The 141,222-nt window shown below is 41.1% G+C and overlaps 14 protein-coding genes, 1 long non-coding RNA gene, 1 other non-coding gene and 1 pseudogene across 19 annotated transcripts; 9 read left to right on the forward strand and 8 right to left on the reverse strand.

Moving 5' to 3' along the window:
* Nucleotides 1–2,049: 2,049 nt before the first annotated feature.
* LOC102717197 (kinesin-like protein KIN-14P) lies at nucleotides 2,050–8,746 on the reverse strand. Its single transcript, XM_006663593.2, has 19 exons — nucleotides 8,482–8,746; nucleotides 7,420–7,586; nucleotides 7,196–7,339; nucleotides 6,352–6,609; nucleotides 6,200–6,271; nucleotides 6,052–6,120; nucleotides 5,843–5,938; nucleotides 5,510–5,653; nucleotides 5,339–5,420; nucleotides 5,146–5,241; nucleotides 4,860–5,036; nucleotides 4,660–4,766; nucleotides 4,406–4,581; nucleotides 4,112–4,273; nucleotides 3,749–4,002; nucleotides 3,497–3,660; nucleotides 3,277–3,426; nucleotides 2,637–3,046; nucleotides 2,050–2,546 (listed from the first exon to the last, which is right to left on the reverse strand). Exons 1-19 carry the CDS (start codon nucleotides 8,618–8,620, stop codon nucleotides 2,399–2,401), a joined length of 3,015 nt encoding a protein of 1,004 aa, XP_006663656.2. The 5' UTR covers nucleotides 8,621–8,746; the 3' UTR covers nucleotides 2,050–2,398.
* A 1,759-nt stretch (nucleotides 8,747–10,505) lies between these two features.
* LOC102717476 (stachyose synthase-like) lies at nucleotides 10,506–13,944 on the reverse strand. The gene is made up of 3 exons (XM_040528585.1): nucleotides 13,334–13,944; nucleotides 11,807–13,202; nucleotides 10,506–11,288 (listed from the first exon to the last, which is right to left on the reverse strand). Exons 1-3 carry the CDS (start codon nucleotides 13,942–13,944, stop codon nucleotides 10,710–10,712), a joined length of 2,586 nt encoding a protein of 861 aa, XP_040384519.1. The 3' UTR covers nucleotides 10,506–10,709.
* Nucleotides 13,945–16,488: 2,544 nt separating this feature from the next.
* Nucleotides 16,489–17,338, forward strand: LOC121055694 (blue copper protein-like). The gene is made up of 3 exons (XM_040528586.1): nucleotides 16,489–16,565; nucleotides 16,904–17,002; nucleotides 17,086–17,338. Exons 1-3 carry the CDS (start codon nucleotides 16,489–16,491, stop codon nucleotides 17,336–17,338), a joined length of 429 nt encoding a protein of 142 aa, XP_040384520.1.
* A 1,983-nt stretch (nucleotides 17,339–19,321) lies between these two features.
* On the reverse strand, nucleotides 19,322–23,280 carry LOC102717745 (ATP-dependent DNA helicase Q-like 1). 2 transcript variants are annotated; one of them, XR_005812795.1, is made up of 12 exons: nucleotides 23,140–23,280; nucleotides 22,115–22,267; nucleotides 21,912–22,024; nucleotides 21,529–21,783; nucleotides 21,276–21,439; nucleotides 21,061–21,157; nucleotides 20,923–20,966; nucleotides 20,717–20,831; nucleotides 20,285–20,638; nucleotides 19,975–20,199; nucleotides 19,524–19,882; nucleotides 19,322–19,356 (listed from the first exon to the last, which is right to left on the reverse strand). XR_005812795.1 is itself a non-coding variant. In XM_040529019.1 (11 exons), the coding sequence occupies exons 1-11, from the start codon at nucleotides 23,246–23,248 to the stop codon at nucleotides 19,772–19,774; spliced, it is 1,740 nt and encodes a 579-aa protein (XP_040384953.1). In that variant the 5' UTR covers nucleotides 23,249–23,280; the 3' UTR covers nucleotides 19,509–19,771. The 2 variants fall into 2 exon arrangements, 1 of the variants encoding a protein (XP_040384953.1); XM_040529019.1 differs by lacking the exon at nucleotides 19,322–19,356 and having other exon boundaries at nucleotides 19,509–19,882.
* Nucleotides 23,281–29,052: 5,772 nt separating this feature from the next.
* On the forward strand, nucleotides 29,053–30,593 carry LOC102718035. The gene has a single exon (XM_040528898.1). The coding sequence runs from the start codon at nucleotides 29,281–29,283 to the stop codon at nucleotides 30,322–30,324; it is 1,044 nt and encodes a 347-aa protein (XP_040384832.1). The 5' UTR covers nucleotides 29,053–29,280; the 3' UTR covers nucleotides 30,325–30,593.
* A 2,512-nt stretch (nucleotides 30,594–33,105) lies between these two features.
* On the reverse strand, nucleotides 33,106–38,910 carry LOC102718315 (pentatricopeptide repeat-containing protein At1g09190-like). Its single transcript, XM_006663597.3, has 3 exons — nucleotides 37,257–38,910; nucleotides 33,586–34,168; nucleotides 33,106–33,466 (listed from the first exon to the last, which is right to left on the reverse strand). The coding sequence occupies exon 1, from the start codon at nucleotides 38,886–38,888 to the stop codon at nucleotides 37,338–37,340; it is 1,551 nt and encodes a 516-aa protein (XP_006663660.2). The 5' UTR covers nucleotides 38,889–38,910; the 3' UTR covers nucleotides 33,106–33,466; nucleotides 33,586–34,168; nucleotides 37,257–37,337.
* Nucleotides 38,911–39,633: 723 nt separating this feature from the next.
* On the reverse strand, nucleotides 39,634–42,058 carry LOC102718031 (transmembrane protein 205-like). The gene is made up of 3 exons (XM_006663038.3): nucleotides 41,714–42,058; nucleotides 40,603–40,822; nucleotides 39,634–40,044 (listed from the first exon to the last, which is right to left on the reverse strand). Exons 1-3 carry the CDS (start codon nucleotides 41,899–41,901, stop codon nucleotides 39,829–39,831), a joined length of 624 nt encoding a protein of 207 aa, XP_006663101.1. The 5' UTR covers nucleotides 41,902–42,058; the 3' UTR covers nucleotides 39,634–39,828.
* Nucleotides 42,059–43,537: 1,479 nt separating this feature from the next.
* Nucleotides 43,538–49,783, reverse strand: LOC102718598 (probable beta-D-xylosidase 2). Its single transcript, XM_040528710.1, has 3 exons — nucleotides 49,379–49,783; nucleotides 44,539–45,859; nucleotides 43,538–44,390 (listed from the first exon to the last, which is right to left on the reverse strand). The coding sequence occupies exons 1-3, from the start codon at nucleotides 49,781–49,783 to the stop codon at nucleotides 43,756–43,758; spliced, it is 2,361 nt and encodes a 786-aa protein (XP_040384644.1). The 3' UTR covers nucleotides 43,538–43,755.
* A 5,719-nt stretch (nucleotides 49,784–55,502) lies between these two features.
* On the forward strand, nucleotides 55,503–61,242 carry LOC102718311 (putative disease resistance protein RGA4). The gene is made up of 4 exons (XM_015842514.2): nucleotides 55,503–55,534; nucleotides 55,653–55,855; nucleotides 57,213–60,345; nucleotides 60,945–61,242. The coding sequence occupies exon 3, from the start codon at nucleotides 57,294–57,296 to the stop codon at nucleotides 60,336–60,338; it is 3,045 nt and encodes a 1,014-aa protein (XP_015698000.1). The 5' UTR covers nucleotides 55,503–55,534; nucleotides 55,653–55,855; nucleotides 57,213–57,293; the 3' UTR covers nucleotides 60,339–60,345; nucleotides 60,945–61,242.
* A 6,744-nt stretch (nucleotides 61,243–67,986) lies between these two features.
* LOC107303403 lies at nucleotides 67,987–68,528 on the forward strand. The gene is made up of 3 exons (XR_005812796.1): nucleotides 67,987–68,055; nucleotides 68,134–68,280; nucleotides 68,389–68,528. It is a non-coding gene; the product is annotated as an uncharacterized LOC107303403 (long non-coding RNA).
* Nucleotides 68,529–69,042: 514 nt separating this feature from the next.
* Nucleotides 69,043–71,980, forward strand: LOC121055695 (annotated as a pseudogene). The gene is made up of 2 exons (XR_005812688.1): nucleotides 69,043–71,887; nucleotides 71,964–71,980. The product of XR_005812688.1 is annotated as a putative disease resistance protein RGA3 (transcript).
* Nucleotides 71,981–81,779: 9,799 nt separating this feature from the next.
* On the forward strand, nucleotides 81,780–88,378 carry LOC102718880 (putative disease resistance protein RGA4). Its single transcript, XM_015842583.2, has 3 exons — nucleotides 81,780–82,254; nucleotides 83,494–86,623; nucleotides 88,243–88,378. Exon 2 carries the CDS (start codon nucleotides 83,565–83,567, stop codon nucleotides 86,610–86,612), a length of 3,048 nt encoding a protein of 1,015 aa, XP_015698069.1. The 5' UTR covers nucleotides 81,780–82,254; nucleotides 83,494–83,564; the 3' UTR covers nucleotides 86,613–86,623; nucleotides 88,243–88,378.
* Nucleotides 88,379–89,785: 1,407 nt separating this feature from the next.
* Nucleotides 89,786–89,857, forward strand: TRNAP-AGG. Its single transcript has one exon. It is a non-coding gene; the product is annotated as a tRNA-Pro (tRNA).
* A 2,350-nt stretch (nucleotides 89,858–92,207) lies between these two features.
* On the reverse strand, nucleotides 92,208–94,111 carry LOC102719159 (protein starmaker-like). 2 transcript variants are annotated; one of them, XM_040528951.1, is made up of 2 exons: nucleotides 93,328–94,111; nucleotides 92,208–93,228 (listed from the first exon to the last, which is right to left on the reverse strand). In XM_040528951.1, exons 1-2 carry the CDS (start codon nucleotides 94,070–94,072, stop codon nucleotides 92,417–92,419), a joined length of 1,557 nt encoding a protein of 518 aa, XP_040384885.1. In that variant the 5' UTR covers nucleotides 94,073–94,111; the 3' UTR covers nucleotides 92,208–92,416. The 2 variants fall into 2 exon arrangements, with proteins under 2 accessions (XP_040384885.1, XP_040384884.1); XM_040528950.1 differs by having other exon boundaries at nucleotides 92,214–94,110.
* Nucleotides 94,112–94,650: 539 nt separating this feature from the next.
* LOC102719438 lies at nucleotides 94,651–99,651 on the reverse strand. The gene is made up of 10 exons (XM_015842291.2): nucleotides 99,230–99,651; nucleotides 98,513–98,609; nucleotides 98,301–98,417; nucleotides 97,989–98,222; nucleotides 97,625–97,743; nucleotides 96,968–97,510; nucleotides 96,458–96,566; nucleotides 95,596–96,158; nucleotides 95,088–95,267; nucleotides 94,651–95,000 (listed from the first exon to the last, which is right to left on the reverse strand). The coding sequence occupies exons 1-10, from the start codon at nucleotides 99,649–99,651 to the stop codon at nucleotides 94,802–94,804; spliced, it is 2,583 nt and encodes an 860-aa protein (XP_015697777.2). The 3' UTR covers nucleotides 94,651–94,801.
* A 10,116-nt stretch (nucleotides 99,652–109,767) lies between these two features.
* On the forward strand, nucleotides 109,768–116,641 carry LOC102718594 (probable serine/threonine-protein kinase DDB_G0271682). The gene is made up of 13 exons (XM_015842680.2): nucleotides 109,768–110,471; nucleotides 111,597–112,023; nucleotides 112,146–112,770; nucleotides 113,201–113,241; nucleotides 113,317–113,385; nucleotides 113,699–113,799; nucleotides 114,290–114,368; nucleotides 114,904–115,002; nucleotides 115,073–115,141; nucleotides 115,271–115,320; nucleotides 115,411–115,492; nucleotides 115,945–116,039; nucleotides 116,165–116,641. The coding sequence occupies exons 1-13, from the start codon at nucleotides 110,170–110,172 to the stop codon at nucleotides 116,319–116,321; spliced, it is 2,196 nt and encodes a 731-aa protein (XP_015698166.2). The 5' UTR covers nucleotides 109,768–110,169; the 3' UTR covers nucleotides 116,322–116,641.
* Nucleotides 116,642–118,586: 1,945 nt separating this feature from the next.
* Nucleotides 118,587–120,896, forward strand: LOC102719718. The gene is made up of 2 exons (XM_015842421.1): nucleotides 118,587–118,704; nucleotides 120,147–120,896. The coding sequence occupies exons 1-2, from the start codon at nucleotides 118,691–118,693 to the stop codon at nucleotides 120,451–120,453; spliced, it is 321 nt and encodes a 106-aa protein (XP_015697907.1). The 5' UTR covers nucleotides 118,587–118,690; the 3' UTR covers nucleotides 120,454–120,896.
* Nucleotides 120,897–141,222: the final 20,326 nt, after the last annotated feature.

Raw genomic sequence — 141,222 nt, forward strand, 5'->3', positions numbered from 1 at the left:
CATCACTCTTATTTATAGCAAAACTTTCTATTCATCTGCATCGCATGATTTGGTTAACCAAATAGCATGACTTAATGACGTTACCACTTGAGAAGTTAGGAAACCCATCGGTTTGACTAGCAACGGCGATGAACAAAGTTAGGGCTGCACATGATCAAACAAATGACGATTATCGAGAACCAAAAGCTGCAGCACCGGTGACAACTTCAGTGTAGGCAACATTTTTTTCCTGTATAATTGTTCGTGTTGGTTACTTCATTAGGCGTTTGTATGAACTAAATTACAGCTCTTTGACTTCACGCATGCAAACTTAGATATGTTTGTTTCAGTTTTAATCGAGGATAGTTTGTTTTTTCATCTAAATTCCCAAGGCCAAAGTTCACGATTCATACTTTCACATCTTTTGGAGGACAACTCACTCCCATATGTTCGCCTTGCCCAAATATATATATGAATAGTGAGTGCATTCCCATTTATTATCTATTATTTCTTTTATATATAATCAATATCATTCTCAAGGAATTGAATACTTACACGACTCAAAAGACATCAACTTCAGATGGAAAGTTTAGAGCAAGTTCAATAGTATAGCCAACTATTAGTTCCAATTCACTTATAGCTAATCTAATAGTCAATTCATATAATAGCTGCCTATAAAACATTAATATATGGTCTCATATGTCATACACACATGACGTCTTGAAGTCTGTGTTGTAGCTAGATATAAATTAGTAACCCACTCTCTTCTCTCTTCTCTTATCTCTTTAAAATATGTTTACAGCGGCTTATCGCCTGCTATTGTACCTGCTCTTACTGTATCTTGCCAACTCATATGTGCAGTATGCATTGATGTGTGTCTAGGTATTAACTGATATTTATATGTATCACTTGATACAGTGATACCCACGTACCAACTACTACTGACAGCAAGTAGAATAGCAGACTATAAACTAGCTATAAGCATATTTTAAGGTGATAAGAGAGGAGAGAGAAGATTAACGGGTTACAAATTTGTAGCCAGCTGTAGCATGGATTCCAAGACACATGTGTGTATGACAAGTGGGGCCGGATATCAATTCTATAGTATATGACTATTGTATAGATTGACTATTAAGTTGGCTATATATACTTTATAGCCAGCAGTTGGCTATACTATTGAACTTGCTCTCATGTTTGCATATCTGATACTTACCGGGTATCATCTCGTCTGAATAGGATACCTTAGTTCCCTAATTTTTAATTATATATTTTGATTTTCTTCAATATTTTAACATTATATGTCTTGTAACTCACTTATCTCTACCTTTAGACACATTTCCATTCTATCTTTCATCCACCGAATTACAACCTCATATATGAATAGAAATTCAAAAAAAATTAATCTACCGAAGTACAACCACATATGAATGGAATTTCAAACAAATTGCACCTCCATATATGAATAGAATTTCAAATAGAGGTTAAAGCACGAGTAAGCCCACTAGCTCACATTGAATATAGTCCCCTATCTTTTTGTTATGCTTATAAACCAAAATTTAAATTTTAAAAATTAAATTTTGAGTTGATTAGAGGGTTTCATCATAGTTTATTTTTTTACCCTTTGTTTTTAGATCGCTAAAATCGAGCATATTAAAATTTTAACCATAAACTATTTTTAATCGTTAATAAGCCGTTTATTACATATATAGGAGTTGAAAACTTTTGAGGGGTCATGATAAGGGCATTTGCTCCTTTCGCTATTACCTTTCTATGCCGAAAAGTTTACCTTTTATTATGATTTTGGTCATCATGCAATACACTCTTATATTCATCCAATCATCCCCTATTCCATGTCTAGATTTACCGTGCAAGGGGAGAGAGAACCAAAATAGCATGACATATCGCGTCAGTGCTCAAGTGGGTTAATATAATTGCTAGATTGAACCTGGCAAGGCAAATTGTCATCTCTACTTTTTCTAGTGCCCAAACACCTCAGAGAAAAACTTGAAAAACAGTTAAACATCACAAGATCAAACAGCAGAAAACTATTCCTATAGGTTTGTTGTCAAAACTTGTAAAATGGTTAAACATCACAAAATCAAACAGCAGAAAACTGATCCATAGGTTTGTTGTCATGACTCATGAATACATCATACAACAGAGTTTACTCAACTTTAACAATTGTACACATCCAAAAAAATATATTCCCTTGTTGATCAGCTGATCTTTCCCAATACTCATGCTTTTTCCAGCCCATATTCTATCTATATACAGTAGCAAAAATGAATGAATGATAAAGCAATGAGCCAGTACACTTTCAAGAGGACTGGCATATTCATATGCCTAGTATACCTGATCTTCAATAGGACCAACATAAGTTGAAGATGGTCACTACATGAGTAAAGCTCCCCTGGATTGCTTACTTTTTGGTGCTTACTTTACCATTGGGAGTTCTCTTTCCATCAGTCCCACTCAAGCTTGACTGTTTTCCGTTCTTGATTAACGTCGATGGATGTCCGTTGAGCTTTTTCTGTAATGACGGTGTCCTTTTTGCAGGATTTGCGCTTCTGAAGTAGTTCAAACCCAGAATAGCTCAGGACAACAATGCATGGAACCTGCTAATTAATAGAACAATTCAAGAATAGCAATTAGAATACCTGATGTCTGTGCTTTTTGCACTCTTGGATTGGGCCTTCCTTGCAACTGAGGCACTCCCATTGGACAAACCTGAAGCTTTTGGGGCACTGGTTGGTCGCACCATATCTTGTTCTGACGAGCAACTGGTTGTGGCCTCAAAATCATCTGAATCCTCTGTTGCAACAGACCCAGCCCAACTCCATTGTGGTTCAGGACTGTTTCTTTGATAGAAGCCTACATCTTGTGTAGCATCAGGTCCCAATTCTGGCAGGGAATTGCTGCTACCAAATCGGGAGTTGTCAACCCAATCTCCCAAGGCTGATTCCTTCTGAGAACTGGTATCAAGCCATGAAGATGTATCATTCTCTACAAGGATGTCCGACAAATCAAAGTTTCGTTTCTTCTGCCTTGGAGTGCCATTGCTTCTGGTCTTTTAAATTAAAATGTACCAAAATTAGATTAATCAAATACATGATAGTTTTTCTGAAGCTTACATTATTTTTGTTGATCCCCCATGTAGCATGGTTTTCATTTTCATTATACTTTTCACGTAAACATTATGTTGATATGATTCATCTACTTCTACTCTCACATTACATACTATAAGGCATATGAATACAGTACATTTACGAATGAAAATATAAAGATCTCAGATAATACCTCGAGATTTCCAACTTCTTCCATTGTATGCCTGAATGCAGGAGGTGCACTTCCCATTCTCATTCTATATATATCTGGGCTTGACTGTGTGCTTCGTATGCTTTCGTTCTCTCCATCTTTCCTAACCAATGCTGCCTTGAGGCAAGCTATCTGCAATAACAGATACATAAGAAAATTTTACCAAGTTAAGAAAATAAAAAGGTGGAATAGGCATGTGAACCTGTTCTTTGAGCTCTTTGACTTCTCCCCCTTCCTTGTTTGACTTAGCTGCTCCAAGCTCAACAGTAGCAACTCGCTCTGCGAACTTCAAAGTGCTGATTGACTCACCGATAGCATCTGGTTCTGGAGCTATGTGAACAAACATCAATGTTTTTGCTTGTCCTCCTAACCATGGCAAAATAAAAAGAAAATGACTCCACATGCTTCCATTTTTAACGAGATGAAAAATAAGGATATAGAGTTTTAGAGATACCAAGAGAATCCTGCAATAGCTGAGTAAGTTTGCTATTTCTGTAAGGAACATGCGCATTTTTCTGAGCAAGAGATGCGATCACATCGCCTAGTGCTGATAATGACTTGTTTATGTGTTGTGCCTCCTTCAGCCTATCACCTACAACCTCAGACTTATCGACTCTTTCACTACCAGCTAAATCCACAAGATGCATACAGCCTCTTAGGACTGTTCGTGATGTCAAATCTCTTCCCTGAACATGAACGGTTAGACAACTGCAAAGCACAACCCCAGTCCTAAGTCAGAAATATATGGTGTAGATTTTTCTTTGGTATGAAAGGTAGCATTGATTTGTTCAAAAAAGATAGCATTGCAAAATCATACCTATGGGAGCGGCTACTACGGTCATTCATGGCCGTTGAGCATACTGCACGGTTCTTTTGGCCAAGATTCATTAAATCAATCACATCCGATGTTGTTGTGACTGGGACTATGTTTGCATCTGGAACTGCTATACCTTTCTGCGAACTATTTTTAATTTCCACTGTTTCTTGAGGTTAAGTATAATCAGTATGTCATGGAAGAGAGAGATTCACTTGTGCATAACAAAAATTTAAGAATTTTTTATGACTAATGATAAAATCACTAGCTAATTTAATAGAAAATAGGAAAGGATATTTCTTGTTTCCACCATTCTGAAGGAGATCTCTCACTTGTTCATTGTAGATCTCAATCATCTGCACAGAAATTTCATAACAAAATGTATCTTTCCTCTGCGCTTGAATGTCGAATAGGTCATTTAATGCTCTATAGTTGACACCAAGTCCTTCTTCCGTCAATACTTTAGGACCACTCTGCAAAATTAACAAAATGTCATTTTGGTTTCCCAGAAGGACTAATGAATGTGAAATAAAATTGGGCAAGTTAGGCACCATCGTGAAGGTCTTCCCTGACCCGGTTTGTCCATATGCAAATATACAAACGTTGTATCCGTCAAGCACAGAACGGATTAAAGGTTGCATGTCCGCAAAGACCTGTTCTGCACTAATCAAAAGACTGCCCATCATTTAATTGCTAATGGTCATGTTCTGTTTGAAATAAATAGTGTAGTATCACAGATTGTATGTACAACCTTGTGTGGCTAATGGTCCAAAGACCCTGTTGAAAGTAAAAGATTTCCGGGCATCTTTTCCATATTTTGATGGAGTCATAACAGTGATAGTTCTATCTTCAAGTCCAGCAACACTGCTTGAGGAGCTTACCTTTCCAGGTAGAAAAGGTCGCACTCGACAATATACTCTAATATTCCCTGACAAAGAAGAAAATAAATAAAGACTTAGCATGTATTAATGTTGCCCCATGAAAGATGAACGTACAATCCTCTAGCGCTTATAGAATAAGACTCAAAAAAAGGGTACCTCTAAGATCTTGTATTTGGTTGTATAGCTTACGGTTTTCCTCGAGAACTTTATGATACCCAGAAGCTGCATGAGAAAGAGTGTGCAAGTGCTTTCCTGACACAGAAAATAAAGAATAATATGTGATGCCCTGAAAGATTTCGAGAGAATTGTGGAAAATATTGTGCTATTTGGAACTCAGGATTCAATTTACCAAGCTTATCAATGTCTTCAGAGTACTGCAGTTTGATGTGCTCCATCCCAGACTTAATAGTGGAAAGGTTGATTTTCATGTCCTACGGGAAATTCCAACAGGCATTCAAATGTAGTAATGTAGTGTGGATACAAAATTAGATTCAAAAGAAAACATGTAGCATTAAAATACCTGGATATGTTTCTGTTGTTGATCAAAACTTTCATCCGTTTGCTTTGCCTGTATATTCTCCCCCACATTTTCACCATTCACTGGTAGAACAGTGCTGACCTCTTCTTCCTTCATACTCACACAAGTGTTGTCTTCTTCATCCATCTTCATATTGTTTGAGATAAAATAGCAAATATTAGATAATTGAATCATTTCATATATACTAGGTGAACAATTTATAACAGTGAGTTAGAAACCTTTGTAAGAAAATGTTAGATATGCCTAATTTGAAAAGCCCTATAATTGTTACTCACTGGAGCACATTGAGAAATGACAGTGACAAAAATTAGATACCTTCCCTGTACTGCAGGTGCAAATTGACTCCATTTCTGGTGGTTTGTCTGCTCTGGATAACAAGTTGTTGTCATTAGGATCCACAGAGTATTTCACCTGTTAAAAGTTCTTTGTTAGTAAATCTATGCATGTGGTTAGTATAGCCAAAAATAAAAGGTCACTAGAAACAAGGTACAATTTGCAAGATTGACAATGAAACTGAAATATACCAAATCATTCTGGTTTGCAATGCGACGATCAAACTCGTGAATAACTCTGCTCAAGAGTGATTCTACAAGCTGCAAATTACCAAAATCAAATAAATATTTATTTCATCAATCACATCACTCACAAGAGTCACCTAGGCAGTAGGCTCACCGACGGAATTTCTTCTGGTTTCTTATCTGACAGAATTGTTTGAACAAGCATTCTAATGGAGTCTGAAGTGGTCTACAGTCAAGAAGGTAAAGATTACTACGAAGTAAAGAGATCCACATAGTAAGAAATAAGATCTATAAACAGATACATACTGTTTCAGCATGATCTAGTGAAAAATCAAGACCTAAACTTTGCTCCAGTGATACACCATCTCGGAGTAACTCTGCTGAGTGACTTCTCGTCATTGCCTTCATAAAAGGCTCGGAGTTCTTGCGGATGAAGTGCTTTCCAGACATTGAAGGCTTTACAATGCCACCATACTTAAATGAATTTGATCTCCCTACTTGCTTAGTTTCATTGAATGACTTCAGAGAAAGAACACAGTCTACAACTCGAACTCCTTTTCCTCCCTATAAATGAAAACATCAAGTTTATTCAGTCTATAGAAGCTAAATTACTGGGTTTTTTCGAAGCAGCATCTGCATTCCTTTGAAAATAGGGGTTTTTTTTGTCATCCTTGAAAAGTATCTCAAGGTACCAAGAATTTTAGTACAAATTTTTGGTACCTCAAGGTACTACACTTTTTACACTAAAAAAGGTGGTACCTTGAGGTATTTTTTTCAAGGATGATAAAAAAGCTCTTGAAAATATCATGTGCTACAGTATAAAATCACTACTTTGAAAATTGGTTGTGTTCTTTTGTTAGATAAAGATAAAAGATTATATGATTTTTATGATAGCTATTCATGATATAAACGCGATGAAATTAATTACTACAAAGTCAAAAATATATTTTAGAAATATGAAATGATCAACTTCTATATAGAAACTTTTTTGTAAAAAAATGCAACGTTTAGCGGTTCAAAAACATGCGTGTAAACCGAGGAATAATCCGGGAAAAAGAACGCAACCAGTTTAAAGCTTTAATGCTGAACTGTTAAGGAGGAAAAGAAATAGCACTACAGTTCTACAATTAAATGAAAATGGCCGCATCACCTTTTCCAGATCAGATGCCTCAAAAGTTGGCAGGCCCAAATCTTGTAGGCCGATGAGGAAATTCCTCACATTCTCAAAGTATTGGTATGCACAAAGAGCTGCACCATCTGTGGGGACAGCGGAATCCGAGGGTGCCTCCACAACCTACAGGCATCATATTCACAATGTAAAATGAGCTAACATAAATAAGACTATATTAAATACCTGAAGGAGAGAAGTTTAACCTTGGGCACGCTACCAGGTTGAACTTTATTGAGTGAATTGCAAAGAATAATGCCATTTCTAAGACCAAGCCGAAATTCCTCCTCGGATGGCTCTTCTGCAAGGTCCCTTGCACACACTACCCCAACTATCCTTCGCAACCAGTTGGCTGCTTCATATCTTCTTATTGCTGCATTTCTCAAACAAAATGAAGCACTGTTTCATATAATCCCATTATGTTAAAAACTATAATACAATACCTGTAGTATCTAAATGTCCACACAAAGAAGTACATGCAAGAGGATGATCTCAATTTAAAAAAAGGAACCGTTGCGGCTATATTTAGACCCTGAATGCCTAAGATGCCATTGCTAATTATAAAAAGGATGTTTTTATATAAATTTTAACAGGATTCCTGAGGGTTTATGGGATGCTCATCAGATTTTTTTCATCAGGCAAACTAAGAACGTCGGCCAAATTTTTTAAAAAAAAAAAATTGCCGGGCCGGCCAAAGTAGGTCGACCATCTGCCAAAATTTTATTATAATGTCGACAAATACAAAGTAAGCATAATCAGGGATGCTAAGTCTAATCAAATCATAACCTCGTCCATATTTTGAATTTATTATTTTTACGGTGCCGAATGGGGGAGATTAAGAAATGTGCAGCTAAAGGAGCTAAATATTGGATTAAATACATGGTTCAGGTTTTCGTCAATTTAGAAAATATACATTGACAAAACTTAAACATGATGTACTGTTTCTTGAATCACTTTTAAAAAAAAGTTTCTTAGCTAAAAACAATTTCTCCTAAATTGCTACAGCAGTAAGCAGAGACAAAAACAAAAACAAAAAATACTCTTTTTTTTCTCCACAAGATAAACAGATAGAACCAACCTATAATCTGGGAATCCTGAATTATGTCAAAATGGTGTCCAAACAACATTAAGCGATTAACAAAAAAATCAACATAACCCATCGATTCGAAACCTCATCAACATACACAATACCACAATAATCAATGGATGAAGCCACAGTCCACCAGAGACGAAGAAATTAACTGAACACCAAATCAAGAACAACTCACCGGCTTCCTCAGCTTTGCGCCATTCCATGTCGATGCTCCTCCCGATCCCAACCACTTCCGCCACTCCTCCCCCACCTTCCCCGTGCGCCCGCAGAACTTCCGCCACCACCGCCTCCCCCTCCACCTCCGGCGACCCCATGTCACGAGAAACCCCCTCGGATCACCACCAAATCCGGCGACCCGACCACCGCTGCTCCGCCCGGAACGATGCGGCAACGTCGGCAGTGAAGAGGATCGCCTCTTCTTCTCCAAATGGCGGGGTTGATTTGTGTTTTTTGAGGCGGTGGGGGAGGAGGCGAGTGGAAATAGGAGGATTTTGAAGGGGTGGATTGCATATATTGGTAGGAGACTAAAAATGGAGGGTTTTATACGAGAGGCTATTTCTGGGAGCGTTTTGGAAATTAATTTTGGATGAGCTGTCCATGTGTTGTTTTACATTCTTCACATGTTTTTTTCCATGTTTGGAAGACAGAAATTAAAGTCATGATCATGAAGATTTTTATTTGATTAAGCCTTTAACCTTTTTAGGATTTTATTACACTTTTTGGGTATATATTATTTTCTGCAGTTTTACAGTCAAAATAATGACAGTTTTATATGCAATGTGGTTTTTGGATTAAAAATGTGGATTAAATCTCAAAATGAGAAGGATAAGTTACGGTGATAGAGATATAAGTTTGATGAAGGTTGTTTATTTGAGGGATACATGGGAGAAATATGTATTCTTCTTATTAATAGGATAATTACGTCATATTAAGAGAGTGCATGAAGGATAAAAATAAGTTATATGATAAAAAAAAAGAGATAATGACAGAAGTTCAAGAAACAGGGGCCTGTCCAAGCTAGCATGCATGGAATTAGCATTTTTGCCAGTTGTTAGCCACTTCTGGGTTGTCGACGATCCCTGTGTGGTGCTAGCAATACTTTAATTAAATTTCTTGTTTGGAATGTTACAGTTGCAGCAGAAAAATGTGACACTTTTCGTTGGGAGTCTGGTTCAATAAATATTATGGTCAAAATGACGTCTCGTATCGGTAATTTGGTACTACCTCCGTCTATAGATACTTGATGTTCTTGAATTTTTATAAACGTTTGATTATTCGTCTTTATTTAAATATTTTTATCAAATATATAAAGCTACATATATTTATAAAAATATATTTAATAATAAATAAAATAATTCATAATTATATAAATTTTTAAATAATATAAATAATTAAACATTTATAAAAAATTACCGGACCGTCAATTATCTAGGAAGGAGAGAGTATATTACATTCATAGCCACGGGCTCCCGCGGCCGCTCCTTCTCACGGCGGTGCTCCTGCTCTCCTGCGCCAGCCACCTCCTCATCGCGCTCGCCGTGCCGGAGTCGCTCTACGCGGCTTCCGTCCGTCATCGTCGGCGTCTGCTTCGGCGCGCAGTGGCCGCTGCTCTACGCCATCATCTCCGAGCTGTTCGGGCTAAGGTACTACTCTCCACGCTCTACAACCTGGGCGCCATGGCCAGCCCCCTCGGTGCCTACGTGCTCAGCGTGCGCGTCGACGGGCACCTCTACGACGCCGATCGAGGCGGCGAGGCAGCACGGGGGGGACAGGACGTGCATGGGCGCGCGCTGCTTTAGGGAGGCGTTCCTCTTCGTGACGGCCATCACGGTGGCCGGCTCTCGTGTCTCTCGTGCTGGCCTGGAGGACGAGGGGCTTATATAAGGGCGACATCTACGCCAAGTTCAGGAGTACGGCCGCCGAGGATTCGAACGGCAATGGTTCAGCCGCCGGAGACGGAGAAGGTAGAGTCAACGTTGGTCAACGGGAGTAAAGAGTAGTGTGTCTGTGACAGTCTGACAGATCATCGGATTGACTTGGTCAAAGATATTGCTTCTAATTTCTGGCAGAAAAGAAATAGGATAGAAGTGTCTCTCTTCTTTGAAATTATGAACAAACAGAAAAGAAGATCTTTATTCCTTTGAGAAAATGAAAAATTCAAACAGAAAATTGAACTGAAGCACCATTATATTCCTTCACACTATAATTATACATAAAAACACTACAAATTTTGCAAATTATGATTACATGCATCGATCCCAAAAATAATCAACTTCTGAAACAAATCTAGACATCGAGGTGTTTAGATTCATCTCTAAAAATTGGCCTTTTTTCAGAGGGTACTACTTTGTCACACCATGAAAGCAGAAGAAAAAAAAAATCTCACAGGATCAGTACAATAATCTAGTAACAGAACACCACATCAGAGACACCATCCTTGTCCCTCTTCCATGAGACATCAACCATCAGTTTCCCTCCATTTTCCCATTCAAACACATCCTCAAAGCCATCCACCAAACACCTCCGAGGCCTCACGCTTGAGAACACCAGCAGCCTCCCCGCCCCCTTCACCTTCACCTCCACCTCACCTCCTCCGTCTCTGCATTCCACATCAGCAATGGTGCCACCACTGTTCATCATGTTGACAAGCCCGATCGGCGCAAACCTCGCACCGACATCGCCGCCTCCGACCGTCCTGACCGGCGCAATTGTGAAGAGCTCAAACGAGGATGGCTGGAGGGTGAAGTGGATAGGATGTGACTGTGGTGCCATCAGGACAAGCTCTTCAGATTGGCACCTGTAGACTGCATACTCTGAAGCATTGGCCATGTCAGAGGTGTCATCCCTCTGACGCCACTCGACGTCGGATGGCCGGACTTCGCCGGAGACGGGGATGTAGCAGTGTGGGTATCCTCGGACACGGTGCTTGGATGGATCCCAACCTGCTCCCTGGCAGTTGAATGCCCCAATTACACCTCCAAACTGCAAGGTGAGACAGTTTCAGAATTCAGATACATTTCACACACCAATAGCCATTCTCAAGAACACAAATTCAGTAACTGCACAAAATTTTGCAGTTTCAGAATTTAGACTAATGTCACCTAGCACTACCAGTATCAATTTTCAAGAACAGTAATCCAAGAACTGAAAAAATATGCAAAATTTGAAACTGAAAATTTTCCGTGGCAAAATTCCAATAACTGCAAAAATCAGGCAATTTCAGAATTCGGATACATGCCTCCTACCAGTAGACACTCTCAAGAACAAAAATTTTCAAGAACAGTAATCCAAGAACTGCAAAAATATGTAAAATTTGAAACTGAAAATTTTCCATGGCAGAATTCCAATAACTGCAAATCAGACAGTTTCAGAATTCGGATACATGCCTCCTACCATTCTCAAGAACAGTAATTTAAGAACTGCATAAAAAATTAAAGAATCAAAGATGCAGATTTTGAAACTGAAAAATTCCATTCAAAGACAGAATAAATGTGACTGACCTTGTTGAGATTCCAGATCTTTAGGACAGTCTCTTGATCAAAGAGAGGGTTCTTGAAGAGGCAGTCTCTGGTAGGGAGAGCATAGTGCAGGCACCTGGGCACGGTTCCATCGGGGAAGACGAGCCTCCTCAGCAGGGCGAAGTCATGGCAGCCGAGAGAGTCGCTGACGTAGAAGGGGCCGCCGCAGATGGCGCGGGCGGCGGCGTGGAAGGCGGCGCAAGCGTGGTCGCTCTGGAACATGTCCCAGTCCGGCCGGATGAAGTGCCCCATCCACAGGCTGTTGTACGCGCAGTTCACCATGTGCGCGCCCTGCAGCCAGTACACGCCCATGGGGTCGCCGTTGGGATCCTCGAACCAGAAGTCGTCGCCGGCGCGCGCCATGGCCACCTGGTGTGTCCCGAGGAAGAAGAAGTCGTTGCACTGCTGCATGCTGGCGATGATCCCGTTGCCGGAGAAGTTGGTGGCGATGGACTTGGAGAGGCCGTCGTAGTACGCCTTGGCGAGCTCGACGCGGCCGCCGTGGTCGTTGCAGACGTACTCGAGGGCGTGCACGACGTCGACCTTCACGCCGGTGATGCCGGCGCCGGCGAGGTAGGAGTGCATGGAGTTGTAGAGGTCGCCGGCTTGGTCTGGGCGGACGAGGCCAATGCCTCCCTCGATGATGCGGTCCACGGCGAGGTCGTCCATGGTGCCCGCGAGCCCCGGCGATGGCCGCGCCGGCACGACGCGGGCGTCCAGCGCCGTCGCGCCGGGGCGCACGCCGCCCCACCCGCCGCACAGCGCCTGCCAGACGTACACGTCGTTGAGACCCGGGAACCTCCGCTTCATGTCCTTCACGAACGCCTTCAGCCCCACCTCTCCGGCGCCGCCATGGCTGTCGTCGCCGCAGAGCTTCGCGAGGATGTCACCTCGCCGCGCGAGCAGCTGCTCAAGCTCTCGCCGCAGCCCTTCGATCTGGGCGTCGAACGCAGACAGGTCGGCGCCTCCGCCCTGCGCCGCCTTCTTCTTCGCCTTGGTGGCGGCCTCCACCTCGGCGGCCTTGCGCACGACGACCTTGGGCATGCTCTTGTCGTAGAACACCTCCGGCGGACGGCGGAGCAGGGCGCCCTCCCTGTACGCTCGGAATCTCTCGCACTCGTCGAAGCGGTAGAGGCGCGACGTCATCTGGTCCCCGCCGAGCACGAGCCCCGGCGCGTCCTCGTGCGGCGGGTCCTCGTCGCGGTTCACACTCTGCCACCCGTCGTCGATGATGACGAACCGCGGCGGCACGCCGGCGTCGGCGAGCTCGGACACGCCCTGCCAGACGCCGGCGGGGTCGACGGTGAGGTAGAAGGCGTCCCACGTGCACCACCCGAACCTCTCCGCCATTGGCGGCAACGCCTTCTCCTGTACCAACCTGCGCGCGCATTCCGCAGACTTCAATCACAGCCGTCCGATCACAAAACCAACGGCCAAGATCAAAACACACCGTCGGTCACACGCGGCCACTGACACGTGGGGCCCACATGGAAGCCTCGTACCCCCAACCTGAACGTGCCGAGGTGCACCCTGGCGGCGGCGTACGCCTCCTGCATGAGGCGGAATGGGTCGTCGCCGGCGTGCACGTAGGCGATGCGGCGGAAGTCGGTGGCCGTCACGGCCATCGACCCGCTCTCCGCGCAGACGACGACGCCGTCGTCGTCGCCGGGGAAGATGGCCGAGCGGAAGCTGCCCTGGACGAGGGGGAGGAGGAGGACGTAGCCGCCGGCCTCGGGGACGTCGAGGAGCACCCACTGCGTCTCCATCTGCAGGTCGCCGCCGCGCTCGCCGGCCCACATGGTGCTCCACCACGTCTTGAACCGGAACACGCTGAGAAACCGCCGCCCGTTGCGCAGCCGACCGACGCGGCACGGCGCGCGGTCGGTGGGCGCCGGCGCCGTGAAGCCCAAGAACGCGCCGCGGTGGGCGGCCGCCGCGGCCTGCTTGGCCAGCTCCGGCGGCGCGTCGTCGCACGACGAGGGGTCGAACGCCGAGGCGAACGGGGTGAGCGTGACGTTCTCCGGCACGCCGGTGAGGAGGACGGCCGTGCCGCCGCGGCCGGCGACGGTGAGGTTGCCGTCTTTGAGGGAGAAGAGGTCTGACTGATTTGGTGGGTCCATTGAGAATTGGCCAAGAACAATGAGAAACTAACTGCAGCAAAATATTCAGACAAGTGTTGAAATAAACTGCTGACTATGTTCTGAATTCAGAAAACAAAAGGATTTGTTGAACCAAAATCAATAGAAATTAAAATATTTGTTTTGAACTAAAGCACTTAGCAATGCTCAGAACAAAGTTTTGATATTGCAAAGGAACCAAAAAAAAGAAAGGCCTTGTGAATTGAAGCACACAAACTTGTAAAAAAAAAGGAACGAAAGGCTAAACAGCTTAAATAAGACAGGACTTGCTGATTATGCCAAGGAGATTGCTGAATTCAGAGCAGGTTTTGGCTCCTGTTCTAGGCTATCTCCTCCTTGAGATGGTTCAACTCAGGACAAGGTGAATGGGCGTGTGCTCTGGAGATTTATAGGCAGCAGAGAAGACACAAAGGTGTAGGCCCTAACAAAAGTAAATAATTCAGAATTCAGAAGTGTGTAGAGAGCACTTTGCTTTGCATCGAGAAGACGGCAAGTAGGCAACTGAACAAGTGAAACGGCATCAGCTCAGCTCAGCCACAGCCACGAGACAAAAGCGAGCTACGTGCAAACCTGTAACGAGATCAATGGAAATATACTGGTCTAGGGGAGTAGCAAGACCGGAAGTTTTAACAGAAAGGCACAAAAGTTTGAGATCAACAGGTGGCAAATCGAGAGGAGAAGATAATCAGATTTGGATGGGTTCATCGGCGTGTCTGCTCGTCATGCTGCAACATCAGACCGAGCTGAGCGTTGGAAAAGATGCACGGTGGTACTACGTGTGTATCATCAGTACGACTGACCGCTGTGTTGTTGTCATCTGCTTCACTGGTTGTCAGTTGTCACTGCTGCACTCTGTAACGAAAATGGTGGTCATTCAGGAGATGTGTCCCTTTCACTGTGCTGCGGTCACTACTGACAAGCTGTACCGTTTTCAGGGACCATGCCATTAGTCGGTGACAATTTTGTCACGACAGACGTTTAATCGGATGTTAGATGGGGTTTTCGGACACGAATGAAAAAACGAATTTCACGGTTGGCGTAGAAACCGCGAGACGAATCTTTTGAGTCTAATTAGTCCGTCATTAACGCATATAGGTTACTGTAGCACTTATGGCTAATCACGTTCTAATTAGGCTTAAAAGATTCGTCTCACGATTTCTCATATAACTGTGCAATTAGTTTTTTATTTTATCTATGCTTAATACTCTATTTAGGTGTCCAAAGATTCGATGTGATGTTTTTGGATGAAAATTTTTGGGAACTAAACAGCCCCTCAGGTTTAATGGCTGTTTGGATCAGTGATATTTTTAGTCTCTTGTATCACGTCGAATGTTTAGATGTTAATTAGAAGTATGAAATATAGACTGATAACAAAACTAATTGTATAAGTAAAAGCTATTTTATTAGACAATTTTTTAAGTCTAATTAATCCACGATTAGCAAATGTTTATTGTATCATCACGTTCGTTAATCATGGACTAATTAGACTCGATAGATTCGTCTTGCGAAATAGTCCAGAGTATGAGGTGGATTTTTATTAATAATCTATATTTAATACTTCTAATTAGTGTCCAAATATTTGATATAACAGGGACTAAAAAAAGTTAGAGGGAAACAAACACCCCCTTAGTTACCTCTGTCTTAAAATTTTAAACTAGTAATAGACGTGACACAAACTAATATGGACAAAAATCTTGCGTATATCATAGTCTAGATTAGGAGGCATGCTTAGACCCATTTGGAAATATGGAACAAATATGGAAGTTTCTATATAATTTGTGTGATTTTGTTTTGAATATGTGTGAATTGTTGTATTCTAAATGGGCTTTATGTTGCATAACAGCTGCTATGAAATAATAATAAAGGTCATATAATGCAATGGAATAGATTCACATGTTGTTCCTCAACTTTACGTCGAGTCTGCAAGATATCCCTAAACCTCAATACCAAAAATCTTCATCCTTAAACTATACAAAACCGTGTAGATTAGGTCTAAAGGCAGTATGCATGGATGGTTTTGCCGACGTGAAATCCTAGTCAGCGAGGAGAAAATAAAAGAAATATAGGACCCACGTGTAAGTCACTGGTCAGCTCCAAGCTACGCAAACGGACCCGCTCCGACCGAGCCGTGCGATCACCTCCCATGCCGTCGCTACCTTCTCTCGCCACCCCCTCACCGGCGACCACCACTGGCCGTGGACGCCTCCCCCGGCCACGTGGCCAGCACGCCCTCCACCGGCCAGCGCCGCCTTCCTTGGCCGTCGACGACTCCCCTAGCCCCCGGCCGGCTGCCGCGGCCTCCACGCCCTCCACCGGCCGGCGCCGCCACCCCCGGCCCCCAGGCCTCCCGATTCGTGCGTACGACCTGGGTAAATGGCGCCTGAGAATATTAACAGTTAGGTGATCCATCCTCAACAAGAACTTCCTACATATCGAGGGGGCTTTTAATTTCGCAGGCATTGACGCATTAGATTCCTATGCAAGCGAGCCATGCGCTGCACACATCACCGTGCCGCGGTCGTCACCATGGCTCCATCTTGCTTGTCTCTTGTGCTCTGCGTCCTGCTGCTCGTCCACGGCGCGGCAAGGCGAGCCGAAGCGACGTTGTACTGTTGAATAAAATCTAATCTTGTGTATCTATTGTAGTTAGTTCAGTGTTCGTTTTCATAATTCAGTTAGTTGCACATGCTACTTTTCAGTTCCGTGACCAAGCTGGAAAACCCGACGTGGGATGGCACGTTGTTAGGATCCGACATTTTACTCGGTCATTTGCATGCAACGAACTTCCGTTGATCAGAGAATAAAAGGGAGAAAATCAAAAGGCTGCAGAAGTTGAACGCAGCACCAAAAAAAATCTGTCTCTGCTCTGTTCTGAATACTGAACTAGTTCTTCAGTTTACTGTAGTACGTCCTATAATCCATCTGAGCGATTGTGTGCGAGAGTGTTTTTTTCTGACACGTACAACATCGGCAATAGTGCTAGCTGTGACATCAGAGCGGACTTCCCATCCTTGCTCGACGGCAAGTCATTCTACGTCGGCAAACACCCTAGGTATGCACCACAAGAGCTAATAAGCCCCAGCTAAACTGTTTTGCTCTCCATCTAGCTCACATGTGTTCTGAGAATGATGCAGTGTTCCAGTACTCGAAGTACCACACCGTGAGCGAGGTCGACGCGGCGGGGTACAGGAACTGCACCACGGCCAACGCGGTGCTCACCAGCAGCGATGACAACACGACGATGCCCCTGACGGCGCCCGATGACCGCTACATTGTCTGTGGCAACGAGCTGCACTGCCTCGGCGGCATGAGGCTGCACGTGCTCGTCACCAGGACGCCATCGCCGGCGGAAGCCCCGAGTGTGGTGAACTGGTGATTCGCCCCACAAACCCCACGCCGGAGGCTAAGCAACGCTGCGGTTTCGCGAGAGGAGGAGACGCCCGCCGCCGCCGCCGCCGCCGCAGCTGCCATGTCGGGGGGAATCGCGCGCGGCCGCCTCGCCGAGGAGCGCAAGGCGTGGAGGAAGAACCTCCTCGTTTTTTTTTTCACACGTCGCGCCGCCTGCTTGATCTGTTATGATTCTGTGCCTCCGTAGGGTTTCGTCGCCAAGCCGGAGACGACGGCCGACGCGGCGGTCAACCTGATGATCTGGCACTGCACCATCCCCGGCAAGCACGGGGTATCATATTAAGACTAGGTTTCCACGTCAACAAAATCATCTATGCATACTGCTCTTGATCTAATTTGTACGGTTTTATATAGTATATGGGTGAAGATTTCTGGTATTGAGGTTTAAGGATGTCTCGCAGACTCGACGTAACGTAAAGTTAAGGGACGTAATGCAATTGGCTGCTCCTGTTGTTTGTTGGTCTGTTTGGGATGATCTACTAGAACATGGGCCCTCTGGAAAGTGGAAAGACACTACACAGCTTGAACCTCCCTATGCAATCTGGAACACAACTTATGAAGCCCATTTCAACTACTCTTGCTTCTTTTCACAATCCTTTTGTGCTGAATTCTCTCATTTTCATATCCATCTCTGAATGCTAGCCAGTCAGATGATGAATACAGGGGACATGAACCAACCAACATTGGTTATCTGAATTAATCACACAAATGAAATGACAGTTCCTGGCTTCTCCATCATATAGGATACACAGCTAACTGAAATTATTATGTGCATTGCAGGATCACAAGGGCTACAATTTTCTATATGGACCCAGGGTAGCCTATGCTGTCGTTCAAGATAAATACACTTATTATCGCTAAAAAATCCTAGCTTTTGCAAATCCATAATGGAAGGAAAAAAGAGCTGAAAATGCTACTGACCGCTCATTTGAGCTTGACTTGATGCAGCAACCTAAGGAAATGCCAGTCTCTGAAAACACAATAGATTAATGGAATCAAGTATCCAAATTCTTGCACTAGTCTCCATGTGGAATGTTTTTATTTCCCTTGTTCTTTCTCCGGTAGAATTTTAAATAAATTTACTCTGATTCTACTTAAGGCCATGGAGCAAAACAGTTGCTATCATGAACTACTACAACCAAGCAGCACACATACTGTACAATTTTCTGAAGAATCTTCCTCAATCAAATTTAAATTTAATCATCTTGAGAACTAGCATATGCAATTTTCTGGGTGCAGCTCATTTTCCAGTGGACTCTAGACCCAGTTGCCAAGTGCGCAAGCCATTACACAACCTTCTACCAGTTCTTGCGATTAGCTACCCCACCCATATCAAACGTCACACAAAAGACACTGACGAAGCGTATTCTCGAAACAACGTATAAGAGCATCGACTAAACTAGCATTAGTGGGCCATATCATCATCCACTAAGTCACTCCAGAACAACTTTTTAAGAGAAACCCTTAAGATAAAAAAAGAGTTTAAGAGAGAATGTTTCATGGATAGTACTGTAATTATTCAGTTGCTGACATGAACCTACCTCTCCCTTTCTACTTTAAAACTATGTCCCATATTTTTGCTTCTGTTTATACTTATATGCTAAAATTTAAATTTTTAACCTCAAATTTAGAGTTGATTTTGAAATTTCTTTTTTTTTTACCAAAGTTTATTTTCCAGTCTTAACTTTTAGATTACTAAGAATAAGTATATAAAAGTTTTATTCACAAATTATTTTTCCATACCAAAATTAAACAATCACCCCGCTGGACTCTTTTACACTTCTTTACAGTGGCAGACTCCAGATTCATCATCTCAAAGGCTCTTCTTATACTTTGCCTCATACTTTTGAAGTAGAACTACCTGGAAACTCATCTAAATTTTTATTTCGGTGAGAGTCGAAGGTTCCTTGCAACATTATCATCAAGGCTGGAATCTCCTAGAGTGCATAGATGGCCCTACTCAGGTTGGAAGACAAATCCTTCCACCTGAACCAAATTACTTGATGTGATGGATCTGCTGGATCTCGCACTCTATTTGCAGTTTAATCAATGCAGTTGAATATTTGATTGCAGATAAGCTAAATACTCGATCCAAAATACATATAGAAATTGCATCCATTGCTCAAAATACACGAGTTAGAAACGAAGGGTACCTTCAGACTACGGATTTGATGAACTCCTGATATCTCCTTGATCTCTTTAAAGCGAACAGAATAATGCATAAACCTCAATAGAGAATTCACTGAAATAAAGGCCTTTCATGAAAACAAAAAGGATTTTGTTCTCAGGAGTAATGGTCTGCAAGTCCAAAATATCAACCGCATTACGACAAGCACAACATTGCGTCCTTTTCCAAGGCTATACATCAGTATTAACAGCATTAGGTAGAAGGAAAAGGCTCTCAAGAAGGGATCTTCATGCAGTTGTCGCAGGGGCTACACCCATCTTTGCATCTTTGCCTGTTGTACTGTTCACCGAAGTGCCCAAGAAGAGTTTGCCTCCGGCACTCAGTCTGCAGGGAAATTCATTCATTCAGTTGTTCAGTGATGCAGCATTTTCAATCATACAACCACGTTAGTCTGGAGATGTAGAGCATATGTTTACCTTCAGCTCGCAATATGCTTGCATTTTCTTTGCTTGATCCATTGCAAACTTGAAGCTCTCGCTCTTGAAGTTACCTGAATTTCTGAGCATGCAAATAATGTGACCAATGTCCTTTTTCTGATATAACACAATGCAATGTGCTGGAAGATTGTCTCTTCCTGCTCTCCCTGATTCCTGATAGTAGCTTTCTATTGATTTTGACATTGTATTGTGGATAACAAACCTCTGCATGATGAAATATCTGAATAAAACCTCTGTACCTACCAGCAAAAGTATGGAGGCATATCTCTACATTGACTGAAATACGTACCACATCAGGTTTGTCTATTCCCATGCCAAATGCTATGGTGGCACAGATGACTTTGACCTCCCCATTGTGCCATTTTCCCTGTACGCTAGTTCGCTGACGAGCCGACAAGCCAGCATGGTAATGCGAACATTTTATCTTGTACTTCTCCCTTAAGAACTTTGCTGTGTCAGCACATTCATTTTTGGACAGACAGTACACAATACCTGACATGTTCATGAAACGGTCTTTCAGGAGATCACCAAGCTGGTTATGCGGAGTTTTTGTCTTGCCAATCACCTCATAATTGAGGTTTGTTCTGTCAAAGCTCTTCTTGAGTACCATTGCATTAGGGATCCTCAAGGTACTTAGGATGTCCTACAAAGTGCATCCAAATTACAGCCATTAATTTTCATTGAAGCAGTAGTGCATGAACGGGATCAATGTGAATAGTACCTTGCGAACAGATTCAGTCGCTGTAGCTGTTAAAGCCATAATTGGGACTCGAGGGAAGTTTTGTTTGAGGCATCCCAGCCCTCGGTAATCTGGACGGAAGTCATGCCCCCATTGACTGGTTTAAAAATAGAAATCAGTACCATTGTCAGGAGAAAGTTACTTCCTATAAAACTGTCAAACGTGGGGTTTAAGACTTTAAGCATTACCTCACACAATGTGCTTCATCAATCACAAATCTTGCCAATGATCCCTATTTAAATGCAGTTTAACATACACTTCCTTAGCTAAAACAAAGGCTAAGTTAACAAAGAAAGTATTTAAGAAATCTAATATTAGATTTGTACCCTCTGGTGTAAACCTATAAGGATCCCCATAAATGAGCTGTTTCCGACCAATCTCTCAGGAGTGACATAGAGGAGTTTGAATGAGGGTTTACCACTTCTGCAATAGATGAGAATATGGGATGAGGAGCTAAAGAAATGTGATAGGTTTAAGAAGGATAATGCAAGGTACAACACAAAATCTGTTAGATATGCTACAGATATGATCACATATTTACCTAAGCTGTTGGATAACAGCAGATGACTGTGAAGGTGTTTGCTGAGAATTCAAGAATGCTGATGGTATACCAAACTTGAAGGTTAAAGCCACAATCTGATCCTCGATAAGTGACAGAAGTGGGCAAACCACAACAGTAATGCCTGGATGCAATGTTGCCGGGAGCTGCAATAATAGCAATTCCAGTGGACTTTCTAAGTCTTGGCATCACGACTGTTAAAACAACATCGGATGAAAAGGCAGAATTTGTGGACCTGATAACACAAGCTCTTCCCACCACCTGTTGGCATAAGCACAAAGGTATCTATATTATCCAGTGCAGCCCTACACGCTTCATACTGCAGCGGCCTAAAGCTTTTGTTGCCAAAGATAACAACATTTGCAAAATTGATGTTATCTAGGCAAGAAAGCTGTTCATAACTTAGAGTTTCTGTTTTTTGATGAACTGCATTGGGATGCTTCTCTCTATTTGAAGTTGGGGTAGATGATTCACATCTTCCTCTGGTTACCTTCAAAAGTTATGAATTTTGAAATATAAAGGTCAGTGAGCATGGGACAAGCAGTAGAAAGGCACAAGTTTGAAAGTAGAAAGGCATGGAGGTCCAGCATCAACAGGATAGCCGGATGGGTAGCTTACAACAGACTTAGCGGAGCTTGTACTCTGCAGTTCAGAGTTTCTGGACCGTGCCTTCTTCTGAGTACTGACCGAGCGGGTTTCCATTTCATCCAATGCCTCAGAGTCCGAATCATCTGGAAGAAAACCAAAAGATGCCATATTTTTGTGAGTCTATTTAGCCGAGAAATCTACCTTACGTAATAAAGGCTTATCATCAGTTATACCATTCCTCAGCATGTCATTCAAATTGCCGCAAGCTTCATTCTCTATGGCATTTAGGTCTTCCCAATCATCATTGTCTTTTGTTGCATCAGCTAGTGCGCCAAGAAAATCAACTCCGCAGTTCTCTACAGTAATAAATCCTTGTCCACCCTCTCCTATAGCAGAACATCAAATTGTAATCTAGTCACCAATATTTTTTGACAATTGCGATCTGAATGGTCAGCTAAGTAGAGATGTTCTATGGATTGAAAAACTAAATTATATTGCAGCAGAAGTAACAATCAAGCACTTGATGTGTGGACTATGGAGGTTACAATATATAATGAAAAACATCACATTCCATAGAAAATGTGCATTTGAAATGTAGGAAGCAGTGTAGTAAAGGTCAGCCATATGGTCAGCTTAAACACTTGTTTATCGTGCAATCATCTTATTATCGTCTAATTAAACCAATTACTTGCAGTGATTAAACATCATTAGATGTCTAAATGGTTAGCAGAAAACAATGCTCAATCAATCCTTCTTACATATGAATTAATTAAAAAATTATAGTTTAGGAGTATAATCATAAGGCCAATACAAGGACCAACGTTATTTTGGTAATAGATTGCGTTCGTATATCTGTAGAACCATAAAAATTATCAATATGTTAATATCAGTGTGAATGACAAATTACTATATAAGTTCGATTGATAGGCCGTATTTCAATAATCGCTTGATGTCATCCGATCCGTTCGAACACCGGTATTCCGTCTTATACCACACTGGTTGGAAGAGTTCACCTATAAAACTATAGGAAATGGAACCAAAATCCACAAAATTTAACACATTGTGTAACAAAATGGCCTTGTTGAGCATCTCGTCCCGACTAAAATTTGCTGCATTTCGACGGATCCCAAAACAAAAATCCCCCTAAACTTGAAAAATCAATCAACTAACGAGAAATTCCCTCGCACTATCGGTAATGAACCGGCGCACCGGCGGAGGATCGAGGAGGCGGAAGGGGCGGAAAGCGGCCGTTCGTTACCGTAGAGGCGGACGAGCCTGTCGAGGCAGTCGGCGGCGAGGCCGCGCTCGAAGCCGGACTCGACGGCCAGGTCCAGCAGCCGCCTCTTCTCCTTCTCGTACGCCGCCATCTCCGGTGAGCTCGCCCCCGCCGCGGAGTGGAGGAAACCCTAGCGCCGGTCGCCGGAGAGGGGGGAGTAAAAAAAAAAAAAAAGGAGCGCGGGAAACAGCTGCGGAGATGGCGCGCGTTCTCCTCGCCTGGGCCTCGCTTCACCGGACTTGTGTGCCTCGGCAAATTGGGCTGAAATAAGATTCGGCCCAACAACAAGACACTCGGTCCAATATCTGCAGAACAAAATGTGATTATTTTTCACATTTTAGTCTTTTCGCAAAGAAATTTTTCATTTTAGTTTTTTTGCGAAAAGCGATTGATCGTGAAAATTTCAGGAACAAAAGCCTGATAGTAAAATAATATGGGCTGGGATACGGCCCAACATCTGAAAATCAACTAACATATGATTACTCTACTCGGTTTTAAATAAAGGGTCGGTTGTCAAATTTGATTTAACCAAAAAATTTTATTATCAATTTTATGTAAGATAAAGTTATGTTTATTTTGTGGCCAAAATAGGCCAACGCAAAGGTTGATAGGCTCTAGCCAAAGGCAAGAGTAATTTTTACTATACTGAATTAAACAGAAAAAAGAAATAACTTTCACCCTATATTTTCATTTTCTTATGTTTATAAGTCAAAATTTGAAAATTTTGACCTTAAATTTAGAGTTGATTTTGGGTTTGTTATTGTGTTTATTTTTCAGTCTTAGCTTTTAGCTTTTAGATCACTATGAATACACTTACAAATATTTTATACACTAGTTAAATATATGTGCTTTGCTACTGATTTTATGATGTATTATCAAATTTTCTGATATAAAATAGCCATCTTAATTTAAATTTATATGTAGATATCAATATATATTTAATTGGTTTTTAATATCAATAAATATGAGAGCTAAATTGTAAAACTGTAGTGTCACTACTTTTTTATAGAAATATAGATAAATTATTTTTTATTTATAAATATATCGTTTGGATTGTTACTAGAAAAAACAAAAAAGATGACCCTTTGTTGCAGGAAGTAGCTGGGCTTCACTGACGTTTGATTTTACTAAGCACAGCGCATTGATGTGGAGTACTAGAAAGATGCCAGGGGTACTCGTAATAAAAGCCATTAGGGATTAAGCTGGAGTAATTGCATCAAGCAGGGTACAAGAGTAAACATGGTTTATACGACACGTACGTTTGATTATGCAAATCAAAGTACGCAGGGGGACATGGTTCAATTTCGTACTTGTACCTATAGGTAGCTACTTGAACAGTATTTAATTATCTCTCTTCAGTCTCTGTTTTTTTTAGACTATTCACTGAATTATTGAAACTGATTATGTACTTCATGCTTTAAAAATACGTTTTCTTCAAAAGAAACTTTGGTGCAATTACCTTGCTTAACCACTTATTTTCATTAGTTCATTGGGTTCTTAGCTAGGTTTTTGGGTTCATAAACTCGTAAAATGACCACATATATCCTTAATATTAGTTAGGCCCGTTTAGTCGGTGAAAACAAAAATTATAGGTGTCATGAACGTTTGACTAGATGTCGATAGGGGTTTTTGGACATAAATAAAAAAACAAATTTCATAGCTCGTTTAAATACCATGAGACGAATCTTTTGAGCCTAGTAATCTAACATTAGTATATGTAAGTTACTTAGCACTTATGGCTAATCATGAATTAATTAGGCTCAAAAGGTTCATGACGATTTCTTACCTAATTATGTGATTAGCCGCCTAATTTGAAGAGGTTTGGCTTGATACAAAACCCAAACTGATAAGGGGGGAGCAGCAGAGTATTGTGAAATGTGATCGTGAATGAGTGATAGCAGCGAAAGCAGGAAGCGTGCGTATTTTATATGCACGGCTTGCACATTCCGTGCGAGATGCACGCACGGTTGCACAAAAAGGGAGCGAACAACTTTTAACCAAGGCCGTGACGTGGGCATGCACTGTTGTCCCGGAGATCGAGGAGGTGGGAACGTACGATCGATCTACCGTAGACGTACGGAGCTACTACTACTAGTATACTAGTGGCTGTACGTACATTTATACTGTAGGGAAACGGCGGAAGCGGCTCGCACAGATGTACGTGGATCGACTAGGATATACAGTGTACACACAGGTATAGGTGCTACTAGTACGTGCTCGACTGTAGCTGAGATCGAGCAGATCAGATTTGGTAATTCATAATATAACAAATCTCTCTCTATATATATGTCAAAATTTATAGTAGTAAAAATATTAAATTTGATATGTTTTGTAAGAGAGAGTATACGTATTTTTATAAATGTCTACAGGTGGCTCAGTATGATCGATGATTCAATACGGGTAGTCCTATAGTACTATTGTGTATTACTGGTATGCCAGTCTCGGTGGCTTCGCCTCCCTTGGGAGTATCAATACGGATGCAGCTACGGTGACCTCAACTGTTCGGGAATTCTAGAGGGAGTATTACTGTTATCAGTAGACCATAGAAATTGTCAACCGTTTTCGGACTTTGCCGTAAAAAGGAATAAAATAATTCTCCGTTAGTTTCATAATATTATTTAATTTTTTACTTTTGATCATTTATATTATTAAAAAACTATAAAAATACCATTTATTCTGCTGGCGTCTTGCAATTTTAAGTTGACTTACTGAACATCTTACGTTACTGTAGCACACTGTTTTTTTCCTCAGCAGAGCAACGCTAGCCGCTAGGGCAGTACCAGTGGCAGCTGCACGCTGCGTTGCAGAGAGCAGGGAGGCGCCGTGCAGCGCAGGCAAACCGCAACCCATCTGACAAAATTCACGCACTCTACTACTCTACTCTAGCCACGGCCACACGCACCTCATTACTGTGCGCCGCATCAGCCGTACGATCCCCTGTCTGCGGGGCCCACCTCTCGCCGTCTCGGATCAATGGGACCCACATGTCGGTGGCGGCCGTCCGTAGGGTCCCACATGTCATTCGACAGACGAGTTACTGCTCCAGTTTCCATGGCCATGGGGTGAGCATGCCACGTGGATCACATCAACCTTCGACTCTAATCACCTCACCATCGAATCAACCAAAGTGTAGTTTATGAAAGCATAACAAGTTCTCAAATTTTTCTCCAAAAACATTACATCGAATTTTTTGAACACTTAAATAAAGTATTAAATATAGATAAATCAAAAAACTAATTGTACAGTTATAGAACAAATCTTGAGACGAATCTTTTGAGCCTAATTAGCCCATGATTAGTTATAAGTGTTATAGTAACCAACATGTGTTAATGACGGATTAATTAGGGTCAAAAGATTTGTCTCGCGGTTTCTAGGCTAGCCGTGAAATTCGTTTTTTCATTCGTGTCCGAAAATCCCTTCCGACATCCGGTCAAACATTTGACGTGACACTTCTCCTAAAATTTTTTTCAATCTAAACATCACCTAAGTCCGTGTTCTTTTGTTGAAAAATAATGAAAGATAATATTTCATCTTTTATAGTAGCTGTGAATGATATAAACTATATAAGATTAGCCGCACGTATTTTTTTGGAAAAGTAAAAAGCGAAAAAACTAAAAAAATTATCTTCTAAAACAACATCAGCAAATAGAGGATATGCCAAGATTTATACTAGGCTGACAAGTGACCATGACAGAAGGGAATTTGAAACGTTAAGGCCACTTTGATTCAATGAAAATCTATAGGAATTTTAGTATAGGAATTTTAGAGAATTTTATTCCTATAGTAATTTTTCTATAAAGTCTTTTGAATCAAAGAAATGAACTATATGAAATCTTATGAAATTTCTATGGAATATCTCTTCTAATACAAGTTTTGGAGAAAATTTAACAAGAAACAGAATCTAAAAAAAATCTTTTGAGTCTTTATCTCTTCTCAAAATATCATATTTTTCTATGGTCCAATTAAACGGCTATTCCAACGTTTTTTCCTATATTTACAATTCTCTATTTTACAGCTTTCGGGGGTGTTTGGGATTGTCTCATCGAATGTTTGGATACTTATTATAAATAGTAAACGTAGACTATTAATTAAACCCATCCATAATCTTGGACTAATTCACGAGATGAATCTAATGAGCCTAATTAATCCATGATTAGACTATGTGATGCTACAGTAAACATGCTTTAATTATAAATTAATTAGGCTTAAAAAATTCATCGCACGGGTTAGCGCTCATTTATAAAATTAATTTTTTTATTAGTCTATATTTAATATTTTAAATTAGTTTGCGAACACCTAGACAACCCTGCATTTCCTTTAAAATCATATGTTTTTTACTGGTCCCGTGCTCCGGCCGTCACCAAAACGAAGAGAGCTGTGTCACAGTACAGTAGTCGTAGATGCTGATCTGACCATGGATGTGACCAGCAACGGCACAGCAATACACAGACACGCACAGGCAAGCACAGCTCACGTCTTGAAATGGATGTCGAAATCGATGGAATGATAGGTAGACAGATCACAGATGCATACACTTGTTGGACACACAGGGACACACAACTACCGAGTAGCACCTTTATTTTTTTCGTTTTTATATTAAAATTAAAGTTAATTTAAAATTTTTTGATCGTATAGGTTGAGGCTTCGTTTTACATCGCTATATATATAAATTTTATTTAAAAATTATTTATAGTCTACAAATGCCATTTAATTTTTCTAAAAATTGAACGAATAGCCTCTAGGAGTATGATTTTGTTTTAAGATGAAAATAAATATTTTTCTAATTTCTATAATAATTATTTAATAGTACTCCATAATAGAGAAAAAGGACAAATAAAAAAAAAAGAACGGAGCCTCGCCTCGCCTCGAGCGCGGCCTTTGCCTCCCGTGTTGGGGGACAGCCGGCGCTTCCACCTCCGCAGGGTTCGGACTTCGGACTCGGCGAAAGCGCATCCCACTCCACTTTGGATGCCTCACTGCTGACATGAGATCGCCACCATGTTCCATTTCCAGTTTATTGCCACTGCTGCAACTAGGCTCAAACACAAACTTACCACGATCACCCGTTTCATCTATCCATAGAAAAGGTAGTAAGTTTTGAGTTTTAATAGGAGTATATATTCTTATCCATGGGTGACATGGAAAAAGCCAACCAACAAATAATTTGTGGTGGTAAAACTTTTATACATATATTCGATCTAAAAGATAATACTGAAAAATAAACTTTATTAGAAAAAATGGTAAAATCAACTCTAAATTTAAAAATCAGTTTTGGCATACAAGCAACTCCAAAATATAAAATTAGAGTTTTTATATTCTTTTAGTACTATTCATCTAGCCATCAGCTAATGACACCTTGTCATTAATGACGAATATTTTATGTTTTCTCCCTACTATTGTTGCACTGGAATTCTAGATACCAAATAATATTTTTTGGGCATTCAAAACGTGCAATGCTCCTTTTCTTAGCTTTATTATTGAAATGGATTATTTACTTTACGTTTAAGAAGCATTTCCTCAAAAAGAAATCTTTCTTCTACTTATTACTAGCTTAATTATCATAGTGGATTATCTACTTTACATTTAAAAAAGGATACTTTTTTTACTGTAGTAGGGATTTGTTAATTTTTTTCAAGGTATAAAATACTCCATTGATGAGTACCAATACCGAATTGTTAAAACAAGAGAGAAGAAATGGGTTCTTAATACACAGAAGAGAATTTTCCCTCTTCAAACAAATGCAACAAGAAGACGAGTGTGAGAGCCCTAGGGATTTCCCTATAGATTGGACGATGGGAGAGGGGCCACATGTCAGTGGGGGAGAGAGAGAAACACGGCTTTGCAGTACAGTACAGGGAGGACGATCCTCCAATTACGCAATCCAAGAGGGTCCAGATCTGATCACTGGCAAAAGTACACTACCACAACACCCCAAAACCTTTCCCAAAATCACAAAATAACCCCTCAACCCAATAAAATAATCAATAACCTCGAATTTGTAGATAAACCAGGGGCTGAATCGAAAAATGTCTGAGCAGTTAAAAACTCCCACCGTCCCACTCCGCTCCACTTCTCCCACCACTTCGCTCGCCTCGCCGCACCAACCCATCGATCCATCCATCCATGGCCGCCGCCGCCGCCCCCGACGCCGACCACCATGCTGCCGGCGCTGTACCCGGCGACCCGCTCGCCGGCGGCGTTGGGGTGGACAGTGCTTGCTCCACCCCGTTCGTCAGCGCGCCGTCCAGCCCGTCGAGGGACCACCACCACTTCTCTGCCTCCCACGGCGCCTGCTTCTTCAGCGCGCCGGCGAGCCCCACCCGCGGCGGGGGCGGCAAGGAGTTCGGGTGCCTCGGCGACTTCGACTTCGACTTCTCGTCGCGGTTCCCGTCCCCCTCCGCCGCGGCAATGTCGTCCGCGGACGAGCTCTTCCACAACGGCCAGATCCGGCCAGTCCGGCTCTCCGCGATGCTTCTCCAGCCGCAGCCTCTGCCCCCGCTCGTCGACGGCGAGCTCGACGCTTCGCAGCAGGCGGTGGTGGAGGATGATGTGGCGACGAAGGGAGGTGCGGAGACGGACGAGCGCGGCCGCATCCGGAGCCGGTCCGTTCGCCGGAAGGCGCGGTCGATGTCACCGTTCCGCACGCACTGGAGGGCACCTTCGCCAGCTCCGGCGCCGGAGTCCGTCGAGCCGGTAGCGACCCCGGCGGCGTCTCGCTCGTCGTCATCGTCGTCGACCGCCTCCTCTGCTTCGTCAACTTCCTCGAGAGGCTCCCGCCGGTGGGCGTTCTTGAAGGACCTCCTCCACCGGAGCAAGTCCGACGGCGGCAAGAACCACCACCACCACCACGACACCGCGCCGCCACCGCCTGCAGCATCCAGCACCGCGGCGCCAAAAAGGAGCCCCTCGCCGTCCCCGTCTCCTTCGCCGGCGGCGGCCGCGAGAGGAGGGAGAGGGACGGGGCGGAGCAGGAGGAGATCGGCGCACGAGAGGCTGTACGAGGCGAGGAGGGCGGAGGCCGAGGAGATGCGGCGGCGGACGTACCTGCCGTACCGGCAGGGGCTGCTCCTCTTCGGCTGCATCGGCCTCGGCTCCCGCGGCTACGGCGCCGTCCACGGCCTCGCGCGGGGGCTCAACGCCGCCGCCGCCGTCTCCTCGAGGTCATGACTCGTGACCGCAACCGCGAAAGACTCCCACCATCTCCATGGCCGGCCGGACACCTCTCTCCGGCCATGGCTGCTGTTCTTGGAGCAGTGTGTAGTGGCAATGCAGTGTGAAAAACCTGCAAAAATTGCATAGAAAATAGTAGCTACTTACTAGAAGTTGCTTTTGCCTTATTATAGTTTCTTGTATGGATTTTGGTGATGTAAACGAGCTTGTTCATCCGGTGACAAAACCACTTATTAACAATGGCAAAAATGTGTTCTTTTACTACAGCTACCAACTGAAGAACAACTGATCATTTTATTCTTCTGATACTGCAGAGCATGAAACATGAGTAGATCTGAGAACATTAATGTTCACTTAGAACAGTTGATCTCGAACATCCTCCCTTTCTACTGCTCCCATTTTTCACCAAAAAATTCCTCAACAGTTCTGTGGCTTCCGTTGCAATCTTCTCCAAAGCTTTATTTCTAGTATCAAATGAGTTCTTTTTGTAGGAACCAAGAAAGAAAGGTAACAAGGTGAGTTTCTCGGAGAAAATGGAGGTCGACTCTGAAAACCAAACAGTACAAAGATCAAGAACAACATTTCTCGGATGGTTAATTACTCATTCCGCATATAAATAGATATCAAAACTAGTAAGATTATCTTTTTTTTCTTCCTCTTACGCTGGTTTTGCTTAACAGTGGGGGTAGGATCATCTTTTTCTTTTCTCGATTATTATGTCATGCACTATAGCCGGGACGACAGGCTCAAGTACATCTCACGTGACGGGTGACATGTCGTTTATCTTTTGTGCCTCGGGCCCAGTAATTTTATCACAGACAGAACAACGAGCTGTGGTTAATTTATGATCATCTATGGTTAATTTATGATCGCCTACTACTGTTTACTTTGTGGTGATTATTTACCAAACCAAGGTAACCGAATAAACGGCCTTTCACCGTCCTGGCGCGACTTGTCCCGAATCAAGACCCTATTCTTTTAGCAGTAGTACTAACAAAAGCAACTCACAAAGTCATAACACAAGCAAAGTCTAAAAAATAGTACAATCTTACAACCAAGCTAATAATACCAGGAGCAAATTCCAAACAGAAATATAATTTCATCGTGCATGTTTAACTTAACCTGTTAGGCTTAACGGAAGATAAGTTACCTCCTTTCACTTTGTTGGAACCATGCACTTTGGATGCTTGTACCACAAGTTGTTCAGCGCTGCATGCGTGTGCTGCAAAAAGTCACACGCTTCGTGTCAAGATCTGTCAAACCCAACGCAACAGTGGTGTACTACTTTTTTACTCTCTTACTAGTAACAGATTAACCAACTAATCATATGTACAGTGTTGATTATGCATTGTACTTTACAGTAAGTAGTTTGCTACTGTACTTTACACCCAGTATTTCAATCCATTGAGCAAAACAGAAAGAGAAAAAGATTTTTGGGAGAGGCAGCAAACCATACCACTTTGAACTTTGAAGTTGAGTTGACGAGTGACGACATGGTAAAGTTCACAGTTGCATGGCAACTTCATCCGAACAGTCACAAGTTTCAAATAAAAAATCCACCGAACACGCAGCAACTGCTCTCTCCCGAGAGAGCTCCTTCCTGGAGTGCACAAGGGAAAGCTGAAGGGGAAAAAAGATTACGAAGTGAGAATTCAGGGCCTGTGGATGTGACAATACCGGTCTCCATCCCCATATGTTCCTTTCCGAAGCAAGCATGTCACCGTACCTCAAGGCAGACCACAAAAATATAGGACGATGGAAGCAGGATGAAACGAGAGGTGCCATGCCGTGCTGTGTGTTGTGTTCTTTCGCTGGGATCATGTCCCATGCATGTAGGGCCATCTCAACAATGCCAATTTCGAAAGGATGAAAACACTTTTTGTACAGAAGTAGGAGTACTACTTGTGGAAAGAATTTAAGACGGTATAGTAAGAACAGATAGAGACTATAAATCGGCTATAAATATATTTTAAAAAAATAAGAGACAAGAGAAAAGAGTAGCTTGCAGCACGTACTCCAAGACATTCTAATATATATTTTATAGCTAACTATTATAAAAATTAACTATTAGATTAAATATAGATTAACTGAAACTTGACTACACTATTCTAATGACTAGTCATTAGACTGCCATTCGACATGAATCCGGATATCGATTAGTACTAGTATCTGGATATTTTAAAATCGAAAATTTTATGGTATCTGGGAAAGGGGACGTTAATAACCGACTCATCACTTTGCTTACAAGAAACAGTAGCAATTTAAAACTACTTTATACGTAAAACTTTATAGACGTATTTTTATTGTTGTAAGAGCAAATGATATAAAATAAACCATAATAAAAACTTTAAAATTAAATTTTAAAATTCAAATTTTGATTTACGTTACAACAATGATGCCCTAATGCAGCGTTTGAAGTCAATGTTCTGAACCCATCTCATATGTATGAAAAAGAACAATCATATTAGCATATGATTAATTTAGCATTAGTTAAAAACTTGAAAAATAAATTAACATGCTTTTTAAAAGCAACTATTCTACAATTTTTTTTAAAAATAATCATTAGCAATTCAGGAAGTATACACGTGAAAAACAAGAGTAGAAATATAAACTAAAAGAAACGAACACTACCTAATTATGTTATTTACTTTTTTTTATCTCGAATTGATCATCATATACCGTAAAGTTTAGCACCAAGACTAAGAATCTATTTAATCCACATGGAAAGAGCTAGCCATTCATGTATTTTGGAAATTTGTTAATTATATAGAAGCCGATTGGAATATTGGATAGATGCATGAAAATATTTAATGTGTATATAAATCGAATGGTTCTCATTTGGGCTATCTTCCCTTCCGTGATTATTAATTTGAGAATTCTTTTTTCTTATAAAATGATAAGATTAGGATGGGGAGTAGCATAACTCTCCTTGTGCGGTTACGTGGACTTCCACGAACCGTGTGGACTTTTGAGGTTTGAGGCTTTGACTGGGAAAATTGGTTCATTTTCATTCCCTTCACAATGATGCCGGCATCTCCATATATCCTTGGTCAGCAGTAGTACTTACCACCAGCCTTTCTTCCTGATCCTTTATTTTCCAGAGTCGCACAGACATGCAGCTGTTTCGCACATCACAGCACTGCAAAAAGATTCAGGCCAAAGTGTAAATGCCTATCATTACAATCACACTAAAATAAGGAATCCATAAAGCTTTAAGATTCTTATGGATAAAGGTTTGCAAAGAAAAAGCTTGCTGACCTCCAATAGCAAGAGCCTCGTGTGCCTAGATCCAAATATTCAATAAGGTCGCCAAGACACTGAAATAACCATGAATACAATATGCCCGTAGTACTTTATTATTGGAGCGCACATCACTTAACATTTCATTCCTCTCTTTTCGAAGCACATCAAAATTATAAGCTACATTGCATGATTGTTCCTATTTTAATCAACCTTATGATACTTGCGAGAAATTAAGAATCAAAGTGGACGAAATATGCACCGGTTTAGGATACAGCATCATATCTCCTGTTGGATTCACTATGGCCACTGTTGAAAGACCATTTTGCTTGGGGATTATGCTTGCTCCCCAGGACCACTGGCATTTAGCAACAGGGTCAACTGCTGTTGCACCTCCTCCGGTGTCACCGCCGCCCGCCGGCCTACACCGCGCAACCGGTGCGTCGATCCCCAGACGGGGTAGCCAATGTGGCCCTCCAGTCTGTGGCAACACGGGGGCCATAGAGTTCTTAAGAGTAAAGAAGTAGCAACTTGATGGACCTCATGGGCAGTAGATAAAACAAGAAATGCCAGTGCCTTCTCCCTACATGTTTGTGGGGACCTGAATGCATCAAAATGAGAGCAGATTAGAGAGAATCCAAAGGTAGGTTGCATGTGAATGTGATTGTGCAAACAAGAGTATCTCTTAAAACATCTAAAGAAAACAAGAGTATCTCTTATCTCCCCATTGGAAGAAACTTGCAACAACTAGGAAGGATAACACATGGGTCATTGGCTCATTGACACTAAATCTATACAGGAACATCCATGCATTCTTTTGCATCTATTATCTGGTAATTTCAAATTTTTATAAAAGCAAACTGTCGAATGCATCATCTTATAAAGAAATATGAGGCATTTAAAGAATAAGAACACAGAAAATTTCTAATATGTGCCCAAACAAGCCCAACATAAAGGTTTTATCTGATTTCTTTTACAGGTTCCCAATAAGAAACTAAGCAATCATATTATTACCGCCGGTTGTATCAGCAACAACATTACGAAAGAATTGATCTTTCTGGATTGAAGTACTAGCTTAGGCTCAACTTCTGAAACAAGCTCAACTCATCTAGAAAAGTATAGAATGTCCTGACAGATCTTTGTTTTTCTTATTTTAATTAGGGAGATTTATAGATCTATGAGAGCGATCTTACCTTAAGAACACACAATCTTATGGGATTCCAAGTTAGACATAGATCCATATGTCAGCAACAACGATGCATAAATATGCACAGTGCAATCATAGGATTTCTAGTTTGTCAAAACAATGAATTAAATATATACTAGCTGCATGTAAAAGAGCTTCCGGTAGAAGGATAAAGATCAACAATGGCTCCTTACCCTTTTGCCTCTTCCATGCCCTTTTGCGGTTTTTAAGATGAGAGTGGGGCAACAACTTACAAGGAACAGTAAAAAAAGAAGACAGGACAAAAATCACAAGGCCCAACACGGAAATTTCTCATGCTTCTAGGGAGCATCCTTTTTATTTGTTTTCTTTTTCTTGGGAAGCTAGTTACACCATTTTGAGTTGTCCATGTTAGAGGAGCCCACAAAAGGAAAATGACAAGGTTGGTGCTGGAGCCAATATGAGCATAGGTCCCTGTGTTAAATTTTGCATCTGTATGTTTGCTAGTGTTCTGTGGGTTACAGCGTCAGATTTCCTTTTATATGACGACAGCATGCTCTAGCCCCTCTCTAGTTCCTTCAAGTACCCTTTTGTGCCCAGCCCAAGTAATAATGTAAAAGAGTGACCAACCTACTGTCTGCATAGACAACATAAACTGCAAATTCAGAACTATGAAAGTTCCCTAAGCTCAAATTGTCAGAAGTCTGATCTTTAGGAAATGGTTTATTTTTCAACTCAGCTCGATTAAACCCAACTAGTGGCACTTGTTAGATTAAAAGTTAGACTTGTGAGAAAAGAGTAATGCCTGTGACACTACTTATAGATACTATGAATTTAAGTATTTTCTTTTTATACAGAAATGAAGTTTTCATTCATACCCTTTATAATAATGCATATGCAGGACGACAGGAAACTAGATGTCACAAGCCTCTACTAGCATGTAATATTGTAAATTGTGCAAGAAGATGATATCTGCTACATTTTTCTAAAGAACAATTTTATCATAAATACCCATATATAGATCGTATGGATAACATCTGTAATAATGGCTTTATCAGACCCTAGAATTATTAAGCTTAGCTTCAAATTTACAATATCTGAACTAATCAAGGAATAGGCATCGTACGTGCAGAATTAATAATCATAACTATCGCAAAATTTCAGGCAATGCGTTATTGCTGAATTTTAATAGAAAAAAAGGTTATATCTTTTCCATATCATGTGGAAATTGATATTTGACTTATACATACGCAACTAGTACATATCAATATGCATGTAGTACTTCTTAGTGTGCTGTTCCTTGGGGTGCATTTTAACACAAAGGAGTTAAATTGGTCCCAACACGACAATTAGTAATAGGTTTTACCAAAAAAAAAAAGCCATTTTCACCCCTATCTTGTGCTGAAATGGTAATAAAAGAACTTTTTCTGTCTAATTTTCAGAACATGGGTTTGATTAAAATAGTTCTGAGAGACAATGATAATAGCATACTTAATTAATAAATAAATTAGATCTTGTGAAAGTAACTGGACCAAAACCATACAAGTACATTGCACCATAGAAAATAAAGGCCTGATTGCAGCTACAAAATGCTAACTAATGCACGAGCAGATGTATTATCATTGCCCAGATGATTCCAAATTAAAGAATATTGGGTACTCTGATCAGGGGAGACGTTACAGGAGGAGGAACAAGAGTGTGCGAGGACAACAGCAGCAGCAGGAACCAGAAGTTCCATTCTGATGAGAAATTCCAGGAAACCAGGATGGTAGGGCAGTTAGCAGATCAAGATCAAATAGAAATAGTCTTGATTCAAATAAACAGGTAATTGAGGGCAGGGACAGGTGCCAGCACAGACGAAGGCAGTCCCAGCTTGTATTTTCAGACAGTGTTCGGATGGATGTGCACGGCTTACAGTTTACATTGAGAACCCTCCTCAAGCTAAATGCAATCAAATGGGACCAACTGTGGTGAATAAGACAGGTTTTGCAAAACCTGTGCAAATTGCAAATTTTACTCGTTATATTTTGTCCCATCCCCTATGATATGTTTTAGTCATCAGCTACCCCTTATTTCACCATCATGGCTTCAATTCCTCTGCACCCCATCCTTCACCTAATAGTGAACTATATAATTTGAGGAGTCTCCTTCTATGTACAGTATTAAATACAGATTAGCATTTGACTCCAGTCTCTGGGATCAGATGCCTGCCTTTCTAATTTCTTGTCAGCTAATTGATTAACCCATAAAACATTAAATAACTCATCTTGACTATTTAGAGGTCAAACATTACAGCTTGTTGTTCCAATACTGTAAAGGTTTACGTTATCCAGTGCCTCAATAGCTCCCAAAAATGGGGGCATTAAAGTCTGTAGCAAAAGATTAACGAGGAAAGCTATTGCCTATTCAGTTCACCATGCTAAAATAAATGTTTAAGAGAACACACAATGCACACAGAGCAGGAACAATTACCTCAAGAAATTTTTAAGAGAGCACACATTGCACATAGAGCGGGAATGATTACCTTAAAAAGCCAGGTTTTGTAGACTTCCTCCTTTTGGTCCTCTTGGTTGGTATACTTCCACGTAGTTTACTGAGGATAATGTCATGCATTTGTGAACTGAAACTCAGCTTCTTCAATTAAGCTCTGCCCTGGAGCCTTTTGCACACTCATCTTCCTCATCAGTCTCCTCACATTGCCTGCTTCTTCCCATCGTCCTGTTTCTGCATAAAGATTGCCCAACAACACATAGTTTCCTGAGTTCCACGGTTCAAGGTTAATAAGTTCTTTCAATGCCACTTCAGCAATACTGATCCCGGAATGAGCATGGCATGCGCTTAGAAGTGCACCCCATATCGCAGCGTTAGGCTTCATCGGCATGCCTTGAATCAGAGCATAAGCCTCCTCAAGAAGGCCAGACCTTCCAAGTAAATCTACCACACAACCATAATGCTCAACTGCTGGTTCAATACCATGGTCCAGTAGCATGCTCTGGAAGATGTCCCTTCCAACATCCGCAGCCCCAGCATGCGCACAGCACGCAAGCACCCCCAGAAATGTCACTCCATTGGGCTTCTCTCCGTGTGTCCTCATCTCCTGGTAAAGCTCGATGCCCTCAATCCCATGACCATTCAATGAAAATCCTGAGATCAAGGTGTTCCAGCTCACCACGCTCCGCTGACGCATTCCCTTGAATACCTCCCTTGCACTATGAACATCACCACACTTGCAATACATATCCATCACTGCATTTGCAACATGTACATTCCTGTCTAACAACCCACTCTTACGTGCATGCTCATGTGCCCATCTTCCCACCCTGATGTTCCCCAACCTCCCACAAACCGGCAACACAGCAGCAAGGGTTCCATCGTCTGGTGCCACCTCACCCTCCCTGACCATCTGCTCAAAGCACAAGACTGCAATGTCGTCCTGCTTGCACCACGCACACCCCACGATCATAGCATTCCAAGAAACCACGCTCCTCCTGGAGCGCTTATACCGCTGCATTTCGTCAAACAGGTGGTGTGCGGCGCGAAGATCGCTGGCTCGGAAACAGGCCGTGATGAGTATGTTGTAGGAGACGGTGCATTTGTTCTTCTGGGGAGTTTCGTCAAACAGGACGCGAGCGTATGGTAGAGGATACGGCTTGAGGAGCGCGAGAGAGATGGCGTGATGGGAAAGGAAGCCGAGGCGGAGGAGGAGCGCGTGGACCGCGGAGACGAGCGAAAGAGACGATATGGAACCTAGGAGGGGCAGGAACGAGAGGCGATCGGGTGCGTGGAGGCGGCGGAGGGAGGAGAGCAGCCCGAACGCGAGCGGCGGCGAGGACGCGGAGAGTGACTTGATGGCGGCGTTGAGGAGAGGCAGCGGGGGCGGGGCGTGAGGCGGGATGAGGCGCAGAAGCGACTGAGCCGGCGGCGGCGGGGAGGAGAGGAGAAGGAGCGCGGCGAGGAAGAGGTGGTGCGGGGAGGGAGGGGACGACGGGAGGCAGTGGCGGACGGCGAAGGCGAGAAGCTCGAGCGGGCGCCGCCGCGCGGGAGGGGAGTGGTGCAGGAGGTGGAGTAGGCGTCTCTCCGCCGTGCGCGGGTGCCACCCGTCCGGCGTCGTCGCCGCGGCGGACAGCGGCGGCGGCTCGCCGGCAGCGCAAGACATCAGCAGCGCGGGAGGTTTGAGCTTCTGGCGGGCATGTTCGCGCCGTGATTCGTGCAACTCATGATACCACTACTCTACGAGAGTGTTAATTGGAATACGTGTCAAAATCTCACAAATACCACCGATAAACACTTAATTCTAAAAATACCATCAACGAGAGTAAGTTTTATAATATACTATGATACAAATGAATTTGTCTAAAAAATACTATCACCGCTAGGAAAACCCTAACATTGATGATATTTTTAACAAAGTTGTTTGTACAATAATATCATGTAGAAGTCATACTCGTCAATGACATTTTTTAAATATAGATGTTTATCAATGATATTTTTTAAATTTTCTCGTATAAATTTGATTAATTGAAAAATTGACATTAAAATTTAGCTATTTGAAACAATAACCGTGTATCTATGCGCTTAGTCACCTTGATGCACTCGTGCACTCAACCAATCTTGCCACTTCGATATTGATCCAAAGGACAAAAATGAAGAGTGGTCTTATTTTTACACGAAATCATCCTTAACATGTTGTAGGTTTATACATAACCACTCATTTTTGTTCTCACGTGTCAAGTTCAGATCTAAGCTTCTATGTTTTTCAAGATAATGTATTCAAGCTACTGATTTTACCCAGGTTCAATAATTTATTATTGGTATTGTCTCTTTCCATAATATATCTCTCTCTCAGTGGCGGCCTATATGGGTGGGCCGGTACGGGGTTATGAGCTCCGAGCTGGGCCATATCACAGGAATACTGTATATTATTTCTCCAAACTATTGCACAATTATTACAGAAAGACTAAGCAAAGTCTCTTCCTTTTATCTGTAGATAGTAAGTAGACCTACTGAAAGTTTTGATCAGCAGCGAACTGGCAACAAGATTCAGAACTCACAGGCCATGGCGCCATGGGAGCAGCAGTGTGATGACAGTGTCAGTGTCAGATTTGGAGCTTGCTGGCGAGGTACCAGGAGTGCATGGCCAGGCTGCCGAAGGCCATGATGTTGGCCAGAGACGACAGGCCGTGGATCATCCCGAACTTCTTGTTCATCGCCGTCAGCGCCGGGCTCGTCTTCGCCGCCGCCGTGTTCCTCGAGAACCCGACCTCGCCGCCGATGCCGAGGTCCTTCTCGATCTTGTGTCTCCTCATCATCATCTGCAAAAAAAGGGCCCCAAGTCGATGGTTTCTAATGCCAGTAGATAATGGCTTCTGTTCCCTTTCAGCAATCAGCAACCAGTGCAACTTGTTGAGCTCTAGATGACTTGTATAGTTGTGTTATATAGTAGGAACGAAGAAACACAAATTAAAAATCAATCGAAGTATACAGGTACAGATCTTGCTATTCTGCAGTAACACACTGCAGACTACATGCTCAACAAAATAATTCAAAACTAAGTTTTCAAAATTATGTACGTGTTATCAAGAACGTCGGATGTTTAACGGCATTTATTGCTATTGCGTGCTACCAACCGAATACACTACAAAGTCACTCCTTATGTTCACTCCTGAAGATAAAATGCATGATAGATTCACCTAAACTTTATCACCCTTGAAATAGTCAAATCTGGATTGCACATATATATACATATATATATATACAGTAAGTTACTAACCACCCTAATGTTAGCTATCTTAAATTTCCATGGAATTACATGCAAGTAGCATTAAAACCACAACATAATCAAATCAAGAGAATTGGAAGAAAATATTTACCTCAATGGTCATGGGGGTGAAGACCAGAAGGTTGGAAAGGTCAAAACCAAGAGCTGAAATCAGGAACCCAAGCTGATAACGCTCAATGGTCGATGCCGTCTTCCAGGGGTGAAGATACGCAAAAGCTGCCACTGATATAGCTGAGCACACTGATATCAACATGAAGTACGCAGGGAACATTTTCCCTTGTAGACTCCCAAACTGGTGCCTTGGCAAATGCCTTAAAGAATATAGCAAAGAAGCAATGTTAGTAACCTTATACTGAAATATTTTGGAGTAATTAAATTGCACTTGGTGGTATCACAACCAAAATAGATGTTGCACTTCTGATTTCAGCCTTTCAGGTGATTATATTTTTAACTGCAACATAAAATAGCAGCATGTACTATGCGGGTTATACAACACTGAAGGCACCCTTGAACAACTGAGCAGAGGATAGTGCTATCTAAAATGCACACTGTGTATTACTCCCTACACGATAAGCAAATAACCCAACTTGATTGCAAAGGGCACCATGAGCATTGCTGCATTGGTGAAAGGAATTCTCAAAAGTTCTACAGGCAAAATGCCAAAATTGGTGAGCTCAAGCATCACGGTCCGATAAGTTCATAACTCATAAGAAAAATATAAGAATCTAAAATCTCTCCGAATTCATCAAATTGGCATATGTGCAATACTCCAATAGTTCCAAATCACAGGTTCACATGTTCCAAGTTAGAGACTAGTGTTCCATACATAATTGTACGAGAGTAACAGAATATGTGTTTCGGTCCTTGCAAACATAAAAAGATGCAATGTTTAGTAAATTCAAATCCTAGAATTGAAGTGTAAATATGGATGAATGTTTGGGCGAGGACCCATGGCTAGTGTTGCAGGGTCAAAAACCCAAACTGCTTAGAACAAACAAATTTGCATTTTTTAGGATGGCGAAGCCGTACGAAATGTAAGCTCCCTACTCAAATTTGGCGAACTCTAAAAATTGCTTACAGGATAACGCCTATTAGATCGAACAGCAACAGAAATCGAGGTGAAATACCCCAGGAAACTTCCACTGAAACGGAGCTACTGCTAATTAGCCTATGTTTAGCAAGCAAGCAACTAGGCAGCTCACTTGAACATGACGATGCCGCCGATGAAGGTGACCCAGAGCGAGGCGCCCCAGGCGGTGGCGAAGCAGAGGACGTGCGCCAGCCTCGCTGCCGCGGCGCCGGAGCGGTCGCCGAGGAACGCGTCCGGCGCGAAGAGGACGCCCGCGGCGAGGAAGGACACCGCCGTGAGGAACCGCGCCGCCCACCCCATCGCGCTCAGACCCTGAAAAAAGCTCCTAGCTAGCTAGTCCTAGCTAAGGTAGCTCAGGCGACTAGGGTTCGGGTTCCGGGAGATCGGAAGGAGGAAGAGAGCAAAGCTGTGGGCTTGAAATTGAGAAGTCGTAGGCACAGAGAAGAGTGGCAGAGCATGATGACTAGTCAGAGGAGGAAGGAGACTTGTTTTGTCTGGAATGTTCTGGAAGCAACAGTTGCTGCTAAGTGCTGACAGATCAAATCATTTGGAATGTGCATTAATCTTGCAAGATTTTCTCATTGTAAATTTATAGCGATCAGTTTAATTTCAATTGTTCCTATATTATACCCCCCTGTTTTTTCTTACGTAAAGTAATTGATTTTTAAGTCTTCATTCGTATAGTTATTAATTATTTTGTTATAATTAATTTATTATTAAAGGAACTTTAAAAACGAAGAGAGTAATAAAGATTTGTTTACACTTTATATAGAACGTAAATGTTGTTCTTCTCTAATAAGGTTTTTGCGTTCTTTTAACTGTCTTACTTTTATAACTTTTTAAGAGTACAAATGACTAAATTAAATACTACTCTCTTTATTTTATATTATAAGATATTTTAACTCTAGATCAGAGAGATTTATTAACATGTATATAAATTTGAGAATGTCCGATATAATATGAAACAGACACGATATGTAATACAGAATTTAAAATTTTCTATAGAAAGATCAGATAATAACTTTTTATATGGGATTTTTGTACTAACCATACTATCTAAAAGCTTCGTAAATGTACCCAAAAAATCTAAAATCCTTCCTAGGAAAAGAACGGACCTTTATTGTATTTTGGACCACCTTCTAGTACTTTTTTCTCTTCTAATCTTCAGTTGATGGGCAATGTCAATTTAGAGCAGGTGGCAATGTGACTCAAAAGAGAGGATTCAGAGATGCTGAATTTTGTGGTACACGAAAGTCCTTTTAGAAGTAATCAGTTTAATAAAGGCTACTATTAGGAGGAAAGATGGGCTGTTTGCCTCGTTTCTCATCTGGTTTGTAATGAACAAACCAAGCCTATGGGCCAAGGGCACTAAAGCGTTGAAACTAGTAACATTCTTTACCTCGTTTCTCATCTAGCAATTTAGAAAATATGTTAATAGAAATCGAGAAATAATTAAGCTTTAAAAGATGAAAAGAACGGGGACCAAACAAAAGAAATCAAGATTCAGAAATGCACACCACCAGTCTACTGTAGACAAGGAAACAGTTGAACAGGAGAAAAAGGTGTGCTCATGTCCCTCGAAGATCCCCACCAACAAGAGTCAAGAGATCGGACTTGCAGTTAGAGTAGCGCTGATTGCAGATCACAGTACTGCTACCTCCGTTTTATATTTCATCCATTCCTCTCGATAAATATATATAATTTATATATATATATATATATGTTTAGATTAGCATCCATATTATCTAGACCTCTGTTTCATATTTCATCCATTCATCTCGATAAATATATATAATTTATATATATGTCTAGATTCATCAGTATGCATATTATCTAGATGTGAAACGGAGGGAGTCCCTTCTAGGTAGCTTTGCCTGCCCAAATCAGCTGTAAAATACATTGACAATACATAGAAGAAGAATTAAGTAAACATCTTATTATATTTCTTCAATTCAATAGTTTGGACGAACACATGATCAATTTCAATACCAATGCGATGCCTCTACATTTCCTATCTCTACCTTTGCAGAGACAGTGTGGCATCAATCAATCAAACCATTCCAAATCCCAAATCATCAACACCACCCAAAAGATACAATTCCCATTCTTGCTGAATGCTTCCAATAAATCCTATGCTTTGATCGAGAGTGGCTTCTATACCCCTAGTTGCTCGAGCCCGATGGTCACCGAGTGCGTCAGCTCGCCGATCATGAGGCTGTGCTCGCCGACGGGGATCCTTCGGACCCCGCTCCGGTCGGCGACGCTGAGCCCGTCGCACACATCGATGGCCATCTCCACCCGCGCCGTGCCGCCGGCGGCGACGTGCACCTTCTCGAACGCCACCAGCTGCCGCACCGGCGCGCCGTGGCCGCGCGTGGCGGCCTCCGGCGGCGCGGAGTACACGAGCACCGTGTGCGCGCCGTCGCGGCCGCCGACGTTCTTGACGTCGACGTGGACCGGGACGGTGAGGTCCTCGCACCGGGCGTGCGCGATGCGGACGCCGGAGCGGGTTGCCAGGCGGGTGGCCGCCACCGTGGAGTTGAGGGAGGTGGAGGCGACGGCGTGGTGGCCGGAGAGGCGGACGGTGAGCTGTGCCGGCGCGTGGGCGAGCGAGTGGGTGAAGGAGGTGTAGCTGAGGCCGTGGCCGAAGGGGTGGATCGTCGGGCCGGTGTAGAAGCGGTAGGTCCGGCCGGGGTACCCCTTCGCCGGATTCGCCCGCATCGCCATGTTCGTCATCGGCACCTTCTGCAGGTAATCTTGCGGGTACCATGTCACCGGCAGCTTCCCACCTGCAAACACAACACAGCGAGTCCAAGTTCAAATTTGATTCAATTCCAAAATAGTAGTGTCCTTTTTGTCGAAAATTTGATTCGATTTCACAAATTAATCATCTTTTGTTGAAATGATTAGGAATTTTGATCACTCTGAGTTATTTACCTGGGTTGTGGTGGCCGAAGATGACGTCGGCGATGGCCTGTCCGCCGGCCTGGCCGGGGTACCCGGCCCACAGGATTCCGGCGATCTTCCGGTCGTTCTGCGCGAACCCAATGTCGATCGGTCCACCGGACATGAGCACCAGGATCACCGGCCCCTTCGAGGCCTTGGCCACCGACGAGATCAGCTCAGCTTGCCGGCCTGGAAGGAGAAGGCTCGCGCGGTCGAGTCCTTCGGCCTCGATCTTCTGGTCGAGGCCGGCGACGATGATGGTCGCGTCGGCGCGGCGAGCCGCGTCGACGGCCGCCGCGATCGGCTGGGTGTTGCCCGTGCACGCCACGTCGGTGCAGCCCGCCTGGTGCACGGTCTGCGCCGCGTACCGGCCGATGCCCTGCAGCGGCGTGGTGTACTTGCACGGCTTGCCGGCGTAGTTCCCGATCATGGCGACGGTGGCCTCGGAGTGCGGGCCGACGACGGCGACGGAGCGGTGCGTCGCCGGCGCGAGCGGGAGCACCCTGTCGTTCTTAAGGAGGACGACGCTCTGCCGCGCCGCCTCCAGCGCGAGCTCCTGGTGCGCCGGGGTGCAGACGTGCTGCGGTCCCAGGTGCCCGAACGGCTGCGCCGCCGGGTCGCCGTCGTACATCCCGAGCCGCATCTGCACCGTGACGGTGTTGGTGACCGCGGCGTCGATGTCGGCGTCGCCGACCTTCCGCTGCGCGACTGCGCCCTCGGTGTACTGCGCCAGGAAGGGCCCGCAGTCGAGGTCGAGCCCCGCCCGGAGCGTGGCCGCGACGGCGTCCTCCCGCGTCCGCGTGTAGTGCTGGTCGCTGTAGAACACGTCCACCGAGTCGCAGTCGGAGACGATGTAGCCGGCGAGCCCCCACTTGCCCCGGATGGTGCCGCGCAGGAAGTCCCCGTCGGCGCAGGTGGGCACGCCGTTGACCTGGTTGTACGAGCACATGACGCTGGCGGCGCGGCCGTCGACGACGCATGCCCTGAACGGCACGTTGAAGGTGTCCTCGAGGTCCTGGCGGCTGACGACGGCGTTGAAGTGGAAGCGGTCGGTGCCGGACCAGTTGTCGAGGTCGTAGGCGGTGAAGTGCTTGCAGCAGGCGGCGAGCTTGAGACGGGAGGCGTGGCCGTACGGCTGCTGGAGGCCGCGGACGTAGGCGGCGGCGTAGCGGGCGGCGACGGCGGGGTCCTCGCCGGGGGTCTCCTGGCCGCGGCCCCACCGCGGGTCGCGGAAGATGTTCACGTTGGGGCTCCAGAACGTCAGCCCCGCCTGCCCGCCGTTGTACATCGCGCGCCCTTCGTCCGACACCGCCTGTGTATACGTACCAAAATACGTACATCAATACGGATAAGTATATACATGAGCAAAAGTACATAAAGTTAGTAATAACTGAAAAAAATGTACTAGTACTCACTAGCGAGAAGGAGAATTCTTTTATGCATATCGTAACCAGCATGATAGATGCTGTGTCTTTTTTTTTCCTAAATAGTAAAAGAACTTTAGATTTTATGGATTATATGATAAGGTGATAGCTCTTTTAGGATATTATTGACTTACTTTATAGTAAGGTTTAAAATTTTCTTTAAAAAGTATACATTGACGGATTTTTACACACAAAATTAGCATGAGTATTTTTAGAAAATTTTGTACGAGGCATTTATTAGAACCTTTAAAATTGTGTTCGTCAAAAAGTTCTTGCAATAATTCATAATTGCTCGTGAAAGAAAAGGATATATGACCTGAGAGTTATGTAGCCGTTGAAATTAAATAAACACTACAATTAAAAATTAATTTACAAACAAAACTACTATATACATATTTTGATAATATAAAAGCAAAGTAAAAAATGTCTATATGAAAAGACTACCAAAAGATATAAATTTTAGATTATAAACATATACATATACAGAAGAACAATACATATTTAATAGCTAAAATATAGCCAAGGAATGAAAGAAATACTCCTAAAGAAAATCTTTCTATGGACTGTTTCATCATGAATAATGAGCCACGTTTTTTTAATCATGGTGTGCACGAATCACGAGGCGTGAATATAATTGCCTCTTCCTCCAATCACATGGCCGTGTACCCCTATCGTGTACCAAGTTACGACGCAACACTGCGTCACACGTGAATTCTCAATGGCGTGAACACACTCGTGATCAAATTCCTCTGCAAACATTCAGAGCACTTTTCTAATGTTTCAGAAGATTTTTTTTTTAATGTCTGCAGGCTCTATCTCTTTGGAAACAAGATAGGCAGAGATCAGATCGGACACAGGTCCAGCAACTTCCCCTGAAACTCCATTTGCGACCACTGCTTGACCTTGAAGGCTCCAACCACTAACACAGTATTCTTTGTTTATCTTCACATAGAGCAATAAATGATGTATCTGCAGATCGTGTGCTGCAAGTATACTACAAACTTCTGCTTACAATACTCTACTACCAACTTCTGCTCTGCAAACGAGCCAAGAACCTATAACTCAATTGTACTACTACTGATCAAGATCCTAGATCACAAATGGTTTCACTGAATTGCCACTACCAATAGGTAATTAGAGTAGTACTGCTAGTACAATAAAAGTTACTGCCTCGGTCTCATAATAATCTTATTTTTCGTTTTTCCATGCCCAACATTTGACCATTAGTCTTATTTAAAAAATTTGTACAAAAACTTAAAAAAATTAATCACGTATAAAGTACCATTCATATTTTATCATCTAGTAACAATAAAATTATTAATCGTAAAAAAATTTCAAATAAGACGAATGGTCAAACGTTAGGCACGGGAAAACGAAAAACGAGGTTATTATGAGACGAAGGTAGTACATGTTAGCACTAGCAGTATTGCAGATCCCAGTCGATATCCATTATATGCATTTCACATGACAGGAATGGATTTCAGTATGTCATGTACCATGCCAAAAGGGCAAACAAGCTTGGATGTAATGATATTTATAAAGCTAAAGCTAGTACTGATTATGGCAAGCAAAATTCCGGGCAATCAACTTTGCCAGCATTTGAGTGAGGGAAGATGGCAGCAATTCGCCAAGAGAGAAAGATATAACAAGAATGAGAGAATAAAGGTAGCAAGCAATATGCTAGTATAACTACAATAACAGCAGCAACATATCATAGCTCTATCCTTATGGACTCTTCTGTTGTAGAAAACTGTGTCTAGCTGCCTCCTACACTCCACCTTGGCCAATGGAATTGCATGCATGGCCACCTTTCAGAATGGGCATCACCTTTAATTAAGGTGCACGAACTTTACATATTTACACATTTAAAAATATTTTTCTTAGCTAAGATAAGATATCAGAATGGGTTCTCAAAAAGTTTTAGATTTGGCTAGGCTGGCTTGCACATGGCTGCAATTTGTAGTCTTGCACAACATTGGCCGGCCAGTAGCCACACTAGGAATTCCACCATGCCCTCCCTTTTTGGACTTTTGGATACACTAGCATAGTGTGCATCACTCTGGATTCTAGTGCATAAATTTTTGGCTCCTTGATGAAAAACTCTGCATTATAAATTTAAGTGCATATTTTATTTTGTTTTAAATATTAATACATAGTTCCATTGTCCATCACCAGTTTTTGGTTATGAAAGGTGCTGGATGCATGCATGTTTTTACAGGGTTACCGATGGCAAAACGCCAGAATGCTTAGTAAGGTAGAATGTCACATCACAATTAGGCTTATGCATGTACTCCTATAATGTATGAGATCTAGATATATTCTTCAGACTGTAGGGCAGAACATGACATGTGCACTGCTTGGTTGTCATTTTGAAGCTTTATGAAAACAAAACATGTACAAACACGGTGCCTTAAACTCACAATTACGTGCCTAAACATTATATCTAAAGAAAGCTCTATTGTCTTATCTACAAAAGGACAGATGCTTGCACTAATGGTTTAATGGCATGAAGTACTCACACATACATGTAATGATTTTTTCCCAAAGCAAATCAGTTCACCACTAGTACCAAAAAACCCACTAAAATTCAAACTAAAATTCGAAGTACCCTTGAAAGGTTAAAAGCAGTCACTAGCAACAAGGCCAAAAGGGCATGAGGATCATTAGCCTTTTCTTTTTTGTCATCACACATGTTGTAGGCTCCACAAAAAAATAATACTACCATACTCTATCCATTCCACCAACCTTGATCCAGCAGATGCTATTGCTGGGCCAGTGACACAGTGCCCTCTGCTCATGCACATATTTAGGCCAATTCTCAACTGAATTAAACTTGTTCATGTAAAATTTCTACAAAATTTTATCCTCCAGAAACATATGATTGAAATTTGAGAACTGCAATGCATTCATGCATGCAAAACAATCTCATTTTTGTTCACAATAAAATGCTGAGGATCACTTTGTCCATATTTACCTCAAAACAATCTCCTTTATTTTTTTTTCAAAAGCTGACAATTTTGTGAGTACCAGTCCTCAGTTCATCACTATAGCATGCAAAGGGGTGGAGAAATGTGCTCTACAGGACTAGTAATATTACGCGCCATCAGATATGTGCTTTAAGATTCGTACCACGCACTACCAAGGAAAAAACAATAAAAAAATGGAGGCAGAGGCACAGAACCCGAGACAAGCGCGACGCACAGTAGCGAGCGACACAGACAAGGACACCCATGGCGCGCACAGACATGACGAGGGAGAGAGAGAGAGAGAGAGAGGCATCACATGCACGCGTAAGAACAAACGGCGACAAAGCAAAAGCACGCGCGGCGCGCCGGTGCCGGCGACGGCGACAATGCTGCCGTCGCCGGCGTGAGGCCATGGTGGAGAAAGGGTTGGAAGCGTTGTACCTGCCCGATGAGCTCCCAGAGCGTGGCGTTGAACGACGCGGCGGTGCCGATGACCTGCGGGAACGCGGTGGCGCCGGGGAACGCGCCGCCGAACTTGACCCCCGGGCCGGTGTCGGAGACGCCGTGGAGCGCCTCCGACCACCACTCGTACCCGGCGATGCCCAGCCGCGGCACCCCAGCGGCGTTGTTCACCAGCAGCCGCACCTTCTCGGCGCGCGTCAGCCGCGCCACCAGGTCGCGCGCCCGCGCGCGCAGCGGCAGCGACTGCCGGCAGAACGGCAGCGCCGTCGCCGGCCCGCCACGCGCGCACGCGAACGGCGCCCTCGCGGAGACGGGGACGACGACGACGCCCCCGGTCGCCGCCCCGGCGAGCACCAGGAGCGGGAGGAGCAGGAGGCGCCGCATTGTGAACTGCAAGGTGTTTGTGGAAATGGCGAGGGCGGCGGCCGCGCGCTTATATAAACCGCTCAGTCCATGGCGCTCTGCAAGTTACAACCACCCCAGAGGAGAGGAGAAAGAAAATGGCTAATTGATTTTGTTTGCAAAGAAAAGTATATACTTTTCAATTAAACTTGCAACACATTTCAAGATTTCAGAGATTATTTAACTTGCAATGAAAAGATGAAATAAAATTTAATCAATGTCTTGGGTGTTGTAACTTGCGGCAACTGCTGGCTAGCCTTCAAAAAAAAACAAAATAAAAAACAAAATAAAAAAAAGCTTGCAGTAACTTGTGTTCTGCGTACTGGTGGTATTTCATTCTTGTGCATGTGAGGGATGTAACTGTGTGATACTGTGCTGTGTTCGAAAGAAAGCATTTTTTCCTTTTATTTAATGGTGTTATACTGCGAGTGAAAGTTGTTGGAGTTGGATAGTACTTGTGAATTTCTGCTGCAAAAGTCAGGTAAAGAAGTAAAGCGGTTTCAAGGACAGGGCATGACTACTTTGGAGCAGGTATTGACGTACCAGGCCTTGTACTGTACTGATGTAAAGACTACCTTTAGAATTTACAAAAAGGTGATTACTGCTAAGATTAACCTCTGAACATAGACATTAACTGAAACTCCCAAGATAAGTACCTTCAAATCCAGTAGAGGTATGAAATAGAGGAACTTTTTCCTGAAGAGCACCTAGCAGCTTTCATTGTCTGCTTTCTTTTTCTATCCCTTTTAACCTAATTTTTTTTGTTAGTATATTTTGGACCGTCCAATCAAAAAGTCTATGATTTTATTCAGGACAGAGGCAATGCTGAAAGACAGCGGTGTTAGTTCATTACCATAGCAGACAACAAAAAGGAATCTATAAGTTCCAATCAAGGCTTGTAAATGTCTCGCAGTGATCACCAAGTCATCTTGATCTTTTATTTGTAAATGACAGCATGCTTTCTAGCCTTTTGTGTGGCTCTGTTCTGGATTTATGATGGCAAAAGAGAGAGGACCTGCTTGCCTTTAGCATCACATTTGTGTAAAAGATGCATTCATGCCTTGGAAGGACCACTCGCAGAATAGAAGGAAGGAAATTTCTCCACACCATATGTCATCAGACTAAGATGTTCATCACTGTACTCATGCAACAACTCTGCATAAAAACAACGTGGTCTCATTAGCATGAGTAGATATTTGATAAGCACACATTTTGTAGGTACAAGTTCAAATCCTAGATGAATCCATGAAAACTAACACGCGTTTCAAACAAGCCCAAAATGAAGAAAGCATCTTAACATGTACTTTGCCAAGTCTCATTTCACACCATATTGACTCCTGTCTCCTGACTCTTGCAGAGTTGCACTCAGCGTTAATCTTTCTCAAGCAGTTGGTAATGCAGCCTTGTTATGGTCAGTTTTCGCGAGCAACCAACTTGGAACGGCGTACGGATTTCTTCGGCAAGCAGTTGTTCAGTACTTCAAAGTACAGACCAAAATGTCATGATTTCACCAAATACCTTTACAACCACAGTTTTCAGTGAATCACACTGTTCCTTTAAATGCAACCTCATCAGCTTGTACAAGTTCATTCTAGCATTAATTAATATATTTTAATGGCGGCCGCTCATACACCTGATTAGATCTCCAGCAAGAAGAGGATGAGAACTGAGAATAACTTAGCTTGAAGAAATTGGACTGGTAGATTGATTAGCAAACTACTACAAGAATAAATAACGTATCAGAATTACTTACCGTTTGGACCAACGCAAAGGATAGTGAAAAACTTCATCAAACTGGTTTCCTTGTACGCAGATTTTGTTTGGCTGCTTTGCTGACATTGATTGATGAAGTGAGAGCGACAGGAGAGTGTCATTGTCAAATTGGATTAGATGAGCAGCTCAGCTGTAATGGTTAAAAGCACGAGGATGAAGAGGATCTCAGAATTCAGATGACACCAAAAAGAGAAACAAGTTTGAGGATTAATAGATCATCTGTGCACAAAACTTGGCGTCTCTTGCAAGTCTCTGGTTGTGCTTATCCCTTCTCACTCTGTTTCAAGCTTCTTTTCTTTTTGTGAATTCTTGAATGTTGATGAAGAAAAGGTCGAGCTACACTGATTCTTATTTGCAATTAAATGCTTCCAAAGAAGAAGTATTAGGCCTTGTTTAGTTCCCAAAATTTTTCTCCAAAAACATCATATCGAATTTTTAGACACCTAAATAAAGCATTAAACGTAGATGAACCAAAAAACTAATTACACAGTTATGAAAGAAATCTTGAGACGAATCTTTTGAGCCTAATTAGCCCATGATTAGTCATAAGTGCTACAGTAACCAACATGTGTTAATGACGGCTTAATTAGGCTCAAAAGATTCGTCTCGCGGTTTCTAGGCTAGCCGTGAAGTTCGTTTTTTCATTCGTGTTCAAAAACCCCTTCCGACATCCGGTCAAACATTTGACGTGATACTTCTTCCAAAAATTTTCTCAATCTAAACACCACCTTACTCTATTTATGCCTACTGTACTGTGCAACCTATTTCTGATGGCAAAAGTACTACTATACCTAATGACAGGCAGAAAGACAACATGCCTATTACTCATGATTCTTTCTTTTACACTTTCATGATGGGTAACCAATTGATGGTGAACTGTTAGTGGCTTTCAAAAGCATAGCCTGTTATGGTCTCTGACACAACTAGGAGAAGGAAGAAGACGAGAAGTCTTGGCTCCTGTAAATGGTCCCTTTTACTAACCATTATCCACTGACACTATATGGTACCATCCACCAGTAAGGACAGCAGTTAGCTCCAAGAGTTAGTGGTACAATGTATTTATGGAGCCGTGTTGTAATGTCAAAGCAAGAAAACTACTCTACCCACTTCAGCAAGTCAGCAATGTATTTATGGAGTATTTGTTTGCCACAGTAAAAAAACAAGGTAGTGTTGTCCTGTACTCCTAGGTCAGTGACTCACTGATAATAAATAATTTTATGGGCTTAGTCATGTAAATTCTGCATTTGTAGCTCCTCATATCTCTGCAGAAAACATGGAGATAATTCCAAATTTCCAATGTTTCTAGTGTGTTGCCTCATGTGTGCATCCACAGTTCTGCATCGCTTCTGTTCACGACCATACGCACGAAGGCCACTTGCAAGCATGCACCACCCAACAGGAACCGAACTGGATGGCTTCAGCTCATGGAATTCAGAAGCTGTAGGTGTAGGGTTGGTGCTGAGGCTATGCTGCAGAACATGTGGCACTGACCTGCATGTGGGACAGGATACTGTATATACTCATACAGTTGGTGAAGTAATGGGAGGATGAATGAATGTATGGATAGATGATAGGAGTACCAGACTGACAGTGTATCTGTTGGGCAAATTCAGAATCATGGACTATATTGGGTCTCTCTGGTTACAGCACACACCTTGACTGAATTTTGCATCAGCAATGATTGTGTACAAGGCTCTTTCTCCTCCACCAGATCCATGTATATCTTCAGGAACAGAAAAGAAAATCTTTCCCTCCATTATCCAATTCTGTTTTCTTTTAAATAGAATTCATCATTCTCATTCTAGAATTGAACTCTGAACAGAATTGGTTGGGGGAAGTCAGGACAGATTTTATGATCGGTAACCTAGCTTTTCTCATTGTTATCCCATGACATTGTTGAATTAACTGTAATTTTGATGCGTTCATGTGTTCTGGAGGGGATGCTAACCGGTGCCCTTTTTGGATACTTCAACCTCCCAAGTGTTCCATGTAAGCTGCTTTCCTAATTATTGAAGTTACTAATTCTTCTTCCAGTTTAAGGTACTTATCACTTATCATCAAGATTTAACCTAATGGCACCTGAACATTATGTTCAGAAATGTTCACTTCTGATGCCTTAGTGGCTCAGTTCACTCATCAGTCCTCAAATCTTCAACCCTCACATGGACTCTGAAACTAAAATCGAATTCTATATTCAATTTAGTGCTCCAGTTTCATCTCAACTGTTTCGTGTAATTAACAATTATATAAACGATTCCCCTGAATGAATGATCAATGCAGCAGCACAAAGCAATCGAATCTGTGGCGAAGTCGATCTAACCAGCGACGAGAAGACAGAGGGAGGGTGGCATCACGGGTACCTCGGTAGAGCTCGAGGCCGCGGCGACGAAGGAGGCAATGGAGCTCTCGACCTTCTCCTGCATCCCCGGACGACCCTCTCTAGCCGTCTCCCCGTCCCCTGCAGCCGCAACCCACCCTCCCGCTCCGCTCCGGTCTCCTGCGCCATCGCCGAGGCGGGGACTCGATGGCCGGCCGTGCCAGTGCTCGACGACTTACCTCACCGGCTCGTCGGAGCGCTCGCTCGCAGCAACGGCCACTTCCCTTCTCCCCCCACATAAACCTCGCCAGCGCCACCGCTGCCACTCGCCGGGCCGCCGCCGACGCCGCCGGCGTCCCACGCGCAGCGACCAGCTTAATATGGGCCTATGTTCACTGGCAGTACACGTTGGGCTATTAATTTCAGCCCACACGCAAACCGCAAATCCCCAAACGGCCCATACAATTATGGGCCGCACGTTACATTCGTTCTGGGCTGACAAATGGGCCCCATTGGTCTGGGCCGCCACGTTTGGACCGTATTACGGCCCAAACAAGATTGAGTTGTGCAATGTTCAGTTCATTCTTGTTTGTTCGCATGTATCATTCAGAAAGTTAGGTCATGTCCGGACCACGGATTAAAATAAGTTAGGTTATTATATCCGGACCATGGATTAAAATGTAGTAAAATGTAAGTGGTCTCCTTTGCAATGGATCAGGTTAACACTACTTGGCAATCATTGCTTTGCTGAACTTCACAACCCCATATCAAATGCTTGCAGATGTTCTGTAAGCTATGCTGTTCTCCACTGAAATTGTTGGTTCAGGAGACATAATTCAGTTTTGTATTGGATGCACAATTACGAAGAAACAGTCTTCAGCAATCAATAATTTTTTTTTGTCTCTTATGCGTTCTGCAATGAATATCGTTGCTCAACATCTCAAGGAATCCGACCGCCGGGGAGCTTACAGCAAGAACATGAGGCGCTGTGTTGGCATTGAGAAGAACAGCTGCGTGATGAGTTCCTTGTAAAGTTTGTATCTCTGAACTTGTTTTGGCCTTTTCAGAACCAGGAATGTAAGTTTTTTTTTTTTGATAACTAGGGATGTAAGGTTATATTCAGTCTAGAGATGGCCCTGTGGGACAAGTCTAATGGCTCATCAAACAATCTGGTAGCAAACACCTATTCTTGTTTTCTCAACTTATAGAGCGTTGCATTTTTTTTTTCAAAGAACCCTCCCGGAAATGTTAATGCGAAGATACGCGAACCTTACGCATATTCCAGAATAAGTAGCTCAGTCTATAAACAATTCAGGTTTCAGCATTCTCAATAGTCCAATTGTAACTTTTTTAGGAAAGTCAAACTTTAGTTGGTAACATATATAGGTGTGGTTGTCGACTGACCTTAGTGAACGCTCAACTTTCTGAACCAGTAATCAAGTCTAGGGTGCAAGAGTGACGTATAAGATTCTACCTTAATAATTTTTTTTAGACCTGCAGCTATCGTGAGGATAATAAGCCATCATCTTGTCTCTACGAGAAAGTGACATATGCAGGGATTGTTCTGCACATCTAAAAACACAAGACAAGAACTGCATAGTTGCAGTAGGAAGAAACTCACTCGATTCATGGCTTCATGCAAGGTAATCTGCTCCCTCACTTGACCCTTGCCTGGTATTACTATACTTCTTTACTTCAGTGCTGTGTAAAATTTTGTACACACCTTGTCCTCCGTCTGCCTCCCTTTGACACTGCTCTCAGTCTAGCTGCTTTCCCCGATCCATGGCGGGGCTCGCCGGTAGAAGCGGCCGGCCGCTAGAAACGCATCGGATGCTCACGATACTCCGGCCAGCGTCTCCACCGCCGTCTCAGTCTCGCCGGGTTTGCTCTGCTGCTAATTCTGATAGCCTGGACTGTTGGTTTGTTCTGCTAGTTCTTGTTCCCTGACAAAATGCAGTGAACAGGTAACCAAATCTTGATAATTTTCCACCTTGGAATACCTGATAATAGTGAATGACAATTTGTGTTCGTCAATGGACCTGATATATAGACGCTGGTGCCCTTGCCAAGCCACTCTCATCTTATCATCCACGCGCCACCCTTGCTAAGCAGCCATGATCTCATCATCCACACGAACAGGAGCTTTGCACACCAACTGAATAGGGGTGGAGAGGTCACTGCATCATACGAAGTTCTCTGTGATTAGTATCTAATATGATTATGAAATAATTTCATTCTTCGGTTCATTTTAGCAATTTTTTTTTAATTTTAGTATGTTAGAGACTGTGTACTGTTTGCTGCTAATTACTCTTATTCTCACCAGTCCTATATACAATTATTTACTTAAAAAAATATACACCATTTTAGTTGTGATCCCATCTTAAGAGAAGATACACTAACAAAAAATCACACTTTTATGAATATGTCACATGATAGTGATGTAATATATTTCAAGTGTTGGTTCTGCACCTCATACTGTGAATAGTTTGTTCCTCAACTTTAGTTGCAGGTCATCCTTTTATTTTCTATAATCGTCAACTCAGGTTGTAGAAAATGGACTAATTAGACTTTCTTAGGATGATGGGGGCAATTCAATATTTAGCAATTAAAAAACACACATTACCTTATTTACAGTTGATTTCTAACCGATATAGTGTCATTAAGAAATGAGTGACAAATAAGTCATTTTGGTGACATGTAAGGTAAATCAAAACAATTGGGCTGCAGTTCTTTTTAAGCTGGAGTGGGGAAAACCTCTCCTATCTCCATTGTGGGAAACAAATTGTTAAAAATGGTATCTCAGTGAGGCTAGCTAGTGTTAACTAAAACCCCACCAAACTAAGAACACTATAATGTGATGCCATCCCATCACAGAAACAAGTCTCGGCTGAGTACTAGTTATAATTAGGTACAGAAAGGACACCACAACCATTTCAACACAGAGAGACACACCAAAATGAACACATCAAAGTGGCCATGCTCTAAATTAATTTCCCAGCCATACTTGGTAGTGAACACTTCATTTGCCATCTATTTTGCATTTGGCTACGTGGAAGTTTCATGGGGATATCTCGTGTTCATTGGATTCCAGTCTGTATTACATGCGTGTCCTACAAAAAGCATTGGCAATAAATATGCATACATCATTGGGTTTCCGTAGCTTAAGTATGATAGCCAAGTTATTTTATAACTACCGAATTACCATTGTTTTGTTCAAAAATAAATAAATAAGTGGCAATTCAGTAGTTGTACCCATGAATGTTTATTTTATCATTAAGAAACTTTAGTGAACATTATCTCATCTTCAGATCATGTTAACAGATATTGTGCATTCCTTGCCGACCTACAATATTGGAACTTTTCTGAACCATTTTTGGTGGATGTCCCTTACTGATTTGTCCTATGGCAACCATATTAGCTTCTTTGGTTGGGTCATGTGCCAATAAGTTGAAAGAGATCATTACTGAAGAGGTGATACTTATTCTAGGGATACAAGAAGAGCTCGCAGAGTTGCAGCGCAAAACAGAACTTATACATTGTTGTATTACTGATGCTGAGACAAGGAGGATGGAAGAGTCAACAGTTGACAACTGGCTTGGTCAGCTAAGAGAAGTTCTGTATGATATTGATGATGTTATTGACTTGGCTAGATTTAAGGGAAGCATTCTACTAACTGATCATCCTTCATCAACATCATCAAGGAAATCAATTGCTTGCACTGGCCTGTCAATTTCTGCTTGCTTTTCTAATATTCAAACACGTCATGAGGTTGCTGTTAAGATTAGAAGTCTGAACAGGAAGATAGACAACATTTCAAAGGACAGAGTGTTTTTGACACTAAAGAATACACCTCCTACTGGAAACAGTTCAGTATTAGCGAGAAAAAGTTCCCACCTGCTTGAGCCCAACATTGTTGGCAAGGAGGTCATACATGCATGCAGAAAAGTAGTGGACTTAGTTCTTGAACATAAGGAGAGGAAACAATACAAGGTTGCAATTGTTGGAACTGGAGGAGTTGGTAAGACAACATTAGCTCAGAAAATATATAATGATAAAAAAATAAGAGGAAATTTCAACAAAAAGGCGTGGGTTTGTGTTTCCAAAGTGTACTCTGAAGCTTCTCTTTTGAGAGAACTTCTTCGAATTATGGAAGTTCATCATGACCAAGATGAATCAGTTGGAGAGCTCCAAAGCAAGCTTGAAATAGCAATTAAGGAGAGGAGTTTTCTCCTTGTGTTGGATGACTTGTGGCAATCCGACACTTGGATAAATTTACTAAGAACTCCACTGCATGCTGCAGCAACAGGAGTAATTCTAGTAACAACTAGAAATGATACTGTTGCTCTAGAAATTGGTGTGGACTATACGCATCGAGTTGATTTGATGCCGGTTGATGTAGGATGGGAGCTACTTTGGAAGAGCATGAACATCAATGAACGCATAGAAGTGCAAACTCTGCAGGATACTGGGATTGAGATTGTTCGCAAATGTGGTTGCCTTCCTCTTGGAATCAAGGTTATTGCTAGAGTGTTAGTGAGTAAAGAACAAACAGAGAACGAATGGAAAAACATTTTGAGCAACAATGCTTGGTTCACGAACAAGCTTCCTAATGATCTGAGAGGTGCTTTGTATCTTAGTTATGATGAGTTACCACGGCATTTAAAACAATGCTTTCTTTATTGTAGTGTATATCCTGAAAATGCAACCATTTACCGTGATGATCTTACAAGGATGTGGATCGCTGAAGGCTTTATAGAGGACCATGGAGGTCAATTACTAGAAGATACGGCAGACGACTATTACTATGAGCTGATCCATCGGAACCTTCTCCAACCAAATGGTTTATATTATGACCACAGCAGCTGCAAAATGCATGATCTTTTAAGGCATCTTGCTTGTTATTTGTCAAGGGAAGAATGTTTTGTTGGAAACCCAGAATCATTGGTAGGTAATACTATGTCTAAACTGCGGCGTGTTTCAGTCGTCACAGAGAAGAACATGGTGATGTTTCCTAGCATGGATGAGGTGAAATATAAAGTAAGGACTTGGAAAACTTCTTATGAGAAAACACTCAGAGTTGATACATCATTTTTCAAGAGATTTCCCTATCTTCGCGTTTTAGATTTGACTGACTCATTTGTACCAAGCATTCCAGGTTACATTGGAAATTTGATCCATCTACGTTTGCTTGATCTTGACGGCACCGATGTATCTTGTCTTCCAGAGTCCATTGGCTCCCTAAAAAATCTTCAAATATTGAACTTGGAGAGGTGTGCTGCTTTGCATAGCCTTCCTTCGGCAATCACCCAATTGTGCAATTTAAGGCGCCTCGGCCTTAATTATACACCGATAGATCGAGTTCCAGAAGGGATAGGCAAATTGGAATTTCTCAATGATGTAGAAGGGTTTCCAGTTTATGGTGGCAGTGGTAATACTAAAATGCAAGATGGATGGAACTTGGAAGAGTTGGCTCATCTTTACCAACTAAGGCGACTTCATATGCTTAAATTGGAAAGAGCAGCTGACTGCACTGCTTATCCGTTGTTAACAGACAAAAGGTTTCTGAAATTTTTGTATCTATGGTGTACTGAATGTGCAGATGAATCATACTCAGAAAAGGATTTCAGCAATATTGAGAAGATCTTTGAGCAGCTAATCCCACCGTGTAACCTGGAAGATCTTGCTATTGTTAGATTCTTTGGTCGCCAGTATCCCTCCTGGATAGATTCCAGCCATTTGGTTTATGTAAAATCCTTGCACCTCTTCAATTGCAAATTCTGTAAGCATCTTCCACCAATTGGGCAGCTACCTAACTTAAAATATCTAAAAATCGAGGGAGCAACTGCAGTTGCCACAATTGGACCCGAATTTGTTGGCCGCAGGGTGAGTAATCTTCAGCAAACAGTTGCTTTCCCGAAGCTTGAAGAGTTGCTCATACGAGATATGCCCAACTGGGAGGAGTGGTTCTTTATTGATGAAGCAACACCAACTGCTAAGGAACGGATTGATGATGGAGATACTGCAATGTCAAAAGGGGAAGTCTTACCTCCAAGGATGCAGCTACTGTCACGGTTGAAGAGGTTGGAACTTTTTGGCTGTCCAAAGCTGAGAGCTCTTCCACAGCAACTCGCACAGGCCAGCAGTCTGAAGGAGATCGAACTAAGATGGGCAAGCAACCTGAAGGTGGTGGAGAACTTCCCCTTCCTCTCTGAGATGCTTTTGATTGCAACATGTCAATCCCTGGAGAAGGTCTCTAACCTTCCTCAAGTGCGAGAGCTGCGGGTGCAGGACTGCCCAAACTTGAGGTGTGTCGAGGTGTTGGGAACTTTGGAGCAGCTATGGCTTTATGAGGACATGCATGAGATATCTACATTGTGGGTGCCTGGGCTTCAACAGCAGTGTCGACAACGTCATGGAGAGGATCTTGATGTTTACAATTGGACATAGTGATAAGGTAAACTTAATATACAGATGTCTAAACTTAGTTGACCTTTTGATAATTTGATGTGAGGTATGCGATCTTATCTACTTTGGATTCAGATTGTGCCCTTTTTGTCATGCCATTGTGTGCATAGATGAATTTTATTTGCTTTACTAGTTCTTGGTCTTGAGGGTGAAAAGATCTAGGACTTAATTCAATATGTCAGACATGACAAATAATCCGAAAGCAACTTCAGTATAAGAACTAGGAAACCGTACTTTATAGTTTTCGTACTACAAACACCTTTGTTCTGGTAACCCTCTATTGGGTTCTGCAACCTTCCATACAGCTCATTATCAGCCATTAGCATATCGATGTTTAGATAGCATTTGTATATACTCAATACAGTTGAAGAAGTAATAGAAGCAGGAATGAATGAATGAAATGGATTAATGGATAGATGGTAGGAGTACCAGACTGGGATATGTTCAGCAAATTGAGCTCATTGTCATCCCACCCTATTGTTGAACTTTGCATCATGATAATTGTGCGCAAGGCTTTTCTCACTGTAATCCCATCATATATTGAATTAACTGTAGTTTTGAATTTTGATTCATTCATGTTTTCTGCAGGGGTATGTTAACCAGTGTCCATACTTCACACTTCACCCTCCCTAATGCAAAATTTTTCCCTCTGCAATCTGTTCTGCTAGCAAGCTTATCTGCTACCTTTCGTGTGCAGGATTCAGAGCTCAAGTTTTTTCCACAAAATGGTTTCTATAGACACAAATCTGGGTAAAATCTGGTTTCCAACCATCTCATGGAGACTGAAATTAAAATCAAGTTTTGTGTTCATTCCTGTACTCATCAGTTATTATCAGTTCACTACTGTAGTACCGTAGTTTCATCTTAACTGTTTTGTTTCATGAATAACAAGTACTTGAGAAATCAAATCCCCGCCAAAAAAAAAAAAACACACACACACACACAATGCAACCAAAGCTGTAGCGAAGTTCATCTACCCAGAGACGAGAAGAGGAAGTGAGGGAGGCGTCACGTACCTCGGTTGAGCTCGAGGAAGAGGAAGAGGCCGCGTTGCCGACACCGGGCGCCGCGGCGGCGAACGGGGACCACGGAGTGCTCGAGCTTCTCCTGAAGCTCCGTCCGACACTCTCTACTTGGCTCCCTCCTCTCCCTGCCTCCCTCCGCGGCCCAGCTCCGCCTCCGGTCTCCGGCGCCGTCACTGAGGTGGGGTCTCGCTCGAAGGCCAGCACCCCATTCTCACCCATCAACCTCGCCAGCGCCACCATCGTCGCTAGCCGGGCGCCGCCGCCGGGGCCTTTTGCAACGGCAATACGAAATAAGCCGAGGACTTATTCGAAAAATAAACCTCCGTTGTTTATGTGTCTTTAATCTCATCCGCTAGTGTTCTATCGGACGGTCAACAGAGACAGGCCCATCAACATGGGCCCACGTTGCATCCTGCCTATGTTCACGGGCAGTACGTTGGGCTGTAATACTGCATGTTCCAGGCCCATTAATTGAGCCCGCACGCCAATCGCAAATAATATAGTTTTTTTAACTAATACTATGTTTTTACTATATTAAAAAAAACTCTCGTGGACACTTTTCTGGGTGGATATACAAAGGAATCAACTCCTACCTTTTATATTAGTCTAGATCAAGTTCCTAACATAGATTAATTAGCATTATATACACACACGGATACACTGAATCACGTACTACAAGTGTTTTTAATAGATGTTTTTAATAGAACACACGACTCACGTAGGTGATCGGTGCACATTCGCGTGCGTTTCATCGTAGCGAATCAGCGTAACTATACTATTCTTGGGATAACCACGTATTATTTTGAGATTAAGTGAAAAGGATAAAAGTCATACATGTAAAGTTCATATAGCAAAATATTATATATACAATTATAACAAAATGCACATAGAAATTTGCACATATATACTATCTAAATGAATAGATTAACTTTGTACATAAAATCTTACATATATAAATTTTATATGTATGAATTTAAAACAAATTGAAATTATGTACAAACGTTATGCCATGGTCAAATATTCACGCACACATTTATATATAAATAATATCTATACAAACTTGCTACATATAAATATTATATGCATAAACTTTCCACATATAAATATTACGTACACAAACTTTTTACACATAAATATTATACAAAACTTTATACATATAAATATTATACTCATGAACTTTATACATATAACATTTTATAAGTATACTGTCTTAAAAGGGACTATGCTAGACTGAAATCAGAAACAGACCAAGAAACAGACCAAGAGTATAAGGCCCCAAAAGCCCATTCATGCGAGCGTTCACGCAAGAGCCCCGGTGCCTCACAAGTGCCATTGGGAAATGCTATAGTACGGGATCCCGTTTTGACGGGATCTGTGTACGGCTGGCGCGATGTTTTCTGTTTCAATCCCGTAGCTAGCTAGCTTTCACGTTGCCACTGTGAACATAATTTGATCCCGTAGCTAGCTTCACATGTGAGGTAGCCACCTCGCCGCCGATTACTAGCTTGGCCTCCTCGGTGGTGAGCCTGTACGTAATGTCGACTACCGCACGACGGCGACGACTACCGCGACGATTGTGGCGACAACGATGATGGCCACAGCGACGACTGCGGCAACAACGGCGGCAATGACGACTACCGTGACGCGACGGCGACGTCGGTGGCAGGGAGCAGCTAGCGGCGGTCGACGGCAGCTGCAGTCTAGGCGACGACTACGACGGTGAGGCGACTGTCACGACGACGACGGTGGCAACGATGATGAGGATTCGCTACCAGTGATATGATATTGTTTATGATACCATTAGTAGCAGATATGATACTGTTCATGTATCATATATGGTACATGTGAGGTAACATGTTCCTTGAAAGGTACCATATTACCTGAGCATATTACCTTAAAGTATTATACACGATATATGTGAGGTAGCATGTTACCTGAATATGGTACCATGCCTGATACATTTGAGATACCATGTTACCTGAGAAGTACCGCTATACCGTTCCAAACGGTATTCCTATTGCCCTACTCTTGCGCATATGGTTTCTTTCTTTCTCTCTTCTTTTAGTAAATAAATTACTGGACACTATTAGTAAATGAATGACTCCTCTTCCGGTAAACAAAAGTTTTAGCTATACTTCACCATGGGAGACCGGTGAATCGATGGTTAGAGCAGGTTGACTTCAGTCCGACTTTTTTTCTTTTTTACTATGACCGGCAGTAGCAGCATTGGCTAGCTGACTGATCAGTTGATTGGTTTCTAAGACTATTACCAAATTAACTACCGAGTTTGTTTTAGCACTTAGCAGTGAGGGTCATGTTGTCAGTAACTTGGGTTATGGCGTTATGGGTACTATTCTGAATATCAATGGACACTGAAACTACCGTTGAGTGATCAAACGGGTGCAGAAAACATATGTTATCACAGTCAGTTCAGAACACAACGACAAAACACATCGTTAACAAAAGAATGATGGAAGTAAAATTCAGGAAATAGGAGTTGGAACACTGATAAAAGGGCGTGCATGAAGTCCTGTATAAGATCAAAACCATAACGGATAGAATGATTACCGACAGGGGCGGAGCTGCTTGTATCAAGAGGGTTCCGAAGAATCTCTCTCAGAAAAAAATTTAGCTAGACTTTATCAATTTTCATCATATATATATCCTCTCGATCCAAATTCAGATACTCGTAACAATCTAAACATAGTTCAAAAAACTAAAAAATAAATGGATGACACTCTTTCGCTCTACCTCCATCCTTAATTACCGACCTAGCTAGCTAATGAATTGACAATACAGAGTTACATGCACACTGATCACTGAAGATATCAGACTGAGAAATGTTCACTTGTGGGTGGAAATAACAGCAACGCCGGTAACGACGGCCGCGGCGCTGGTGACGATGGCGGCGGCGAGCACGGCGTTGCGAACACCGGCCGTCGCAGTTCGGGCTGATGGCGGCCACCGCGGGACAACCGGCAAGTCCCTTTCGCTGTCCCATTCGACGCAACAAGACGTCCAGTCCTAACCAGGTCACATGGAGATATTATTAAAACCTTAGATTATTTTTCCGTGAAAATATTGTTATAAATGGTATAAATATAAAAAATATGTTTGTTTCAAAATTTTGGTCAAACTATAATTAAAAATTCATGTAGTTTTTTTCATAAAAATATAGTTATAAATGGTATAAAATAAAAAATATCTTTAATTATTACTACCACCGTTTTTAAATTTACAATGATATTGATTTTTTTTCATAATGTTTAACTATTCCCAAAATAGTACTACTTATAGGATTGAAATTTGTTTCACAATACTATTACTTTTTTATCTATCTTTTCGTCTCAATCAGTCATAATCTTTCTCAGATCAATCAATCAAAACTATTTCTTAACTTTAACCTTAAATCTCTCAAAAGAATCACAGAACTTGTATTATTTTGAGACGGAGGTCAGTAGCACAGAATGTTTCCACATACCTGGCCTTCTTTTTCTAGACGACAAACCAACTCGACGATTGCCAGCATTCTTTTCTTATATTCATCCCAATCAGTATCGCTGCATACAATTCATAAGATTAGCTGCAACTCCAACTCAAAGATTTTGCAAGCATTCGGAGTCCCAACGACGATACGTAGCACGAACCTACCTGCTATTGATCCACGAACTGAAACAACAAGCTTCGTCCATCTGCTTTCGCTCAGAGCAAGCGTCGTTGGTCCCCGAGAACGCCATTTTTGAACAAGATCGATCGATTCAGGTATAGTAGTAGGCTGTAAATATGTATCTTAGGCTTAATTAATTGTTGATCAGGTGATGAGTAAATGTGGTCTTGAATCTTGATCAGCGTCCAGGTTGAGATTATATAGTTGTAATTAAGGAAGGAGACGACGATGGCGAGAGGAAGAAGAAAGGAACGCACGCGCATGGATACCGAGTGGATCGAGATCGAAGGAAGAAGAGAGGGAAGGTCTTGGCAGCAGCAACTTAGCTAGAAAAATAATGAAAAGTTAATGGTGGTAGTTTTGATGACCGATCGATCAGTCGTAGCTAGCGTAAATCCATGCAAGTGTCTTAAATTAACGATTTTTATTTGTTTGTTTGTTTGCCAGGAGGTCCGAGGTCGTAAATTAAATATGGATCGGTTAGTTAGTGCCAGCCACGTATACACGCACAAAAGATGTTTCTTCTTTTTTTTTTTGAAGACTGAAAAAAGCTTTTGAAATTTATTTTTAAACATGTCACAAACACATATACACACAGTATGTACTCCCTTGTTTTATATTGCAAGACATTTTGGCTATATCAAGATTTATTTAAAATGATTTCGTTATTATCGTTTATTTTATAATAATTAGATTTGTTACTAAATGTATTTTATTTTGATTCTGACCCACGTTGTCGCATGTGCGAAAAAATTTAACACCATCTATTAAAAAACGGGGTAAGCATATGGTAGCTATAGAGGCATAGAGCTGATTGAGTTGATACAACGCGTTTATTTCCGCGTGCTACGATGACACAGCCCACAGCTAGTTGTTCGAGCGGTATAGGGGTATGCTCGTGCTGCATCGGTTTTTAAGGAAGTCAATTTCATAAAGGTGAAACTCCACTCTCCGAGAGAAGAGAAACAGCTAAGAAAAATCTGTGTGCGTGTACATCTGCAATGTCGCGTCGAATCGACCAATCTACATGATGAATTCACAAAATTATCCCTTTTCAGTGCTCTCTCCCGGTAGTAAAATTTAATTAATATTGTTGATATATTTTTATTAAATATCTATACGGCCGGTGACAACCTTCTCCGCCTGGCACATGTGGTCATCCTCGACCGACTGTCCTTCGTTGACCAGTACCTTATCCTCGCTGTTGCCGATCGAGTGACGCTACGAGGAGGCACGCTATATATCACCAGATCGGGTATGTCCAATGCAATGGAATGCTATTGATGAATTTGATTCGGCGAGCAACGACGGTGACCTCGGCTTCCAGCGAGCGGCGGCGTGACCTTGCCTCGGCATTAATTTCACGAGCAAGTGGCGTGGCGACGACCTCAGCCCAAGCAACGATGACGATGCAGTGGTTACTCGGCCTCGGACGCCTGTTCGCCATGGCTGTGCCGGCGAGCTCAACCTCGGCGAGAAGCGGCGGTGCTAGTGACCACCTTAATTGTGAGATGTGATTATTTTTGCTCGAATTGAGATTACTTATCGTTTAGACGACCACTGCGCATATATGTTTTTGTGTCACTCAATACGCTGCATGGCTTGATTCAATCATGATTGATTTTGTGGTTCAAACTTTACTGATTCATTATGAGCCGACTCGATTAGTGTTTTGTTTTAGATCGTCCATAACCATCAGGACTGGTTCTCACTTGTCACACGACCTCCTCTCATCACTACCCAAAGTGTCCGAGAAACCTGACACAGACGATATTCATGACCCACGCTGACGGGGGTATCTTTTTCTTGTTTTCGAAAAAGAAGACAAACGACATATTTATAAATAAAAAGTAATTTATAAATAAAAAATTTATATATGTTCAAGTGATCTAGAAGCAAAATCTGACAAATAAATTTTATGAAAAAATTTTAAATCAATTTTAAATTTTTGATTAAAAATTTAAACTTTAGTTTATAATTAGCATAAAAAATGAAGTTATAATAGAACTTTCTTTACCGAGCAATTTTATCATCCTTGAGAAGATACCATTATTTTCTACATAAAATTTGGTACCTTACATAAAATTTTACATATAAAACAGTGACACCTCATGGTATCTCCTCAAGGATGAAAAAATGCTCTTCTTTACCAGTTTCATGACGAAGCAGAGCATTATATGCTGACAGCGACAGAGGTAAGGAACCTATTTAGGTCAAGATTTGCTCCGGTCTAACAAAAAGCACCTCGAGATACCAAATTGTTTTTCACCGTTGGATCTAGCTGAGTAGGATATGCATGATTAGATCCAACAATCAAAAATAATTTGGTACCGCGAGATACCGGTAACTCGAAGTACTTTTATTACTTTTTGTTAGACTGAAACAAATCTCTTTCATTGATAGCAATGAGTGAGAAGAGGATTGCTTTGATGTAGAGTAATTTTACAGTTCAACAAAAAGTATCTTGAAGTACCGGTACCTCGCGACACCAAATCATTTCTGATCGTTTAATTTAACAGCTCACATCCTACTCAGCTAGATCAAATGGTGAGAAATGATTTGGTACCTCGAGATACCGGTACCTTGAGCTACTTTTTGTTGGACCGGCGCAAATCTCTCTGAAGTAAGCTGGCAGGGAAGACAAAGGAATGCACGCGAAGATGAAAAAGGAATAACACAAAATTGTACACTGAAATTCAAAGACCATTGCGTTCCACGGTGTTGTTTCAGTGCTAGCGTCCAGGAAATCAATTACCGTTAGTGATTGAGGTTGCGTATAAGAAAAAAAAATTGTTGGGTTGTGGAGCACAGACAAGTGGACAATAACATAAAATTGGGTCAGTCACAGTACCATGGGAAAGATAAAACAAAAGAAGAGTTGCCCAGCAGTTGTCTAGTCTTATGCAATTTATGCAAGGCCTCACCACCTCTGCTAAACCGCTCCTTCAGTCTTGCCTGGTTGGATCCACTGTGTGGCATTCTTATACTACATTTGTATCCGCTGCAAGTAAGCTCAATATATCTAGATGAACTTGTCTCCTTTATTTCCCTTGAGTTAATGTGTAAATGCTCATTTTGACTGCAGGTCTTAAGGATTAGTTGTGTATATTTCTGTCTGCCCTTTGATTGAGGAGATCAGATCTAGCAGGATGGACAAATCTGCTTCATCCGAGTAAACTCATATCTACACCTCTCCTTGCAGCACATACTCGATCTGATCAGTGGATTTCAGGTACTATATCCCAGTGATTCCTGTAGTTAACCTTCTGAATCATTCTGGTTCTACATCTGTATAATGAGCATACACTTCACAGCTTATTTGTTCTCTCCCTTTTTGCAGTTCTAGTAAGGGAATCTGAAGGCTCTGTCTTGACGACTGGCTCGAAATGTTCTGAAATCTCTTCGACACTTTGGATTATCCAATCAGTTGCTTTTGGTCTCCATTAAGCTCTCAGTGTATCGAGATCTTAATAGTGGATAGGTCGGATCTAGCAAACTGCTGCAAGATGATTGCTACTGTACCTTACTGCTAGCTCTATGTAATGTAAGTTTTGCATCCTCAGAAAAAGAATTATGCATGTATAATATTCAAATCTGGTTTGCATCTTTCTCTGATTATTTTATGAGATACAGCTAGTAGGTTGGGACTTGGGACTAGTTTCCATTATGTTAATTGCTAGAATAAAATGTGTTATCGCAATTTCTAGGTTAGTCAATTTTGCTAGCCACAACTTCTAACTTACATGTGGGACCGGACACCATATTCAGTGTCAAAAACATCAACATGCATGGTACATAGAAGTTAGTGGTAACTCCTATATAAAGAGTATAAATTGATAATGTACTTACTAGCTAGACCTAATCTTATGTACATATTTGATGAACCTTCTCTAATTTTTAAACTATGTTAACATAAGTTTTACAATCATTGCCAGACATAATTGTTCACATTCATCTGATATTTTTGGTGGATCTCAACTTTTGAGACTGCCAGATGGCAACAATACTATATACTTTGGTTGGATCGTGCCTCAATAAGTTGCAAGGGATCATTACAGATGAGGCAATACTCATTTTAGGAGTAAAAGACGAGCTAGAAGAACTGCAGCGAAGAACAGATCTTATAAAATCTTCTCTTACTGATGCTGAGGCTAGGAAGATGGAAGATTCAACAGTTGAAAAATGGCTTGGCCAACTAAGAGATGTCATATATGATGTCGATGATATTATTGATTTCGCTAGATTTAAAGGAAGTGTCCTACTACCTGACCATCCTGTGTCATCGACAAGAAAATCAAATACTTGCACTGGACTTTCAATTTCGTCCTGCTTTTCTAATATCCGGACACGTCATGAAATTGCTGTCAAAATTAGAAGCCTCAACAAAAAGATAGAGAATATTTCAAAGGATGAGGTATTTTTTAAACTGAACCGCACACAAACTAATGGAAAAGGTTCAGCGTGGACACCAATAGAAAGCTCCAGTCTGGTTGAGCCCAACCTTGTGGGCAAGGAGGTCCTATATGCTTGCAGAGAACTGGTGGATTTGGTACTTAAGCACAAGGAAAGTAAGGACTATAAGATTGCAATTGTCGGAACAGGAGGAGTTGGTAAAACAACACTAGCTCAGAAAATATTCAATGATAAAAAATTAGAAGGTAGATTCGACAAGCATGCGTGGGTTTGTGTTTCCAAGGAGTATTCTAGGGATTCTCTTCTGAAACAAGTTCTTCGTAATATGGGAATTCGATATGAGCAAGATGAATCAGTCCCAGAGCTCCAAAGAAAGCTTAGGTCAGACATCACAGATAAGAGCTTTTTCTTGGTGTTGGATGATATGTGGCGCTCTGAAGCATGGATAGATCTACTAAGCACTCCACTGCATGCTGCAGCGACAGGAATGATTCTAGTAACCACTCGAGATGACACTATTGCTAGAGTAATTGGTGTGGACCACACCCATAGAGTTGATTTGATGTCAGCTAACGTAGGATAGGAGTTGCTTTGGAGGAGCATGAACATCAAAGAAGAGAAACAAGTACAAAATCTAAAGCACATAGGTGTTAAGATTGTTAACAAATGTGGTGGCCTTCCCCTAGCAATCAGGGTTATTGCAAAAGTCTTAGCTAGCCAAGATCACACGGATAATGAATGGAAACGGATCTTGGCAGGGAATGCCTGGTCTATGAGAAAACTTCCTAATGAATTAAGAGGTGCTTTATACCTGAGTTATGAAGCGTTGCCGCACCAGTTGAAGCAATGTTTCCTTTATTGTGCATTATATCCTGAAGATGCAGCCATTTGGCGTGATGATATTACCAGGATGTGGGTTGCTGAAGGCTTTATAGATGAGCAAGAAGGCCAGCTACTAGAATACACAGCAGAGAGATATTATTATGAGCTGATCCATCGGAACATGCTTCAAGCAGACATCTATTATGCTGACCACAGTAGGTGTAAGATGCATGACCTCTTAAGGCAGCTTGCTTGTCATTTATCAAGAGAAGAATGTTTTGTTGGAGATCCAGAGTCACTAGGGACTAATACCATGCGCAAAGTACGACGTATTTTGGTTGTCACTGAGAAGGAGACGATGGTGTTACCTAGCATCGATAAGGATCAATATAAAGTGCGTACTTATAGAACTTCCTATAAGACGCCACTGCAAGTTGATAATTCACTTTTCAAACAACTTAAATACGTTCGTGTTTTGGATTTGACTAGTTCCCTTGTACAAAACATCCCAAGTTGCATTGGAAATCTGATTCATCTCCGTTTGCTTGATCTTGATGGGACAAATATTTCTCATCTACCAGAGTCCATCGGTAGAATTCAAAGCCTTCAAATATTGAACCTGCAGAGGTGTAAAAATCTATACAGCCTCCCTTTAGCAACCACTCAACTTTGCAATTTGAGGCGGCTTGGTCTTGATCGCACACCAATAAACCAGGTTCCTAACAGAATAGGAAGATTGAAATTCCTCAACGATTTAAGAGGATTTCCAATTGGTGGCGGAAATGACAATACTAAACTGCAAGACGGATGGAATTTGAAAGAGCTAGCTCATCTTTCGCAATTGTTGAGGTTTAACTTGACAAGGTTGGAAAGAGCCACTTCTTGTGATAGTACGGAATCATTGTTGCTTACAGAGAAAGAGCATCTGAAAGTGTTAACCCTAGGTTGCAGTGAACCAACAGATGAAGCATATTCTAAAGAAGATGTTATCAATGTTGAGAAGATCTTTGAGCAGCTCAAACCTCCGTGCAACTTAGAAGATCTTCGTATTTGGAAATTCTTTGGTTGTAGGTTGCCCACCTGGCTTGGCACTACCCATTTGTCTTCAGTGAAATTCTTGCAACTTATAGATTGCAAATCATGTGCACATCTTCCATCAATCGGACATCTACCCAACTTGGAATACCTCAGAATTGATGGAGCAACCGCAATCACCAAGATAGGACCTGAATTTGTCGGCTACAGGGTGGGCAATCTCGAATCCACTGAGGCACTTGCTTTCCCCAAGCTTGAAACGTTGTTGTTCAATAATATGCCCAACTGGGAGGAGTGGTGCTTTGTTGAGGAGGTGGAGAAAGCCGATGCAGTGGTTAAGGAAGGGGGAGAGGATGGAACTACTGCTTCAAAGCCAAAGGGAGAAGAAACCCTACCACCATGGTCGTCGTCATGGCTGCTACCTTGTCTGAAGACGTTGGAACTTAAGAACTGCCCCAAGCTGAGATCTCTCCCACGAGAGCTTGGACAGCAGGCCACAAACTTGAAGGAGCTCCTTATAACAGAAGCCACATGCTTGAAGACGGTGGAGGACCTCCGGTTCCTCTCCGGTTACCTTTTAGTTGGTGATTGTGAAGGCCTTGAAAGGGTCTCCAATCTTCCTCAAGTGAGAGAGTTGCTTGTTAGTGATTGCCCCAATTTGAGGAGTGTTGAGGAGCTGCGTAATTTGGAGCAACTACTGCTGTCCAAGGAAATGCAGGAGATATCTATGCTGTGGGTCTCTCAGCTACAAGAGCAACGCCGCCAGCTCCATGGAGATGAGCTGGAGGTCAACGAGTGGCTTTGACACCCAATTAATTAGTAGATGGAACAAGGTATGTACACTGATCGGTTGATTCTGACTTTGCACCCTTAGGCCCTTTTGATTCAAAGAAAATTATAGGAATTTTAGAAAATTTTATTTCTATAGAAATTTTTCTTACAAATCCATCTGAATTAAAGGAATGAACCCTATGAAATCCTATAAAATTCCTATGGATTGACTCTTTCTATGTAAGTTTTGGAGAAAATATAACAAGAGGTAGAACCTCATGAAAAAAATCCTACGAGTCTTTATCTCTCCTTAAATTCCTGTGTTTTTCCTGTGGTTAAATCAAACGGTTATTCCTATATTTTTCATGTGATTTTGTAATCCTCTGTCATTCACGTCAGAATCATATGTTTTTCCTATTCCTTCGTTTTTCCGGGGCCTTTAGTGTAGTCTTTGTTGCTAGCGATTGATTTGCCTTCTTACTTCTTTTCAGTTGGGCACGTTGACTGTTCTCCAAAAAACTTGTATGTTTTATTAGTTTTTTTGTTGCATAACACACAAATTTAATTAGGAGGCTATACACCTTAATTACCCTCTTATGGTTTTACATGTACACCAAAAATGGCATCGATTATATCACTAATTTAATTAGGTGGCATTACGCCTTAATAACAGGCAGTAGGGCATCAGTGCTACTACACAAAAAGAGTAATTTTACAGTACTTAAGAAGGTACCAAGAGGCACAAAAAATTTAGTGTAAAATTTTGGTACCTCTCAGTATCTACTCAACGACTGTAAAATTACTCATACAAAAATGGTATCGATTATATGGCAAAGATGTCAGGTGATTTTACTGCTGTTCAACAGGTGCCGATAGGAATATGTATATGTACTGCATGTATCCCTCTAAGGACTGCATAAGTGCTGAATTAGGCATAGCTAATGGTCTTCCTTAGACATATAGTGCTGCATTCAACTCTGTGATGCTAGCTACTATGCAGATCATCTTATTCTATATACTCCCTCGGTCCCATGATACAAGGGACTTTGTCTTTTTTCTTCTTAAAAATTAACGAAGTATCAAATATACAGGTCACGTCGCAAAAGTTAGCAGTTGGATAAATAATGTGGTATAAAAGTTGATGGGTGGGGAATATAGTAGTACAAAAGCTGATGGTTGGAGAATAAAATAGTACAAGGTTAATAGATGGAAAATAAAGTGTTACATCAGGATCACTTATATTTCGAGACAAAATTTAGAGCCAAAATACATTGCATTATGAGAGGAAGGGAGTACGTGCGTGTGTCCTTCAATGCCAGAAGTGTATTTTATATAAGTCATTGAAATTGGCATGCATTATCTTGTAAGTACACATATACACGTGAATGTTCGAAGACACTAGACCTGCAGTAGTCCTTTTAGATTTGGCAAAAAAGATAGCCACCCCCAATGTTACCTATTTTGGCAATTTTACCATCCTTCGTAACGTACTTTGAGGTGCCAAAATCTTAATATATAAAGCACCCAAGGTACTAAATTTTATACGAGAAAATATAGTACCTGCTAATATTTTCTCAAGAGTGATAAATTTGCACTTACAGATTTTCAAACCAGCCTGCTCATATTTTCTCATGATCTTATCAACATCCTGCATGGCATGCTAAGATAGAGAGGGAAGAAGTAACCTCGAGGCTTACCAGCTAGCACATATTCGGGCTAGTTTAGATACTGTCACACCCAGAGTTTTATTCTAAGCCTTAATTCGTAAAAGAAAATTATAAATAATAATTGGCTTAATTAACTCAGGAAAAATCCATCTAAAAGGAATTAGTTTAATTAAATCGTGGTTCGTAAATCGATTAACTGGATTTAAACTCAAATTAAAGAAGTATAAAATTTTGCCAAACAAAATAATTTAAAACTCGGCAAAAGTGAGGCTTCCCCTTTTCCCCTCTTTTCCTTTCTTTTTCCTTCTTTCCCAAGTTGGGCCAAAGTCCAATTTGCCTCCCTTTTTTTTCTTTTCCTTTCTTTCTTTTCTTCCCCTCCTTCCTGGGCCGCCCAGCCGAGCCGGCCCACCTTCCCCGCTCGGCCGACCCAGCCGAGCCGGCCGCCCCTCTCTCGCGCGCGCTCCCTCTCTCCCTAGCTGGGCCGCCGGCCCAGCGCGCCACGCCCCGCCTCTATTCGGCCCAGCTCCCTCCGCGCGCGCCAAAGTCCGCTTCACCTCCCTCTCGGCTGAACCGAGCCCGTGCCGCCGCCATGGACAAGCCGGACTCCACGCGCCGCCATTGCAACCGCCACCGCTGAATCCACCGCCTCGCCGACTAGGCCTCCAACCGCGGCCTCTGCCCTAGCCGCACCGCGTCCCTATAAAGTCGAATCGCCGCGCGCCGCCACACTCGTTCTTGTCCCACCGCCACGCCCAAGCTCCGTCGCCGCCAAGTCCAAGCTCACGCCTCGCCACCGGTCGCCACCGCAGAGCGCCGTCACCACCTTCGCCCGATGTCGCCGACTTGCTGCCGCCCCCGTCGTCGCCGGCGGGCATCCCAGCGTCGTCGCCGCCCCCTTCATCCCTTTCGCCGCCGCTCTCGAGTTCGTCGTAGCCGACTAATCTCGCCCTCCGTCGCCGATCTCGCTCGCCGCCGGCCATCACCCCATGTCCTGCCTCGTCGCCGACTCGTCGCGCCTGTTCCCGCCGCCGGTAACCCCTCGCCGCTTCCTCCTCCCCTCCCTTTTCGTCTTCGCGCGCCGCTGCCGAAACCGTCGCCGCCGCCGCGCGCGTGTGCGCTCCGGCCGCCGCTGTCGCCTCTCCACCCGCCATCACCGCTGCCTAGTCAACGTCGACGTGATCCCGCCGTCGTCGAATCGTCGTCGTGCCGCCACCCCGTCGCGCCGTCGTCGCCTCCCCGAGCCGCCCGACATTCCTGTCGTGTCGCCGTGGTGCGCCGCGTTCGCCGTCGGGCGCCGTCCTGCGCCGTTGCCGGCTTGCCGCCGGTCGCGTCGCCACCGCCGCGCCCGCCGTCGTCGCTACCGCCGAGTTGCGCCGTCGCCGCCGTCTCCCCTCTCTCGGCCGACCTCCTCTCCCGCTCCCCTGCTTTCTCTCTCTGACCGACGGGCCCCACCCGTCGGCCTCTCCCTTTTCTCTCTCCTCCCCGCGGTCCCACGCGCCAGCTGGCCCTCACTCCCCCTCCTTCCGCTCTCTCCTCCCCGGGCCCGCCTGTCATCCTCCCCTCACCCCCTCTCTCCCACCGATAGGTGGCCCCCACCTATCGGTGCCACCCCTCCTCTCTCCTCGCTGACGTCAGCGCCCCAATTAATTACGCAATAAATGATTTAAGACTTTTCTGTTTAGTTAAAAAACCCAGAAAACTTCTAAAATTCATAACTAATTCATCTAGTCTCCGTTTAGGCCCATTCAAATTTCATTAAATTCATAAAATTATCAAGAATCCATTAAAAATACTTTCTTTTACTGTTTCAGTAGAGTTTGTGCCTGTTTTATTTATTTTTGTGCTTTGTCGCTTAGATTCGGACCCCGCCGAAGCGCCAGTGTACTTCGAGATCATCGCCGAAGTTCCCCAGGGGCCAGAGCAAGGCAAGTGACACTCATCTTTGATCATATTGAACATATTATTGTAAATTCCCCGCTTTACTTATTCAACTATGCATTGTTTTAATTAAAGTATTTATTGTATTTATCTTACGGGTGACCTATTATTATTATGCCGTTGTTTATCCCTCTTTATTCATGCTAGACCAGGGGTAACTTGATTAGGGTTAGGCCTAGGTCCATGCTTAGCCGTGCTTAGATCAAGTAGCTCATGGGATCATTTAATAATCATGATTAGCTCTGAATAGCTGTAATAATGATTCATTACCCGGTTCGGCTTAATGCCAACTAAAATATTGTTAATGGTGGGTTGTGGGTGCTTGGTTTCGAGAGTCGCACCCATGACAATTAAGGACCACTTCGCAGGAAACCCTGTAAGTTATTTCCGTTCTAACCACAAGCCAGAATGGGCAACGGTGGGATTTAAAGTGTAATTGCGAACTATTCGACGTACCTAGGCAAGGGTGAGCGTGATGGAGTATGGATGTGAGTCGTGGTGTAACGATGGCCTATGTTGCTTCCGGATTCACCTAGGCACAAGAGGGGGCTGCCCGACTTGGTTTAAAGGAGGGGGCGAAATCTGAAGTGTGGTGCGATTAAATATGGAGGGTTATGCGATGGGTCCTATCACGGTCTCTTTTCCGGTATGCCATGGTGGTATGTCGGCGCACGTTCAAGTGTAGTGGAGTCGTGTCTTGTGGGTACAGTAGTACACCTCTGATCAGAGTAAATCTATTCGAATAGCCGTGCCCACGGTTAAGGGCGAGCTGCCAGCTTCACTGTGATTAGTTGAACGTTTAATGACCTGGGTAAACTGACTTTCACTTGGGACTACTGCAACGTGGTGTAACGTTGAATAGTGGTTGGGCCTGTCATAACGTGGTGTAACGTTGGACAGTGTTATGGTATTTTACAATCGTATTTACTTACTCTTTAATTTATTTAATTTCTTTTATTCAAGTTAATCTCTGTTATTTATTCAAATGCTGCTTTACTGCAACTAATCCTAGCCTGTCCTTGATGACCCTTATGCATCATTTATTGCCCTCTTTTTCGTGCTACTTGTTGAGTACGGTGGTTTGTACTCAGCCTTGCCCAATTTCTCCCTCCAAAGTTAAAAGTGGAGTCCGATGGAGGAGACTCTCAAGAGTGAGCTGGTCTACCGTTGAAGCTTTGCCTGTGGACTGGAGCTGTACCCGCTGGAGCTAGTCTACCTTTCTTTTCGCTACATTTCTCATTAGAATAAGTATTATTTTCAGTTGTTTCTAAGAACGATGGTTATGTAATCAACATTGTCTTTTTTTACACTGGCTGGTCCTGGACACAGATTTTAATACACAATTAAGTTCAGAAATTCGTGTGAAGAATTTCTGGACGTGACATATACTCATCTCCTATTTAATTTCATTGATATTATTTCTTTCGTATCTAGCTTTTTTTTTTTCCAATGAAGATAAAAGAAATAGATAAGATAGGAGCTTGGTGGCTCGGATCTTCCCTTCAACCAGAACCGGTACAGATAGACGACCACTCTTATCTTTGTTAGGACTTTCCTATAACCCAAGTATGAATCGTCTATGCTAGGTATTTCTTTTCACACGCTAAGGTGCCCAAGGCTCTATCAATCCTAGGTTTTGGGGGACTAGCACTGATGTCCCAATGTTACTCTGTGCTGATATTAGTACATTAATAGTACATCATACATATATGAAACATCTAGAAATCATAATCATTAAATAAGTATATCTTGAACCATAAAAAATTTCGAAAACCGATTCGGGATAACCGGGTCCATCATGCACCGTTCACCGATTAGATCAAGGTTTTGTTTACGGTGTGACCGGCACTGTTCCTAGACGGTCAGTACTATTCACTGATTATTCTAACACAACATTTTCAAGTTAAACTCAATGACACACATCAAACCTTTTGCTCACCACGCAGACTAAATCATCCATGATTTTATACATAATGGGCTTCTTTAAGCCAGGAGATAAATAACACTGAATTCTGCTATGAAATGCAAGGTAAGATGCTGACTAGCTTATGTGTATTTAGCCTTTAATTCCACAAGTGTGTTCTATGTCCGATCATGAATATATGCAGAAAATACTGAAGCTAGCATTCACATTCTTGTAAAGACATATACACATGAACTTTTTGAAGACATTAGGCCTACATAGAGAGTAATCATTTTAGATCTGACAAAAAATAGGTCAGTCCCAATGTTACAAACCCCATGCAGGATGCAGCCTGTGATCAGCAGAATATTGAACATGAAAGGGTTGTGCCCAACATCAGTTCCTATTGTAAAGCTCCTAATTATGGTTTGTTTGGTGCAGGGGAAAAACACATAAATGCCTTTGTATTGGTTCAAAATGATAAATATGTTTGTTCATATTATATATAATATATTAAAATAACTGGATTCTATTGTCGACATGCCTATGTGTGGTTGTGTAGTCGATTTGTGCCTTTTCCATATGCATTTTTAATGTATGTCTGGTGTCTGATATGTTCACTTGCAGAAAATATGATTATCATATATTTACTTTTCCTTACTGAAGTTATTAAATTACCAATCTTATTAAATAGATATACATCCAGGATTAATTTGTGTGTGCTTATTTGTTTTGTAGGTTGTTCACCTTGAAGAATTGGGCAGTGCAGTCACTTATATGTTTTCTGTCTTCAACTAGTTACTGGTATTTGAATGATTAAAAATACAAATAAAAAATAAAAAACACGAAAATAAAAAAAATAAAATCATCAAAATGAAAAAAATGGAAAAATGTCCAAAAATGAAAAAAAAGTATTTTATTTAGCTCGTAGAAAATCTATTCTCATGTTATTTTAAGATTTGTGTGCTTTTCTTTTCTTTTAATTTTTTTTATCGTAGGTGTGTAGGTAACTCCGCCTATATCATCTCACGTGTAACTAGATGATATAGCCGGTCACAGTTTGCCAGTTTGGTACGTGGTATTCCCTTCGTTTTAGTTTCTGAAGCCAATGTCAATAGGGCAATGAGGATGTACAAGAAGATGTGATAATCATGTATCTCCTATCTACTTAGTGTCGTTTAGTTGGCTGATCTTGACTTATTTCAAACTATCTACTCTCTCCATTTCATAATATAAGATGTTTGAGTTTTTTGCTTGAAATGTTTGACCATTTGTCTTATTCAAAAAATTATGAAAATATCATTTATTTTGCTTGTGATTTACTTTATTATCAAAAGAACTTTAAGCAAAATTTGTCATTTTTTATATCTGTACTAAATTTTTAAATAAAACAAATGGTCAAACGTTGTAACAAAAAAAATCAAATATCTTATATTATGAAACGGAGGTAGTAATATAATTTGGCATTAGTTCCAAACTCTGTAATAAGTGGACATAATATAATTTGGCATTAGTTCCAAACTCTGTAATAAGTGGACATAGCTTCTATTTTAAGTAAAGCCAGGTGATAACATCCATTATTTAAAAATACTATATATAGTAAGCCAAGTGAATTTTTTTTCGTGTGCTACTGCCATCGATCCTCTATTACAATGAACATGAGACTGTTTGCTTTTCTTATAAGAGATTTACTCCGGTCCAAAAAAATACCTCGAGATACCGCTACCTTAAGGTACCAAATTATTTCTTATCATTGGATCTAGCTGAGTAGGATATGCGCTGTTAGATCCAACGATCAGACGGTACTACGAGGTACCGGTACCTCGAGGTACTTTTTGTTACTTTTTATTGGACTATAAATTGCTCTTCCTATAAAGCATGGCTATTAATTATAAAAAGAGCCACTATTTCACAGGGAAAAAAAAAAGAAAAGATATGCCTTCTTTCGATACAGAGCGAGTGTTCATATATAGATTATAGGCTTGAAAGGTGCATATCTGTGAATTATGTATATGAATGCAATATGTAAGATAATTAATGCCATTTAATGAACAAACACTAGTTTCTTTGCGGCTGGCTCGCACATATCTTCAAAATAATTTTGATTGAATCAATACCAAGCAAACTTAGATCTCTATTATAATCGTATGAACAAAACATATATAATTCGTTATATCTAGTTCACAGCAACGTAACGTACCGTATGCGGCGGCATATGGCGATTACCTCGGTGGCAGATCCGCGCGCGGATGATGGCGATCTCGATGGCAGTTTGTCTCCTCCGGTGGTGTCGAGCTTGGCTGGTGGTGATGCAGATGGTGGTGACCTTGGTGGCGGATGGCGGCGACCTCGGCAACAGTTGGTCTCCTTCGGTGGCTACAAGCTTGCCTGCTGGCGGCGACACAGATGGAGGTGCCGGCCAATGGAGGCGACGTTGTTGAAGGCGCTTTCGGTTTGCGGTGACGAGCTCTAACGGCGGGTGGCGGTGTGCGGCCTCGGCGGTTTCATCGTCCTCCCCCGGTGGTAGCGCTCGCCGTCGGCGTGTGTGTATAGCTAAGAGTACGAACTAGATCTAAACTACCTAAGTGCAGGCCAAAAACCCTAGTAAATGGCAACAATGGTGGCAGACAAAGAAGTCATCCGCAACGAGGTCAATACGACCTGTCACGGACCGGTCATCGGTGACGGGCCATAATGTACGACCCTCAAATATGAGGCAACATTGGTGACCGGCATAGGTGGTGCCCACCACGGATGACTCATGATGAGAATATATTTTGGTTTGTCAAAGAGTATATGTCATTAGTGACGGATCAAATCTCTTATAGTCATCTGCAATGTGTCTAATTTCGGCTCATCATAGATGACAGGTCTGTGACAGGCTTTCAGGCCTTGTCACGGATGGCCCATCACCTTTGGTAGGTTTTGTAGTAGTGTTTGGTGCATCCTAATGATTTATGTTCCATAGCCTAGAAAAGGATGGGATAATCTTATATATATGCAGGTATAAACGCTGCTGCGATTCTAGCTATGTAGGTCAAATGAAAGTTCTATTGAAATCTGCTGCACTTTTATCAAATTAATTGCATTTTCAATGATGGATTAGTTCTGGAAAAGCTTCTAGAGGAAGATTTGCTCCCGTCCAATAAAAAATATCTCGAGGTACCGGTATCTCAAGGTACCAAATCATTTCTCACCGTTGGATCTAGCTGAGTAGGATGTGCGCTGTTACATCCAACGATTAGAAACGATTTGGTACTGCGAGGTACCGATACCTCGAGATACTTTTTGTTACTTTCTGTTGAGGGTTTTTTTATTATCCTTGAAAAGTACCTCAAGGTACCAAGAATTTTAATATAAATTTTTTGTACCTAAAGGTACAATATATTTCAAGGTACCATACTTTTTACACTGAAAAAGATAGTACTTTGAGGTACTTTTATTGCTCTACTATTAAAGTTCAGAGCAATGACAAAACACATGCTTTACCAATATTGATGCAGTAAAATTCAAGAAATAGGAATGCAAAAGCCTGAAAAAGCTAGACTGTACCTGAAGTACTGAACAACAAGATACACGTTTTTGCTGCAAGATCAACCATAATGGCTAGAATTATTCCCAGAGTGGTCCACTAATCTCTGAAGTACATGGCTGAAGTACTACTTAATCTCACACTATGCTTAATAAAAGTTTCCTCCTTTGCAACGGATGAACTTCACCATTTCATATTTCCATGCCATAGTAGCATCCAAGGAGGGAATTGCCTTCCGGTGGTGATCTCGAAAGTGGACACTGAATCTTCGTATTTGGTGACAAGATTTGGCCTAGTGTTGTTCCTGCAGATTTTAACTCTGGAACGATAAACTCACCACCAAATTCTTGTTGGCAATTATTCATGTTCAATCTAGATACAACTCTGCCGGCAGAGAAGACTTCTAAGTGCAGCAGTACGTTGCGTGCATTCAGTGTACAAGTTGAAAACTAAATATTATTTCGTGCCAAAAAGATGGAACAAGAACAACTGGAATACAGAATCATTTGGTCCAAAGGAGAATGGTAATGGACAAAAGGCCAGAAAACAACCCGATGGTGGCCTTTGATCGATCGTTTTCACAATATGAATGGTGAGCATTTGATCACATGGTGAAGCTGAACCTGATCTACAAGTCGACAGCGCGAGGGGTGATGAGCCTAGACATCCATAAATCGTCTCTTGTATGTTGCTGCCCAATCTAGTCAATGTTCTTATCGTGTGGTCAAGATCGATGGCTTGTCCTATCTGCAAATTGGCCTGGAAAAAATAACAATCCGCATGAACACTGGGAGACAACTAGACAAGTGGGAGTAGCTAGCATCTCTTGTCACGAAACCACAGCTACGCAAGTCTCGTATTGATCCTCTCCTCTTTGACGCAGCATAAGATAAGAGCAAGCCCATATATCCCATCTATGGAATCGCCGGGAACATATATATGGTCATCGTCTTCCTTGAGACCGGCGATGTCGCCGCAGCTGAACACACCAAAGGCATAGGATTTTACCCTGGTTAGAGCTGATTGAAACATCGCTCGCTTGGTCATCATCGGCCTCGCCTTTCAAGTTCTGCAAGTTCGGCATCGCCTTTCTCGTTGCCCATTCACTCAAGAAGCTATCTAAAGGTAACCCCAACAATTCTTCCAGATCTTCAGATTCAGTATGCTTACTTGCTTAAAACACATTGCAAAATAGGGTCTGCTCTCTACTGGTAGTAATATTATACCATCGGTAGAATTAATCTGAGCCATTGATTAAAAAAGGTTTTTATTACTTTGTTAATTAATTGATCAGTAGTATTTTTTAATTTTGGTTTTTGGCAAACAAAAAGGTAATATGTGCATAACTTTTGGCATCCGCGGCAACGAGCCTGCGATCCACGGCAGTGTGCACCTAGATATCATTGGTTTTGTAGGCTCATAATTAAAAGACAATAACACCTCTCTAAATTTCTATTACTCCTAATGCCGTTGGTAGTATAACTTAATTATAATCATTCGATAAAAATAGATAACGGTATCGATTAAATTTTCTTACCAATAGAGAGCAATAGAAAGGGAATCTGCAAAATAACTTGCCAGCTAAAGACGTATACTCCTCTATAACCATGATGAGAACTTTTATGGTGTTTACATTTAAAAAATAGAAAATAAATCCAACGCTCTATAATAAAAGATGCCCCATAAAGGGTATTAAAGTATTGATAGAGGTATTTAGGAAGAAGGGGTAAAAAGATAATTTTGCGAGTAGATGGAATGAGCATAATTGTCTTGAATATGAGCTTGACTACGGTACGCTCTACTGGTACTATTCTACTACCAATATTATCACCGACATAAGAATCTCGACCATTAATTTAAAGTTCTACTACCAATAGAAAAAATATTCTAATGCCAGTAGTTGTTGTGTTAGTATGAATAAATCCGATCTATTGGATTAAAAAAGTAAATGGTCTAGATTATTTCTACCACTAGTAAAAAGCATTGTGGAACAGCTACTTGAATATAGGGAGTAAGCACAGAGCTACCGTGCCAATACTTCATCTTCGTCTGTACTACCAGGTAAAGTAAAAAGATTTGTGTGCTTTTAAAATTTATAATTTGGCACTAAGAACATGGTCGGCTAAAATATCACTACTATTTGCATGATTATTATAAGATTTACATTTTATTTCCAAGGAACATTAAACCTTCGTAAACTATCATTTTGCGAGTATTTTTTAGGTTTATATTTTATTTGTAGAACATGAGCAGTTAAAATATCACCCAATGTTTCTGTCGATTTTATCATTTATATATTATTCCCAAAAGTCATAGACTGATGCAGTGGTTAGAACGTGGAACTAATTGAACTCCCAATTTCAGACCATGTTAGTCTCGTGACTATAACTTGGAATTTTTGGTGCATTACCCTGATTCCTTCGACAAGTTTCTCTATGGCAACCATATTGGATTCTTTGGTTGAATCTTGTGCTAACAAGTTGCAAGAGATCATTACTGAGGAGGCAATACCAATTTTAAGTGTGAAGGAAGAACTCAGGGAACTACAGGAAAGAATCAAACAAATACAGTGCCTTATCAGTGATGCTGAGCAAAGAGGCACAAATGACTCAATAGTGCACAATTGGTTTTCTTCGCTAAAAGATGCTATGTATGATGCTGATGATATCATCGATTTGGCTAGTTTTGAAGGAAGCAAGCTATTAGGTGACCATTATTCATCAGGGAAAGCAGCTGTATGCAGTGGACTTTCACTACTCACTTGCTTTTCCAATATTCAGGTTCGCCATGAGATTGGCAACAAAATCAGAAACCTAAACAGAAAAATAGAGAAAATAACAAAGGATAAAATAGTTGCAACACTTGAGGATAAAGAGCCATCAGATAAAGGTTCAACATCAGAACCAAGAAAAAGTGCACACATTGTTGAACCCAACCTTGTGGGGAAGGAGATTGTGCATTCTTGCAGAAAATTGGTTAATCTGGTGCTTAGACACAAGGAAGAGAAGACTTACAAGCTTGCTATTGTTGGGACAGGGGGGATTGGAAAGACAACACTAGCTCAGAAAGTATACAATGATAACAAATTAAAACAAAGCTTCAACAAACATGCCTGGATCTATGTTTCTCGGGACTACTCCCCAGTTTCCCTTTTGAGAGAATTACTTAGAACCATGGAAGTTCATCATACACAAGAAGAATCAGTTGAAGAACTCCAAAACAAACTTGAATCAGCTATTAAAGACCAGAGTATTTTCCTTGTCCTAGATGATCTATGGCGGTCTAATGTATGGGTAGATCTACTAAGAGCTCCACTGCATGCTGCAGCCACTGGAATAATTCTAGTTACTACTCGAGATGAGACTGTCGCAAGAGAAATTGGGGTTAATCTAACACATCGTGTCAACCTGATGTCACTAGATGTTGGTTGGGAGCTTCTCTGCAAGAGCATGAACATTCAGGATGTGAAAGAGGTGCAAAATTTGCAAGATATAGGGGTAGAGATTGTGCAGAAATTGGGTGGGCTCCCTCTTGCTATCAATGTTGTTGCTAGAGTTTTGGCAAGCAAGGATCAAACTGAGATTGAATGGAGAAACATTTTAACAACAAATGTTTGGTCCATGAGTAATCTTCCTAAAGAAATAAGTGGTGGCTTGTATCTAAGTTATGATGATTTACCACAACATTTGAGGCAATGTTTTCTTTATTGTATTGTATTTCCTGAAGATCGGGTCTTGGACCGTGATAACCTGATCAGGATGTGGGTTGCTGAAGGCTTTGTAAAAGTGGACAACGATAAACTTTTAGAAGATATAGCAGAAGAGTACTACCATGAGCTAATAAGTAGGAATATCCTCCATCCTGTTTTCGAATATTATGATCGGAGCATATGCAAAATGCATGGTCTCTTAAGGCAACTTGCTTGTCATTTATCAACACAAGAATTCTATATTGGAGATCCAGAATCGTTAGTAGACAATACTATATGCAAACTGCGACGCATGTTAGTCACCACAGAGAAAGATACGGTAGTCATACCTAGCATGGGTAAGGAGGAAATTAAATTGAGAACTTTCAAAAGTAATGGAAAACCATGGGGGATTGAGAACACATTTTTCATGAAATTAAAATATCTTCGTGTTCTGGACCTAAGTGACTCACTCGTGCAATCAGTACCAGATTATGTTAAAAATTTAATTCATTTGCGCTCACTTGATCTTGATGGAACCCTCATATCCTGTCTCCCAGAATCTATTGGTGCTCTAAAACATCTTCAGATGTTAAATTTACAGAGATGTGAATCTTTGCATAGTTTGCCTAGAGCGATCACTCAGTTGTGCAAATTGAGGCGGCTTGGTCTTGATGGCACGCCTATAAATCAAGTTCCAAAAGGGATAGGAAGACTAAAATATCTCAATGATTTACAAGGATTTCCTATTGGTGGTGGAAGTGACGATACTATAATGCAAGATGGATGGGACCTGCATGAGCTGGCTCATCTTTCAAACCTGTGGAAGCTTGACTTGAAAAAATTGGAAAGAGCAACTCCTTCCAGTAGTGCAGATTCATTGTCATTAATGGACAAAGGTCACCTCAAAGTTCTAAAGCTATGGTGCACTGAACTAGAAGATGAAGCATATTCAGAGGAAAGCATTAGCAATGTTGAGATGATATTTGAGCAGTTAACTCCTCCAGACAAATTAGAAGAACTTGTTATAGTTGCATTCTTTGGCCGGAAGTTGCCCACTTGGCTTGGTACTTCTGATTTGTCTTCACTGAAATATTTGAACATCGAAGAATGCAAATCATGTGCAGATCTTCCATCAATGGGGCATCTACCCAATTTAGAATACCTGAAAATTGCGGGAGCAACATCAATTACCAAGATTGGACCCGAATTTGTTGGCCATGGGGTGAGAAATGTTGGATCCACAGACGAAATTGTTTTCCCTAAGCTTGAATGGTTGATAATCAATAATATGCCCAACTGGAAAGAGTGGTCCTTCATTGAGGAAGAAGAAGAAATGGCACCTAAGGAAGGAGGAGAGGATGGAGCTGTAGAGAAGCAAAAGGGGTCAAGGTTGTTTCCTTGTTTGAGGAAGTTGGACCTTCTGTACTGTCCCAAGCTAAGAGCTCTTCCATGGCAGCTTGGACAGCAGGCCACCAACTTGAATGAGCTTATTATATATGGAGCAAGTTGGTTGAAGAAGGTGGAGGACCTCCCATTCCTTGATAAGGCCCAAGTTGAGACATGTGCACGCCTGGAGAGGGTCTCCAACCTTTCCCAATTGAGAAAGTTGTACATACGTGATTGCGTAAATTTGAGGTGTGTTCAGAATTTGGGCAATTTGGAGCACCTTTTGCTGGACGAGGATATGCAGGAGCTCTCATCGCTCTGGGTTCCGGGTCTTCAAGAGCAACGCTGCCAGCTTCATGGAGATGAGCTGGAGGTCCATGAGTGGCTTGGAGAGCCAATTGATTAGATGCAAACAAGGTATGGACACTAATCTATTGGGATTTTTTTTCACTCAACATACTTGTCAGAGTTGTACCTTCATGCTGCTGCTCTGCTCTTCTGTTGTACGTAACTATTCTAGGATTTGATAGCCTACCCAGTTCTTTATGTTGTGTGCATTAAATGACTATTCAATGATCTCTTCGATTTAGTTTTTCATTATTGTTGCATATAACCATTTCACCATAGTCAAGGTTTTCATATGCATATGACTGAACACTGACAAAATCTGGTGGCCTTAGTAATCCTCTCATGGTATTATTAACATCATGCATGGCATGCTAAGATGGAGAGGGAAAAAGTAACCTCGAGGCTTACCGGCTAGCACCATAAGTTGGTGTGCTAGTCGGGCTGGGTTTGAGGCTTATTTTCTATTTAATTTCATTGATATGATTCTTTTGTATCTAGCCTTTTTTCCGATAGAGATAAAAGAGATAGATAAGATAGGAGCTTGGTGGCTTGGATCTTCCTTTCAACTGGTACAGATAGATGACGACTCTTATCTATGTCAGACTTCCCTATAACCAATACTATGGATCATCTATATTGGGTGTTTCTTTTCTCACGCTAAGGTGCCGGAGGGTCTATCAATGATAGGTTTTGAGGGACTGCCATTGATGTCCCATTGTTTATTTGTGTTTCGTGGTAGTGATATTAATACATAAATAGTACATCACACACATGTGAAACATCTAGAAATCATAATCATTAAATAATTATATCTTGAAACATAATATATCTCCAAAACCGATTAAGGATAACCGGATCCGATCATGTACCATTCACTGATCAGACCGAGGTTCTGTTTAGGGTGTGACAGGCATTCTTCTTATATGATCAGTAGTATTCAATGATTTTATACGTTCAATTCTAACACAACATTTTCACGTTAAACTCAATAAAATGCATCAAACCAATTGCTCATCACGCAGACTAACTTATCCATGATTTTACACATAATGGGCTTCTTTAAGCCAGGAGATAAATAACACTGAATTCTGCTATATACGAAATGCAAGGTAAGATGCAGACCAGCTTATGTATATTTAGCCTTTAATTCCTCAATTGTGTTCTATGTCCGATCATGCATATATGCAGAAGATATTGAAGCTGGGATCACAATCTTGTAAAGACACATATACACATGAACTTTTTCAAGACATTAGGCCTACATAGAGAGTAATCATTTCAGATCACACAAAAAATAGGTCAGCTCCAATGTTACAGACTCCATGCAGCCTGTGAGCAGGATATTGAACATGAAAGGGCTGTGCCCAACATCAGTTCCTAGTGTAGAACTCCTAATTAAGGTTTGTTTGGTGCAGACGAAAAACACATAAATGCCTTTGTATTGGTTCAAAATGATTAATATGTTTGTTCATATTAACTCTATATAATATATATTAAATAACTGGAGTCCATTCGTGCCTTTTCCATACGCCTTTTTAATGTATGTCTAGTGTCTGGTATGTTCACTTCCAGAAAATGCGATTGTCATATACAGTATTTTCTTTTCCTTACTGAAGTTATTAAATTACCAATCTTATTAAATAGATATGCATCCATGATTAATTTGTGTGTGCTTATTTGTTTTGTAGGTTGTTTAGCTTGAAGAATTGGGCAGTGCAGTCACTTTTCTGTTTTCTGTTTTCAACTAGTTACTGGTATTTGAAAGATTAAAAATACAAAAAAATAAGAAACACGAAAAATAAAAAAATCATCAAAATGAAAAAAAATGCGAAAATGTCCAAAAATGGAAAAAAAAGAATTTTATTTAGCTCTTATAAAATCCATTCTCGTGTTATTTTAAGATTTGTGTATTTTTCTTTTCTTTTAACTTTTTTGTCGTAGGTGTGTAGGTAACTCCGCCTATATCATCTCATGCGTAACTAGATGATATAGCCGGTCCCAAGCCCGGAAAAGGAGGAGGGGATAATTCTTGCATATATATATATATATATATATATATGCTACTAGACAGATCATAGGGAATTTTCTTGAAATTTCTGCACTCTTATCAAGTTAATTGCAATTTCAGTGATGGAATAGTTATGCAAACGCTTCTGGATACCCATTTCACTCAAATATGCTTCTAAACTATTTCAGCATGACCTCATTACAATTCAATTTGCCAGGAAAAGCAATCGACGTGAACAAATGCATCAGTTCATCCTCCTCTCTGTCTTTCATCTTGTCTGAGAGTTGCATAAGGGGATACACTCCTACTAGATAAGTAGCCAAGGAAAAGGTCACTGTTTGCCGGTTTGGTACGTGGTATTCACTTGTTTTATTTTACAAGATATTTTAGTTTTTCTTAAATTCATCTATAAACCAATATTTTATATATATTACGAATCTAGAAAAAAACAAAATATTTTATAATCTAAAACGAAGGGAGTAGTATTCAGTACCAGCCATGCTGATAATGCGCCGGCATCACCTGAGTCTCTACTGGAGGTAAAGTTCTGAATATCAACCAAGACTGAATCTGTGAAAATTATGTAGTGAAATTCAAGATATCGACCAAGTTGGCAAAAACCTGAAACAAATAGAACCGTGCCTGAAGCCCTGAACCCCCCAAAAGACCAAAAATAATTGCCAGAGACGCTCAGTAATATCTGAAGTACATTGTTGTAGTTGATCTTTACACAACCACACCACCTCCATGTAAGTTTCTTGACTGGAAAAGGTAACATAAAACAAAATAACAGACTGCTCCTGGAGAGGGCTACTTTCTTTTTTCCTTTTTTTGAAATATGTACTGAAGAGGTTATTTTCTGCTTATTGGATGGATGGATTAACCGTCACACTTCTCAAATTACTAAATGGTAGTATGATTCTACAGAAACTTTCTATATATAAATTTCTTAGAATATTGTTTTGAATCTATTTTTCAACTTTGTACCCTTCAATAATTATCGTAGATCATTCAGAAATTGTCACTGAATGTTCGATCACTATAACACTAGAAACTAGATGATTTATTTAACAAAACTTTAAACATTACCATGTGTAAGAAATATGTACATAATTGTACATCGTTGTATCAACTTATTTCGGTGCTAGCCACGCCCGTTCACCCTTCAAGTTACATTGATCACTCACAGCAATGTATGTTGTGTAAAAAGAACTCAACAACATGGGCATTTGGTCTAGTGGTATGATTCTCGCTTAGGGTGCGAGAGGTCCCGAGTTCAATTCTCGGAATGCCCCAAATCTTGCATTCAAATCCTGAATCCCTTTTTCTGTGTGAAATTTCGTTTGCTGATCAAAGTATCCTTTTTAAGGTTGCAAGCAGTGTGACTGAAGATCGCAAGCTCTTGTTGATGGGATCACATGTTCCAGTGTGGTATTTGTAGAGCATGGAGGTTTCGAAGGATGAGGAGAGTGACGGGGAGAGGAATTTTGCTTGCCTGGGAGGAGGCCTAGCAAAATGGGGTGGAAGCATGACTGCATGCGTAGAGCCGGAAGCCGGCCGGCGCGAGCAGGGAAGAGAAAACCAACCGAGAAAAAAGAGAGGAGCAGAACAAGAAACCAGAGCTAAAACGGAAGAGAACTGGGTTGCAAGCTAAACTAGGAGAAGGCGACGACTCGGTTTAGAGCCGACTAGGAAGGGGAACTTACCTGGGAGATCGGAATTGTCCTCTGGCATCTTGGCCGGTGAGGCTTGTTGCTTTGGTGGCGATGTTTCAGCCTGGCATTCCGTCGAGCAGCCTGCGTGCGCCCTTCCGCGCGCTTCTTCTTCGGGCGAACCGTCGCTGTCGGGGGGCTGCTGCGTCGAGCGGCCGGCCTGCTAGAGCGGTGGCACGCCTCGGGGGCCGTGTTCGCGGTGGTGTCGGCGGCCCCTCCGCGCCGAGTGGCAGACCCGCACGGCGGCGCTCAGGACTTCAAACCCCAGAGCATCGTTGACGGGATTGGTGTCGGGGCCCCTCAGCTCCCGTTGCCGTACTCGCGGTAGGGAGCGGAGGCGATGACTCCTCCTCGTGTCGGCCTATCAGATAGTTGAAGCTCATTCAGCAGTCTGAATTGGCCCCCCGGTTTGCATCCCAGCCTCGTGTTGCCGGCAGCGGAGGGGAGGATGTGATCGGGCAGCACCACCTCCGGCTGCTGGCGAGGGCGGCGCGGAGGAGATCGCTGGGACCCTCAGAAGTTGGTTTCGATGCTTCAACCTGCAAAATATTCCTATGGCTGGCTGGCATCCCGAGATAGGCTAAATACCAAAGCAAACATGACAAGAAAGAAATGCACATTGTGACGTCTGCTCGGCACAAGAAACAGCAGACCATATCATACTAAGATGCAAAACAGCTACAGAATTATGAGCAAGACTTAATCTGTCAAGACAGGCCAACACATCCAAATCAATAAACCATTTTTTGGAAGCAATAATTGAACAAAACTGCAGGCTCAAGGACATAGAGCCAATCTGGTTTGCGGCACGTGCATACACACTCTCGAAAGTAAAGTAAGGAACAACAGGATTTTTGACCAACACATACAGCTATTGCCAGAAATACTGGCTCAAGTAAAAACCTCATCAACTTATGGAGCAATCGCGCCAAACAGACAACCGGAAGAAAAATGAATCAATGGACCAATCAACACCTATAAGCTAGGCTCATCTCCTTTTTTACTTTTTCTGTTCTTTCATTTGGCTCTGGGTAGCCTGAGAAGCTTTAAGCTCCTCGTCCTGTACAGTTTTTTTTTTCTTCTTCTGACTTTTCTCCTTATCATTGAAATGGATATAAGGTACAGTCTCCTATGTCTTCTTAGCCTCGAAAAAAAAGCATCCTTTTTTGTTTGCTGATACTTTTTTCCCTCACTGATACTAATCAAACAAAGTTTGCAGGGATCATTTTTTTGTGTGATATTTCGTTTGCTGATCAATGTATCATTTTTGTGTGTGAAATTTTGTTTGCTGATCAAGGTTGACGCCTACAGTAATTCCACCAATTAAAGACAATGTGAAGCTACAACCAAATTTGGAATATTTAAACTTAACTTACAGTTGACTTCGGAGTTCGGAGTTATTTTGTGGGAATTTTTTCAGCACTGATTTGGAGACTGCTAAGAACACACATATATAAAAGTACTACTTATGCATTACTTTAACCGTAGTATATCAGCCCCATTATTTTAAGGTGCTCCATTTTTTTTGAATAAGCCGTATCCCAAATGATTAGGAATAAGCACATGATTAAAAGGGATGTAGATGTTATAATGTCAACTTAACTTACAGTTGACTCCGGAGTTATTTTGTGGGAATTTTTTTAGCATTGATTTAAAGTCCGCTAAAGACACACACACACACACACATATATATATATATATATATATCAATACTCTCTACTGACATTACAAATATTATTGATATAAAAATTTCGACCATTGATTTAAAATTCAACTATCATAGAAAAAATTATTCTGCTATCAATAGTGGTATAAATAGACCTGATTTATTAGATTAGAAAAAGTAAACGTTCTAGATTAGTTCTACTACCAGCAAAGAGAGTATAGTAAACACCTAATATATAAAAGTTTTGCCTATGCATTATTTTAACATGCTCCATTTTTTTGATGGCTTATAAGCCGTATCCCAAAGGATTAGAGCGAGGCACACGATTAAAAAGGGATGTAGATGTTATAATCAGCTTAGTTAATCACAACTCACAGTCATCATATAATTAATGGTACACATACACATTGTCATTTCGACACGCAGAGATATAAGACGTCAGGGAGAGGAGGGAGAGAGGGGAAGGGAGAAGAGAACTAGACGGCGGCGGCGATGGCGAGCGTGTTGCTGGAGAGCTCGGCGAGGATCTTGTCGAGGTCGGCCATGAGCGGCTTGAGCCCCTCCCGCTCGGTGAAGCCGTTCTCGCAGGTGTCCACGTCGGTGTGCGCCGAGTCGAGCATGGTGCGCGCCGTGTCCTTGTCGCCCTTCTTCAGCGCCGCCTCCGCCGAGTCCAGGTTCTGCTTCATGTCGTCGTACATCTCCAGGCAGTCGTTCATGGCGTCCTTGGACTGCGGGTCCATGCCCGGCGCGCCCATCCTGTCCGTCGCCATGTTGATCGTCTCCTGCACCTTGGCGCGCAGCGCGTCCATGGCGAGCTTGAGCACCCCGAGGCCGTCCAGCTGCGCCGGCGGCTCCTCCGGCAGCTGCCCGATCGACGACTCGCAGAGGTCGGCGTGGTCGGTCTTGGCGCACATCGTCTTCACCACCGGGCTCAGCGCGCGCATCACCGGCTGCGCGATGATGTCGGGGACAGGGAGCGACATGATGCCCGCGTGGTGCTTCTTCTTCTTCGGCGCCGGGGCCTCGCCGCCGTCGGCTTCGTCGTCTTCCTTTGGTTCGGCTGCCGGCTCGGGCTCGTCGACGGCGGCCTCTTGGCTCTTGGATTTTGGTTTCTTCTCACCGTCGTCATCGTCCTCGTCATCTGAGCTCTTTCTTTTCGATTTCTTCTTTTCACCTTCGTCGTCCTCGTCCGGATCAGAGCTCTTGCCCTTGTGTTTTTTCTTTGTATCATCATCGTCTTCCTCAGAGCTCTTGCTCTTAGATTTCTTCTTGGCATCGCCATCTTCATCTTCATCGGAGCTCTTGCCCTTGTGTTTTTTCTTTGTATCATCATCGTCTTCCTCAGAGCTCTTGCTCTTAGATTTCTTCTTGGCATCGCCATCTTCATCTTCATCGGAGCTCTTGCCCTTGTGTTTTTTCTTGTGTTTTTTCTTGGTATCATCATCGTCTTCCTCAGAGCTCTTGCTCTTAGATTTCTTCTTTGCATCGTCATCATCATCTTCATCGGAGCTCTTTCTCTTGGATTTCTTCTCAGCCTTATCATCGTCATCGGAGCTCTTGCCCTTCAATTTCTTCTCCTCGTCATCGTCACCATCGGAGCTCTTTCTTTTGGATTTCTTCTCTTCCTCCTCCTCCTCCTCATCGTCAGAGGCTTTCCTCTTGCTCTTGTGTTTCTTCTCTGCAGCACCATCAATTGAGGCACCATTGTTGATTCCAGGTATACTCTCACCGACGGAGAGGGTGGTTAACGCGCCGGTGGAGTAGTGCTTCTTGTCCTCGGCGGCGGCATCATCATCGAAGGCCTCCTTCTTCGTCTCAGGTATACTCTCGCCGACAGAGAGGGTGGATAAGCCGCCGGCGGAGTGAGGCGTCGTGCCCTCATCCTTCTTCTTGGCGACACCGAAGCTGATAGAGGAGGCGGCGCCATTGGAGCCGCCGCCGCCGCCGCCGCCGCTCTCAGCTTTCTTATCCGGCGAAGTGTGGGACGACCCCTCGGGTTTCTCCTCTTTTCCTTCGAGTTTCTCCTTGCGCGGGCGGCATTTCGCCGATGCGAGGGGAACGGTGGCGGCGACGGCGAGGAGGAGGACGAGGGCGACGGCGAGCTGCGCCCTCGTCGCCATCCTTGGAGACATTGGCTTGGATCGGGTGGTGTTTGAAGATTTTGAAGGGAGGAAAAAAGAGAGGAGGGGTATTTGAATAGGGAGGGAAAGAAGAGGGGGTGGCCGTATTTGGCGGGAAATGGGAGGCCAGGTTGCTCCCAGACGTTTTCCCGGGAAAAAAGGGGCCAATGGTGGCCGGTGACTTGTAACCATCGCCGCTCTGTAAAAATCATGCGTTTTCCGTGAAGGAAGAGACAGCCTCTTTGTTTGCTAGAAAAGAAGAAAAGAATGGTAAATTCAACCACTCACATTGTATCTTTCACCCCCATCTTTCTGCTCTTACTTATCCTTATATAAAAATTTAAATTTTTAACTTTAAATTTAGAGTTGATTATGAGATTTTTTTTCACTAAAATTTATTTTCCAGTCTTGGCTTTTATACCGCTAAGAATATATATATATATATATATATATATATATATATATATATATATATATATATGTGTGTGTGTGTGTTTTATTCCCAAATGATTTTTTTTTACAAACATGTTTGGCTTTTTTCATGAAAAAACCAAACAATCACCCTATTTGTATTTGTCATTGAGTTGTACTATTGTCATGTGGGCCCAGGCTCCATGTGACAACTGATATGTAAACGAAAAAATTCCTCATTTTATAATAAGCAATTTAAACGAAATATCAGATAGTTATAAAAAGATTATGAGAAGTTTTACAACATTGCGATAAGCAGAAGTTTACGGACTACAGAAACATAAGGTCTTCCTCTTGCTGCTCTAGGACAATTGATGCAAGTGCTCGTCGGTATGACGTTGATCTTGCATTCCTTACAAGGACACAAATCTCTTGGCCCTGCAGACTTTCATGAGCCCATTGCTGCCTCCTCAAAACTGCAAGAAGCTTTGCTTCGCAGAAGGCAACTGCAACGGCATCTTTCCCACTACTGTAATGTGTAAAATGGATTGCAATTAGAGTTTACTCAGTATTGCGTTGGGCATATAGCGAGGGGGACTGGGGGATGCAAGATTACCTTCCATGGACAAAACCAGTCGTGACAAAGCCTATTGGCCATCTGAATGCCTTCTGTATAGAATCGTCATTCGGCAGTTGGAGCTTGCTGGTGCTTGGATCCAGCCAAGAGAAATAGGAACTTAGATGGGATTGAGGGAGCTGGAGTTCCCATTTTTCTAGGCATTCATCCTCCTCTGATCTGTTCAATGCATGAATAGAGATGATCATCTTGAATTGATATTCCAAGCATTCATCTCCTAAAGAAGAGATGAAAACTAGTGGATACAGAACAAAAAATATTTTAACAAATAGCAGAATCTGGTAATGTATTGTCATTTTTATACTTAAAAGCCAGAATCAACATAGGAAGTAAGATGACAAACAGGATGACGGAACCATTGATCCAGTGTTGTAAAGTATCACTTCAGTTGCATGTTAAGCAAAAAATTTACAGCCGAGATGAATAATATACCCTCTTGTCATGAGATGCTGAAGAAAAAACTTGTGTGATCCTGTGAGGTACTGACCTGGTCTTCCAGGCTGAAAGATCTGATGGGAATGGGGCACAAACAACAGCACCCTCTTCAAAAGAGCCTTCCTTAAATGCTCGGATAAGAACCCTTACAATACATAGTCTGTTTATATAGCATTCCAATTTCATATTGTCACCAGAAACTAGATTGGATTTTTCAGTAACTGCCTCCATGTCAGACGGACTCAAATACTTCGCATCGAATTCTTTCACATACCGTCTCAAGACTTGGATGGTCCTTGGCACTAGTTTGGAGGATGTAGAAACATCTGTTGATGATGATTCTGTATCGCCAGAGTTGGAATTCATTGTTAGACTTTTAGATAATACTGCAGCAACGCTCTTTAAGTCATCTTCTTCAAGAGTGCTCAATATGCCATTTCTTTTATGAAAACTAGCAATGATAGAATGCCACAAAGGTGGTACAGGAACTTTTGGAGGTCTCATGGAAGAAGGACGGCAGTTCATAGATTTATCAAAAACCTCAGCCTCTTCTGCCAAAAATAGCGAATATGCTTTGCTGTCTGGATAATCATAAGGGAAGCATGGCATCTTGAACTGCAATAGACGATCCGCATATTAGTATAACACATATTTCCCAAATGAGCAATAAAACATAAATCACAGCCGCTCAACCTTCAGTTTCTCCAAGACCACAAATCTCTATGTTACTTTAACTATATATCATTTGTTTCATACTATTGAATGAATACAGATGGCAATGTTAAACATACTACTACACCAGGAGGTCAGTCAGCAAGAGTAATTATAGTAATAAAAATGATATAAGATTACGACATTTACTTGTTTTCTGGTGAAATCCATTGTTTATCTACTAACACATACAATGGCAATACCTTTGAAGCTATCCACCGTCTCTCTCTTAAGCCAATTGCATGTGCGCCATGAGATACTAGAGAAAGCCAGAAAGGCTTTACCCAACTCAGAGGTAGAATAACAGACCACCTGTAACATCAAAAAACATGAAACAATAAGATAGCTACACATTAGGAAGATGCAATCATAATACAATGTAGAGAATCCTATTATATAGGAATAATAGCATGCAAATTATCAGACAAACCATTGCAGTCAAACATTATTCACAAATGCACCAGAAACCAAACATGTCATTTTCTTCCCATGTTCAACAGATAATCAAGCAAAATTTGTGATTCTTGATGTTGAACAAGAATTTCTAAGAAGCTAAAAACTAGGGTAACTAAAACTGATATGGGCATCATACATTGAGGTAGGTTCCCCTTTTTATGTTATGAGGGCTTCACTTCTATCATGGGCTATAAAAGATAACATAGAGGAGCAGAACAACCAATGTACCATGTTTTGTGAAAAATGCTGGACCTTACCCTACAGAGAGCAAATTACTTTTTGCATGTTTCAGAAGAATAACAGGGAAGGATCGACTGATGGAATCATTTTCTTGAGCTCTTTGTCCTACATCATTTCCAGAATCAAGGCAGAAAAACTTTATACGTCTGTGGTGTCTCTCCATACAAAGAATTTCCTCATTCACAGGAGGATTTATCTTAAGGTTGGAATCCCATAGTTCTTTACAATCTGAGAGGACCAAATCATAACTTCCTGGGTTCAGCCATATCGATGACAAAATATTTCTCATCTCTGATGGTACCTCATTAGCATTTGAAACTTGGTATTCCTCCATGAGTTGGTTATCCTGGTTCAGAGAATGTGTTTTTGAGGAATCTACTCCCTGGACTGAATTATCTCTGGGGTCACGGACTGTCATGGATAGTATAGCACCAGTCTGAAATATATCAGCATGATCGATGACAGATGCTTGCAAAAAATGAGAGCCAGTAGGGGAGTCCAGAGGATCAGTTGATGCAGTCAAATTATTTGCATTAACTAGCTTGGTGGACATACTTGGACTGCATCCAATGAGAAAACATAAATTAGCATAGGTAGACATCACTTTTCTCCAGACAGGAGTTGCCAAATCAATCATCATGGCATAACTTTTTGTCAAGGAAAAATGATCTTACTTGCTAACTGGGTGCAATATACTCTTGAGAGATTGCAAAGCATTGCATCCCATAACTTCTAATCTAGCCATTTTCCCCTCCAGTGAGCAACAATTGATTGTGTCACCAGACTCTTGCATCTGCATTGTAAACATAAGGGATGTGTTTGGAAATTATGCAGAAGCAAGCAAAAGAAACAGCAAGGGGTACTCTATCTTATTCTTCTTAAGCTCAATTCTTGATGCATTCTCGTGTTTGGTTAAAGAAATGGGTGTCTAAGTTAAACAAACAAACAAAATGAAGCAAGATTTCTAAACAAATGTTACTTTATCTGAAAACTCAAAATCTGCAGGCTACACATTAGCTATAAATAAAGAGGACTAACCTGTTTCTCACATGCGACTTTTAGTGCTTCAAACCCTTCGCTGAGAACAGCAGGGTGGATCCATATCCATAACTGGCGCCGCACAGAACCACATTTTCCTTCATCGACTCTAATTTGAGAATTGGAGTAATCTACATCTTCAGTTACCAATTTGCCACTCTCCCTAAAAAATGGACGCCACATGTATGTCACTGGTCCAACAATTTCAGAATGAGGACTCCCAACACGGCAAAGCTGGAAAATACAATAAAGTCATAGTTGTCATTCCAAACACTCATCTAACTATTCTTTCTGTAGTAAATATATAACTACCATAGCATTCTCATAGCAAACACCTCGCATAACTTGACCATGCAGATGCTTCAGACCAGGAGTTTTATCTTCAGGAGAAGGATGCAGAACCATTCTAACAATGGACAATAGGGAGTCCTGCGCAAGTTAGCCAGCAGCATAATTAGATTCTTTAAGCAAAAAAGAAATATGAAAAAAAACAAAGCTAAAGATGAACATAGAGAAGCATTTACCTCTGGACCTTCTAGCTCAACTGGAATGAAGTAGCTAGCATCATGAACAACTGTTCCATTTTTCAGCCACTTGAGAACACTCCTTGAACCCCTTCCTCTGCATGACAGAGTGTTAACTGTGTTACTCATTTGAATTCACATAAATAATCAACCTTAGTCCGAAGATCATGAAGATTGCGATAAACTTCAGGTAAACCATCAGACTATATTTTGTACAAGATATAATACTATTCAGAGTGACAAAACTGATAGTCACAGTTTATTACACTTACAAGGTGAATGCCGGCATGAAAAAGCACAAGATTAATGATTTCATAGTTTGATAGCTCTTCAAGTTGGTTTAACTTCTCTGCTAGAATTTGTACACCTACCTAAACAGTGAAGCCCACGATGGGCTATGTAACGCCAAAACGGTCACATAAATCGCCTTTATCACTACAGATGTGCTTGTGGTATGGACCTTTTCTACTAGTTCAGGAATTTAAACCACATAAAAGTCCTAAATGGGAAGTTTCTGCAATGAAAGGAACTGCTTTTCAGTACAAATGACTGAATGAGCACTGCCAATTTAATGATTACAACTCCATGAACTGCTTTCAAACTTTTTCGTCTAACACAGAAAATTCAGTAATTATCATTTTTTTTTCAATGTTCATAGGTCAGTCAGATCATATTATACATCACTCTACAAACTAGATAAACTCATTCGAGGGTTACCTTCCCTGGACACCAATGGGCAAGATGAAGCCCCACCGCCTCTCCATTTGGAACCTCTTCGCGTGCCAGAGGTGCGTGCGCAGCCGCCGCGCGCCGTCGCCGGCGACGGAGAACCCCTCCGCGGGGTTGCCCGCGAGCTCCCGCCGCCGCCTCACCCTCCTCGACTGCCGCTTCTCGGGCCTCCCCTCCTCCTCCTCCCCTTCCTCCTCCGGGCCGTCACCCGCCGCGGCATCTCCGCGTCGCCGGCGGCGCCTCTTGGAGGGGAGGTGCCCCGTGGTGCGGCGGCGGGCGGAGCGGGGCTGCTGGAAGCGGCCGTCGAGGCGGGAGGATACGGCTTCGTGGAGGGAACGGAGCTCCCCGGCCCGAGCGGCCGCGAAGCGCCGCACATCGAGCTGCCGCGGCGGCGGGGGCACGCCGGCCATTGGGGACGGAGTTTGGAGAGATTGGAGAAGGGTTTATGGGGCTCTTATGCAATTAGCCCCCTCACTCTACTTTTATTTGAGAGATTTGCTTCGGTATAACCAAAAGGTACTAAATCGTTTTTCATCATCAGATCAGCTAGCTGAGCAGGATGAGCATTATTAGATCCAACGATCAGAAACAATTTGATTTAGTGAGATAGCGGTACCTCAATGTATTTTTTGTTCGATTGGAGTTAAGGGTATAAGTGGGCCGACCCGTCAACCCGCTTATAGATTAATTAAGTGGATAATCTGGTGGGTTATCCATTTAATTGACCTATAAACGGGTTCGCGGGCCGGCCCACTTACACCCCTAACTGGAGTCAATCTCATTATAGTATATGGCAAATTTTGCTAAGGCATGTTTAGTTCGCAAAAATTTTGGGTGTCATATCAAATATTTAACTAGATATTGGAAGGGGGTTTTAGACACAAATGAAAAAACAAATTTCATAGCTCGTATGAAAACTGCGAGACAAAGTTTTGAGCCTAATTAATTCGTCATTAGCATATATGGGTTAATATAGCACTTATGATTAATTATGGACTAATTGGGCTCAAAAGATTCATCTCATGATTTCTCGCCTAACTATGTAATTGGTTTTTCTTCCCATCTATGTTTGAGGTGTCCAAAGATTTAATATGATATTTTTATGAAGTAAGCGGGGCCTAAATGACATCGTGACTTTGGCTGCGATAAGGAGATGTGTTAACTATGCCAGATTATCTTTTTTTACGTGCACGCTTCTTAAACTGCTAAACGTTATATTTTTTAAAAAAATTCTATTAAATAGTTGCATTAAAAATCATATTAAATCATTTTTTAATTTTTATAATTAATAGTTAATTAATCATATACTAATATGTTGCTACTTTTTTCACGTCGAATAACTAAACCTCGTACGTATCTCATCTCCCGAACGTGGCCTTTGTGTTTGGACGAGGCAAATGTCAATCTTTGGGTGAACATATTCTTACATTATTATTGATATTAGCTGTTACTCTGTTAGCTAGGCATCATGCCCATTAGAATATTTTCTTTTGGTAGAGTAGAAATAAAAAACAATATAAAAGATTTAAAATACCCATGTCGCATAGGTCAGTTCTACCATCTTAGGGATATGATAATGGCGAAGACACACATACGATTAAACTACTGGAACTCTGCGACACAGAGCTTGCGGGATGCTGGCAATCTATGGATTGTTCGTTCGTAGACGGCGGAGCATGCACACTTCTATCTGGCTCCGGCGAACGAACGACGCAATCGACGGCCATCCACGCCGAAGTGGGCGTCAAGGATGCGGTCCAGGTGAGCCGCCGACGACGCCGAGGCGACGGAGCACGCGAGCTGCCACCACCAACGAATGAGCTGCGTTGGGGAAAGAGAACTGGCGGTGGTGGAACCAACGTCGCCGTCGTCGTTTCTCTCCGCCGCCGTCGTCGTCGAGCCTGCAGCTGCGATCGTCCCCCTGTGTGCCATGGCACCACCTGCCGGCCGGCCTTTATAAGCTCTCACTGCCGTTAGCTGTGGTCGTCGACGATCGATCCGTCGCCGGCGATAAACAGTTATCTAGGTATGGTCGTAGTGATTCTTGTTTTGCAGTTTCATTCTGTGTAGTACGGTGATCGATCCTGGTGTTAATACAATTGAACTTGAGTTGGTGTACAACTCTGAATCGGCGACCGAGTCCGAATGGACGTCGTCGGGAGCGTCTACTATACGTTGACAAATACGTACACGTATGTGTGCGTGCTGTGTTGCGTGAGATTTATATGGAATATTATACGTTGAGAAATACGTACACGTGGTATATATATATATATATATAATTAAGAACTATATATACAAAATGTTGGATGCGTTGCATCACGAAGCATGACTCTAGAGGAGGAAGGCTGATCACAACGGCAAGGCCCAGCTACGGGTGGCCCATTAATTAGTCTATCTCTAATTCTTTTGAGGCTCGACGAAGAACATGCATTGCATAGACCATCGGTTTCTTTCTTCTCTGATTGTTCTTTTCAGACGAGAATATCCTGCCTAATTAATCTCTGATAAATGAAAATAAGTAATGGTTTATTCATCGAAGCAACCGTATATATGTAAGCACCTTAATTACTTGGCTCTGGATAATCGTATTCATATATCAATGCTGGCATTTGTTACATGTGTAGATAAAAAGTCTCGATAGTCCAGCCGCTAACTATATACGTTACCTTTATATCTGTGGTACATTATCTATATTATTCTAAAAGAAGATAATAGTGGTGACAACGAATATACTCTTCCACCAATTATATTATTTTAAAATAGTACTATATATTGGTTATATTTTTTAACTGTAAAAAACCAGTTCCAAACAATACCAGTATGCATATAATTCATATTTATATATAGTAAAGCATGGTATTTAGTTAGTATACTACAGGAATACAGGAGAAGTAGTAACACATACTTTCAATCTGACGAAATTATTGGCAAGTTGCAACCGGTTCGGTTAATCGGATCGATGTGCCTATCTGATGTCGTCGCGAGAGGCCAAAAACTATATTGTTATAATATATTCTTCTCGCCGACACCGAAGCTGATAGAGGCGGCCGCGCCATTGGAGCCGACGCCGCCGCTCTCAGCCTTCTTCTCCGGCAAAGCGTGGAACCCCTCGGATTTCTCCTCTTTTCCTTCGAGTTTCTCCTTGCGCGGGCGGCATTTCGCCGATGCGAGGGGAACGGTGGCGGCGACGGCGAGGAGGAGGACGATGGCGACGGCGAGCTGCGCCCTCGTCGCGATCCTTGGAGACGACATGGTTTGGATTGGGTGGTGTTTGAAGATTTTCAAGGGAGGAAGAAAGAGAGGAGGGGTATTTGAATAGGGAGGGAAAGAAGATGAGGTGGCCGTATTTGGCGGGAAATGAGAGGTCAGGTTGCTCCCAAACGTTTTTCCGGGGAAAAAAAAGGGGGGCAATGATGGCTGGTGGAGAGGAAATTGATATTTACACCATGAAACCGAGCAGACTCGCTTAAATAGCCTTCAAACATTTGGTTTCTCTAAAAAAATTCTTGTATCTGGCGTCTTTCCTCTCAAATGGCAGCTTTTTCAAATTTCTTAACTCAGAAAAAATATTGTCAACCGGTAAATAATAATTAGGACTGAACTACCACTATGCAAAAAATACGTACACATGGTATGTTTATATATATATATATATATGATATTCCGGACTATTTTTTTCGGTTTTTTTTGACGCCGTTGACTTTTAATTTAGGTTTGACCATTCGTCTTATTCAAAAATTCTGTTCAAATATACAAAATTATAAGTCATACTTAAAATTACTTTAATAGTAATAAAATAGTCAATAATTATATATTTTTAATAAAATAAAGGGTCAAAATATAGATCAAAAGTTAATGGTGTAAAAAAAAAGACTGGAGAGAGTATATATACAAAATGTTGGATGCTTTGCATCACGCATGACTCTGGAGGAGGAAGGCTGATCACAATGGCAAGGCCCAGCTACGGGTGGGCCGTGGCCCATTCATTAGTCTAGCTCTAATTCTTTCGGGGAATAAATAGTTGTCTCAACTTATCGTCGAGTCCTTTTTTCGTCACTGTACCGTAAAACCGGATATAACCAGTCCTTGAACTATCAAAACCAGTGCAAAAGAGGTCCCTCGGCAGCTTTGAAAGCGGTTTTGACTAACTTGGTGCATATATGGCAAGTTTGACTAGGTCTCTGTCCCACGTGGCATTGACATGGTGCTTACATGACAATTATATATCAGAAAAATAGTAGACCTATCTGTCAGCTGCACACAAAAATGATTTAAAAAGGTAGGTTCACGTGGGCGCACAGTCATTTACTCAAAAGAAATAAATATGGTGGACCTGCCTTTTTAAATTATTTTTGTGTAAAGCTGATAGGTGGGCCCACTATTTTTCTTATATATAATTGTCATGTAAGTGTCATGTCAATGTCACGTGGGATAAAGACCTAGTCAAACTTGCCATATATGCGTCAAGTCAGCTAAAACCGCTAAGGGACCTGTTTTGCGCCGATTTTGATAGTTCAAGTATTGGTTATATCCGGTTTTACGGTCTAAAGACGAAAAATAGACTGGACGATAAGTTGAGAGATCGCAAGTGGACTTATTCTTTTTCGAGGCTCGAGTGCTCCACGAAGAACATTTATTTTAAATTTAAAATAAATGAGTTATAAAAATATATTTAATCATATATCAAATAAAGCTAATTTGATGTCGTGAATAATAGTATGTTTTACTATAAATTTTGTCAAATTTAAAAATATTTAATTTAGCATAAGCATAAAGATAGTTTGGATTGTTCTTTCAAGACGGGAATTTCTGCCTAATTACTCTCTGATAAATGAAAGTAAAAGTTTTATTCATCAAAGTAATAACCTTATATATGTAAGTACCTTGATTACTTGGATCCGGTTAATCATGTTCATATATCAATCCTGACATTTATTGCATGCGTAGATAAAAAAGCCTCCTTGGTCCAGCCGCTAATTATATAGCTTTACTGGAAAAATTTCATCTATACCATAAACTTTTGAGCGGTACAAAAACTATCATAAAATTTTTCACCTTTTCAACAATACCATAAGTGGAAGCCGACCGCGTGGAAAATAACGTGATAGACATATTTACCCCCGTCTCAAACCCCGTTCAAAAAAAATCATCCAACGGAGCTTAGAGAAATCGGATCTGTGCGGCGATGGTCCTGGCTTGGTGGGTCGCTCGCCGACGCTCGCTGCCCCTTGCTGACGCTCGCCTGCCATCCGCTGTCCAGCCCGCCGGCCGCTGCCCCGCCCACCAGCTGCCGCCCCGCCAGCCAACGATCCGCCCGACGGCCACGCCCCACCTGCCGATGCTCCGTCCGGCGGCCGATGCCTCGTCTGCTGTCGCCGATGCCCTGCTTGCTGACAACCTTGGCCCCGCCGGCCGATGCCCCGCTAGCCAGCCACTGGCCGACGCCCAGGCTGCCGGCCAATCCTGCTCGCCCGGCGGCCAACTCTCCCCCTCCTCTTCTCCACTGAGCACATAGGGGTATTTTGGTCCTATAAAATATGAACGCTATTTTCCGTTGCACTCCGTTTCACTCCCGTTGAGTTTTATGATATTGTTAGTAAGGTGAAAAATTTTGTGGTATTTTTTGATACCACTCAAAAATTTATGGTATAAATAAAATTTTTCCTTATATTTGTGGTAGATAATATAAGGATATATGATAAGTAACACATGCATGGCATATACTTGGGTTTGCATTAATTGCGGACGGATTTATCACTGCATCTAGGGGTCCATGATCTTTGCTATTGAAGCTCTCTTAGTTTCCGTAACAAAAATTTTAACATCATTAAAAAGAATAAATAGCTAAAAATAGTTTTTCTTTCATTCAATCTCTCCTAATACTTTTTCACCGCTGCGTTTACGCGATAGATCGATCATTGTCAACTCGATCAGGCAAGAATCAACTTTCAGTCTGACGAAATTATTGGCAGCATGCAACCGGTTTGGTTAATCGGATCGATGTGCCTGCCTGATGTCGACGCCAGAGGCCAAAAACTATATTGTTAAACTGATGGTCAGCAACTGTGCGATGTGTTCCATCTTCAGGGGGTCCACGTCAGCTCACTTCTTGAGAACTGCTGCACTTTTCTTTGTCTGCGGACTATTTCACTTGGAGTAAAATGGATAAAACTTGTGTGTCAACACACAAAGCCTAATTAAAGTCCACACTACAAACACAAATAATTAAAATAAAAAGTTTTTTTGAGAACAGTACTCCCTCCATTTAATAACGTCAGACTTTCTAATCTTATATATTTTTATTTAATAATATCAGACTTTCTAATCTTATATAATTTTATTTATTGAATAATGTATATGGTTTGTACATGTCTAAATTTATTAACACTTATATGAATTTAAACAAAAGTTTTACCTCGTGTATTATGTATAACACACCTCAATTTGCAGGTCGTTTTCAGTTGATGCTTCACAGTTTCCCCATAATTTTGCTCTGCTAATAATTAATTGGAAGTGATATTTACCACTAGTTCTGCATTTGATGTCTCAAGGAGGTCCTCCTAAATAATTATACTTTATTTCTATCACACACGTGTGCTGACTAAATTATCACAGGTATCTCTGGTTGACTGAAAGTGACCTTTTTCTGCTCAAAGAGCATAAATTTCTTTAGAAAAAGGAGGACGAATATATATAATTTTTTCAGGGACCATGGAGGAGGAATATAATTATTATTTTTTGACTAAAAAGGAGAACGATGAATACATGACTCATATTATCTATAACTAAACTGACTTATATTCTGACGTACTCTATTTTGTAGAGAAAAAAGAATAATAGTATGGAAGGAGTAACTGATATGACTTATGCTCTATTGCTCTGACGTACTACAAATAACAGAAGATTAATTAGGACTCTGCCAACTTGAGAACGAAAGAATTCGCGTACTGTTTCTTATTCCATATGAACATATAGAGGTTTGGGTCAATAATTCTACAACCAAGTGGTTGGAAAATGTATAAAACGTACGACCTCTCAATCGTGCGAGACCGGCCAAGTTGCATGCATTAGCTGACCTGCACATTTTTAGAGAAAATGCATGGTGTTTTTAGATTTAATAGAAAAAACACAACAAGATTGATCATAATTATTTTCATCAGACTAATTAAAAGATGGTTAAAATGTCAAATGTTAGTTGCAGTGAGCCCTTGACTATGTGTAAATATTTTCGACCGTGAATGCATGCGTATGGCTGTTAAATGTCACCTTTGCTTTTTGTTTAGCTTCGTTAGACAGTTGGCTGTATGTTTGATCATTCTTTTCCTGAGTTTTTTTTTATAAATACGAAAATATAAATCATGCTTAAATTATCTTTAATAATAAAGCGAACCACAAAAAAACAAATAATATCAACCTGATTTACTTTTTTTTAATAAGTCAAATGATCAAATATAGACCTAAAGTCAACTATGCCAAGAAAAAAGAAAGAGGAAGTACATCTACATGTCTCTCGTTATCGATACATGATGTTGCCCTAGCTCGACATATGTGCATTTTCCAAAATGCAATTTGGACCAGTGCTCTTATATGAGTACTGAATAATGTTCATCTCTGAAAAATTAAAAAAAATATGTATGAGAATATATTCCATCATAAATCTACTAATACCAATCTTTATATCACCCCTTAATACAGAAGACAACAGAGTGAGAGACCGCAGGAGAACAAAACAGACCGGTCATATGTAAAAACAAAACACAAGTCACAGCAAACTGTCCGGATTTGCATGCGTTGGTTCAGACAGACAGACAGACGATGGTTGGATGAGTAGTACTGGTGGCATAGGAGTATCCATCAAGAAGCTGCCTGCTGCCGACATGAGGAGAAGCAAAATGTGTTTGCAAATGTATTGTTTGTGTGGAGAGGTGTCGAGAGGAGGAGAAGCAAAGTTTTGGGTTCCCGAGGAGGAGGCAACTTGCACTGCACTGCGGACAAACCACAGTGCCCATGAGATTGCGGCAGGCTGACGAAATTAGAAATCACCGGCTCTAGTAGCTGGCAGCTTGTGGACTGTGGTATGTCAGCCATGAGCATGTAGGAGTTCCCATGTCAAATACTCTTTGGTGATAAAATATAATTATTTTAATATTGTTTATTCAATATTAAGGTTAGATAGAAATACATTTTGATCAATTCAATGGTCATTTTTTTAATTTTTAATTATTTACATTCTCTTTTCAAGTACCGAATTGGTTCTGAAATCACGTGGATTAGTACCAGGATGCTTATATTATAATAGAGATAATAATTTACAATAAAATATTTTAATAAGATTATACATCACACATTTAAGATCAAATGTATTATACAAATGCATTAATAGTATTTGCTATTATGTATATTTTTCACTGGTTGAGTACTGTTATATATGATCGAGGAAGTAAATCGAAAACTTATGTACACAAACAATAGAGGGTGGAGAAATATTTCAAAAATATTTTTTCTTGAATATAGTCAAACTGTATATTCATGTACCAATTGTGGAACCACTGTTTATTTATGTAAAGGACATATAGCAAATTAGTTTCTCCCCTTTTATCTTACTTTTTATAGCCCGGTTGCTTTAATTTTTATTGTTCTACTAAGGGACGGTTAGACAGATAGGGATTGAGCGGAAACGTCCCCGGTTTTCCACGCGGATGGTTCGTTAACTCATAAACATCATATTTTTCTTTGTCCTACTCTCAAATTAGGCCTTAAGGCATAATTATAACTTTGAATTACTAATGCACGTGGTATCTAATAAGGCATGTGGAAACTAAATATGCTAACTTTTATAAATAATACCACAATAGTGCACTTTTATATTATGTTGGTAGTGTATTTTGATTTGTACTACAGTATACACACTATAATTGGAGACTATATTTGTGCAATAAATGTATATGTGTCTGGTTTGTTAAGCTTCATCTGATAAGAGATACGAATACGAATAAAGCAACCTAAAAAAGTTATGAACACACTTTATATCTATATCATTAACGACATAAGAGTCAATGTTAGAAAATAAACAATGATAAAAAAACCTTAAAATAAACTCTAAAATTAAAATTAAGTATAAAATTTTAGTTACGACGGATAAACCCATAAGTAGATGGTGAGAGTCATTCGCCATTAATTTTATACACTGTCTTGCCAACATCACCCGAAACACTCTACGTATGTAAACACAAAACAATACATTCAATATACCATATACGATCAGAAAATTCAGATAAGTGGTGCAAAGGTGTAGTGGGCATTTCAACAAATGTGTGGTCTGAAAAAACGGTGAATGCTCACCAAGTTCCCACCAACACATGCACATGAAGAAAAAGGGCAGCAAAGCCACAACCTACGAAGCCACAGCCGATGCCAATCAACATCAAACCCATCCAAAAGGCAGCACTTTGAATAATAGGAGTACTGACAAGAGGAGCAATAATTTCCAAAAGATCATCTCCAATGAATTCTTCTGCCGTCTATATTTTAATCCAAAATATTCGGAGACCACTAAATCAAGCGAGGACAGTTTAGGTTGTGTTTGGGTTGTAGTTCAAGTCAGATGGAATATGACTATCCTAAATACTGTGATCTAGATTTATATTTGGTTGGATAGATGAGACGATCCAATGTTTTGTTTAGTTGGATAGAGGCAAATAAATGAGATGAGCATATTTAATTACTAATAAATAATAATGTTAATTAATCAACATAAATGTTATCCTAATTAGTATAAATTAACAATGAAATATATCTATCATCACTAACTAACATTAATTTAAACTTGCTACTTACTAATTAATAACAGAACCTACTAATTATCACTAATCAATCACTAATAAACACCGTTAGTAAAGGTGAATGAGCTCATCCAACCAATTTGGTTGGATACACTATCCAACATCTTTATGGAATATTCCTCTTCTAGGCGGTCCTATTCAGTTTCGCCCGTGAACCAAACGCATCAAAAAAACTGGATGGTCATCTTCCATCGAAGAAAGTCCAGCTAGCTAAACGCACCCAGTTAGACTTTCCCGTGGTACTCCTCTCTCTCTGTTTTAAAACAGAGGCATTCATATCATATGATTTAAGTGTTATATTAAAATTTAAAAATTTTTAGTAATTTTTATTTATTATTTTTCTAACCTACTCCTTTATCTTTCTTTATTTTTATTTAATTCAAGATATTATAATTTTTATTGCTCTTAATTTTACCGAATAGTCTATAAATACTTATATTTTGGAACAAAGATAGTTATAACCCATATATACTTATATTTATATTTTAAAACGAAGAGAATAGCGTAGATGAACGGCTTTCCCAAGCTGATGATATAGACTGCAGCAACTGGGGTAGGTTGACAGAGACAGATGGTGAGAGGGCAGAAGCTGTCCCTGTTGAGATCATCCCTGCACCAAAATTCCAACTTAAAAAAAATATATTTACAAATGGAAAAGCTCAAAGCCAAAGCCAAAGCAAAAGGCAAGAGAGATTGTGATAGATTCCACGCTTCTTTTGCCTGTTTGCTCCTATCCCTGAAGCCACCCCAGGATTTCATTTACTCCTGGAAAAAAAAACTTGCTTTTTTTCTCTCATTTTTCTGAAATTTCATCCTTTTTTTCCACTCTGGAGCAGACAAGGCAGTGAGAAAATCTGTCAGAAGCATCTGAGAAACGGAATTCTGCAAGTTTTGTTCTTTGGATTGGATTGAAGTCAATTAAAGGCGCCACCTTTGGGCTCCTGGATCATAGGAATATCCAGGAGATTGGTAAAAAAAAAGGCGCCATTTTTGGGAGAGAGGCGGCTCGTTCGCGGGCAAGCTGAGCAGGTGATGTCTCCGGGCGTTGAGCTGTTGATCCGACAGTAGCCTCTTCGCCGGAGGATGGAGGCGGCGGAGCTGCTGAGGAAGATACAGGAGCTGGAGGAGGGCCAGGCCGAGCTCAAGCGGGAGATATCCAAGATCGTGCCGGAGCGGCGCGGCGCCGCTGCCGCGTCCACGCGCCGCCCGCCGACGCTTCCCGCCGCGCAGAAGCGCGCCCTCGCCGCGCTCCCACAGGCGTGGTCGTCGTCGCGGCTGCAGCGCGTGCGCCGCGCGGGGCTCACCGACAGGCACTATGTCAGGATCCTGCACTCGCTGGGGCAGGCCGTGCATGTCATCTCCCTCGATGGGAAGCTGATGTATTGGTGAGTCTTTACTTGCATTCTTTTGCTCGGGGAATGATGTATTTGCAAACGAAAAATAATTTATAAATAAAAATTTTATATATGTGTTCTTAGCGACTAAAAAACAAGGCTGAAATAAACTTCGGTGAAAAAACCCCAAGATTAATTTTAAATTTAAGATTGAAAATTCAAATTTTGGCATATAAGAAGAAACGAAAAGATGGGGTCTTGTGTCTTGCTCACCGGGTGCTTGACGAAATGCTAGAGTAGTATATTGCAGAGGTTGAAGCAATTACTGAAGCAAGTATGACAACTGAGCTGTTGGTGATGAGCAATCTTGCTTAACCTGAAATAGTAGTGAAATAATTAGTCTGGCTTAACATGATAGAATCTGCATACTGCATTAACGGTATGGTAGAGGAAAGTTGAGGTGCGGTGGATGCAGTGGGACGAACTCTGTTGCTAAACTCAGAATGGAGAAAGATTCCTCTGTGGGTGCCAAGTCTTAGACTCTTAGCTTGTTTCAATGATGTACTCTAGTGCTTTATTGAATTGATCAGTGAGTACGAAAGTAATTAATTGCCTGTCTAATTGTTCTTTATCATTAATTCGTCATGTGTATGTGAGAAGATTATATTAGCTTAGTTTAGCTTAAGAGTGCATTTGCTTTGAGATCTATAGATCTTAGATTGATCTGAACGAAGAAAAGGTAAAAGCTATATGCTACTTATTTGCTCAATGCTTCAACCTGCGTATTCCCTACCTACCATGATAGTGGCATAATTGATCAAGTGCCTATTGTGAATAGCTAGTAATATAACTCAAAGGTATGTATTCCTCTTTGTGCTAGTGTACAAAGAATTGCACTTGTTTTAGAATGTATGGTGTACGACTTGAAGAGCTATGTTGCAAGCATAATGGTCATAATTTCCTATTTCCTTATATGTACATCTTTTTTAGAAAATTCCTTAAAGGTAGCTAAATACATAACAGTGTTCAATGCATGTGATTGTTTCAGATCTCATGTGCCATCTTATCATTAACTTGGCTCAGCAAGCATGTTTAAGTCTAAGATTCATTTTCTCACAGTTTGATGCAAAAAGTACTACCTTTCTTACCAGATATCCCTATTTTACTGTAACCCAGGAACCGGTATGCCGAGCATCTGTATGGCTATTCTGTTCCAGAGGCAGTTGGTCAGGATGCCCTTGAATTAATTGTTCATCCTAGTGATTACGGTGCAGCAAACGATATCATCCAGAATATATTCATGGGGAAGTGTTGGAGAGGGAAATTTCCGGTCAAACACAAGTCGGGGGAGCGCTTTCACATTGTCGCCAGTAACACGCCTTTATATGATGATGATGGTAGCTTGGTGGGACTCATCTGTCTCTCAACTGATACGGGAACATTGGAGGAGATACTTGGCATTTCAACCTCAGGGAAATTGTATCCAAGTTCAGCAAAGCCACATGTTCAACTTAACAGGTCCAAAAGTGGTTTGCTAAACAAAGGTTCTTGTGACCCCCAGCAACCTCCCCAATCTGCTGTGACCTCCAAGATACCAAATTTGGTAAGTCATACCTCTGAGTAAATAAAAGAATTGACTAAACAGTTATAATAGAAAATCTCTTCTGGTATTTCTTCATGATTTATTTTGTAGTGTATACTTGATTTTTAGAGTAACAAACACAGGCTACCAGGGTTACAACTAGAGTTCGTTCTCGGGTCAGGACGGGTCAGAGCTGTGATGATGAGTATGGTGTTGTCTGTGAGAACCATAATTCTGAACGTGATGCCAGAGAAGAACAGACATCTAGTGAAGGAAGCACCCCAAGTGGGGATGCTCTGAATGGCTCCTTTGTTAGAGAAGACAATTACTCTGGGAAGTCCAGCAAAACAAACAGTGATGACTCAGGAGAAGGTAAAGGGGGGCTTCACAAAATTCTTAGCTCAAAAGCAGAGGCACTGTGGGGCAAGAAGGGAATACCATGGCCTTGGAGAGGTCATGAGCAGGATGAGTCTGAGAAAAATCAAATGGCCTTGCCACAGTTCCATGAAATTCAAGAGAATGACCAGAGCCATAACAAGGAAGTTCCAGAACCAATCATAATACCAGACTGCCAAGATACTGAATTTGTTCAAGAAGTCAAATATGAGGTGTCAGGCTCCTGGTGGTCTTTCAATGCCAGCACAAGTAGTATGAGCAGTTCTGGAAGTACTAATAGCAGTGCTATCGAGAGGGTAGATCGTGAAGCAGACTGCCTGGATTATGAAATTCTGTGGGAGGACCTAGTAATCGGAGAACAAGTTGGTCAAGGTAGTTACTTCTCACTTGGCAAATCCTCTGTCTGCACTTGTTGAAACACACACACCTCTTGTTTGCGTTTACTTCAACACATATATACATAATAAGCAGTTTGCTCTTTATTATTTACTCACTCTGCTTGCTTGATAATAGCGCATGCATAATCTGCGAATATTAGGCAGAATGAGACCACTTGTATTTCTTGACTTAAGATCACTTTATTTGGTTTCATGATCTCACTAGTCTTGGTACAATGGTTAGTCTTGCATATCAAGACAGCCTACAGGGATTATATTTTTCCTCCATATGGTTGTACCTGAAAGTTCATGAGCATAACTAGAAACAATTACTAAGAATAAATCTATCTATTGCCTTCTCTATGCACACTGGTGCTGCTCTCTTTTGCTAATAGGTGCTTTCCTTTCCATGTTTAACTACACAGGTTCTTGTGGAACAGTGTATCATGCTCTGTGGTATGGCTCGGTATGTATGTCCCATTATGTGATTATGCAAGAAACTGTTAACAACAAATGCTGAATATTTATCATGTCCCTGTAGGACGTGGCAGTTAAAGTATTCTCCAAATATGAATATTCAGAAGATATGGTACTCACCTTCAGACAAGAGGTAGATATTTACTGTCTTATTGAGTCAAATACTTCAGTACTGCAATTGCTTGCTCAAATTGAACACACTAGAGTTCACAGGATTCATAATTGTTTTTTTTTTTTTTGGTTTAGTATGTTAGGATGATTATGTAGACAAACATGAAAAATAAAGTATGAGCTGTTGAGAAGCAGAATGTTTTTTAATCTTTTGTGGGATATTTGCTTTAAGGTCATAGCAATTAATACTATGCTCTTAGTTTGATAACCCCCTTGGTATGATCTCTTTTATATAGTTTTGATGTCACCTATCTTTTCACCTTTCATTCGTGTAGGTAGCATTGATGAAGAAACTACGCCATCCCAATATAATACTCTTCATGGGTGCAGTTGCATCTCTTGAGCGACTTTGCATTGTTACGGAGTTTCTCCCAAGGTATGCTTCATATCTCCTATAACTGAAATAATCAAGACACCCTGTTAAAACATTGTGCATACATATTTTTTGAAAAGGGTAGTTTCCACTCTTCGCAATGAAAGACACATTCCCTTTCAGAATTTGGAATTAACCTTCACATATAGACATATTCTTGAAAGGTCTTTAAAATTTCCAGTCCATAGATTATGTGCCTGTGAGGTACTGGAAGTAGAGGTAACCTCCCATAGTTCTCTTTATATTTTGAGATTAGCCTACCATCCAGACTTTGACAAAATGATGAATCTGAAACCTTGTGATGATTACAGACAAAGTTATGTATTTTCTATTTTTTATATTAGTCAGGTAGTAAGTTTTTTTTCTGGAACATGAACTATTACTGTGTATTTACTTATGTTATTTTTATATAATGTTTCTAAGCTCATCAGAGCCCAAAGCTCTTTTTCTTACCTTTGTTTTATGTCGCACTGAACTGTACCCCATAATACAGAGGGAGTTTGTTTCGCTTACTTCAAAAGAACACTGGCAAGCTGGATCCAAGACGACGAGTTCACATGGCTATAGATATCGTAAGTGCATTTTCTCTTAAAAGTTTGTTCTAGAAAATAACAGGTACATGTTCTGTTAATCTTTTGTGTCATAAACAGATTGTAGCAACTGGATAAACATTCTCCACCTGCAGAAATCAAGATAACATTTTTAGTGTTACAGAATTATTTTCACAACTGTGAAGAAGAAAAGCTGAACTTGCATGAACTAGTGTTAATCATCTCTTTATGATTTAGAACACGAAATAATGAAATGCAAAAATAAAGTGATAACATATACTATGTCCCGTCTAACATGTTTATTTGTGCTGTTCATACATCCTAGTACACTATAACTGAAGATTCTATAACAGGAAACCGATCATTACTTTTATGATTATGATGTGAAACATTGTTGGTCCAACCAAATTTTGTTTCATGCTTATTCTTATTGGGGCTCTGAAACTATGGCAATAATATGTAGCAACTTGACATTTTGTTCATTAGTTACATATTTTGACTGTGTGGAAGCTTCGATTACCATTTGTTTCAGAACGTAACTTCCTATATATTCCAGGCAAGGGGCATGAATTATCTTCATAATTCTAGCCCACCTGTCATCCATCGTGATTTAAAATCATCAAACCTGTTGGTTGATAAGAACTGGACTGTTAAGGTAATTCTGGAATTTAGTTCTTTCTGTATACCTTTTAAGCAATATCTTCTCATTTACTTAAATTGATCAGGTTGCGGACTTTGGTCTTTCACGTCTTAAACTTGAAACATTTCTAACAACAAAAACTGGAAAAGGAACGGTAAGTATAGGCAAGCTCTACTTAATTTCATATGGATTTTCTGGATTGACAAGACTGACATAAATTTTAAATTTCTATGCTAATGTTTTCTGTTTATTAAAAAATATCTTATATTTTTTTCATATTCAGCCACAATGGATGGCCCCAGAGGTTCTACGTAATGAGCCTTCAAATGAAAAGTAAGTTCGTCATTTAGCATTGTTCAACTTAAGTTTTCCGGCTTCCACAGGTGGTTTACTTATTTTTGTTTTCCTTTTCATGGATTATAGGTCTGACGTGTACAGCTACGGGGTTATCCTATGGGAAATTGCTACTCAGAAGATACCATGGGATAATCTCAATACAATGCAGGTACATTTTGGTGATGTATTTGTCCATTAGTTATTCATGAGAGTTTTGATCATATTACTTGTTGAAGCTATGTACATAGACTAATTTACTTCAGCACATAAAGCTACAAACATCGACAAATATACCTGTGTACTGTCAATGATAATAGAGCTTAACTGTTGTTTGTGACATATGTCTTCATCAAGTGATCAGGTGCCCTGGTCCATGTATCTGTGTATAGCTTTCCTGTTTCAGACTATGGTTGTTAGTTAGCTGTTGCTAAAAACAAAAGTTAGACCTTATTATGTTAGCAGAATGGTTCTCAAGATTGAATAAGAGAAGTCCATAAATACTCACCCTCTCTGCAACTTATACATATATATTAGCAATGTGTCTTGCACAGTTAACTGTTGGTGATGTGAGCATTACTTGCACATGGAAGATTTATAATAATGTGATCCCAAATGTTGCAGGTTGTTGGAGCAGTGGGTTTCATGGACCATAGGTTGGACATTCCGAGCGATGTTGATCCTCAGTGGGCGTCGATGATCGAGAGTTGCTGGGACAGGTACACATACTGTTCTTTTCGACAAGCGAACATATTATTTGTTTCCAAAGAAACAACTGTTTCCATTGTAAATGCAAAACAACTGATCCTAGCATATCCAACAAACCTATCCTTTCTGTGAGCAGTGACCCACAATGTCGCCCTTCGTTTCAAGAACTGCTAGATCAGCTCCGGGATCTGCAAAAGCAATACACCTTGCAGGCTCAGCTACAGCGAACTTCAGCTGGGGATCCTCTGGCGAGGGGAGGCGTTTCCAAGATGAGTGTTGTTGACGATTGCTAGCTTCAAACAATCTGAAATGTTGCATGCATATGGCTGGGTTGCTGCTGCAAATGTGAGACCCCAGCAGGCCAGCAAAATGGGATTAGTCGGACGCCAGTCTAAACCAAAGGGTTCTGAACTTCTGATGAAGCTATGGCAGCAACTGAGCTTGTGCCAGAGAAAGATGGTGTCTTCTCAAGCCTGAAGCTTTGAGCGTTGTTTCAGCAGTGATGACTGATGACTGATTAGATCATGGCAGTCGTCGAATACACAATGCTGTATTAACCGTATTAACCATGTACATGATTCTTTTAAGGAAAAGTGGTTATTGGTATTCTGCACGAATGAATTAGATATTATAAAGTTAAAAATGGATTTAAAAATGTATTATTAGAAATCCAATACATCTGCAAAAAAAAAAGTCACGCTGTTTTGGATTTTGGAAAATATGCCCCTTTATTCATTCATACATTAAACAGCTTTAAAACAGTACTGTAATCAGCGGCAGAGCCACCTCCTACTAGCATACATCGCTAGCACACACTTGGTCGCTGCCTATATGGGTATAATCGTCTTTAATTACTACCCTCCCATGCGCGGATGATGTGGTATTACTGTACTTGATGGGTTTAAGAACTATATTAAGTCAAGTGGTAAACTTGAAATATTTATTTCAGTGTTTCGTGATAAAAACCAAAAGACATATTTACAAACAAGAAATAATTTGTAAATAAAAATTATAATATATTTTTAGCGATCTAAAAGCTAAGGCTAGAAAATAAACTTCGGTGAAAAAAAAACCTAAAATCAACTCTAAATTTAAGATAAAAAATTTAAATTTTAAGGATTGTTTAGTTGGTTACCACAACTTGCCTAACCTTGTCACATCTCAAGTTAGCCAAATTTGATCACGTTAGGTGTGTGTTTGGTACGTGCCACACCTGTGACAAAATTTTATTTTCAATATATAGGGCCCACATGTCAATGACACAGTAAAATGAGGCAAACTTTGCACATGCTAGCTAAAGTATGGTTTCATTTTTGTTAGCCAAACCTTAGCCAAGTTAGCTAAAATATTGTGATAATCTTAGGCAAAAGTATGCCAACCAAACTTCCCCTAACTTATAAGTATAAGCATCAGCGAAAAGACAGTGAGACTAAATCAAAATTTTCAAGAATGTTATATCACATTGAAATTTGTGTAGGAAAAACACAATATATTTAGATAGCATCTAGATTTACGTGGGAAAAAAAGGAAAAAAAGATAATGTGGCGCTTATTTAGAATGCAGCCTAGTTAAGCAATGTTTTGGTTCGGTTCGGACTTCCGGCACGAAGCATTAATGCATTATTGCAGAAAAAGGACAGAAAAATGAGTTATTTGAAGATGGAGAATCGATTTTTCCTGTGGGACCCATGTGTCAGTCTGTCATTCTCTCTCCCGCGTTCTTTCTTCCTACTCCAGCATTAGGCTAGGGTCTCCACTCTCCAGAATACATACACACACATATATATATATATATATATATATATATATATATATATATATATATATATATATATATATATATATATATATATATATAACAATAGGACCTGAGGATTTCTTGGTTCATCATGCTATTGCTCTAGGTTTGCATACAACTACATTGATTTTAGTAAAGGGTGCTTTAGATGCACGCGGTTCCAAATTAATGCCGGATAAAAAAGATTTTGGATATAGTTTTCCTTGCGACGGCCCAGGTCGCGGCGGTACTTGTGATATTTCTGCTTGGGACGCTTTTTATTTGGCAGTTTTCTAGATGTTAAATACCATTGGATGGGTTACATAGAGGGGGTGTTAATGGAGTCGATTTGAATAGATAGTGGTCAAATCATATCCTAAACTATAATTTTTAAGTGGATGTGGATCTTTTCGGATACGGATGCAGGTACGAATTGTTGTGGATATCGAAAATGGTGCGGAGTTGGCTCGGAAACAGATTATTATAATCGTATGTGATATGTACATGCAATCAATACATTATTATTTAATATTAGATGAAAATACTTGTGCTATTGATGAGTTTTTTATTGAGCGCTTGATAGACTAAAAAACTTATATCATCCACCAAAATGACTATCGGATTATCCGGTAAGAAAATCGGATAATTCATATCCACCGGGTATTAACGATGCCACGTCCGTATCTGAATCCGTAACTCACTGTCTGAATCCGACTATACATCCTCAATTTATATGGATTCGGATCGAATCCGATCCGTTAACACCCCCTGTATACATGTATGTGCGGTTGCAGTGTGGCTTCGTTGTGCACGTAGCAGTTGCTCTCGTCCCCTTCCCCCGAACGCAACGCCGCCGTCGTCTCGTCTCGTCTCGTCGGAGAAGGCGATGGCGTTCGGAGTGTAATGTGCTGCCGCCTCCTCCATCTTGCATTCTAGCTTTAACTCATGCGCCCCGTGCTGCATGAGCTTCCATTGCTGCGTCGTTTTCTTGGATCGATATGGTCCCATCTTTGTTTTTTTTTTTTTGGTGGATTGTGCTTTGGTTCGAATGTTTCAACCTCCATTTCGTTTCTTTAAATCCTACTTGTAGGATTTCAGGTTTTTTTAGTACCTACTTTGTTCCCCTTTCCATATTTTAATGGGTTTTAACTTGTAGATCTAAACATGATCATACATGATTAAAATATAAGCAAAGTAGCATAGAACCATTTGGCTCATGTGACATTACGTTCTTTGTAGTAACACATTAAAGTTTCAACCTTTGGGTGGCACCTCGAGCAAAACCTTGATTTTGGCGATTTTAAGGGGAGTTTATGTCACGAATTTGTAGATTTGATCATTGACACAAATTCACAAAGCATTATATTTGTGAGTTTTAAATGGGTTTTAGCTAATCATTTGCAGATCTGAAGATGACCACGACTGATTAAGATTTGGGTGAAGTTAAGTGGTTTTATGCCATGAATTTGTAGATTTGATGATTAACACAAATTCACAAAACACTATTTGTGAGTGTTAAATGTGTTTGAGCTAATAATTTGCAGATCTGTACATGACCACGATTGATTATAATTTGGGTGAAGTTGCAAGTGGTGTATTTTCAGATTAGCATGAATGGCTCAAAGGCATTGCATACTTTGCTTTTGATTTTTGTTTCTTATGAATGCCTACTTTGCTGTATCGAATCTTAGCAGTGTCATAAACTTGCCCAAACCTAGTTTCTGGGATTCTGATTGGGTTTATATCAACAATTTTTAGATCTATAGCTGTGATAAATCTGATGCTAATGTTTTGCCAGCACCCCCTGGCTCAGGCTTAACCTAAAATTCCTCGAGTGATTACCGATCTTGCAGTCCAAACTAAGCTAGCCTTTACCATCCTTAGATTGCTTACATTGCATTTACTCCTAGATCTGTGGGATTATAATGGGTTTCAGTTAATAATTTCTGCATCTGGATATGAACATGAATGGTTAACTTTTAGGTAAAGTAGCAAGTGGTGTATTTTTAGGCTTGTTAACTTAGTATTGATGGCAGAGCATTCATTGTGGGAGCATTTTATTTGAAGTGTCAAATCTTAATAGTGGCTTAAACATACCCCAAACCCTAGATTTCTAAGATTCTTGTGCGCGTTTATGCCAACAATTTGTAGATTTAGACACCAAAATCTGATGTTAATGTCTTGCCAACTATCCACCGATTGATGCCAAGTTCCTTCAGCAATTACCAATCATCGTTCTTCAGAATAAATCTAACTAGCCTTCACAATTCTTTATCTGCTCACATTGCATTGGCTCCTAAATCAACTCCTAACAAGCTACCGTTGCTCGCTATGATCTCCAGAAGCCCAGAGGAAGCAGCAAAGGGCAAATGGTACATCGCAACGGCTGCAACCAACCACATGACCCGTGACAAGAACCTCATCTCCGACCTCAAGCCTATGGCCGGCCTTACCATCGCTGATGGAAACGGTGCAGGGCTGCAGATGTGTGGCCTTGGAGCTGTCAGCACAGAGGCTGTGGTGATCCCAGATGTGTGGTATGTGCCGGGGATTAACGCCAACTTGGTTTCTGTTGGCCAGATTTCTGAGCTTGGGTACAGAATTGAGATCGGGGGAGGTGTCTGCACGCATGTCAGGTGGAGCCTATGAGCTGGAATTCCTCAAAGTTCCGCTTAATTAGCACCTGAAATCTCCTTGCTGGAGCCTATCAGGTGTGAATTGTGATGGTTAGACTCGTATGGTGGCTATGTCATCTACTCTATGTAATGCTTGCTGGGTTGGAACCTAAGTTAAGGATCTGGAGGTTTTTCTGAATGTATTGGGAAGAAGGATGCTAGTTGTGTCGCTGCCTGTGAGCAAAACTGAGAAATGTTTACCACCTAGTTTACCAGTAAAGTTCATGTAGCCTGCTGTGCTGATTATATCCATCGAATGGATTATTGGTGAGTATCATCTTGCAAGTTTGCAGCTACCGTTCCAGTTTCAATGCACCGATGGATTACTGGTGACTATTATCATCCTTTGTGCTGTAACTTCACTGTGTATGATTATCCTTGCAAGCTTCACTTGTCGACCATTCTCCATGTATTAGAAGGCTATACATGTTACATCTTGCATTTGGTTGGTTGTATATAGTAGGTTCACGCCTCTTTTGATGCCAAATTGTTATGGAAATCACTCTAGTTTTTAGGGAAAAAAACAAACCTTTGGTTGGGGCCAACGGGGCAAAACTAGAATATGGCCTCCATCTTTTTCAGTTATGTAAGTTAAAATTTAAATTTTAACACTTAAAATTTAGAGTTGATATCGGACTTTTCAACCTATATATAGAATTTTTACTCTATAAATTATCTTTTTAACAAGTTATTTTGTTTGTGTTTAATTTTAGTAAAAAACTTCAAATATGATTCTCTATAGCACTACATGTGCACTACTGCTCACTTACATGTGAGTGAGCCCCACAGGCTATGAGATCTACGTGTCAGAGCACAGAGGAATTATGCTCCCAGTTCTTCTACAAACATGAACCAACAACTCAACTGGTTATGTTCTATATGGTAGAACTCATCTATCGGGAGTTATTTGTACTTATACTTAATTTTTTTTGGTGGTAAGCAAGATACCATTGAGCGAGACAATCGTGATGACTTTATTCGTTCTCCAGATATCAAGGGTAAAAAAGATATGTCCTTAAAAGATATAACACACTAAACGAGGCACGTGCTCACTTCGTTCATTCTTAAGATATAAAAGGGTAATAAAATATATATTCCTTAGGTCATTTACAACGGAGTGATTGTGACTAGTGATCATAACTTGCTAAAGTTGACAAGGTTGTGGGGACCGTTCGTGAGGCTTACTGGAGCTCTACGAAGCTTTAATATGCTAAGCACATGTCAAATGAGGAACTATAGTATGTGCGAGATGTACTAGCCATGTGAATTTGTTTATTAGGCCCAACAAAAACCACACTGGTTTGGAATGTGAAGCAGACTACTGCTGATCTTTTTAGGTTGAGATGCCAATAAAATGTCAAAAATGACTGATTAATTCAAAAAAAAATAATGGTGGGATGCTAGGATCCACAATCTACCTCAACGATATTTTTGCTTATGCTTATGTTTTTAAGTCAAAGTTTAAATTTTTAATCTAAAATTTGGAGTTAATTTTAAGGGTTTATTTTCCACTCTTGACTTTTAGATTACTAAGAATACATATATAAAAATGTTATTTATAAATTATTTTTTATTTACAAATATATCATGAAAATACCAAACAATCATCCAATTACACATATTGCTTTGAAGCGAGCCAACATGACAAACCAAACAACCAAGAAATACAGACTACAAGTATGACATGTGGGTGCGTTCTTTTCGTCAATGAAAGATTATTTAAATTTTTGATATCTGTTTAATAGTACAAATGATGAAAGTAAGTATTATAAATTGACAATCCACTTTACAAAGTGAGATGAAGGACTTCTATATAGAAAAAATTAAAAAAAATACACCATTTTGGAAAACAGACGCTGGTCAACGAATAATCTAGTATAAACGAACACACTCTTAATGCCGAAAAATAGGAAGTAAGTACTCAAATTAACCACTTACTACCCATCACTCTTGGTACCTACTAAGGTCTTGTCTAAAACGTCAAAAGAAAAAAAGAAACAGGAGAGAACACCCTTTGAAAATCCTATGAACAACAAAAATAATCACCGTTAAGAAAATAATAATAGAAATGATAAGCCCTAATCCAGTCGGGCCCACCAGCAGTCCAGGAGATATATGTGCGGTGTGAACCATCTTGGGCGTGCACGTAGCAATTACTCTCTCTTCCCCTCCACGAACTCACGCCGCCGCGATCACCGCCGCGATCGCCGCCGTTTCGTCGGAGAGAGATGGCGTCCTCCGGCTACTGGCCGGCGTTCCAAGTGTAACGTGCCGCTCTGTCTCCTCCTCACACCTGCACTTGTCCCGTGTTGAAGAGCTGATTTGATTCCTTGTCGCGTCGTTTTCTTGATTAGATCGTTCTGGACCCCATCTTCTTTTTTTTGTTGGTGGATTGTGCTTTTGGTTCGAATCTTTCACCCTCAATTTCATTTCTTGACTGTGCAACATGGAGGAGTGCGTGTGATTTGAGGTTTTTTTTAATACCTAGCTACTTTGTTTGTTTGTTGTTAGAGGTGTTGTGTTGGGTTCAAAATTTATAGATCTGATTATGATCATACATGATTAAAATATGGGTAAAGTAGCATAGAAGCATTTGGTGCATTTTTACTTCTAAAGTTGAAATCTTTGGTGGTGAGGACTCCAGCAAAACCCTAGATCTGTGAGATTTTGTGGGTTTTGTACCACGAATTTGTAGATCTGATCATGATCGTTTACACAAAGCCCTAGATTTACGAGTTTTAGACACTGGTGTTTGGTTAATAATTTGAGATCAGGCATAAACATGAACGATTAATATTTGGGTGAAGTAGCAAATGGGGCATTTTTAGGGTAGCATAAATGACAGACAGTACATTGTTTGCTGTTAGGAATGGCATAAGCGCTCAATCTAGTTTTCAGATGAATGGGGTTTATGTCAAGAATTTGTATCTGACGCTAATCGTTTGCGATCTAATCTAATTTAGCATTTACCATTCGCAGTTTGCTTATGCTGCACACGCTCTTAGATTTGTGGGTTTTAGCAGCAAGCGATGCACGTTTACCGTAGCATCAACGGTACCACATTCTTTTCAGTGGCATAAACCCACCCAAAACCCTAGATTTCTGAAATACCAAAGGGATTTATGTCAAGGATTAGTAGATTCAGAAGCAAAAAGCTGATGCTAATGTTTTGCTAACAGTCCACCTATTGACACTAAAATTCCAATAATTGTTTCTGCAAGCTAAACTTTCTAACATGTACCATTCTTGATTGCTCACACTGCATTCACTCACTCCTACATCAAGTCAAGTCCTAACCTGCTGCTGTTCTTTGCTGCTATATATCTCCAGAAGCCCAGAGGAAGCAGCGAAGGGCAAATGGTACATCGCAACGGCTGCCACCAACCACATGACCCATGACAAGAGCCTCATCTCCGACCTGAAGCCCATGGCCGGCCTCATCATCGCCGACGGAAATGGCGCAGGGCTGCAGGTGCGTGGCAGTGGAGCTGTGAACACGGAGACGGTGGCGATCCCAGACGTGCTGTACGTGCCGGGGATCAATGCGAACCTGGTCTCTGTTGGCCAGCTCACTGAGCTTGGGCTCGGCGTTCAGATTGGCCGGGGCGTCTGCACCATCACCGGAGGCAGCGATGAGTCCGTCGTTGGCAGGGCGCATCGATCAGGTGGAGTCTATGAGGTGGAGTTCCTCAGAGTTCCGCTCAATTAGCACCAGAAATTGCTTGCTGCAGGGTCAGGGTTGTGCTATGTCAGGCTTGCTGTGGTGGTGGCAATTGTGGTCGCCAGACTGAATAGTTAAGGTGGTTATGTCGCTTAATTACTCTGTGTAATGCTTTTTTGGGTTGGAACTTGAGTGATGTCTTTCAGTAGGTAGGTAAGGATCTCAAGGTTTTTCTGAATGCAATTGAAAGAGGGATGATGGTTGTTAGCTAAAGAACAAAGCAAAGGCTGAATGACAATGCCCAGCTCTTCTTAGGCCCAGATGACACACGCACCAGTCGGAAGCGCGCAAACGCGAATTCACTTTTATTCACTCATTTTAAACAAGATGCTTAATTACATGTTAAGCAGTACTCAACCACTTTGTCCTTGCACTAAAGCAAGCCACCAACAGACCCAAGAGAGAAAAAAAACTATTTATAAATAAAAAATAAGTTGGGAATAAAACTTTTATATACTTGTTCTTACCGATTTAAAAGTCAAGACTAACAAATAAATTATGATAAAATTTAAGGTTGAAAATTTAAATTTTGGCTTATAACATAAGCTGATGCGAAATTTTTTTTTATTGTATTGAAACCATTGAACAGAAAATGGGCAGAAGGATTGCGGGAAGACAGTGAAATTCCTATTGTCTAACCTATTATCTTTTATTACTTATCACCTGTATCTCAGGAAACGGCGTACCACCGCTAACACATGCATGCATTTTAATTGGCACACACTTCACCTAGAGATTGTGGTTAATAAGCATAACAACAGGAAAAAGATGTCCATGCTAGTTGCATGCAATCACTTGCAGTGATCACCAATCCAACTAAACACACATTTGTTGTGTTGCTCTCTAACTTAGATGATTAACTACAACTATACTACATGCAATTAACACATAAAAAACACCTAAGCAACAAGATTAAGCCCCACGGGTAAATCTGATTATCTGATTGATTCGGTAGCACAGTGTTGGTGCTCTGTTTGTTGTCCAGGTTCATCTGATTGATTCAGAGTTTCAGACGTCAATAATTTTAAAGAAGTGCAGATTAAATTTGCATTCAATCCCAAATGTATGTTGTGAGATCATTCAAGTATACATGGATAAATTGTATATTCGCCTTCACTATCGCTTGACTATGATGTAGATAAATACTAAAGGAGTATATGCTCTGAATTATATATTCTTCTTCACCATCACCATTGTGTTTTTCCCTAAATGTGGGTAAATGTAATCTTAAAGCGTTACTACATTTTTTCTTAAACATTGGTAATCTTAAATGAAGTGTATTACACTATATTATTTCATAAATGGTAAAGAACCACGCAGACTAACAGACTATATTATCGTGCATGTTTCTTTCTTGTGTTTGAGGCATAAAGATCAATGATCAAATAATAAATGCATGATTGTGTGCATCTGTCACTCACTTTAGATGATATTACTCACACATCACTAGTAAATCTGAAAACTAGTTCACAACAAATAAATAATTGTAAAAATACATCTATAGTACTTAGGAAACATCTATTGCGATAACTTATCAACATACAATAATTGTTATTGTTTTCTCATTTTGTGCCTGAAGGATATGCATGAAAAGACATCCGAACTTTCAGCCCTAGTCCTATATAAATGTACGTTGGCTGGGCATTTTGTTCCATGTATTAATATCATCAAATCATAATTAATGTGAGACATGAGAGGAAACCAAGAATAAAAGCAAGCATGCTTCATCTGATTTAAGTGCTTTCATGCTTCAGATTCAGACATCGATAACATGCCTGCAATGCTTGCTACAGGAAAATGGAAAGTATAGACATCGCTCTGATCATGGTACATCGTATGAAGTGATTCAAAATTTCCGAGAGAAAATCAAATTGGATCAATTGTAACAGTTAAATTAACAGTTAGTGCAAATTAATAAAGAAAGGAAAAACTTGTAAAATATAGCAATTATTTATCTCTAAATTGACATGTAATTCTAATTATTACTAACTAGAAAATATAAAAGGTGATTTTAACCCATTACTCTCCATGTTATGCGTGTGGCCTATACCATAGTAAATCACTGCCGAGTCCATCTCCTCCACGCTCAAACTAGCGGACTGTTCTCTTTCTCTTCGACGTCAAGCTCCCTTGCTGTTCCAAAGTATCCATTAGCATAACTGACCTGATTCCAATTTGCGTAGTACCTCAGTTTTCTGTTGGTTACATACAGTTTTCTTTTCATATGATTGATTCAGAGTTTCATACTTTTAGAGTCTTTGAATGCTCCTCGTTGCTACTTGAACAAGAATGAGCGACTGTTTTGCTGCTGAACAAACCAATTCCTGCAAAAACAGCTGAACAAACCAATTCCTGCATGTTTGCAGGAAGGCAAGAACACGTTTCAGACTATCAAGGCATCGCAATATATAACAATACATTTTCCTAGTCGATGGGCAAAATCTTCGAAAAGCCTAAAGATGGACCAATACGTGCATGTTGTCTTCGTGAATAGAAAATGTGTGAGTCCGTATATTGTAAAACAAGTGTTGATTACTTGATTTTAATATTGCGATGGAAATTGCCAAAGGTGGTGATCTTGTGTTGATCCTTGTCAAAAAGTTTGTTTGGAGAGTTTAGAGTGTATTGGCATGTGTACGTGTGACTGACGTGGGTCAAGTCGTGTTATTTGTATCTAGAACAATTGCTTAGTCCATGTGTAAGTAGGTGATGAAAGTCAATCTTGGTTAATAGTAAACAGCAGTGCTACGCTCATAGAGGAGCGAAGGTCTGGAGCAGTCAAGAAGCTATGTGACAAGGTGAGATGAACGTCATGATCCTTAAAAGTCCACCTCGATCAATGGTGAATTGGTACTGTACTTAAGGAGGGGTTGAGATAAAAAATGATGGTACGTCGGGTGACAAGATTAGGTTCAAGGTGGTACATGATCGACGGGCACTATGTGATGAAGAAATTTGCAACGGGCTTCGCATAGTGTGTTGAAGTGTCGGATTCATGAAGGAAATGGGAGAATAAAAGGGGGTGATTGTTCGGCGGCATATCTACAAACAGAAAATAATTTATGAATAAAATTTTTATATATATATTTTTAGTAATCTAAAAGCTAAGGCTAAAAAATAAACTTCGGTGGAAAAACCTCAAAGTCAAACCCTAAATTTAAAAATTTAAATTTTAGATTATAAGCATAAAGATAAACTAAAATATGGTTGAAAAGAGAGAAGAGGGAGAGATTAGGTGGCTGCCTCTTCCTTCCTCACTACTAGGTGGCCTAGCTACCAGCGGAGGCATGCGGCCCAGCCACAGGCTGCAATTTTCACATTTTGATTCTTTTGGAAAACTTATTTTATAAATAAATCTATGAAAAAACTTATTATACAAATAGACATTTTTGACTGCGCCAACGTCATTGGCGCCGTCGTTGTATAGGACGGTGTCAATGATATTGGCGCCGTCCTTCTACCACACGAACTTAACAAAATCATTTAGAGAACGGCGCCAATGTTATTGGCACCATCCTATACAACGACGGCGCCAATAATGTTGGCACAGTCAAAAAGATCTATTTTTACAATAAGTTTTTTTATGAGTCTATTTATAAAATAAGTTTTTTAAAAGGGCTAAAATGTAAAAATTTCACCAGCCACGGGAGACCAGCGGGTGAGACACATGTCACAAACGCCTTGAATAAATTAACATGTACGTGTTGCATTTGCACAAGGCAACAACACATTGCTCCCATGTTTGTTTAGTCAGGTACACAATCGAACAAACTTGATCAAGAGTTTCAGGCTTTTCTCTGCTACCCGTTTGGTTGCACAACATGTACAGATCAATGCACATAACAAAAGAAATGCAAGTTTATTCATACAGAGAGTACATCTCAGAGCAGTTGCATGTTTGCATGCATGGGAGATGAGAGAGAGATGATCAATTAATTTCAAGCTGATTATCACTTTCATTCGTCACGTCACCACTGGGAGATGGTGCCGGGCCGTTCACACAGCAGCATGGTTTCTCTGACGAGCAGTGCCGCACGCCTTTGCAGAGCTTGCATTGGTGATGGCTCTTTACTGTTTCTCGGTCGCTTGTTTCTTCACCTGCAAATATTGCAACGCAACGATGATCCAGTAATTATTCACAATTTTTTAAAAACAGAGTAAATTGCACTTTAACCCACATCTTACCAGTCAAGTTTCATTTTGAAGGCTCTATATAGTTTCATTTTGTTACTATTGCCGGTTTGGATCAATCAACAAATTTTCCAATACACATCAACAAGCTTAAACATACTGCCTACGATATATTGGCAAACTGCCATCTATTTACTGTCTATATATTTGCTGGAAGGGAAATTAGAGATAGCTAGAAAAATTGTTTGGTTGGTCTAAATGATAACAACGGTGAATTTACTCTGTCCAAAGTGAAATGGCTTAATTACCTGCGCAGCTGCAGGATGAGATGGTGGACATCATGATCAGCAGAAGCAGGAGAACCGCGATGGAGTACGACGTCCTCCGGCCGGCAGCTGCCATATTAGGAGATCAATTAGAAGAAATCAAGCTATGCAAAGTGTATATCTATCTGCCCTTCTTCGATTTCACTATGCTCATTGCCATGCCCCTTTGCTTGTGTTTATATAGTGCCATGGCTAAATCTTACTTGACAAAGCATGCATTTATTTACACCCTGACGCATGCCATTTTTGATATCTCAAATATGTGTATAGTTCATTATTATCCTTTTATATGTCCCATCATTAAATGCGTTTCTGTTTTTCTAATTTATTGCTATCATTTTGTTTTAGATAGTTACATATTTAATATGTATGACAATAAAGTCCTTCTATATGTGTGTGCAATTTCTGGGAAAATATATTGCAGTTGTACAAATTAAATACTCCCTTCGTATAACAACACAACACATCTTATTTCCTTAAACTCAACATTAATTTGTACCATTTCATTAATTACTATACAAACAATATACATCTTTAGTGTTGCCTATGTGGTATAATTACATTCATAATTTGGAAATACTTTCACATGATGCTAATTTCATAGTAATTGGTAATACATTATAAAAGTAAAGAATGGTCAAAAAAGTATTGTTGGAGACTATATCTATCATAGCGATTTTAAGGTGCTCTATCCTACTACTGCTATGGAGGTAAGCGTTATACTAATAATCCATGCCGTTGATTATTCACGAGTAAACAATTATTTGCCCATGCCATTAGTACACCACAGTAAAAGAAAGCAAGTAGTAAATACCCTTCCAAAATTAACTTGCATGAAACGACCAACAAATTACCTAGATGTCAATGATATCCTAAATATAGTTAAATTTTGAGTATTTAATCAAAACATTGATTTATGTATGTTTGACCCACATAGCATGAATGAATGGCCGGTATGGTAAAGCAACATAGCCGATCCATATGATTGCCTTTTCTTGTTTCTTGAGATAGATGAATTATCCTATTAATGCAGATTGTTTTGTACACTCGCTTTCACTGATCTTATTCATTGCAGCCTCTCAAAACTACTAGAAATTGCAACAAACAAAATTTCTAAGTCTGAAAATTAAAATACTGCTATTCGGAGAGACACTACCTCCACCGGGTAATACAAAGTCACGTAGAGATAGTTTATTCTCAATCTCCATGCATGGATGAACACATATACATGCATGCAAGCTTATACAGACATTGATCTGCTGTTTGTTTCGTCAGGAAAAATGTGATTCAGAGAGTTCCAGGTTTTTCTCTGTTGGCTGTTGCCCCTTTGTTTCCTTTCACGGAGCAGCGTAAATCATTTTGCACATACACACACAGGACAATGCTAACCATGTTCAAAATATTTAAAAAATTATGCATCTTTATTCAAATGCTTCGTGCTCGATTAATTAGTTACACGCACATCACTGGTTTCATTCTTGACATCATTCAGAGGCGGTGGCGGGGCCTTGACGCAGCAGCATGGGTTCTCAGGAGGGCAGTACCGATGGCCTTTGCATCTTTTCCTGCATTCCTGATGGCGTTGTTGTAATGTTCCTGGGTAGCTCATGTCTCTAGCTGCAATTGCAACGCAACAAGTGAAGCATCATGAGCCACTATTCATAATACTTTTGTCTTTTTTTCAAAGAAGGCATTATGAGCCACTCAAACTGAACAATCTGCAGAGAAAGATCATGTGCAGTGTTAGGGTAATTAGTTGAGAAATTTTAGGGAGAAAATAGAGGTATCGAAGTTTTCGGTTAGCAAATGTGATATCTCTCGGTAACTTATCAGGAATGGTGTATTTGAAAATGATCGGTGAGATCGCTAGCTTGGGATCAATGCTTAATTACCTGCGTAGCAGGACAAGGAGGAGGAAGACATGATCAGAAGAAGCATCACAACCGTCGTGATGGAGTATGCCATGCTCTTGACAGCTGCCATTCGGAGATAAATGAAGAAACAGACTCGGATCTCATCTATGAATATGTCTACCCTCTTCAATTTCGTTGTTGTCATTGGTGTGCCTCTTTTCTTGGGTTTATATAGGGGCATAACCAAATATTATGTACGTATTTGGATGTTCTTGTAGTTATGTCTTGATATATTTGCTAAATTTGCGGTTTTTCATATGTACAATCTAGCCAATTATTGCCATTCTATATGTTCCAGCATTAATTTCATTCTAGTCATTTTGTTGTTAGATATGCATGCATTTATGTATGACACTAACTTTCCTCCGTAGTTGTGTGAAATTTCTGCAAAAGAATATTGCAGATATAAAAATTAAATACATATCAATGGTATTTACTATTAATCAACAAGTACCGCTGCTCAGGTTCTAAGCTCGTCGGTGATGTGGTTGACTATACCGCTGATTGGCGTCTCAATTTTCCTGAAGATGTCCATGTTGTTATGTTTCTTCCAGATCTCCCATGAGACTAGGATCAGAAGCGATTTTACTCCGCCCTTTTGTTCCTTGGTGGTTGATTTGACTGTCGTTATCCACTAATCCTCAAGCGTTTGGTTCATTGGTGGGTCTCGTAGTCCTAGATTTATCAAACCTATTATTTAAGGATGTTATCTCTCGTTGTATATATCTATCTGTATCTCTAAAACTGCTGCCTTTGGGAGCTGACACGTGTCGCGGCAGTAGGGACGCTGCAAGGGGAAGTGGCAAGGCAACAGCAGTGAAGGTGGAGGCGATAGGCTAGCCGTTGCTCATGCCTGGCTGCACCGTTGCAGAAGAAAAAAGTAGAGGAAGAAGCGGCTGAAGATGGCAGCGATGCTTTGCTGATTGAGGAAAAGCAGGGGCATCGAGAATGAGGCCCACGTGTCAGTGATTGAGGTATATATATATATATATATATGAAAATTAGATCGTACTATCAAACGTATCTACTCGCTGCACGTTTATAATGAGAAAAACATTTTCATAACTGTTTCTGCTCTCAACCAATAGAAAAGTATGGACACTATTAAATCTCATGTAAACGATATACCTACATGTATGTATAGAGTTTGTACTTTCTATTGGAAGAGTGGAAGAGAGAAGAAATATGTATAGAGGTGTTTCTGTACCTTAGACGTAAAGGAAGTAGCTACACCTGGTAGTAGGATAGTAGGATAGAGGCTTCCTATATATATATATATATAATTGCAATTCCGAAGTCAGAAATTAATATGCACCGCCGCACCGGTATACCGACCATAACGATGGTAACTCCATTCCTTGGTTGAAGCCACAGCCAGTGCATGCATCCTAGATGACCATTTCACACTGCTCGTAAAGGAAAGGCGTGCTTGCTCCAGCCAGTTTATATGTATTACTATAGCTTAGCATGTGATATCTCTGCCTATAAATATGTAACTATATAATGTAGCTAGGAATGTAACATATTGTGAATCGGCTTTAAATAAACATATACTTAAGATTGATCACACTCCATATGTGCTTTGAGCTGAAATATTGGAGCGAAGCAAATTATGATAGAATTGCGTTGTTTTGTTGGTTTCTAATCATGTTATGGAAGATGATTATGATAGAAAAGATAATACCTGACACTAAACAAAACTCATCAAAAAATAAGTGTTGGAATCAATCAAGATTTCTGTGTTCGGTAAGCGCAGGGGCAGTTATTTTTAAGAAAGTTTTTAGTATACAAGGTGTTTGATGATAAGAAGATTAAGAATATAATTTGAAACTTCTCCCGTTTTGTTCATCGCGAGATCTGCCATGTTACTGTCGAACTTTTTGACAGGAGAGGATCAATGACAGAGAACGAAGAGTACATAGGAATTATCAACCCGGATATCCGAATGTTCTCTTGAATTTGAATATAGAATAGGACGTTTTATATGAATAATTTATGTTTCAACGTAATATGGTTGTATTTACTAAATTGCAAATCTAATTAGTGTGTTTCATTCGTCTGTATAGAAATAATTTTTTTTCCAAACTATTTTTATCTTCACTAATTCACCATTGTCATCATTTCAATTCAGTCGATATCACATATATCCTAAAATCACATGAAAACATTTAATTATGATATAAAAATATATAATAATTTATATATTTGATAATTTGTGAAGGGTAACACATAACCTATGAAGAATCTTCCTAGTTGATAATTTGTAATCGGCTCTAACTTCTGTCTTTAAATATGTGTTTTGGTCGTCTATAAAAACGGTTTTCGTGGTGGTAGGTTATCATACAGTATAATAATTTGCAAATGTGACGTGTATTTGGAGTCAACCACAACACTTTTTTTCTTAACTTAGCCGAGAGATATTTTAGTTTGCATTTAATTTATCAAGTAATATAGGATTAGGTTATTCCGTCCATCGATTCAGTCACATCAATTGTCCATCAGTACTGTAGTCACGTCATTGTGCGCACTGCGCAGGGACTTAGCAGCACATTCAGTTGATCTGGGTAAAAATCTCCTCTGCTTTTTGTTAGTTGTTCGTGCAGGGAAGTTTTTGTTTTGCGTTTTCTTTTACATCCTTAAAATATCTCAAGTACCAACAATCTCATTAAAAATATCTCAAGTACCAACAATCTCAGTATAAATGTACTAAATGTTTATACTGAAAAATATGATAGCATGATATACTTAAAATAAGGACATAAAAAAACTCGTTTGTTTTACATTCTATTTTGTTCTAAGAAGAGTAGCATGCATATATAAATTATGTTGTTTTTCAATAACCGCTTCTTGGCATCCTATAGAGGGTCTCTATCTGTTCTAAAGTATAATCATATGTGATATTTGAATCTTATACTAAAATATAATTTTTTAACACTATTCACAATACTACTTATCACATCAATCACTTTATATTTTATTTTTTTCCCATTTTATCCAAGTTGATATTGCCAATAATCTCTATCTTTTCGCTTCCGTTTGTGCTTATAATCCAAAATTTAAATTTTAACCTTAAATTTGAAGTTAATTTTAAGATTTTTACCGAAGTTTATTTTGCGGTCTTGGCACGGGAGTAGCTTCTTATCATCACTTCCTACACCAGTGATGAATTGCTATAATAACAACTATGGATGAAATCTATAAAAGGAATTGGATTGGGGATATGTTCAATCCATTTGATAGCAAATAGGTTGGATTGGGTTGGGCTAAAATATAAAGGACCACCATTTTTTTCCCATCATCACCATCTGCTTGCAGTGCTTTTCTCTTAATCTTCTTATCAGCAATAACATCTTCCTCCTCACCTTTGTTGTCCTCATCTTGATCATGAGATTCTTCATCCACGTCCATATCCATTTCAGCATCATAATCACTGTCTTCGTCTGAACCATCCGAAACATCGATGACAACGGCTCCTCTGCATACACCTCAGCCACACCACCCTCACTAATACAATCAGACATGAACTGACACACCTTATCATCAACCAGCAAGCGTAGACCTGATCCCATCACTTCCCCTGGGAACAACCAATGCAACAATGTACCATCCACAATTTGCAGTGATCACGTAGGTGTCCAACAATCTCAGGAAGTGAAACTTTATCCCTGTCTATGTACGAAATTGCTTCACTGCCCCCACAGTATTGCTTCTCTCTTCCTGTAGTGATAAATTCCCCGTTGAAATGGAACCGAACTGGCAGAGTCACTAATGGATCCATGATTGTACTTGTTAATTAGTCTACAGGAAAAACCACATTTAAATATTAGCCACCTGCTAACTTTGACATTATCAAATACTGCTTTAGGGATCCCCAAACCAAATAAACAATGACCAGCCAGCAAACATCCTGACCAACAAATCGACAAACACCTAGATATCCATGCAGAACTACGATAAACTAGTACATTATGCCCCACACCAATAGATCAAACAATACTCTACATTATCCCCTTTTCCCTTATTGAAACCATCGGCTGCTCCCTTCTGGAACAGTGCGAAGAGCATAGGGGTGGAACTTACCAGGTCTGATACAGCATCGCGCTTCACCGCCGATGAGCTTGACCGTCGACGTGCTTCACCGCCGACGCGCCTACCTCGTCGCCGCTTACAACACCGTTGGCTCTGTTTCGGTCAATCGATGTGACACATATGCTTCGATTTGGATGGAGCATGCAAGGGGAGAAACACTAACCGATGGACAAGCCGGACACCTGTCGCCACTGTCCCGTAGGTCTCGCCGGCACCTCCACAATCCCTCTGCCCTTCCACTCGCCGCCGGTGTAGGGTTTGGAGGGAACAAGTACGGGGAGAGAGAAATGGGGGGCATGCTTCCATCTATTCTAACACCGTCTATTAACTCCCCCAACGGCACCTGACAGGTGGGTCTCACCTTGCGCCATGTAAGCAACACAGGGGTGCCATGTAAGCAAAACATGGGTCAACTTTGGTCAATACATGCTTGGGACCTATAACGGACGGTTTCTACAATATTAGGGGTGCAGATATCTGGTATTCGACTTGAGGGATGAAATACAGACTCGGCATCATGTTGAGGGACGTAAATTGGACTTATTCCAATATATTATGGGTTGGTATGGGTTTAGGTCCACGCAGGAAGTGAATTGGAAGGATCTGGGTTGTAGCTTCAGAAGGAGATTGCACTATTGACCTGCTTGACCATTTCTACTAACATGCTAACTCGTTATTTAATTTTTTCATTACTTGTACCTTTTATGATATGACCTGTACATTTTCTACTTTCTTATTATTATTTTGAAAAAAATGTAATCATAATCTCTTATAGAGGAAGTACCGGTTAGTGGTATTGATTAATGAAAGAGAGCAAACAAACTAAGGCCTGTTTAGTTTCCAAAAACTTTTTCCAAAAACACATAGGAACTGTCAATACGATCTTAATGGTTGTACGCTACCTCTGTATGCTCCAAGTAGATACTGTGGATCCTCGTCTTATCGTTTCCAATTATATTTCTAAACCAAAATTTAAAATTTTTACCTTAAATTTAAAGTTGATTCTAGGGTGATTCTTCACCAAAGTTTATTCTTCTCGTATTCCCATCTAATCACGTCATCATAACTCACGGACGCTACATCGCTTGCACCGTGTAGTGCTGCTCGGCTGCCCAGGGATCAACGCCAACAGGCCAACTGGATGTCGGGTGGCGAGCGATGGCTGTCGTGGCTCGTGGTGGAATAGTACATAAATTTTTTAAAGTGCACGTAAACGTCTAGTTATGCTCTTCAGTTATAAGTGTATTGTGATTTATCACCAATTTATTTTTTAAGTTACTTTGTGAATATGTTAGAAAGTCATTAGTCATCTAAACATAATCAAATATATACGTGATTATTAAATATCGTTATTGGAACTTATCACTCGCTAAGACGTCCGCTATCCGGGATCTGCTGCGACCCTAATCTGCTATCACCCTGCTATTCGCTACTCCACGATATATACGATGGACAACACACATCTTTAATAGGTTTATTCATAAGTGTTAGCTTGATGGGCTATAAAACCGGTCCATGAAATTATTTTACATTGACATATTGTAATATACGGTTAAGATAGAAGGTCAAATCTAATAAACGGTTAGATTTTTCTGATTACCATGAGAGCTTTTAAAAAATACCCAATAGTATGGAGATATACATAGATATTTCTCCTACCAAGAAAAGTACGTATCTATAGGTATCACATGTATGTAATACTAACTACATCCCCTCGAAACATCAAACATCGATCAGTGTCCAAATCGGCTGGAATGGTGCCGTAGGCTTTAGCAAATCTGAGTGTGTGCAAGAGAGACAAAGTCATGAGTTGGGCTGACAATGAGGGAGCATGCCAGCATCGAAGCGCCGTCTGCTCGTGTCGCCGGTCCGTCATGAGTTGGGTCGAAACAACATTTCATACAACGTGCATGCATGTACGAAATATATGCATGATACAGCGCCAATTTTACAGTTTGGTACCATTAAAATTGCGTGATGCGTATTCCGTTAATGACCGGTTTCACTACTAACGGCTCACAGTAAAAAAATGCATGCTACTTCAGTGTTTCTGTCAATCTCACTATAATAACACAGGTAGTTGAGAGCGAGCAATTAGTTTTAGATATATTGTGATGGGTTAATTTGTATTTATTAACAAACTTTGCATTTGCGTTGTGGTAAGTTATCCATATATATAATATGATAGGTTAGAAAAATAGTTGGAGTAGAAAAAACGCCGCTCACAGCTGCGATATTGGAGTCAAACAAATTAAATTAAGATGGTTATACACCGTATGTACATCTTGTTTTGTCAGCAGTATCTAAAGGTGAATAATTAATATTCGTTGCACAAACAAACAAACTATACTTAGATTCAGATTTAACCAAACATGCAAGACAAATTGGAGCTAGGTAAGGTAAGATAAGGGTAGGGAGAAAGAAGGATGGAGAGGAAAAACCCATACCATCTTTGCACTTGTTGGGCTTGAGGTTAGGGTTGAGCTCAGAGTCTTTTTCTTGTCAACAACGATGATGATGCAAACGTTGGTCTCGCCGTACTTCTCCTCGGTTTTCACCGACGATGTCAAAGAGGTTAGAATTCACAGAAGCGCCGGCTAGGGTCTAAAGTTTCGCTGCCGAGCAATTAGTTCTAGATATGTTGTGTCGTGTTAATTTATACTTATTAACGAACTTTGCATATACATATACATATACATATATATACATACATACATATATATATATATATATATATATATATAAATTAGATCCTACTATCAACTCTTCTTCTTAATATTTAAAATTTTTCACCGGTACTTCAAATGTTCTTATATTTTTACATGAACAGACTCTTCTCCCAATAATAATTTATTTTTAAATTTGTCCTAAAGGGTAGCTTTAAGGGACTTTGATATCAATATAAATTATTTTTGTTGTTGTTTTTCAATTCTGAAGTTAGTTATAATTTTTGGAGTTTAATTTTGAATTTGTGTTGAAATCAAATTTCATGTTTTATTTTATTTTTATTATGAATCTTAATTTACCATTTTGTATTTTAAGTGGATCGTATTTTAATATCCTAAATTACTTTTATGAACTTCAGTTGTTCTAAATCGATGATAGATGTGGATGATATGGCTCTGCATGAGTTGATAATGATTGGGTTTCTCACTGGCTCGCATGGTTTCCGTCATTGGTGTTTCCGTCATTATTGTTTCACGGTTTCATAAAACCCTGGTCCGTTTCAACCCATGTGATTCCATACCAAATATGATCTTTTAATTTTCTTTGTTTTTTCTACTACGTGTGATTAATCTGAAACCAATTGAGTGGTTTCTATTTCTGTTGCTCACACGGTTTTAACAAACTGTCTAGATAATTTTTTTAAATATCCGTTCCGATTCCACACCAGCATTATATATATTTTCTTTTTTCTCTCTTATTTTCCTCTCACACTGTTTTAACAAACTGTCTACACAGTTTTTTTATTTAAAAAATCCTTATCCGATTCCACGCAAACTGTCTACGGATATGAGCATGCTAAGTACTAAATTAGAGGTTGAAGCAGTAACCATAAAAGTTTCTGCAGTTCCGAAAACTAGCAGCCGATAGGCTTTTCTAAATACAATCAGATCTAATAAAGTTGTTCCAATTTCAATAGTTTCTCAGCTGTGTTTGCTAAACCGTGCTTTTTTAAATCCAGGAAAAGATTTGGTTTTTTTTTTCTCTCAACAATTTAGCCCTTGGTTTTGGATGTATGATAAGACTAGACGAATGCATTTAAAGATGTGAGAGTATCCACGATAGCTCATCTAAATTTAGTCATCTATATCTTCATTTGAATGATCATCTAAAACAGTTTCATCTCCATATCTCTTTCTACTCCACCAGATCATCTATATATGACATCCTCCATATCGCGATAGAGAGATCATCTAAATATGAAGGTTCTCTCTCCTAATAATATAGATGACATCTAAACATAGATGATAGGATGGTCGTTCTGTTGGAGCTCAATTTGTGTCACGCCCAGAAATTTACACCAAATTTTTGAACAATAGCATGCATTAATCTCGGTCTAGGAATCAGCCCGAGTACACACTATGACAAATTAATACACAGTTCCACGACTTAAAAACAAATAAAAATAATTATTTATCGAAATGCAGCGGAAAGAGAAAATAAACTAAACCATCTAATCTTCAGCTTCAGCTGGCGATGACGGCTCCACACCACAGGCATTCTTGACGGCGGACTGAACCTCACTTCAACCTTGGGAACAACCTTCTTCTGACTTCTGACTCAGGCTCTGGAACTTGCTCTAGTGGGGGAAAAATTAAGCAAGGCTGAGTACAAATCACCGTACTCAACAAGTAACACCCAAGAGAGGAAGAATAATCAATGCAATAGAATACAAGGATAGACTAAGGTTAAATTGCACAAAAGTTGCAGTAATTTAGCAAAACAGTAAATAAAATAGACTGAAGTAAAAGTAAAGTAAGCAATTAAAATAATCATCCACTGTCCAACGTACACCACGTTACAACATGCCCAAACCTGTCCAGTGTTACACCATACTGCAACAGGGTCAACCCAGTTCCAAATTAATCAGGTTATTTAAAAGGTTCACTAATCCCAGTGAATCTGTCAGTTCGCCAAATAACTGCGGGCACGGCTATTCGAATAGTTTTACTCTGTAGAGGTGTACAACTTTACCCACAAGACATGGCTCCCAAGCATGTTACTATGCCCCAACATATCACCACGATACCTCAGTAGGGAAACCATGATAAGACCTTTTACCTAACCCTTCCTAGACAATCGCACCACACTTCAGGTTTCGCCCCCTCCTTTACACCAAGTCGGGCAGCCCCCTCTTGTGCCTAGGTGAATCCGGAAGCAGCATAGGACCATCGTTACACCACGATTCCCATCCATACTCCATCACGCCCACCCTTGCCTGGGTACGTCGAATAGGGACAAGCTAGACTGCAAGTCTCACCGTTGCCCATTCTGGCTTGTGGTTAGTACGTGTAAGACTTTCAGAGTTTCCTGAGAACCGGTCCTTAATTACTATGGGCACGACTCTCAAAACTATGCACTCATAGCTCACCATAAACAATATTTTAGTTATATTGATCCAGGTTGGGAGATAAATAATGATCGTAATCATTAAAGGTCTATCAAAGTCCAACAGTTATTTAACCATAGGATAACAATAATAATGAGTGGGAATCAACGGATATAAAGGTAAATGCCCAATAGATAAATAAAATAAATAGATTTGCATAAAACAATGCATATTTGAATGTAACATGGGGGATTTTATAATCATGGGATCAATATGATCAAAGGAGGGCGCCACTTGCCTTGCTTAGACCCACGAGGAATTACGGCGACGACTTCGGGAACGAACGGCGCTTCGACGGGGTCAAACCTACGACAAACAAGGCAAAACAAGCAAAACAGACTATAAAACTACTGAAACAGAGAAAGAAACTATTTTTAATGGATTCTTGGCATTTTTCTGGATTTAATGAAACTTGAATGGACCTAAACGGAGACTAGATGAATTAGCTGTGAATTTTAGAAGATTAACTGTGTTTTTAAGCTAAACAGAAAACCTTAATGATTTAATGCGCAATTAATTGGAGGCGATGACGTCAGCACAGGAGAGAGGAGGCTGACGGCTGGGGCCCACTGGCAGTGAGACAGGAGGGGAAGGAGGGGCTGACAGGGTGGGGCCCACGGCGGGGGAGAGAGAGATCGATGGGCCGGGCCCGCTTGACAGAGGGAGAGAGCAGAGGAGGGAGGGGAGAGCGCAGGCGCTCGGACGATCGGCGCGGCAGGCGGCGGGATGCGGGAATGAGAGGAGATCGCGCGGGAAGGCAGGAGCGGCACCACGACGGCGTGGCGACGGTGATGTTGGGCGGCGGCCCGGCAGCGATGGCCGATGGCCTACGGCACCCGGCAATGGCGCGGGTAGCCCAACGGCAGCGACGGACGGCGGAGGCGGCGCCAGAACGGCGGCGGAGCTCGCCGACCAAGCGGCAAGTGCCGGTGATGCGTGGAGCGGTAGAGGCGACGGCCGACGGGCAGTGACGGGGAGGCGAGCGGCGGGTAGCTAGCAGCGGCGGTGGCGAGCACCGGGAGAGAGTGAGGAGGAGGGGGAGACAGAGGTGCCGGCCTCGGCTTGGCTCAACGACGGCGGCGACGAAGACCGATGGCATCGATGCTTGAGCACGGGCCGGGAGGAAGAGAGGACGGGGAAGGAGGAGGAGGCCGAAGGGAGAGTGAGGGAGGGAGATGGGCCGGGAGGAGCTGGGCTGGCAGGCTGGCGGGGAGGGGAGGAAAGGAGGAGGAGATGGGCCGAGGGAGGTGATGCGGACTTTGAGCGCCGGTTGGGTCGCGAATCGGGAAGTTGCGAACAGAACGCGCCTTCGCTTGACTAACACGGGCACGAATCAGAGATTCGTACGACGAATCAGATCCGAAATATGAAACCGTGAACTGTTAGCAGGACAACGGCAGGAGTTAACGACCCGTTAAACTGAGATTTAACGACTCACTAAACCAGAAAC

The sequence above is a fragment of the Oryza brachyantha genome, chromosome 11 (assembly GCF_000231095.2).
Source record: "Oryza brachyantha chromosome 11, ObraRS2, whole genome shotgun sequence".
NCBI classification, from domain to species: Eukaryota; Viridiplantae; Streptophyta; class Magnoliopsida; order Poales; family Poaceae; genus Oryza; species Oryza brachyantha.

Bases quoted from the DNA above. Each gene is read 5' to 3' on its own strand.
- LOC102717745 (XM_040529019.1), bottom strand. From the start codon at position 23,248: ATGGCGGCGTACGAGAAGGAGAAGAGGCGGCTGCTGGACCTGGCCGTC. The intron at 22,268-23,139 runs GTAACGAACGGC...GTTCTGCTATAG, and splicing joins CAGGCTCGTCCGCCTCTACG to GAGAGGGTGGACAAGGATTT. The intron at 21,784-21,911 runs GTAAGCTACCCA...TAACTTTTGAAG, and splicing joins CAAGCTCCGCTAAGTCTGTT to GTAACCAGAGGAAGATGTGA.
- LOC102718880 (XM_015842583.2), top strand. From the start codon at position 83,565: ATGGCAACCATATTGGATTCTTTGGTTGAATCTTGTGCTAACAAGTTG.
- LOC102718035 (XM_040528898.1), top strand. From the start codon at position 29,281: ATGGCCGCCGCCGCCGCCCCCGACGCCGACCACCATGCTGCCGGCGCT.
- LOC102719159 (XM_040528950.1), bottom strand. From the start codon at position 94,072: ATGTCTCCAAGGATGGCGACGAGGGCGCAGCTCGCCGTCGCCCTCGTC.
- LOC102717476 (XM_040528585.1), bottom strand. From the start codon at position 13,944: ATGGACCCACCAAATCAGTCAGACCTCTTCTCCCTCAAAGACGGCAAC. The intron at 13,203-13,333 runs GTTGGGGGTACG...ATGCGCGCGCAG, and splicing joins GTGCACCTCGGCACGTTCAG to GTTGGTACAGGAGAAGGCGT. The intron at 11,289-11,806 runs GTCAGTCACATT...CTCACCTTGCAG, and splicing joins AGATCTGGAATCTCAACAAG to TTTGGAGGTGTAATTGGGGC.
- LOC121055694 (XM_040528586.1), top strand. From the start codon at position 16,489: ATGGCTCCATCTTGCTTGTCTCTTGTGCTCTGCGTCCTGCTGCTCGTC. The intron at 16,566-16,903 runs GTTGTACTGTTG...ATTGTGTGCGAG, and splicing joins GCAAGGCGAGCCGAAGCGAC to AGTGTTTTTTTCTGACACGT. The intron at 17,003-17,085 runs CAAACACCCTAG...CATGTGTTCTGA, and splicing joins GGCAAGTCATTCTACGTCGG to GAATGATGCAGTGTTCCAGT.
- LOC102717197 (XM_006663593.2), bottom strand. From the start codon at position 8,620: ATGGGGTCGCCGGAGGTGGAGGGGGAGGCGGTGGTGGCGGAAGTTCTG. The intron at 5,939-6,051 runs GTATATTTCAGT...AACTTTTAACAG, and splicing joins TTGCAAACCAGAATGATTTG to GTGAAATACTCTGTGGATCC. The intron at 3,047-3,276 runs GTATTATCTGAG...TTAATTTAAAAG, and splicing joins AAGAAGTTGGAAATCTCGAG to ACCAGAAGCAATGGCACTCC.
- LOC102718031 (XM_006663038.3), bottom strand. From the start codon at position 41,901: ATGGGGTGGGCGGCGCGGTTCCTCACGGCGGTGTCCTTCCTCGCCGCG. The intron at 40,823-41,713 runs GTGAGCTGCCTA...ATATTCTTTAAG, and splicing joins GGCGGCATCGTCATGTTCAA to GCATTTGCCAAGGCACCAGT. The intron at 40,045-40,602 runs GTAAATATTTTC...CTTTTTTTGCAG, and splicing joins TCACCCCCATGACCATTGAG to ATGATGATGAGGAGACACAA.
- LOC102718594 (XM_015842680.2), top strand. From the start codon at position 110,170: ATGGAGGCGGCGGAGCTGCTGAGGAAGATACAGGAGCTGGAGGAGGGC. The intron at 113,800-114,289 runs GTATGCTTCATA...CCCATAATACAG, and splicing joins GTTACGGAGTTTCTCCCAAG to AGGGAGTTTGTTTCGCTTAC. The intron at 116,040-116,164 runs GTACACATACTG...TTCTGTGAGCAG, and splicing joins ATCGAGAGTTGCTGGGACAG to TGACCCACAATGTCGCCCTT.
- LOC102718311 (XM_015842514.2), top strand. From the start codon at position 57,294: ATGGCAACCATATTAGCTTCTTTGGTTGGGTCATGTGCCAATAAGTTG.
- LOC102718315 (XM_006663597.3), bottom strand. From the start codon at position 38,888: ATGTCTTGCGCTGCCGGCGAGCCGCCGCCGCTGTCCGCCGCGGCGACG.
- LOC102718598 (XM_040528710.1), bottom strand. From the start codon at position 49,783: ATGCGGCGCCTCCTGCTCCTCCCGCTCCTGGTGCTCGCCGGGGCGGCG. The intron at 45,860-49,378 runs GTACAACGCTTC...ACGTATACACAG, and splicing joins TCTGGGAGCTCATCGGGCAG to GCGGTGTCGGACGAAGGGCG. The intron at 44,391-44,538 runs GTAAATAACTCA...TTGTGTTTGCAG, and splicing joins CTTCGGCCACCACAACCCAG to GTGGGAAGCTGCCGGTGACA.
- LOC102719438 (XM_015842291.2), bottom strand. From the start codon at position 99,651: ATGGCCGGCGTGCCCCCGCCGCCGCGGCAGCTCGATGTGCGGCGCTTC. The intron at 98,610-99,229 runs GTAACCCTCGAA...TCTGTCATGCAG, and splicing joins CCCATTGGTGTCCAGGGAAG to AGGAAGGGGTTCAAGGAGTG. The intron at 95,268-95,595 runs GTCAGTACCTCA...TGCATTGAACAG, and splicing joins CTTTCAGCCTGGAAGACCAG to ATCAGAGGAGGATGAATGCC.